Here is a 136,280-nt window from a genome sequence, read left to right as displayed (position 1 = left end):
TTATCAGAAAACAGGCTAAGAAGCAGGATTGCAGCAGGGGTGACATGTGCTCCGGCCACGCTGCCAGGGCCGCATCCTGTGGCAGCTCAGAGGGCTCTGAGCCCTCTGCTCACCTCCCACACCAGCTGATAACCGTGGCTCGGCCCTGCAGCCCTCGTGCTGTGCCTGGGGCCAGGCTGTTCCCACCAGCCATGACAGCATCCCATATTTCTCTCACTTCCTCCAGTGTAATTAGGGCTCTGTAGGAGTGACAGTCTCCTCAGAGCAAGTCAGCCTTGGGGGGGGCTGAGGTTTCAGAGCGAGCTGTGCTGCCCCGCAGTGCTCTCCTGGCTGCTGGGCTCGCCGGCCCCGGGGAGCTGTTGTTCCTGCACAGGGACCAGGGAACTGCAGAAAACTGTTTGTGGATGCGCACACGCAAGTGTGCGTGTGTGCAACGTGGTAGAGATTTAAGGGAGCAATGTTGTACAAAACAAGAGTAAAGAGGTTATTAATTTTCAAGATAACACTGATGAGAGGAGAATACTGAGTTGCTGTTGAATTGTTGATTGTTTCTTTACAAGGAAAGACCCTCGTGTGCCATGTGGCCTCATGTTTCTCCTCTGCCGCCACAGGGGACACATGGGCTGTGCTGGTGCTGTGTGGGGGGCTGACTACAGCCCCATTGACTCCAGCTGGGTGAAGCCCCAGTGGTGGTGGGGAAGGGTCTCCTGGAGTCCCCATGCCACCGGCCTTGGCTCAGGAGCGGCGCAGCGGATGGGCACAGGATGACTGGTGGTAGTCCTGCTGCCGGGGCTGTTCCGCAGGGGCACATAATGCACGGGGGCCTCAGGGATGTCATCAGCACATCCCTGGCATGGCTGGGAGGTTCTGCATCCTTCAAACCTGTCCTGACGCCACAGTTCAAGGTACAGCTCCAGTGCCGTACCCTCCCTCCACCCCACCACCTACCTCTGATTAGAGCCCTCAGAACAAACCTGCTAATGCCTTTCCCAAGCTCTCGCCCCCACACTTTTGCCATATAAATCACTGTAATTAAAGTGTTTGGAAAATGCTTTGGGAGCCTAGACAAGCATCCCCACATGCTACACACCCAGCTCTGCAAGCCTGACTTCCTGCTGCACCCACCCCGCTGCCCCAGGCGCTGCATCCCTTCCCTCCCAGAACACCCAGCAGGACAGGCGAGAGGGAGAGGACCGTTCCCAGTTCCCAGGCTGCGCTCGCCCCGGGCAGCGGGCCTGCCTTCCACCCTGCTCCTGGCCACGGTTGCGTGCCCAGCAGCCTCCACCGGTAGAAAGAAGCTCGAGGGACGGGGCAGGACCCCCGCGGGACCCTGGCACCGCGAGCAAAGCCTGGACAAGGCAGCGCATGAGGGGAGACAAGGGTGCTGGGGCTGCCGGGGGCATCGCCGCTGCTCACGGCTGTTACCAGCTCAGAGAACCAGTGCTCGCTGCTGGCTGCTGGCACCAGGGTGCGGAGGAGCCTGGGGAGATGGCCCTGTCGAGAGGGCACGGAGGGCATGGCGTGCTCCACCCTGCACCGGCCCTTCTGCTAATTACAGGGGAACGAGCCCCAGCACCCATCTGGGGCCCCTTTCTTGCCGATGTGGAGGAGGCAGCAGAGGTGAGCCCCGGGGCTGCGGGCATGGCTGGCGGGGGCCACCGAGTGCTGCAGCCCGAGCAGAGAGGGCAGGGCTGCTCCAGGGACTGGCAGAGCCTGCCAGGACAGCCTGCGCACGGTGGCATGGCCACAGCACCCCCGCCTTCAGCACAGCTGTGTGGGGCAGGAGCAGGTCCCATCCTGCCCTGAACCAAAACATGAGGAGCCCAAGAGGTTTTGTCCCCATCTGTTTAACTCAGAGCAGAATAGTCCTTCAGGAATTGGTGTGAGCCACTACCTGGGGGAGAAAAGCCATTTTTCAAGCCATGGGCAGCAACATCCATGAAACATTAATTTTTAACAGTGAGCCCCTGGAGTGAAGATCAAAGCAATTATGTGAGGAGGCAAAGGGAAGAAACAGAGCAGCAGGCAAGGAGACAAGAGCTGCCTGGGTGGGAGCAGCACGGGCGTGCAGCAGCTCCCCAGGAGCCCCCAGAGTGGGGCTGAACAGGGATGGGCTCCCCCACTGCCCAGGGCAGCCCCTGGCAGGAGCTGAGCCTCTCGGGACACTGGTGTCCCCGCACAGGGAGGTGGTTTTCTGGGCTCGACTGAGTACAGTAACTGCACATGTGTCAGCATCCCTGCTGGTGGAAGAAGCTCTGGCCGTTGGCCATGAGGAATCAGGACTGGAGCTAGCCATCGGTGCCCAGCTAGGAACCAGCGTTTGCCAGGGCAGTGGGGGGCATCTGCCAGCAGGAAAGTCCCTGACCCTGGGGCAGAGCACAGCATCCCAGGAACCGTTTGCTTGCTGAGCCCATTTGCAGCGGTCTGTGGCGCAGGCTCGCTGGCCGTGCTGGGCTGCGGGGGGCTGTGGGCACAGCTGAGCAGTTGAAGTCCCTCTGTCCTCATGCAATGCCCTTTTCTTCTTGCCTTGTGAAACAGGAACAACTGCAGCTCCTGTTCTCACTGCCCCTGAACCCGCCATGGCTTGGCAGCCTGGCTCCCTCCTGGCCTTCCCCTGTGATTCCCCCAGACCACTTTCGACAGGCATTCCCAGGTCCCTTATCCCCGCTCCCGAGCCCCGTGGTCTGTGCCCAGACTCCTCCAGCAGGTCCTTGCCCGCTTGTCCTCCTCTCTCAGGCTATGCTCGGCTGGCACCGGTTGTGTCCCGTGCCAGGAATCTTTGAGTCACCCGGACTTTCCTGTTCTGTTCCCAAGAGCCCCGCTGCTCCCCGGGTGCCAGCACTGCTGGCCCTGCCACTGCAGCCCAGGTGCAACCCACAGCAAAGGCACCTTCCCATCCAGCACTCCGGCCGCTGCGGCTGGTGGCAAGGGTGGGGGAGCCAAACACCCAGCCTTCTCCCCTGGGCTCAGTGGCAGAAATGGGGGGGCGATTTCCTTCCACCCCTGTTTGCTGACTGGCAACAGCTGGCAGACACGCTGCTGGCAGCACCTCCTAGGCTAGCAGATGCTCTCTGTGCGGTCCAGTCCCAGGCAGAGCATGACTGTCCCCATGCCCACCTGTTCCAGGATGGTTGCACACGGGCACTCCTGTATCCCCTTCACCTTGACACTCCCCCTCAGCTTTTCCAGTCACCCGACAAGACTGAGACCCACATGTGAGGGTCTGCAGGCTGCCTTGAACAGTAGGCATCGGGGGCGTATTTCACAGGTTGACTGGGTCCGTGACCACATGAAGGTCTGTCTTTTGTTGCCACTTTTCTTTCCCCAGCAGGAAGGGTTCAGCAGCCCTGCTCTCCATGCAGACTGAGCTCAGCCCTGCTCTCAGCTCCTGCTCAGCGTGTATTTTTCACCTTTTAATGAAAGCAACTGAACTGTCTGAAGTTGCCTCTCAACTCTTCTCTGGGGCTTGGATTGCCAAGAAATGATTGACGCATTTAATAGAGGCAGTGGGTGCAGAGGAATTTGGCAGCAGTCCAGCCTCGTGATACACAAAGGACACTGTCGTTCCTGCTCAGGTTTTCTGGGCTCTTGCTCTCTTGGAACAAGCTGTCCTATGCGGGGATATTTCACGCTTTCTGGATAGCTCTGTGAGCTCCGGAGCAGCCCTGGGAATGGGGCAGAGCCTATGCCGTGGGGCTGGTGGGATATAGCCATGCATGTGCAAGTGTTTGGGGCAGGCAGGAGTTTGCAGGGGCTGCAGTGTGCAGCACTGAGCACAGGCTGCAGCAGCCAAGCCTCTCTCAGTGCCTCTTTTTTTCACCACTGCTTTGAGAGGTAGGCAGTCTTGTACCCATACTGAGTGTGAACGCGTATGGCAATACTTGCGTGTTGTTGCATATACATGCTCCTGTGTGAACCTGCATGTGAGGGGGGTTTTTTCTTACATTTCCTAGAGAGAAACCCCCCTGCCATGCATAGACAAGTTTGGGAGCAGCCCGCACAGATTGCACTCGGCATACGTCCCTCTGCACGTGTGCTCCTAAACACACTTGCATGCACCCTTCTGTGCTCACGCAGGTGTTCGCCCTGCACCACCACACCCCACGGACTGAGCGGCTGGCGTATTCTGCCTGGCACTGGCATGCAATGCAAGTGTCAGTCTGAGCTAACCCATTACTGAACAGTAAATAACAGTCATTACTTGACTTGGACAGCCTCCCCTTAGCAAAGGAACACTTTGTCAGCCAACTCCAAGGTTTAGGCCAGTACAATCTGAAGGCTTTCATTTCTCCAGCCTTCCTGGGAGGTATCAGAGGGTGACCCTTTGCTGTTTCTTAAGCTCGGGAGCAGAGTTAGGAACAAAGCCCCCTGTCAGTGCCTGACCACAGTATCTGACCTCAGCTTAGCTTTATCCCATTGAAAGGCACCATGCAGCCAGCGTGGCTATTACTAATACCTCGCTACAGCAGAGGGAGCTCCCTTGGGTATTTTCAGAGGGGCGCCCATTTTAGATATCCCTGGAGAGCAACTTCCAGGAGCGGACAAGATAATGGGTTTCTCATGCATCCGATGTGTACATTGCTTATCCCCTGGAGCTTCCCATCTCCTACAGATATAAAGCGCAATCTGTGAAGTTTACACAGGCTTATTAAAATATCATTGTGAAAGGGTGACATAAGTACCTGAACAAAAAAGAATAGAAAAAAATTGTCACATTAACCAGAAACTTATAAGTTTTGTTTCCCCTTCCTTGTGTGTTCTTCCCATAGAAGCGTAACAGTCATTTATTATCATGCCTGGAAAAAAAAAAAAAAAGCCTTCACTCTTAGGAGGATGTGCTGGTTTCTTGCAGGAGAGCAAAGCCACTGTATCTGACTTGTGATCTGACGCAGGCAGGCAGGCTGGCGAAGTGAGCTGAGCGTGCCTGGTGCTCAGATGCCTGGCACATTCTTTCAAATAATGCCAAATGAGCGGCATTATCCTGAAAGCAGTGCAGCCTGAACCTCGTTTGTGTGGCCATGGCAAGTGTGGGCTGGAATACAGCTTGGGCTATTATCATGTAATGAACACAACAATTACTCTGTAAGGGGGGAGAAATGGCTAGGGCCAGAGAGAGTCTTAAGAATAAAGGCTTGTTTGGGACAATTATTCACTGGGTCCCTGCTGTAGGTGGACGGCAGCAGATTAGAAGGAAACATTATCTCTCAGGGCAAGTTCAGAAGGACAAATGAAGCCAAACTGGCACGGGCTGAGAGTCTCAATACATTATTCTCTTTGCTCTACAAATCTGTGAGAACAAAGTGCTCAGTGTAAATGCTCACCAGGGCCTTTTTTGCCCCTGTAGGACCACAAAAGTTCAGCATGAGACGAAGGGCCACGTGTTGGCTATTAGTCCACTACAAAGAGCATTTGAGTTTAGAATTTAGAGTCTCATAAAAACATTATTGTCTGCATCCTGGGACATTTGTTTGTTAGGGCAACACGGACTGAAAAAATGTGCCCCTCTGCGCAGCTGTGTGCCTCACCGCTCTTGTCATTGCCAGCCCACCTAAGGGGCTACCTCAGGCCAGCCCCCCCCCGGCTGGCTTCACCCTGCAGACACCCTGCTGCCCCAGCCCTTGGCACAAGCCCCACACCCAGGGAGCCTCGCCACCGGCCATGCACGTCCTGGCCTTCCCATCCCGGGGCTCCTCTTCGCCAGCCTGTCTCTGTCACAGGACTGCTCTAGCTCAGCTCCATGGCGAGCCCCGAGGCGCCACAGTCCCGCTGGCACGGGCAGCTGAGCGGCTGGTGCTCTGTGCTGTGGGGAGCCAGAGGGACCATCAGCGAGGAGCAGCTCCCTGGACTAGGGGGACCCCAGCCACTGGAGCAGCTTCAGCAGAGACTGAGCTCGTCCTTTCTTGGACTCCTGAAACACCTCTGACACCTGCTTCTGGGAGAGATGCAATGGGAGAGCTGACCAGACTCGAAGCGGTCATACCGGGCCAGGGACCCCTGGTTGTCCACCACCATGTTAGAAGGGAACAGGGAGATTTGCGTCGCCCTCAGCAGGCAGGTAACACTTGCAGCTTACACAGGCTTGTAATCACATCTCCTGCTCTGAGGCTGTGTCCTGTTACCTCTGAAGGTGAAGAAGGATTTTTGCCCTAATGAACAGTTGGCCTGATGGGTTTTGTTGGGGCAGGAGGTTGCACCTTACCCAGGGGCCTTTCACACTATGTGGAGTGAGGCACAGGACATGCGCTATGGAACGGTACCCTGAAGCCTCCGTTGACATTTCTCATTATGCTCTGCTCACGTGTATCTGTGGTTTATATGTTCACCAGGTTTGAGGTGATGAAGAAGTTTACATCCAAGTGAAAATGCCAAGGACTGTAGAGGTCTTGCCTTCCTCTGCCTCAGGGGTCCCAATTTTTCTCTCAGGAACACCCAGGCATCTTTCCCCTCAGCACTTCTCTGCCATCACCAAAGCCCTGGGCAGGGGTGAATCTCCTGCTTGAGGCTGCTGTGGCTCAGCCTCCTCAGGACTGAAATGCCAAAACCCAGCTGGAGCTGCTGGGCTCAGTTTGGGCTCTCTGAGTGAAATGCAGTGGATGGCAGCATGCAAGCCATCAGAACACAGGATCTGACAATCCCTCCTGGACTTGCAGTCTGGAATCAACAAAATTATGGATAAACATTTGCAAGTACATCTATGACACTTCTGGGTTGTAAGCTGCTTGCTGCCTTCGTGGTTTAGAACGATTTTGACAAAAGCCTCTGTATGATTTTGATATAGTTAAGCCCATGGCCAGGCTTTATAAGAAGCTTGGCAATCTATGGGACAGATTTTAGAAGCATTTTGTTTTGCATTTGGATTGTCTTCCAACTAACAAGATGATCAGCTTTGGGCTTAGTCAGTACTGGGAGGAAGGTTTTAAGGACTGTCTCTCTTTTGCAGCAGAAGACATGGGACCCAGCAGGGCCACCCCAGGTCTGCGGCTGTCGCGGTATGCTGCCGGCTGGTGCCGTGAGCCACAGGCAGGCCAGTGCAGTTCAGAGCAATCTGCATTCCCCCCCAGATCTGTCTGTCCTCCCAGCCTGCCAAGGCAGCCTGCACGCAGCAGCCACTGCTTCCTCCAACTGCGCTACGAGAAGGAGCATGTGCTTTTAAAAGGCTAAAAAAAAGGTGGAATATATTATCTGTTCACAAAGTCAGTGTAAATATTAAAGAGCCTGTGAGGAGAAATGTCTCTGATGATGTCTTTTCAGGAGTGTGGGAGAAAAATCCATCCAAAGGCGCTATTGATGGGTATGGCCAAAAGGCAAGCAATGCTTTGAACTTGTTCAAAGCCACAGGTCAGCAGTCTTTCTGGGACTGCAATGGGAAGCATCTGCCCACCTCTCCTCGGAGTCAGCTAAAAGGTCACTTCAGCAAATCCACAATTTAAATAAAAGAAAGTGAATCCCAGAGAGAGCCATTTGAAAATGAAAGGCATCAAATGTGAAGATAGACGCAGTACCTCTGGGTGGCAGAGGACCTGGAGATCTCTGGCTTAAGAGCGTGAGTGTCTGTGCAGTGCAGGGAGAGGACAGGAAGACAGGTACCCTGGGTGCTTCCAACTGGTGCCCCAGTGAGCACCTGCCCTGCAGGGATGAAAAAGGAGACTCCATCCCCTATCCGTGGGGCGCAGAGCAGCGTGGGCCCTGGGAGACCCTCCTGCCCTGCCCCACCAGTGCACTCAGGCTGGGGAAGCTCGTCCCTGTCGTCACAGGCCAGAATCACAGCTGGGATGAGAGGCATCTGCATAGAGACTGAGCTGAGAGAAGAGTCGTGGGTTTGGGGGACACATCTCCTGTGCTCCCAAGCTGTACCAGGGAAGAAGGACAGCAGATCATTAAAAACACCAAGGAGATACTTTGATAAAGGCAAGCAAAACAGTCCACGGTGTTATGTAATGCAGCTCTGTTGAAACAGTGCAGGAAAGTTGCCTTGTGCCAATAAATCAGGCGGCGGCCACGGAGGAGCAGATGTGAATCACACCTTGCTTCACATGCCCTGCAGTGTTTTCACTTATTGTTCCAGTTTTAAAGATTAATGGCACTCACAGATGAGTATCATCTACACTTCCATTTCATACTCGTTATCAGAAGGGCTTTTTGCAGCGTAATTAGCATGGATCAAATTTTCCAAGTGGCTCGGCAGACTTTCTGCTGTACCTTGACTGCTCCAGGGCAGCGGGACATCACACTCCTGCTGCCGGACGCACTGGAACCTGACTCCCCCCACCACCCTGACCCCACGCCGAGAGGAAAGCCAGGGCTGGGGCCCCCAACCAGGGTGTGGGGGAGCATCCCCCCCAACCCACGCTGCTTCCTCGCTCACTGCTCCAGGACACACACCCTCATTGGAGGGGCAATAAGGCAGGGCAGGGCAGTTAATGGCATGTGGTCTCTGCCCTCCTGGTGAAGCCGAGCATCTGGGGCCTGCAGTGCCGGCAGCGAAGCGACAGCTCCCAGGGAAGGCTGCAGCAGCCCTGCTGGTGCTGGCCGCGGGGAACCAGGCTGCCCGCACCCTGCATCCCATTCCCAAAGCCAGGCAGCTGTGGTGGGTGCACAGCACGCTCTGCCCTGCCTGCCCGTGCCTCTCTGGAGCTCTATGGCCCCTGCAAGCCCACAGCTCCAGCTGACCCAGCACCGGGCTGCAGCGGCAGCTGATGTGGACACAGCTCCGGCCCTGTGCCAGGACATCCCTGTGGGTCTTGGGGGATGAGGGCTGGTGGCACATCATGCCTTGGGTCTGAACAGGTTTTGTAGCCTTTAAACATAGAAAGAGAAAGGCCTCTGACATCTCTGTCACACAGAGCTGCAGCAGCCCAGAAACAAGGGTTTCCTGACCTGGGCTGCCAGGAACCCCCACGCTCTGACACAGCACCCCCGCGGAGCACAGAACTGCAAGGGGCTGATGGCCTCTCTGTTTTTGAACAAGAAAAGATTGTCACTGTGGTGGACGACCAGGGGCAGGTGCTGGTACTCACCCAGCCTCTGGCCAGCCCAATCGGCCAGGGCAGCAGAAGCCACGAAGCCCCTGTCAGGGCTGCTGGGGGGCAGCTCTCCACTGCAGGCTGCTTTTTGTTACCTGGGCACTGGTGCCTAAGCGCTCAGCAGGCGATTAGGGCATGGAGTACTTGATGCCTGGAAGGGTAATGGAGCCCAGGCTGGCTGTGGGGCAGGAGGGCTGGGAGAGGGCAGAGGTGGAGTGGGAGGGCTGGAGGAGGTGGTGGCTGGCGAAGGGAAGCCTGCTGGCATCTTCCACCTGGCTTATCTGGGACTGCCAGCGCATGGTTAGGGCTCGTGCGTGCTGTCTGCTGTGTCTCACAGGTGGGTGTATGAGGGATGCAGGGGGGTGAGTTGGTGTGTGCAGTGTCTGCCCGCCTGTGGAGGGGTTGGTGCATTGGGTGGGTTGGTGGGGAGCAGCCAGGCTGTGGGGTGCTTGTGTGGGGCTGCCACTGGGCTGGAGAAGCCCAGGGAGCACAGTGCTGAGCTCCCTGCTACATACAATCAAGCCGTGATCGTTTCTATCATGAAGATAAACTGGCCATTGTTGCCAAAAATAAATGTTAGTGTTCCAAATCCACACTTCAATAGCACCAGCTCATTAGAGATGCATATCATTTGGCTCCAGTCCCACACCTTCCAGCTTGTTATAAATATGCAGTTGCTGCTGGCTCTACCCCAATCATCTCTGCAATCAGAGCTTTTAATTAGGTTAATTAAATTGTATCAAACCTCGCAGGGACGCAGTTCACTGATGCTGATGAGGCAGCCAAAACAGACCTTAACTCTAGCTCTAATGAAGGCCCTGCTGCAGCTAATGACAATGCATAATAAATTAGAGCTTCCCTAGAAAGGTGCATCAGGGCTCGTGCTTCAGTAAATGATGATCTATATGCACTAACTTACTATTTCAGTCTTTAGGTCTGCCAAGCCAGGGACATCCTGGGAATATGTTCTCACTAAATAATGGGCTCCAACCTGCTCAAAGCAATGCTGCTCACCTTGCTTCTCTCAAGGCACTAAAAGCTTTGGGTATGTGACCGTAGAGACGGGAAAGCAAGTATTTGCTGCTTTCACCTTGCACAGCACTTGGTCTGCTCTGATGGCTGGCTTCTCCCAACAGAGGCAGCAGCAGGTTATTTATTTATTTGAAACCCTCTGTAACGGAATTTGGGCAGGAATGTTCAGTTTGGAGGGAAATGAGGGGCTGTGTCATGAGTGTGTGGCAATGGGAATGGGGACAACAGCCTGTGCCCGGGCTGTCCGTGGCTGTGGGAAGCCCCTGCGCTGCTCCCAGCCAGGTGGTGGAAGGTCTGGGCAGCCAAGGAGCCTGTGGAAAAGAAAGGTTTAGGGCAGCCATGTTGAGCAGCAATTAGTCATTCCTGATTTACATCCTGCTCTTTCAACTCCTTGCTGTGAAGCTGCTCAGGCTTGAGAGAAGGAACTCAACCGCCCTTTTCTCCTTAATGCCCTTGGGCAAGTCACCTTAGCTGAACCTTGCCATAAGGACTGCAGGGTCTTGGTGACCAGCAGAGCCAGGGCAGCCAGCCCCGCCAGCTGGAGACCACCCTTCTGCAGGCGACCCCAGGACAGCAGCAGCTGGATGGTGAGCAGGAGCTGCTGGGACTGCGGGCTGCCTGACTGCAGGGCTCACAGCGAGCGGACTCGTAACGTGTGGTACAGCACCTATGGGCACCGGTGGTGGGATGGCTGGGATCAAAGCCTCCCTGCTCCGCTCTGCTGAAAGGGAACAGTGAGGAGGCTCTGGGGTTTCCGAGTGTCCCTGCGGCTGCCGCAGCACACAGCAGGCCCAGCAGCAGCTGCTCATGGCGAGCTCCGGAGCTCCCTGGCATGTCAGCTTCTGTTGCTGTGCCCCAGGGACAGGGCGCGAGATCCCACTGTGCTGGTCTCCAGTCTGGTTCAAGCTCAGAAAATGGGGCCTACAGGAAACCACCCATGAAGCCTAAGGGCTGGCAATGGTTCTCCTGCTAGTAATATATTGTTGCAGTTGCCTAGAGATAATCCTGCAAGTATTTTAATGTAGCCTGCTATTAGCTTTTATAGTCAGTCATTATCAATTGAGTTCTCCAGCTTGAACAAGGAATTACATGAAATTATTATACGGCACAATATTATTCTGAGTCACCTGAAACCTGAGCTGTGAATCTGTGGGTTATTTTGATATCTGTATCTCGCAAGCTGCAGGGAATCTCCTTGATAAAGAACCTGTTGGTTCAGCCTCTGATACTATAATTACCACAAGCAGAAAATAGCTGTGGGCTGTTTCTCTCTGTCCTTCCCCACAAGGGCCCGGCTAGAGGATGGCAGATCCCACCAATGTCTTGCTTCAGATCTTGCACTGCGGTTGAGCGAGCTGTGTGTTTTGTTCAGTTATAAGGTGTTGACTCTTCCCAGACCGCTGCAGAAACATTTCAGTGCTTTACGATGAGGAAACTAAGCTGAGGGCTTTGGGAGTCAAACCAAGAGCAAGGTCTGCGGATGAACCGAAGGGAAGGGCTTGGCCCTGCGTGATGTGCCCTGGGGAGCTGTTGTGTCCAGTGACTGACCCACAGGGGTGCTGCCCTGCACCAGAGGTGGCTACTGCCATACGATAGCAACCGTGTCCTATAACCCTGGACACAATCTCTTAGAGATCAAGGCTTTTCCAGAACCTTCTGGAAAACATGATTTCCAACGCAAATTTGTTCCTGCGCAGTTCATACACAGTTGCATCTGTGCCAGCACTTTTCTCTGCTATAAGTACTTCCATGCTGCCTGTTTGTAAACTTTCTAAGGCACTTGTACCGCCTGTATCTTGCTAGGCTGAGGGAGCCAAGACCTACGCCTGTTTGTAAGACACTATCAATTCCCTTCTGCATCTCAGAAGCTCATTCATCTGTCCTGTCATGAGCTAAACTTTCTTGAATCTTGGTGACCTGTGTATGGTGTTCCAGATGAAGTCTCATGACTCTCTTATAAGATACTTCCAGTATTGCCTCCCTGATATATTGGCTTTTTAACTCTGGCAGCCTGAAGTCACTTTGTGATTGCACCCACAAATTTTGTCTTTTCTTTTTTTAAAGTGGAATTAGCATTAACAAGGATTTGTGCACGTGCACACAGATAGCTGCTATATGAATAAGCACTCAACTTTCCTATTAAAAGGTTAATTGTGAAGCTGAGGGGAAGAGTCCAGTGCTCTCCATAAACCCCTCCTTGTCCTTGTTTATTGCCTCAGATCTTTGTTTCGGAGTGCAATGTTGGATGTGGAAAGCTGTTCTCGGATAGCTCCTGTACAGTTTCTTTCAAGACATGAAATGGGACTGGGGATCTTCCCGAGAAATGGTCGAACAGAATCTGAGCACCATTTTTGCTCCTCCCCCTTTTAAAAATGCACAGGCTTGTCTGCCAAAGAAAATTAAAACAGGTTCTCCCTTCCAGCAGGCAGGCCACTTCCCATTCACCAGTGCTGCAGCGAGTCGGGGCTTGGCACCAAAAGATAGCGAGTGATCTGTGATGACATTTTCAGCACTAACTGCCTGCATGTTTCTCTGGACACAGAGCCATAGCAATAACACAAAAATGGATGTTGGTCAGATAAAAGAACTTTGATTTTGCTCTTTGAGGTGGTGCAATCGTTTTGCTGGGAGCTGTTGGGAGCTCTGCAGGGCAGGAGGTATGAGTCAGCCCTGTCTGCTAAGGTGGAAGTTCAATGATCAGCACCCACCAAAACCTTGAACATTGCAGGCAGGGGTAGGTGAAACATGTCTGCGCACGAGAGCTGGCACATCCTTTCAGTCTATTGTGGCCACAAGATGATAAACCACCCCACAGCCCACTGCATCTGTACCTAGGCTTTTGTGGTCAGAGTCAAGCAAGAAGTCTGCTTAACGTGACACCAGGGATGTAACAGCGCTCTCGCTCTGGTTTCTCTTTGTGAAGACCTTTGTGGTTTCCCAGGGAAAAGTAACTTGGAACAGGCCACTTTTTCTCCTCAAATCCTGTCCAGCAAACATGAAACTGCCATGCCTCCCCTAAAAGCTTGCAGCTCCTGCACGCCTGCAGACAGATGAGAACTACCAGCGGGGGAATAAGTGGTCTGGCACTTGACCTGTAATCTTCCACTGACCGCTCAAAGCCTTGCAGCTACCTGCTGCATCCCATAATACCTTGCTCCTTTACTGGGAAGAGATGGCTGTCTTCCAGGGATTAGGTCATTTGCGCCCATTACAACACTTGATCCACCAATGGGATCGACGGCACACCAGGCATTTCGAGCATCAGGCTAATTAGCTGCTCTTGTTCAGGTTGTTACGTTTAAGCTCCTGCCAGACAGTAATTCCTTTAGGGTCTTCCAGCAGAATTGCTAGTTTTCTTTCCCATCCTTTCCAGTAACTCTCTCGATGCAGGTACAATTAATCAGGGAAAAGGATCAAATATTGATCCATTTAAATCTCAATCTAAAGGAGATTTCACTTCAAAGACACCCAGCCAGCGCAGAGGGACCTTGATGTACGTTTTAAAGACGCTTAAAAAGCCCCCAGAAACAGAGGTGAGCTAGGCAATTTTCATAACATCTAGCGTGCGCTCCCTTCCTCTTGCTTTTTGTTTCCCTGAATGTTGCCAACTTAAGCTTTCCAAGTCAATGAATTAAGCATATAAAATCTTCAGTTTCTGTTACAAACCACCGCGAAGGAAACGAAAGCTGCCCTCCCGGCCGGGCTCCACGGCCCGGGGCCAGAGCGCGGGCAGCAGCGGGAACCGGGCCCGCCGCCATACCCCGGGCGGCCGAGCGGCGCCGGCTGCAGCGCAGGGCCCGCTGCCCTCAGCTCCGCTGCCGCTGCCCCCGGCCCTGCCGCCCCCGGCCCCGCTGCCCCCGGCCCCGCTCCCGCTGCCCCCGGCCCCGCTCCCGCTGCCCCCGGCCCCGCTGCCCCCGGCCCTGCCGCCCTCAGCCCCGCTGCCGCTGCCCCCGGCCCCGCTGCCCCCGGCCCTCAGCCCCGCTGCCCTCAGCCCCGCTCCCGCTGCCCTCAGCCCCGCTGCCGCTCCCCTCAGCCCCGCTGCCGCTGCCCCCCGGCCCCGCTGCCCTCGGCCCCGCTGCCCCCGGCCCTGCCGCCCTCAGCCCCGCTCCCGCTGCCCCCGGCCCTGCTGCCCCCGACCCCGCTGCCCCCGGCCCTCAGCCCCGCTGCCGCTGCCCCCGGCCCCGCTGCCCCCGGCCGTCAGCCCCGCTCCCCTCAGCCCCGCTGCCGCTGCCCCCGGCCCCGCTGCCCCCGGCCGTCAGCCCCGCTGCCGCTGCCCCCGGCCCCGCTGCCCCCGGCCCCGCTCCCGCTGCCCTCGGCCCGGGTCTCGCCGAGCCCGGCCTGACGGCACCGGCCCCGCGCGGCGCGCTGCTGCCCCCTGCCGACCACGCCCTCGCGGAGGACCGCGGGAGGGGGAGGGTCTCGCCAGCGCCTCCCGCCGTTTCTGCCGGCGGCGGGGAGGGGGCTGCCACGGGAAAGGGGCTGCCACGGGAAAAGCGTCGGAACCGTGAGCCGCGCGTGCTTGCCGGCGAGGAAGGCGAAGGAGAAGCGCTCCCCGCACCGGGGGTCTCGCCCCGGGCTGGGTGGCTCAGGGCGTGCGGCAGCAGCGAGGCCACCGACCCCCTCCCCCACCAGCACCTCGCTTCTGAGAGCAAAGCACAGCGGCCCCCGTAACCCTCCCCAGAAAAAAACCCAGCCCACAGCTGTTGCCAACACGGGAATGTTTGCAATGGCAGAAACAACGTCTGTGGCTGCAGCTGAGCACGTAGGAAAGTCACATTTCATCTACCAGAGGCCAGGAAAACTCCCGCAGCAGGAAGGGCTTGACAAGAGCATCTTTTTTTTTTTTTTTTTTTTTTTTTTACCATCTTGCATGGGCATGTGCTTAATATTGGCAGGCATCATACAAGTGAGAAAGATAAGAAAAGGCATGTTTGTGCCCAAGCTCTCTTAACTTGCCTGAACTGCTCCAGGACACTCAATGATGCATCTTCATTGTTTCCAGTTGAAAGCCCCTTCCAACCACCAGCGCACCAGCACAGTGCAGAGGACAAGCCTGTCCCACACTTGGCTTCTGTATCGCCTCTCCCCAGACGTGAATTGCAGCATCGCCTCTGCTCAACCCTGGCAGGCAACCCCGGGCATTCGACACCGCATGGGTGCTACTCTGTTGTACGGCAGAAGACAGAGCAAGCACAAACGGCTCCTCAGCTATGGAAATTATACATAAAGGTCGAGTTTTTCTTCCCTTCTGTACAGTGGAAGAAACAATTCCTCACTTCCAGCACCATTCCAGAAGAGTCTTTGCCTACTATGGCACCTGAGTTGAGAGGTGCACCTTTAGCAATGCCTTTCACCTCTTTATATTTTCAAGTTAAAATATTTTGTACCGGTCAAGCAGAATGGGAAAATTAGAGGGACTTGGGAGGAGGAGTGATTAGAAAGACAATTCAATTTAAACCTGCTTGAAAAGACAGCTAAAAAAGCTGGTTTGAAATCTCTTCTGCTTTTGGATGCGCCACAGGCACTGGCCACAGCACTGCTCATTACAGTCCCGGAGAACCTTTCCCGTCTGCGTGCTCCTTGCAACCCATCTCTCAATTCTGACCTTGAGTTTTCAAGGGTGGTTTATGGTGCGTATTACTAGGACATGCAGGCACCTCTTGTGGCTTCCCACTGTAAATACCAAGAGAACAAACTCTCTGATTTATTAATCAATTAATTAGATACAATATATTTATGGCTACGGCAGGCCCACTGTAATTCGTTTTAACAAAGTGCTAGGCTGCAGCAGAAAACAAACACACAGTGCATCAGTCCTCCTCCAAAAGGAGGATCCTCCTTCTTTCTAAGCAAAGCCAGTAACAATCATTTAACAGAATTATTAACGTTTCCGCTGAAATTTGAATTTGTAAATAGCTGGACCACTTGTTGTCTCTTTCTTCACCTTTACTTTATGAGTTTTGTCCTGGAAAAAAGAACAAGAAAAAAATATTTGCTGGCATGCAAAAAGGAAGAAGAAAAACAACAAAAAAAGCCAACCCACCCTCATAAATAAGAAAGTCCCTGTCTGGGACTGACAAGACATTAGTGAAAAATGGTTGCCTTTCATTGTTTAGGTGGGAATTGTATTTCCATCCACTCTTCCCACCTTTAGGTTGTTGGGCACAATCTATTTTGTTCACAAGCACCAGCGAGTGGTGAGTCCCACTGAGACAATTTTTTTGGTCATTGGGATTTTTAAGATCTCATAACCTACAGAAATGGTTCCTTTCCTCTGCTACTTGAAAGTATTGATTTAGTACTTGAGAGATGGCAACAGTATTTTAGAAAATTCTTGTGAGCACCACTTCAAAGGTGAGTCTTTGTCCTTGCTCACATGGTAAAACTTGGACTAGCACATATAGCCATGGTACAACTGAAATGCTTCATCTCCTCGCTTTTTCCCTACTAAAAGGATTAGTTATTTTTAGGAGTTGCCTGGAAGTGTCAGTATAAAATCAGAGTGAAGAAACACATATATACAAAACTAGATCTAATGACCTTAACAAAACAGATTCAAAGAACCAGAACTAAATCTCTCACCAAAAGATCTTTACGTGTCTGGATTTTCTGTGCAATAACAAACATGGCCTTTTCTCTTTCAATGCGCTGCTTCAGCAGGTCATACTGATTCTTCCTTTGCTGGGCTAATTTCTGGAAGAAGAAAAAGAAGCTGCTTTACGACAGAGAGCAACAAGATGCTATGGTCTGTAACCAACCTGTTCTGAGGCACTAGGACCACACAAACATTTTTTACATTTTAAAATCATATTAAATAATATTATTTAAATTCTGTGGCTGGATTCCAGAACAATTTTAACCCCTAGTATGAGAACCAAGATGTTTTCTAGTTAGGACTTAATTCCTAAATCCAAACACAAAAATCCAAACCTCTTCCAATTTGGTTTAGATGCTGTGCAACCTTGTTCAGTAAGTGGCTGGAATTTAATTTTTCTAAATCCTCTGAATTTCAATGCTGAGTGCAAGAGAATATCTAACTCCTTAACAAAAACCCAGTTTATCCAGAGGAGAAAAAAAAAAAAAAAAAAAGACCAGAGACCAATTCCTGAAGTGCTTAGAAATTGCACAGAGGCCTCTCATAATGCAACTTGTTTGGTCACGTTTACCTACTAAGAACGGATGGCTTTCCCAGCACAAAAATGGTATTACTGCAGGTGTGATTTAGGTAATTAAATTAAGAAGAACAGATCCCAACATGTTTAAAGTATGACTCAGATGTTTAGAGGATAAAATTGTCGGTCTACGACTTGTCCAACTACTTTACTGACAAGCCAAACTGAGAAAGCTGGCAAGAAGAAAGGGACCACAGGGTGTTTGTTATCTGACATCTGATTTGGAAAAAAAACAAGTTACAAATTTACCAATCGGCATTTTAGACAACTTTAATTTTACCTTACACATACCAACTCAAACTTACAGGACTGCCCAATATATCTAAACTAATTAAGTGGTATTTACAGTGTTAAAGCCAAGTGTAGCTACTTCTGGGACAAAAGCACTGTGATACTAAATCATCAGAATCAAAGTTGATTGCGTAAGCAACTCATCCTGAAGAATCACAGAATACTTTAAATAGGAAAGCCAGGAATTAAGATTATAGCTGAAATGTCTCTAAGAAGGGGGGAGACAAATCCTGAACTTCAAGCCACATCAGGCTCAGAACCTAAATGAAAAATACTGCAAGATCAGAAACCCAAGAACAGATACATCTATTTTGGAATAAGTTTCTTCACATCCCTATTCAGGGGTGCAAGGGTTTTTGGGGAGCTTTGAAGTGAGACTTAACAGTGGATGCTGCAAAAATCACACTTAAAACACATAAAATCTAATGAAAAGATAGTCACATAGGTGTACGTTGTGTAACAGAGGAGAAATACATGAATTTTGCCAAGGAAACTGCCTAATCAGATCTATACCATTCTGTTCCAGCCTATATGTCACAACTCTCTTATTTATAAACCACAGTGGACTGGGATTCTCTCTCGGTCAGTCCAGGGGAAGATTTCACTGTAGGCTCCAGGCACTTGATAATTAAGTGACATTCACTACAGCCTTATATCACCAATAAAAGTTTTAAGACAACAGAAGAACTTTGTTCTCCACAACCGTCCAACAAATCCTTTCTAGTGCTTATTATATGAAATGTGTAAACCATTAAGAAAACTGTAAGACAAATAGCGGGAGTACCTTTAAGTGGGCAGGATCAGTAGCTCCCTTCAGCGTTTCTTTCTGCAATGTTGCAATGGTCGGTCGGTTGTACACTCTATCTACGAGCTCTGGAACGGTATCCAGATGAGTTGCAATATCAAACTCCTGAACTATAAATAAAAAGAAATTTAGTAATTAACTCACATGGACTTCTTTGACTAATGCTCAGCAAACCTTCCAAACATGTAGCTTAAGTACAACCAGCAACGGAAGCCCCAGCAACATAGCTCCTGCAGAACTGAGGTCTTACCTAGTAACCAAAAGAGATTTCTAGAGCACCTGAATTATTATTCCTGGGGGAAAAAAATACCTTTTTTTAATGACAGTGGCATAAAGAAAGCACGATGCTATTTTAAACAGCATACAAAAAAGCATCACAGAACAAGTTTTCTGATAAAGCCTATTTAAATCTTACCTTCTTTTTTGGTATCAAAAAAGAACACATGCTGGTTGGGGTTCTTCCCCTCGGCATCCAGGAGATGGAGCTCTGACTTCAGCCGCTCGATTTTCTGCCGGGGAAAAAAATTACAGTTTTGCCACACAAGGTAAATAACTCCATGAAGTCAATTCCAGTTTGTTTCTCAAATGTACAAGCATCTGAACTCTTCCTTCTTTTTTAATCTTTGAAAATACATCTAGTGTATATTTATGTCACGTCTTCATAACCTTTTTGAGTAGAGGTTAACAGTAATTTCTGGTATTTCCCAGCCAAATACATAGAGATCAATTTTCAAAACAGTAAGTATCAATATGGCAGACAAAGTAGGAACGATTACCATGAAATCACAAGCAAAAGCATGAAGGAAAATTCAAGGCTGACTTTATAATTTTTCATCTGTGGTGATGGTGTGTGAATCAACATCAGAGCATGAAACATTTTCATAAATGGGTCACATTTCTGTTGACTGACTGCCTGCCATACCCAAACAACCCACTGCAGTAGCAGTACTCCTCAATTCTTTATAAATATGAGAAGCAACACTATGTGTTTATAATGTCTGAAATTTACATAAGAAATTGCCATGTTTTATAATAATGCACAGTAGTTTTTATTATTCAGTATACCTTTAGGTTCTGTATACAGAGCTCCACTGACATTTCCGTCTGTCACTTCCACTATCACACAAATCAGATTTCACTAAACATAAAGCACAACAGACAACAACAACAAAACCCCACACTAAAAAGCACAATTCTGAGCAAACCGGAAAACACTAAAAAAGTGAAGTATTACCTTGGCTTCTGCCACTCTTTTCATTTCCACATATTTAATATCCTGCGTCCTCATCAATTTCACCTGTTCAGGGGTCACTTCATCCTTTGGCTGCTTTATTTTATGAACTCCATCCTAAAACCAGATGGAACATAGCACTTGCAGACAGATACCATTCCAGCTATAGTGTACTACAGGTCCTAATAATAAAAGCAAAAGAACCTTTTTGCCCTTTGTCCCTCATTTTCTTCAAAGCCTTCCACTGGCACCAAACCAAGCCTACTAATTTATTTACTGATTTATAAATTAAAACTAAAACAAGGTAAAAAGAAATTATGTTGCTTACAAGTAACAGAGTGCAACCCTGCTTGAAGGCAATTTACTTTCTCACCTGGAGCTCTGTACGTATCATTTTAAAATAGAACTCATCAGGATTCTTGTCCAGAGCTTTCTTCTGAAGTGCTCTGAGGGCATTCTGCTTCTTGTGATAGTCACTGCGGGTGAAAAAAAGAATAAAACCAAAGTTGTTCAGCAGTTTCTCCACATTCACACTCCCCAACAAGATGCTGAGTCCTTAAAAGTGATGCTCTGAGCCTTGAGACCTCACACAAGACTCCACATATAGAGCTGGCCACCCGAATTACTTTAGCTTTAGTTTATCCTTTAACAAAGCTGGAAACAAATAGTGTCCAACAGTAAGGGTCAGAGGAGTAAAGGAAACACGTTCACCCATTCTGCAAAGCTTAGACAGCTGCTCAGGACTCCCTAGATCTTCTACAAAGTCAGCCGTTAAAGATGGAAGATAATGCTTCTAAGTCCTGCATTGATCATAATAACAACGATTTTGTGAGGCCTTGGTCCTACACGTCGCCCTCCCCCGCCTCAGGCACAGGGATACGGAACGGTCCGCACAGCAGCCTGGCAGGTGGGATCGGACACAGCGGTTCCGGTGCGCTGGAGAGCGCTGGCTCCTCACGCCGCCTCTGCAGTGCGCGGCATCTCGGCGCAGGCACCGCTGCGGCCACAGGCAACGCGCTGGAGCCCAGTAACACTCGTGAGCGCCGCCGGGCCGAGCCCCCGACCCCGACCCCGGCGCTGAGGCCGCACGTCGCGCCCAGCCCGGGCCATCCCCCCCCTTCGCAGCGGCCCGACTCACTCAGCGCGGAGCCTGTAGTCCTTCTTCTTTTCTAGCAGGCCCAGCTTCCTCCGGGCGGCGGGCTAGGAGGGAAGGTATAGACAGCATAGGCGGCCGCCGCGGCCCGCACCAGAACGGCCCGGCCCGGAGCAGCCCGGCTGAGGCGGGGGAGGCGGCGCGGCCCAGCGCACTGACCTGTGCCCGCTCGCGGTGCGGGCGCTGCCCCGACTTGGCGGCTTTCCTGAAGGCGGACGACATGGCGGCGGCGGGAGCAGTAGCCTCCGCTCGCCTCACTCAGGCCTCCCCACCGCCGCAGTGCCCCGGTGCGGCCTAGTCCCGCGCAGCCCGCTGCCGCCGCCACGCCGTCGAACACCGTGCGCTGGGCGGTGGCAGGAAGGGGCGTGGCCTCGTAGGTGAAGGGTCGCGCTATGCTTGCCGGGAAGTGGCGCCATCTCCATGGCGACGGCGGGGCCCGGTGCCTCAGCGCTGCCCCTGCCCGGCCGGGCCCCGCGGCGGGAGGCCGAGCGCGGCCCCGTCAGCTGCTGCGCGGGTGGGAGCCTGGGCCCGCCCCGACCGCCTCCGGGCCGGGGGCGTCTCTGCCGGTGTGCGGCCTTGAGAGCCCGGCCGGAGCGCGGGCACCCGCGCCCTTTCCGGTGCCGCTCGGCGGCAGGGCCCGCTCGGGAGACTCGGCCCCGGTGGGAGGGGAGTCTGGCGACTGCGGGTGGCCTGAGTCCCGGAGCGGAGCCCCGCCGCTGCTGGGTCCCCCGGGCTCCGGCTCGCCCTGCGCGGCCCCTGTCCGCGCCCTGCCGGGGTGCGCAGGCCGGGCTCCGAGCGGCAGCCTCGGTGACCGGCGCGGGGAGGCGGCCGGGCACGCCCAGCCCCACGCGTGTTTGAGCCGCGGGGCGCGCTGCGAGCGCAGGGCGGCGCGGCGAGGGAGCGGCGGCTCCAGGAGGGGGAGCCGCAGGGCCGGCGGTGGGGAGCGCTCCGCGGGGCCGCCTAGTGTCCAGCACCCGCAGCCCGAGCTGGGACTGCCCCGTGGGGCGGGAGCCGGCGTGTCTCTCCGCTGCCCCTGCCGGGCCCGCGGCCGGCGGCTCTCCCGCAGCCCGCCGCAGCCCTCCCGCCACAGCCCCACGCCTGCCCAGCTGAGTAGCGGGGAAGCGCGGGGCGGGCTCTGGGGTGGGCCGCTCTGAAGCGAACGGGGAGGCGAAGGACCGGTGCTGGGCCGGCTGTCTCGGGAGGGCGGCACCGGGGAGCATCCCGCGGGGACCGGGGCCGCGCCGCCCCGCTGCTGCAGCGTCTGCGCGCTCCCACCGCCGGCGCGGCCCCCTCCTGGCTCCGGCGGCGGGCGCTTGTGCGGGGCGGGTACAGGGCGGCCGAGCCCGCCGCCCCCGGAGCGGCCCGGCCCAGCCCGCCGCGCCTGAGCTCCGCCCCGGGCCGGGCTCCTCGCCGTGGGGCTGGGGAGCCGCGCCGAGCCTGGCCAGCGCCGGGCGAGCAGCGAGTGGGGGCGCGCCCCGGGACACCGACCAGGTGGGTCGGGCCGGGCCGGGCCGGGCGGCGGGAGGCGGCGGGGGCCGGGGCCGGTGGTGGGAGCTGCCGCCCGCCTTGGCCCCGGGGTGCGGGGGGCTGGGGGAAGGCGCCTCGGTGGCGGCCGTCCCCGGCACTGGCGGGGGACGGGGCATCCCCGGGGACCCCGGCCGGGTTTGCTGTGTCGTTACCCGGGATGTCGCTCTCCCGGAGAGCCCCGCTCTGGTGTGTGCCGCCGAGCGCGGCTCGCTCGCTTCCTAAACAAAAACGAACAAAAACCTTTCGGCCTCGTCTCTTTCCCAGACCGCGAAGTTGCAATGTTTAACCTGTGTTTTATTAAGAAAGCTCTGAAACTTTATCCAGCCAATAAACCCTGAACTAAACTTAAACCAAATGCCCAAACGTAGTACAGGGAATTTTTCAACACATCCTAAACGGTTGCTATGTTTCCAGAGAATCGCCGGGTAGCTATGGGGGAAGACTGCTCGCAGCCTTGCTTTTTTTGTGTGTGTGTGCTAAACAAAGACTCAAGTCACAGTTTGAATTTTGCTATTAAAAAACAGCTCAGCATCTTTTCAAAGTGTTTTTTTACTAGACACGGGTTTGTTTCCGTTTTTTACATTTTCTTACGGGTAATGTTTTCTTTTTTGGTTTCCAGTTTTGTCAGTATTTTGTACTTGTGGTTACATTAATCGCTTTGACTCTTTCATGAGAATTCATGGAAATGTGGATGTACTTTATAGTTAGCTTGGGTGAAGACGTTAGTAGGAATTACCTTCCACTGACTCAAAGCTGAAATGGATGGTGTACAGCAGTGGTTACTTACTTTCACGGTGCAGGCTTTGTGGTCTCTATGCTTAGATTTTAATTTAATACATTCGCTGTTCCTCAGTTTTGAAAACCATAAAGAAACCTTTCCACAGTGGAGAGCCTGTGGCAGGAGCACAGGGAAGGCTGGCCAGGACCAAGCCAAGGGTCTGATGGATGCAGTGTCCTGCTGGTGAATGCCTGGGAAAGGCTGTGGGCACGTTTCTTTCACTTTTCTGACTTCTCAACCAAGCATTAGAAATCTGTGGCTCTTTTGGCTGCTATGAATGTGTGATTGTCAAATATTCCTTTACTGTTAATTTTGAGAAGCGTTTTCTTGGGTATTTCCTTAGGAGACTCTTGTATTTAAGTATCTGCCATAAGTAATATTTTTCTGGTGTTCAAAGGTGTGGAAGCTGTCTTGTTTCCCTAATTAGCTTTGTCAAAATGTGGTTTAACTTCCTGAGAGACAGGCCGTCGGCAGGACAGCAGGAAAGAAGTCTGTCATTTCTCCTGTCTTATTTTTGTGCTGTGTTCTTTCCTTTTCCTAGGATGGAGACTGTATGGTTCTCTTGCGTCTCTTGCTGGCTGCTTCCTTAGAGGCAATAGTTGCGTTAGTGTAATTCTTACCCAGCGAGGTCTGTAATTTTGTATACTTTAAAGATTGGTTGCATGGCATAGGAGACAAAAATACAGGCAATATAGTTAGTTGCGGGCACTAATTATAGTGGATGCTCTACAGCAAAAAGTATGTTTTGGAATAAGAACTTAAACCTGCACATAGGGAGTGGTGGGAACACACTGAAGGCGGCAGGGTGTTGTTTGGAAATATCCAGAATTCCCTAGCAGAAAGCCCTGTGAACAGTTGCATGGTCCCAACTTCTGGAGCACCACTGTCTCTCCATGTTGGATGTTTTTGAGGCCCCTGTTGGGGGAAAATCTGTCCATCTCCCCTGGCTGCAGAACAGCATCCAGTGAGCGGTGACTGTTGTGCTGAAGCTGAGGCTGGTTCCTTGGTGTGGGGAGGTGGGTAGGACGCTGCCGTTCCCTCTGCAGGACTTGCAGCCATCTGCGGCATGTCTGCTGTCAGCTCGGCTTCCTGTTTACACTGCAGTTCGTTTCAGAGCAGACTTTGGAACAGCTGTGCTTTTCGAGGACACCACCAGCCGCGGGTGGCTCAGCTCCCCGAGATCATCGTGGGGAAGAAAGGCAGGAGCCTCCTTCCTGGCCCGTGTTATTGTGGTCACCCTCATGACACGCACTGGTTATTTTCTGTGGAGCACCAGCCTCGTGTGGCTATAGCTGGTGGTGTTCGCTGGTCAGTAGATTCCTGAGGGGTGTAAGCTCAGCGACGTTCTTCTAGGTTTTGGACCTAGCAGCTTTAAGACAGAGGTGAACCCTTGACTGATGGAGCCAGGAAGAGCTCTGCCGGCAGGTTACTGAAATTCCCAGTCCACCAACTCTGGAAGCACTTGGTTCTGTTCACAGCCACGACTCGCTCGCTCTGTGAGGTTAGTCGCTTTCTTCAGGGTTCTTAATTGTGCTGAGCTGATGCTGTTACATGGCCTGCTGTTTTTTTAAGTGCCAGCAGGAAAATAGAATAAACTGGTAACTCGTAGTGCTCAAGTGACTCCCACCCCCTCTCCCTGGAAGAGGACTTTTATGGTAATCACAGCACTGATGCACAAGATTTTCATGGTAGCCTGCTGAGGTCCTCATTCATGCCTGTGGAGTTTTTGCTGTCCTTCACTTGCATGAGGTCATGCTTGAAGAGCCCTAATTGCAGCAGTAGCCTGGGGATGGAGACATGAGTGTAAACCTTTCTGCTTCTGCCTCACCTTTTGTGTGAGAAAGTTTCCATAGACAAAGAAGGTGTTTATGGAAAACTGAGGGCTGGCTGGTCTGAATAAAAGCCAAGCTTCTTAACTGGTCAGACAACTTTGTAATTTCTTTTAACTGCTCAAGTAAGGAAAAAGTTTCTCCTCTGGTGGTCAGTATTCAGTATCCCTGGTCGACATCTGCTGTTCTTGGGTTGCTTGTGCCCACCGTGGAGCGCCCAGCTTGGTCCGGCAGGAAGGTTGGTGCAAATGACGTTTGCAGTTTTGCTCAGCATTCGTCTCCAGAGCACAAGCTGCTACACCTCGTTCCTCAGGGGGCTTTGACTATTTCTGTGAAATAGGTGCAATTTCAATCGCCAGAGTGGAAAAATTCAGAGAGAACCTGAAAATGTTGTGCCTGGTGATGTCATGAAAACCAGTGTAAATGATGGGGGTTTGCTTTTGTTTTTTTAAAGACAGCTATAACAATAGACACCACCTGCATCTAGGAAAAGGAAAAGACCAGTTGTTAGGGGGCAGAGAAACCAGTGTTATTTGATCTTCAGATTACCACCAAGAGTTTAGGATCACTTTTAAAGGATAGGACATCCAAGTATGAGGGCTCAGTTTGCAAGCAGAGAGGTTCAGCTGCACATGCTTTGTTGGTTTCAATGGGACTGGGGTCCCACAGCTGGCCCTAACGGCTCTGATTGCTCCCTACGAAGCTGCTGCAGCATTTTCCATTCTGCAGTCATTGCGCAGCGAGGAGGTGGCATTTCCCATGAAAGCGGTTGTGTTGTTCCAAGGATTTGTCCATTAAGAAGTGGTGGGTCTTTAGCTGCAGTTGGAAAGACAAATGCTTCGTTCTGCGGAGATGTAGTTGCTGAGAAAAGTCCTTGCTCTTTGTTTCTTCTCTTCCTTCTGTTTTGCACTGGTTTTGCCAGGTGTAAAATACAATTGTCAGCAGTTTACAGGGAGGAGGGGTGTCAGTTTTCCTGTTGAAGAAAATATCAAGGGTCTGATTGTGAAAGGAAAGGGGAAATGGAAGAATGCCACATGGCTTCCACCTTCCTGTATTTCATCCTAGCAGGATTGCCTCTGCTGAGTGACTCACTTTGTGTCTGTTGATATTTGCTAAATGGAGAACAGTTTTAACAAATGGTTCTGTCCTTACTCAACAGGAGCCCACTGAGAGGATAATATTACTCTGGGAGGAATCGGAAAGACAGGTCCGTTAGAGCAAAGTTAATAGTTAATCAAGAGTTATTTAGAAATGTCTCAACACAGAATCCAAATAGCAATGGAATGAAAATGCTGAAATTTATGTTTTTGTTCTCAGTGCAGTCTCACTTTGGCTTTATTTGGCCTGTGGTCATCTGACAACATTAACTTGTATAATTTTTTTATTTGCCTCTGAATATATTACTGTAGAATGTCCTAGGCTTGCAAGCTGCATAGTTCTTTTATGTAAAGTATTTTGAACTTTTCAAATAGGAAATTTTTTTTTTCCTTAAAATCAGCACCATGGATAAATATTAACTCCAGACCCTTTTGATTGTTGTCATCGCTGGGTGAAAGTTTGTTGATGCTTATGCCCAACCTGCCCAGTGCCAGTTCAGGAGTATAAATTATCTTCCAGCACCAACCTGGCAGCTGGTGCCAAGGACGTAATCCTAACTGCTTCCTAATTTAGCTTTGAACATCTGAGCTGTAAGCCAGAGGAATGTGCTGTATCTAACCTGGAGCTGTTAGCAGCCTCAAATGTCATAAATTCAGTGAGCGGAGAAGCCAGTGTGCAGGTGACCGGACAGCTGGAGCTGTTTTCTCTACACACAAGGGGGAAAGGGACCTCTGAATAGCTCAAGGAAATGCTCGGTGTTGTTGGAACGGCCGCAGATCTGCTTCCCTAGTGCTTCCTTCAGCACATGTTACACTTGACCCTGCCAGTACTAAGCGCCAATAGGAGTCAAGACATTGTCCCCAGTGGCAGATTAAACTGCTCGGCCATTGTTGGGAGTCCAAGATTTTCCTCTCTCGCCCTGTTTAAATGACTGCTTGGATGTGCAGCCAAAGTAAACATGAGCTAATAAAAAAAATGTAGAGATAACAGATACAGAGTAGCTGTTGTGGACTAAACAGACATGCTGTAGCACAAAGATGTGTGACTTCTGCTTGCATCTTTGCTTTAGTTTTGAAGCTCTGTTACCTGAAAAAGAGGTGGTAGCAGTCAACTATAACTTCCTTTCTGTTGGGATAGGGGAGCTGTATTTATGTGTATCCTTTGAATAAGAAAGGCATCTGTTAGGCTGCTGAGGACCTCGTGCCTGCCTTGCAAGGTACAGTGCGCAAACCCCAGCCTAGCACTTCCTCACTTGAGAGCTGCAAGTGCCACAGCAGCCCATGCAGCTTCAAAATACTTTCCTGTAGTTCCCCACATTCTGTTTCCTTGTTGGCAATTAATGCATTTTCAATTGACTTTTTCATTGACTCAGTACGCAGCCTGTGGAGGCCACTGCTGTAAGATAACATTGAGATCAGTAGTCTGCATGGGGCTTGTAAGGAGGTGAGAGATCTACATGGCTACCAGGAGTGCCTAAACTTAGGGTGAAGGAAAGAATGAGACTGGGAAGGAATCAAAAATGTTTCCATGTGTGAAGCCACTGTGGAGTGCTGGGGGATGGACTGTCCCTGTGATGCAGTGCTGTTGAGTCCTGTGTTCCCTTACAAAAGGTGCTGAAGTGAATAGCTGGAGAGGTACAGCAACTGCTTGGATAGAACTGTTTTAAGTGCTTGTATGCTGCTAGCATATGTAATTGCTGTGTGTCTGAAGATGGCTGACCTGCTGTAGTCCTTTTGCAGTGGCTTTCTTTGCTTTCCTCTCCCTGCGGCCTGGGGTGGCAAGCCTTGGCTCCGTGGGATAGTGTGGTCTTGCTCTCTGTCCTCCAGCCTCTTCTGTAGCATATGTAGAATGGTAAGCAGCAATCAAAAGGTTATAGAGAAACTAAGGGCTGAGAGCGTGATAGGACATTAAAGGATTAAAGGCTGCTGGGCAATAATTACCATAAACGATGCAGACAAGTCCAGATCTAGGAACAGTTTTTTCTCTTTCATCCCAAGCCAGTCATGGCTCATGCTGACAGCACACCTGGAAATGAGGTAACTGAATACTCTGCCCACATTGTTCAGATTTGCCAGGGCTTGGGCACAGACGTAGCATGTGTTTTCTCTGCTCCTGGGCAACCTTTGTTCTCCTTCAGCCAGAAAGTCTTACTGATGAAATGAGACAAGACAGGGTGCACTTCTTCCTTTCTCGCTCCTGAGACACCTGCGGTGTAACTTTCCTGAGAAATACCCTTTCCAGATGTGGAGATCTTGCTGCTATTGAAGTATGAGGCGGAAATACTTCCAGCACTGCCTGAACATGTTATTTAGGTCAATTGCAAGGAAGATGGCAACATGAATCAGAAAAGGAGTTGGAAGAGGAGGAAAGTCATTAGACAGCATCTTGATATTCCCTGCCAATGCAGGACTTTTCTCTGCCAGCACAGAAGCACATTTATTGCCTTCTGTGCACTCTGTACACTCCTGTAACTACGAGTAGCTGGACTGGAAATGAAAGAGGGCTGCAAACAAAAGCCTTGCCTTTATCATTCTGCATCAGTGTACCTGTTTCCTGGTGTATTAACTACTCTCTGAAACAGAGGGATAGAGCAAGGTCTCCTCCTCACCCCTCTGGAAAACAAGATCCATCAGAATAATTGCTCTGACTGCATCCATTTTGGGTGAATGAGTCTCCAAAAGATGCTTTTGTGGAGGCACAGTCATCGCATTTTTGTGGCAGCTGCTGGCTTGGTGGAGCGCTGCCCGAAATAGCTGGGATGGTTTTCCCACCAGGTAGCGGTGCGCTGTGCTAGGTGCGCGGGGCAGCACCGAGGAGCGGCACCGAGGGGCGGTAGGGCTGCAGGGGGTGAAGCAGAGCCCAGAGCCTGAGTGCGCTGGGCCGGGCGTTGGGCTGAAGGGATGTCAGCGGTGGTGGGAAACCTAAAAAGGTCCCGTTGGGCAGGGCTCTGCCAAGCACTCTGTTTCCCTTCCCAGAGGAAGCAGCCTTAATTTACCCCTTGCTCTGTAGAGACCTGTAGGCTAAAACAAATTATTCTTACGCAGTAGAAAACATTGGGACCAGCTTTAACTTATGAAGCAATTTGCCAGCTTTTAGCCTCAGGGTCCCTAGTCCCTGAGGGCTTTCCAGCGTAATGACTTGGGTTGGTTTCCCAGAAAGATTCTCTTGGATATGAGCTGTTGGCAATACTCTGGCTCGTTACTGGCCATTTTATTTTTCCAAGAGCCAGCTCTTGTTAGCTTCGTTCTCACAGTATTGTTTTCTTTCTAGAAGTTTTTGCTGGCTCTCCTAAACTATCACATGGGAATTGCTTACTAGCTTAGATTTATTTTTTTTTTGTTTTGACCCAAAGCTGCGCTTTGCTCCCCTCTGTAACACTGCCAATATAATTTCCAGTCTCTTTTAAGCGTATGTTTTGCAATAATATCTAAACTGTTGGCTCCAAGTAACTGCCTTACAGAGAGATTAGTATCTTTTAACAAGGAACTGAGAAGCAAATAGTGAGAACAAAAGCAGTATCTTGAGACCCTGTAAGACTATCCTGACCTTTCCCAAAGGCCTTGGCCTAGACTTCAGCATTTAACTAGCAGATGGCAGAGATCAGGGTGGACTTTAGCTTGCATAGTCCTCTGCCCAGTCACTCTGTTTGCTGGAAATGTGCTCTGCACATTGTTGCCATCTGGGCTTGACTGTACTATTCTTATAATCTCCAGGGAGCCCTCTCTAGCAGAGCTCATCTCTGATGGAAGTCCTCTTTGGCTGACCTTGCGGTGAGGCTAGTATTAGCAGCGTGGATTTCTGAGATTTGACAGCAGCATTCTTCACAGGAAGAAAACTGGCTTGGGAAATGTTTTGCCCTGGCTGGGGAAGAAGGTATGCCCCTTGCCAGTTGTGTTCTCCAGGTATCCAGCTGGGTACGTGGTATTAAGAGAGTGGGGAGGTCAATATTGAAGTTTTCAAAACTTCAGGAGAAAGTACTGCAGGAATGCGAGGGCCTTCAGAAAACCAGATGAAAAATTGCCTTTGCTTTAGATGAGAGAACTAGATGTAGAGGTGGGAAATTGTGTGAGACCATTCAGGAAATTGGCAGTAGTGGTGGGAGCACACCCCGCATCTTCCGATGTGAAAAAGCTCCTCCTCTGTTTGCAGCAGTGCATGTGTGGGAGGCTGTGTCTGATCTGCAGAAATAAAGATTGATGGTTAGAGAACTGGCATATTTGGAAGGGAAACGTCTCTCCTAATTAGCACGCTGCTCTGTTTGAGTTGCAGGTGAGTGGCATTCCAGTTGCTCCATGTATTTTTCTGAGTTGTTGCTGCTTAGTGCATATGACTGTATGTGAGTGCACAGATTTCAGCATCTCCCTAGGACTAAATAGCACCAGGGTTAAATGTACCTGCTTTTGATGAGTCTTTAGCTACCAAGTTTTGTGGCAGAATAGAAGTGTGTAAAGCTGGTGCCCTGGTGAATGTTAAATGGGGCTAGCTACACTGACATTTCTCTCCTCATTCATTCTTCCTTTGTAGTGCACTAGTGTCTGGAGGTTGCGAATTTCAATTAAATTTGTGCAAAATGGCTTTGGGGCAGTTTCTGTTTGGCAATCTTTGTCGTTGTAAATGTAAAACCTGATGGACCAGACTAAAATAACACAATTGGAATGGATTTTCTAGAAATGTCTTTTAATCCCTCTGAATTGTGATTCTTAAAATTTATATTCAAATGTCTTTTGCTGCATAGGGAGAATGAGGGCTCCAAATGGTGTGAATAACTGCTCTTGGCAGCACTATTTACCAAAGTAGTAACTAAGGTGGATCCTCTATGTTCTGACCTGCCCAAGTCACAGGTCGTCCATTTGCACAGTTGCTGCGATGTCCCAGCGAATTTCCTGCATTGCTTTTTAAAGATTTATATATGCAGTGACAAAAAATAGTCCAGAAGACCCACATACACCATGAAGATCCTTTCCTGATGTTATGTGCTGTGTAGCTACCTTTTCCTCCAAGCTCTTCCCAGCTGGCCTCATCTCTCCATGTGATTCCAAGGTTTTTACCTTTATTTGCATGAGTGAGCCTGGGGTTGTGGTGTTCCCTTTTGCTTATCCTGTCGTAGGGCAGGCAGCTGAGGTGTGTTGAACCTGAGGCTGAGCCTCAGAATTATGAGGGAGCTGACTAATAACTGGCTGCTTACGGAGGGGAATGCAAGTCAGCTGCGGGGGTCCTGCCAGCAGGTAGAATCTTCATCTGAATCTGAATGAGCAATCTGCTTTTCAGAGGAGCTGAGCTGGCTTTGCCTGGGATCAACAGAATGGATAGGTGCTCGGCATCCCTGGAATTGAGACACCAAAATACAGGCTGCCAAAACCAAAAACAAGGCAAGAACAAAACCAAAAGCCCTCCCAGGCTCTGTTCAGGAGGCTGTGACTGCTCTGGCTTAGACACATGACATTTCAGGTGTGGAGGGGGACATCCCAGCTTGAGTGGCCAGTCCCACGGGCTGTACCGTCCTGGGAGCAGGACATCTGTGTTCCCGTTTGCATCGTGCAGCATGTGCTCGCAGACCTGTCTTCACTTTTAAATCCCACTGCTCTGTACTGGTGACATTTTGCTGATGGACAGCTGAATGCTCAACCTGTGGCATCCATTTGTCTTGTGCTTCCTCCTGCCAATCCCAGTTCGTCCTTAGTGAAAAGTTTCCCTCTTCCCTCGGCCTTTTGCGCTTTCTAGCTGTGCACTGGTTGGAGCTTGCTCGAGGCTACTTTTGATACAAACTCCCAGGAGGATTTGTGCAGTGGTCTCAAAGAGGCTCCTCTCCATGCCTGTCCTGTTGCAGCTTTGTTCCTTTGTTTCCCAGGCATCAGGACAACTGCCTTTCCTCCTGCCTTTCCTGCCTTTCCTCCTGCCTTTCGCAGCCTCTTGGCTCAGCTGGCTGCCCGCCTTCAGCCATGCTCTTGAGAAATCTTAGTGGAGAGTTAGACCTGGCAGATGGAGGCTGTTACCTCATTCCACAAAAATGCTTTGTTATTGAGAAAATGGAAACTGTCTGAGGTTTGGGAGCTGAATAGAGTCATTGGTGTCTGTTTTAACCGCAGTTTGGTGGTGGCTGCAGAAAGTTCCCCTCTCTGAGCGTTCCCTTTTCCTACACCCATAATCTTCAAGTCATCGGAGAGCTGCAGTGATTTAACTCATTAGCTGAGCAAATGCTGAATACTGTTGCATACTCTGCAGAAACTTTGCTAAAACCTCAGCATCTTCCAGCAAAAGAAAAATGGCTAGCCAATAAATAACCCTTTGCAAACTCTTGGCCAGAAAAGTGATCCCTGTGGATACCAAGCCAAATTCAACGCTTTTTTTTTTTTTTTTTTTTCCAAAATCTCAGCTGTGCCTCTTGTTTACTTGGTTTTTAAAAAGCTGTATTAAGATTATGCAGGAAATTCTTGGAGAGAAAAGGCTTGCATGGAGGCTTACCTTCTGTAATTCTTTAACACAGGTATCTGAATCCCAGTTCTGAAGAGAAATTTCTTTGCATTGGTGATTTTTAAAAATAGATTTCAGCGCTAGGGATTTGGGAGCATGGGAGAAAGAATAAAACGAGTGATTGAACTATTTGCAAGCTGGTTTTCATACTGCTGTGAATAATCACTTGAGTTAGTACAGAAAAGCATTAATCTAAATACAAGACTTATTTTAGTTAACAGATATTTGTATGCATTTGTGAAACTGCGGCATCTGATATCTCCTGCTGAGAATGTTGCATAAGCATTATTCATCAGGCACCCTAACAGAGCTGAAAGCAGCAGTGTTAGCTTTTGGGAAATAAAATGAACACTTTATTTGTGTATTTTTAAACTAATGAATCTTAGCAGGCCAAGTGAATGTCTTCCAGATGGTTTTTACATGACTAAATATTTTGGTCCATAGAAAAACCTAGAATACTGGAACCAGAAGAGAGTAAATATTTAATTATTACCCTGGAATATAAATATGACCTTGATATTTTGAATTTGTTTACCCGCATTTCAAGTGTTCACTTAGAAATTAATAAATTCATATGGTTCAGATCTTGTTATCTGGGAAGAAGAGTGCCTAATCAGCATCTTCTCCAAATTTATTTAAATATCACAGTGGGTTTCAGTAACAGGAATTTGCTTAACTGAAGAAATAATCCCAGCTGTTTCAGGCAGAACCCAGGATCAGTGTTTTAGCTGCAATGAACTGTTCCCGTTCTAGATCCCTGCTTTCTGTGGCTTTACAGCATAACTCTAAAAATCCTTTCCAGGCTGAGCTCTGCCTCCTGAGGTCTTTGGGAGAGTTTTTTAATATAAAATGCAAATTGTAAAAACAATTCACAGTTGATTTTCAGACTGGATCTTAACAGTTTAGAGTCCATTCTGGACATGTGTTGTTCCTGTAACTGTACAGCAGCCTTATTTCTTGAATGATCCAAGCGCACAGGATTTCCCTCCTGCGAGTGTGTCAGAGATCAGGTAATTTCTGTTGTAGTTCAGATCCGTGTGGCTGCAGATCATGCAGTTTCCCACTAAAACAGTGTGTATAGCAACTCAGTACTGCTGGTGAAAAAAATGCCTTTTTTTAAGGCTTTTCTAATGAAGCGAAAGAAATTTAATAATATAAAATGTCTATCTGGAAGGCCTAACTTCAGCGTGGTTGAAGATGAAAGTTCCTCTCTCAGGTCCACATCTGATGGTAGTATTCCTGGATATTGCTTAGGATGTATGTGAAGATGGTGAAGAAAGAACAGCAAGGAAAAAAGAGGATCCTGAACGGTCTCTGAGTGCAAGGACTACTTTTGTCAGCATCGTGACCCCACGTACTAACCTAAACTGTTGGCTTTGGCCAGCCGGGCTTTTGACCTCACCCTGGAATTCTGCTACCCTCATTTAAGGGAAACGTGGCTTTTTCTGTTCTCAAGAACTAACATAGTTTGAACTGGTGCGTGACTCCTGGCGCTGCACTACTCCAGTGCCGCCTTTCAGCTGCATGTGCTCACTTCCAAAGCCCAAAGTTTAAATAGTAGGAGCGAGTAGCGAAGGCCCGGCGTTACTTGGTCAAAAGATCTGGAGTCTGGATTAACTGTACTCTGCAACTGCACAGTACTGTGTCCATGTGTCATGGAATGGTTTGGGTGGGAAAGGGACCTTAAAGATCGTCTTGTTCTCTTCCTTCCATTTTCTCTTGCTTCTCACAAAGAGTTCAGTTTGTGGAATCTGTTTGGGCACAGGTCTATAAATGCATTAGTGGGTGTCCGTGATTTCCAGGCTGACGGGGATATGTGCTGCATCTCAGGAGAAGAAAGATAGACGAGGACTTGGATCTTGGTTCCATTTTTAGTTCTACCAGGCTTGCCTTGTGCCAAAAGCCTGTGAGGTGCAAATCCCAGGAGGGAGATAAAATAACTCCCTGCCCTGCAGGTATTATAAGGGTAAATAATGTTTTTGCTTGCAACAGCTGTTAGGGAATTGAGGAAGCAACAGTCCCATGAGAGGTACGGGATGTCAGATCTGTGGAAACTGAGCACTCTTGCATTTATGGTCTTGCACTGGTTCATCATATGTTATTTCCAGTAGGGCGCCTGGGAGCTAAACTACTTTCCAAGTAAAGAAACTTTTCTTTAGTTTGTGGCCTTAAATGTGGATTAGTTATTATCATCTGCCTCTCTTTCTCAGCACATGGAAATTTTGAAATAGAAAAGTCAGTGTTTAAATTTTAAGATGTTTCAGTGGCTACCTTTAATTCAGTGAACACTTCATACCAAGAAAATTGCTGTGATGCCTAGCAGAGCTTTCTGGAATATGTAGAGTCATAGTGGTACTTACTAAAGAGTCATTAATAGCAAGAAGTACGCGGTGTGTTGCATGTAACTCAGCCAAGAGCAGTTTTATTTCTAGTATTTCTCAACCCTGTGCAAACATCATATTAACTCACAGGAAGATTAAATCTGGCCCGTTGCGCTTGTATGGAAGCCTTGGATATGTTGCTTTTGGAAACCCTGAAGAGCTGCGTGTGGAAAGTCGCAAGCGCAGTTCAGGTTGGTGAAGGTGTTGGACCATGGGCACAGACTGTATCACGCTTCGTGCTCTGTGAAACAATGAGTCAGCTAAGGAATGATGAAATAAGTGCTTTCAAATCCCTGATAGCTTTGAGATTTAATTTTAGAAGAAGATGCAAAGCAGAACTTTGGATTGCCCTCTTTCACTCTTATTCAGAGGTTTTTGAATCACTGAGCTGAAAGTAGAGCATGCTGTTTGAATCACATGGAGCCTTTCCAGTGGAAATTGATGAGTTCCGCTAGCACCTGACTTGGTTAGGTTAATAACAATGTTCATTAGCTTTGCACTTCCTGATAGTTTTGCTAGAGAGAACAATCTTCTTTTCTTTTTCTATCATTGTGACACGGAGAAATAGAAAGGGTTTGAAAGTGAAATATATCTACACAGAACTGGAATTCTTAGGTCTCTTGTGAAAATCTAGAGTAACTTGAATTGTAAGTGTCTAATTTCCAGTCACAAGTAATGACATTTAAACCTCTGTAGGAAACGCAATCCCTGTGCTGATGTCACCCTCTGGTTTACGATGTGACTGCTTTTGTTTCTGGGCAAACACTCCAGTGTTTTGCTAGTGAAGCGACGATTTACTAGCGAGAGCCTCTTGCCGGTTGCACCTGCTCTCGCTGCCTGCAGTGTGAGTCCTCCAGGCTGCTGGGCTTTACGCTGCTCCATCCCATTCCACGATGCAAGGTAATGGAGAACTGGTCTGAGGTTTTGTTTCCAGAGCTTTGCTGATTTGGGACAAAGAGCTTGTAAATTGCCCATCCCTGTTGTGGTGGGTTAGGAGAGGGAGGGAGGGTTATTAGGGCGTTGGTGGTGTATTCCTGCGGCGAAGGCCACAACGTGCCTGACTGTGCCTACAGCTTCGGAAGGATCTTTCAGCCTAGTCGGAGAGCAGGCTGCTGTTGCGTCCTTCAGGGAACGAGTCTGGAGTGTCCTCTCTGCAGCAAAGAAATGGGGTGTTGCTCCATATCTGCTGCTTCAGGGGCTGAAACATCAACTCTTCTTGGTCTTTACCTGAAAGTCATCATGAGAGGAGCCTGCATTAGTTAAAATTCTGACCTTTCAGTTCCTTTTTAACCTGTGACAAAGCTGTTGCATGTACGTTTCCTTGTAAATCTCAGATTTGAATGCGAGAATTAGGTCCCGTAAATGAGCTGCAGGCTAGATCAGCGGCTCTCAGATATTGGGGGTTTTTTTTATGTTAATGTGCGTTGTTTCTGTAAAGAAGCAGTTTTCCTCTCTGTACGAGTGTTTAGTTACAGTCGGCACGTGTGCTTCACCATGCCCCCCGTCAGCAGCAGTTGTTCCGTGCTGCCGGTGTGGTGGGCAGCAGCACTAGTTCAGGACCCGACACATCCAGCAGGCAGGGGCATAGATGTTGGAAACTCAATGCGTGCCTGCGTGATAGAAAGGCGTTTATAAATTTTGTGAGCATTTGCACCCCTCACAGCTGTTTCCACTTAGCCTTTTGGATGTGGCACCACTTTTCCCTTTCGTGGGTACTACCACAGACCCTGTCTCAAAGCGTGGCAGCACAGCATGGCAGAAATTGGAAAGCACGTTGCATCCTGCAGATTTCTTTTTAGTGCTCGCAAGGAGTTATTTCTCAGATCTTACGTAAAATATGTGACAATTACAACTGATGGCTTCTCTTATTTAAAATGTGCAGTACTTGAGTAATTTTTAAAGGTGCCAAATGTGACAAATGCTTTAAGGAGGAGACCGATTTGAAGATAACCAGCTCTGTATAGTAAAAGGAAATTACACCTGAGGACCAGATCACCTAGCAGAGAAATCTTCAGGCACAGGAGGATACTCCTTTCACTTCTATGTTGGCAAGGCAGTGGCTGAAAGAAGAGGTTATCTTCCTCTCGCAGTGACCCTGTCCATCCCAGTTCTGTACCTCCCTGTGCCTTGGGGGCCCTGTCCTTCCAGAGCACTCCCTACCTTTTTTCGGGAGGGTTGCAGCTGGCACCTATAGCATCTCCCAGGCAACAAACGCTCTTAGTTTTGTTTCGGACCACAGGCAAGCAGCTCTCGGGCTGGTAACCCGAGACAGTTTGTCTTTGCCAGGATTCGGTCCTTCCCCAGATTTAGAAGCTGCTCACATGCTGCACTACCGAGCTGTAATTGCCTTCGCTTGCAAGGGACACCAGCAGCTGTAAAAAGTGCTTTAGATGGAGAGTGTCCTTACTTCTCGTGCAAACAGCCAGCGCAGGTGGGGAGGCCCACGGGTAGTGGCTGGCAGGGTGGGAGAGCGGCTGCTGGGCAAGAGCTTGCATGGCACGTGAGCCCCATCACCTTCCTGGCCTTCTCTTCGCTCTGCTGGTATTGCATGTGGGTGCAGAGAGCCCCAAAAGGCACAGAACCGCCAGTGTGACAGCGCAGGTTACCCCTCTCGGTATATCTGCTTATATGCAAGAAGCCAACTACAAATGCTCATGTTTGGGAGACAAAGAATCAAATCGGAAACAGGAATATTTTGACCTAATTTGGTGAAAAAATTCACTTTGTCCTTTAAGTAATAGGCATACATTAAATAAAACATGTCTGGTTTATATGTCTTTCCCTGCTACTGTAAGTCAAAGTTGCTTTGTTTGTTAAAAAAAACCCTGAAGCTGAGCAGAGGCTTAATCAGCAAAAGAGCTGCCAGGCTTTCCGGGGAAGGCAGTTAAGGGATGGAGCTCAGACCAGGCAGGTTTGCTTTTCAGCATGTGAGCACTGTGACTGCACCCATCCCCTGCAGCCTGTCCACAAGCTCAGGTGGGGGCTTGAAGCAGCCTCTTGATTGCCTTCATGTGCAAAACAGGCGTATAATCTCCTAAGTACCTTTTAATCGGGGACTGCAAAAAGCTTTGTAAACACTAACTTATACAGTTGGACTTAATGATCTTAAGGGCCTTTTCCAACCTAAATGGCTCTGTGATTCTGTCACCTCAGAAATAAGAATGGCTTCATCCTCAATTTAAGAAACAGCTGACCCTAAGGGAAAGAAAAGTGAACAGGGCAGCATAGGGCTAGGCTTACAAGAGAACTTTAGGGAAATAGAGCGGAATTCCATTATTTTGCAGTGATATCTGTACTCAGACACACAGACCCAAGAACTAGCAGTCAGAGCGGTCAGATTCTTTTTTCTACATATAGGCTGTGATGTCTGTTTGAATTGCAAGATTCTTGTGTGCTGAGCAGATCTAAGATGAAGGTAAATTGGCCTCAGTGTGCAGTTAGTCATTTCCTGTCATGCTTTAATGTTTGAATTCTAGTGTACTGGATATGACCTTTATTTTGTGGGGCAAAGAGATTTTGAAACACTACTGCTGGAGCCCTGGGTTTGTGCGGTTGGATAAGCAGTAAGGCATTTGTATGGCTATGGGCCAGCTTTGCTGGGTTACACGGGCATAAATCAATTCAGTCCAAAATTAAACTTTCTTTACTAGATTATAATCCTCACAACATGCTTATTCTTCGGGAGTCCCTTTTTCTTTCTGTAATAGTCAGGACATTATAAAGTTCTCGCTGGGATTCTGCATTTGCAAGATTTAGACCACCCAAGGCTCTGTGCAAGACTTCTGTCTTTTGAGTTTGGGGCATGGATGTGTTTGATCTTTGTGCTCATATGTTTGTTTCTGGAGAATACTGACTTCATGTGGGGGGCTCTGTACCTCATGTGAGGTTGTAGTTGCAGTGATGTGTGATGTTAAGAGGCTGTAGCAAACAGAACAAGAAAACATGTGCTACAACAGGCAGGTAACGTGAAGCACCTTATCTACTAATTTGTAGTTTCATGTACATTTATATATACTTATACTCTCTTCGTGACTTTCTTGACAAAACTTCATCCAGTTATGGTCCCTTCCCACCACCTCTTCTTGTTTATCACTTCATAATGACACGGGCAAAGAAGGTTCACAGGTAAACTACACCATTTAGAAGCAGCGAGTGTTTTACCCTGCAAATTAACCTCTGCCTAGACCTGGTGTGAAACCTGGGGCCTGGAGGCCAGCCAGCGCCCATTAAGCTGTTTTTTATGGTTGATGACTATCTTCAGGGTTTGCATTGTGTTCTTGCATTACTGTTTGTTGCCAGTATGACGATGGTTAATGTATAGTCTGCTCAATATGTCTGAAAGGTCTATTCAGCCCTGCGCGAGCAACAAGTTCCTTGTTCTTGCCCAATTTTCTAGTTGAAAGAGGAAAACTAAGAGAATTTGTGGATTTGACGTTGGCAGACCCTCGTGATGAGATTTGTCAAGCACCCACTAGCTGATGGCAGATTCGCCAGGGCTGTTGAGGCTGAGACACCACAAGCAGGTGTGAATCGTGTGTGTTGCCCTGGTGGGGATGTCGTGTGAGCTGGTGGTGCAGTCCGGCGCTGGCAGCGCTGCCCGGGCTGGTGTTACACCTACTGCCTGTCACAAGCGAGGAAAGCCCGGAGGTTGTGTGTACTGGCAGCGTGCACGCCAGTGTTTTTGATATCAGTGTTCCCGTAATTGAACGGGAATGTGTCCTTCTCTCTAGTCACCCCACTAACGTGCTTGAGAGGAGCAGGAGTTCAGAAAGCGATTGCATGCCTGTTCCTTGTTCCTTTTTAAGAATTGATACGAGCAGCCGTTTCCCTGGACTGTGACTCCCGCTCCTCCGATCGCGCTGAAGTTCCTGCGATCAGTCATGCTCCCTGAAACTTGGCTCCAGCATCTTTCTTCCTATTATGGTCACCTTGGCCATGCCAGCAGCTGCTGCCCTGCAGCCGGTTCGATGCTTTGGTAGCAGGCTGGCGTGGTGCAAGCCGCTGCCAGCAGGCTCCTGCGTGGTCAGCCCCGCACGTGGCAGGGGAAGGTACCTGCGACCTAGAGCTTGGGCCAGGCTGTCTCTGTCTTCTCCCAGACCTCTTCAGAAACCAGCCAGAATCTCCTCTGGCACATTTGTAAGCCACAGGTTTCTTAACCGTCTGGTGAAAGTGACTTGATTTGGCTGGAGAGAAGTTTCTGGTGTGTTTGTATCTTACTCCTCTGCTCTTGGACTTCCTCCTTCAGTTAAATGGTCTGTTTGAACCGTGACAGGTCCAAACTGCCCAAGTGGTTTTAATTCCTGACTTCCTGTTGAGTGTGCAAAATTTGCTTACTTTGTGTATATCTTATGCAAAAGATTAACAGCTGATCTCTTGAGCAAACATTCAGTTTTAATGTCAGCAGAATGACACAGGCTGCTTGTTCTGTATGCGTTGCAACAGTTCCACTGCTGTTATCTGTGCCCTCCATCCAAGCTGCCCTCTGCAGAGGGAGGGTTTTGTTCAGAACCTGAAACAGTTAATTAACCCTTACAGGTGTGCAGTAATAATTTTTTAACTCTAAAATCGTTCTCTTCTTTCCTCCTGGGCAGAGTTTTTCATGTTATGGCTGCGCAGTAGGGACTCTTAAGCTTCTTTCTCTGTCAATTAACTGTCCCTAAAGAAAGCAAGCCTAGAGCAAGGGCTGAACTGGCTGTTGCCTTTCTCCTTGTCAGCCTGCACTCTGCTGTCCCTCTGCTGGGGCTTTGGAAGGTAGGTAGGCACAGTGGAGACGGGCACCCACGGGAAGCCTGGCATTTCTCACTGGTGGTGTTGGACTAGATCTTCTGTTTGTCTTCCTCCAAACCCCATATCTTCACGCTCACCATGTGGGTGGTTCAGCTCACAGCTGGATTCAGGAGGCCTGTTCAGATAAGAAGGATATGGGGAGGAAAGGGACAGAAGTAGCTGAAAACCAAATGCAAAGGAAGGTCTTTGCCACAAGAAATTACAGTTCAAATCTCAGATGGGTAAACCTGCCTGGTTTTCCACTGTAACATGGAAAATCAGATTCCCCTGCAACTGCAGCCTCATTAAAAAGCGATTCTTTCTTTAAAGGGTAGAGAAGGGACAAAAGTCCCAGTGTGCACAAATACTGGCTTAGAGCTGTGTCCTGTTACCTTGTATGGGGATGCTGCCTTGTGAGAGCTGGACTTAGTAGCAGCACGTTTTCCTTTCACATTGGAAAAGTTTTATCTTTCCTTATGTAGGAGAAAGAATGAAGAATTTAGTACTAGAGGAAGGAAGGCCTATGAACTCACTAGGGTTCTGAAACCAGAGCAGCATTTTGGAGCTCCTTAGGACCCTGAACTTCCCGACAGCCCCACATCCCCAGTCCACAGGCAGGACCACTCATGGCCAGGGGGTGCTGAGGTGTCTTGCAGACCGAGCCATGTCTACTGGTGAGTCTGCAGGACGAAGCTATTTCCGTGTGTGGGGAGCTGACTCTGTGTACTGTCTCTCTAGGGTTTGTTGGCTTGCCTGAGAAACCTGGCCAATGATTCATGGTAATTCAGAAAATTTGAATTAAACTTTAAAAAAATCATTGCTGCTTTCCAGATCTTTTGAATATATCTAGTCTGGCTGAATTCAGCAGGTACTTAAGACCAGGCAGCAGAGGTCATTTTCCTCCCAAAATCAGCATTGCTGGTGTTTACAAGAAAGCATGAAAGTGAGCCTGGCCTCCTGGAGATGCATCCCATCACCACCTCCTCTGTAGAATAGTGCTGATATAGAAAATAAGTATTAGCGTACACATTGTGCCATGTCACTAATGTTTAAAGTGATAAAGATGCTTCCTGTCTCTCATCCTGTGTGTGAGGCAAGGGCACCTCTTACGGCACTTGCAGAGTTGGGCTTTGTCTCTGTTAGGTCCTCCAGTGCTCTCATTGCACTTGTAACCTCACTCTTCAGCCTCTTCTCTCTGTGGGAAGCTGCTTTTGGGTAGGACTGGGTTCCTTGTACCTGCCCTCAGCAGCACCCTCCTGGAACCCTTTTGCTCCATGCAGGCAGTGCTGTGTGCGAAGGCACTGCTCGCCTTTGGCATGCCTGTGACTCTGCCTGCACTGCCAGGACCTCATGTGAGCTCAGCCCAGCAGTGGTGGCCGTGCCCTGCACTGCAGCCATTTGCCATTGCTCACCTTGGACCAGGTGTGATGTCTGTGTCACAGATGTACAAACAGTGCAGGGCACCTCTGGGCAGGTTATGGGCTGGCATCAGCTGAGATTTTCTGAATTTAAGGGTAAGATTGGACATCTGTGGGACACTTGTGCTTTTAGGACCATCTTGATCTATATGCAGAGCTGTCAGGAGGAGTCCATGCAATGTGGTTTCATTCTTTGGACTGAGGGCACCTCAGAGATCCCTTCTGAACATTAGGAAACCCTTAAATTGCCATTCTAAGACTATTAAAGTCGTGCAACGATCCAGGTCTACCTTGTGATTTGTCAGATGCTTTAACAGTTTCTGCTACTTCTTCCTTCAAAAGTTGTGGCCATTTGCAGGAAGCTGCCTATTTTGCTGAGCAAGGGTGATTCTGACAGCACTTACTTCACTTGAAATGCAGGGTGTTTCCTTACAACTGTGCCAACCATTTTGCTAAATGTGTCGCAGAGCCCAGAGCAGCCCATGACTGCTCTGGGCAGGAGGATGATCTGCCCGTGCTTGGGGATATGACTGCAGTGCAGCTTCTCAGGACGTGCACAGGTGTAAGCGCAATGTCCCAGTGCTGCAGGTGGGGGCTGCGTGGCTGTACACCCAGCCGATTCACTTGCCTCCTGCCTCCGAGGCTGACTGTAAGAACCAGATTTCCCCTGCGTGTTCAAGGAATGACCTGCAGCATCCTCCCGTTGTGCTGGTGAGGGGGGAGCTGCCGGGTGAGCTCTGTGGCTGAGCTGATGGGCCCAGTGAGGACCTTCATACTGGAGGCTGCTGAGCTGTCGGTGGGGAGGCTGGGGCAGGACGGCGGCTCGGAGGTGAGCTCCATGGGCAGGAAGTGACTCAGTGGTGCTGGGAGCAGGCGGGTGCTTGATGCAACACAGCTCCTGAGGGTGCTGGGTGCAGGCTGGGTCTGGTTGGGTTACCCTGATGAAACACTCAGCCCCTTTCTGGAAAGCTGCCTCCAGCCTCTGGCCCCAAAGCAGGATCTCCTTTAACAACAGATGGAGGATGTTCCCACTGTGCCAGGTCTGCAGCCGCGCTCGTGGCTTTGGGAGCAGAGCGAGAGGGTGCAGGCAGGGGCAGTGGTGTGAGGAGGTGCAGAGAAACCCGCATTGTCCCCAGGGAGCTGGCTGCCCTGCCCCCGGAGAGCCCAGGCTGGCCATGCCATGCAGGGACCCTGGGCGCATCCGCAGATGCTGGTCAGGAAATATGGACTGAAAATGCTCCCAGAGTAATGGAGGAGCTGGAGCTGCTCCTCAGAGCAAGCAGCTGGTTTCCCTTTTTAGGGTTGGTAGCAGGCAGAAACAATTTCATGCAGATTCCAGGACCCATAATGGTTCTGGAAAGCCAACAGGAACAAAAAGCGTTCTTCTCCTCTTCTGACTGGGAAGCACGTTGAGGATGGTCTTCCAGCCCCTTGTCCCTGGGTGGTTTCATCCTTACATGGGGAAAGCTCACCTCTCCCGGCGAGGCTGTGCTTGCTTTTCTACGTTTCTGTTTAGGTGTGAACTGCAACTGCCACAAGCGTGCTCAGAGCAGCCCAGGGAAGGTGAGAATAGGCAGGAACCTGACAGACCATCAAAGGCAGGTCTATTCCTGTGTCCTGGAAAGATTAAGTGTTTCCCTAGGAATAGCCATATGGGTTGCTCTAGGATCACTTCGTGGAGCAGCTGGTTGTGAGCTGACAACGAAAAACAAACTGGTGTGAAGTTACACGGGGTTATAGGTTCACCATATACATGAGACCTCTCACTGAAGCAGTTCCTTGTAGCAGGAGTCGTCTCAAGAGGCTGGTTAAGCTCTGAAGTGCTTGTGTGCAGCAGAAAGCCGGGCTGTGGACAGTCTGTGCTGTCTCCTTTGCGTAATAGGTCCCCAGTTTATCAACACTAGAATTAATGTAATAATCTCCTGGGCTGTTGCTAAGCCATCTGCTGCAGTTGCTGTGGACAATGACACCGGGGTGGTGTTAGGTGCATGTTACTCTCTAATTAGAAAGTGGACTCTGCTGTGTGTCCTTGACAAATTGCTGACCTTTCTCATACATGAAGCTATTCTGAGCTCAGTTCCAGACTGATCAGATTTGCATCCTGGAGCACTTTAAATGTTGTTTGCAAGAGAAGCTCTTGTTCCCAAAACTGTTTGTTATGGGTACAGGAGAGGAACTGAACTTCCCTTCCTCCCTGAGCACAACTATCGGTCGAAGGGAAAGGGTCGGCAGCTGGCAGGCATAGATCTGTTGTTTGTTTTTGCCCTCAGACAGCCAGAGAGACAGCTGAGAGAACACCCCACATCCAGCTCCACCATCCCCACGGACAAGGGACCTGCCTCAGTGAGCCTTGTCCCACAGGGACCGCAGCCACCTGGTAATGGGCAAGCAAACACTCGCTTTGCAACTGGAATCCCATCATTTTAGGGCAACACCTTGTTTAGGATTTGAAGGCATTACTTACATCAGCCTAGCGCGCACCTAATGTTTACAGGGTGGTGCAGTCTGCAGAGTATGAGCACGTGCTAATTAGCACGCATAGTGACTGCCTATATTGCGCCTTCTAAATCTGAGCCTCAATTAAAGGGTTTTTTTTAACGCATTTTAAAACTTCACCTCCTTTCTTCAAGAACAGAGGCAATTTCCAGGTTCCCCATTACAAAGACAGCAATAATTGTGGGCTTTTGTACGATTTAGTTTACTCTGTTTCTTTTGTCTCATCTTCCTTTTCTCCATGAACTTGGTCTCCAGCAGTGCCATACCCTCAGGGACGAAGATGCAGGATTTACTTTGGCGTTGCACAGGGCTCTGCCACCCCTCCCCAGCACTGCCTGTGAGACCAGAACAAAGCGAGCAAACAGCTTATCTAATGCAAATAATCCTGAGCAAACTTCCTGGGCCCGTTCTTTTTTCTGTGGAAGAGGCAGCGCAGCCTGATCCCGTATGCTGTCATAGCAGCCTGGGCTGCGTGATGCTCCTGGGACTTGCTCCGCTGGCCGCCTGTCTGGCTGCTAGCCCACTCCGGCTGGCAGAGAGCAGGAGCCTGGCTGGCCCAGCAGGCACAGGAGGACTTTGGGGAGAACCTACTGAAAGCGGAGGCAAGCACGGCACGCTGCTTTAGGGTCTTCCTGGTCCGTCATTTTCAGAGGGTTTATATGGTTTTCATTTCCCCTTCGGCGGTTGCTGCGTGACGCGCACCTGCGGTGCAAGCAGCGCTGCACAGCACCCACGGCCCGCAGCTCCAGCCGGGGCGAGCCCGGTGGGCTCAGGAGTGGGAGAGGAGGGCTGGCACTGCCAGGGGCCTGGGTGGCAAACACCAGCTGGGATTGAAATGTTCCTGTTGCTTAATTATTTTTTTTTTTTAATCCCTCGTTCGCTCATGGTGATAGCTCAGCTGCCCCAGGGGAGCAGGGCTTGCTCTGGCCCCGAGCGCTCGCTGTGGCGCTGGTGCTCGCACCCCGTAGCTCTGTGGTTTGCTGGCACTGGGTCCTGAGGGGGCACGTGGGGCCGGGGCACAGCGCACACTCCGGGCAGCAGCACCTGCCCTGTTGGGGTGCCTTGTGGTTGAGGGGGGTGAGAGCCCCCAGCAGTCTGTGGTGGGTTGATCCTGCCCACCTCCTGCCCCTACGACACGGCAAAATGCTGCCCCTTGTTTTGAGTTTGGGGACCGGGGCTCACAGAGGGGCAGGGGCAGCAGCGCTCGAGAGGCTGAGTCCATGTCACCAGTAAAACCCAAAGCTTCTCCATTCCAGTTGTTTTTCCTTCCCTCGCGTTTTCTGATGTCCTCTGACCCTGGTTACAGGACCCCAGAGATAAAGTGCATTGAGCAAACATGGCAGCTCCCTGCTCTGGCGCGGTATCGTGCTCCCGGGGCAGGAGTGCTAATTAGAGGCCCTTTTATTACAGACACACCTTGGAAAGTTCCCTTCAACAGGGCTGGGAGGAGGAGGGTTATTAATTTGATTTTTCATTCTTTGCCAGAGAGAAAGGTCCCGGGTGGCTTCAGAGAGCGAAGGCGTGTGGGGTGGCAGAGGAGGAGGTGGTGGGTGAGCAGCGGCCAGGAGCCGTGCGGGGTGCTGGGGGCATCGAGCTGCTGTCCAGTTGGGTGAGCACCTCGTGGGGTGCCCCAGAGGAAGGGGGTGCTGGGGGGCCAGCCCAGGCTGGGGGCAGAGCTGTGGTGGCGGGCTCAGTTTGGCGCCCTGGCACCCATCCAGCCCGCCTGTGCCAGCCACCCCGAGCGCCTGCCTCGTCTCCAGTAACAGACTGGAAATTGCCTGGCCCAGCCCGCAGCCGGTCTGGGGCTGCTGGCTGGGGCTCCAGAGGCCAGGCTGAGCAGAGCGGTGGCCCCAAGGCCGTGCTGCTCGCAGGGACACGCCACAGAGCCGCAGCCGCACGCACCAGCCTGCCGTGCTGGAGGGCACAGAGCGGTCAGCAGAGCAGGCAACGGCCGGGGCGGCAGCTGGGTAACGAGAGTGTCTGAAAAGGGACTTTGTTCCCCCTCTGTGGGTCACGTAGCCATGTGGGAACACTGGATTTATTCACCGGCAACCCTATCGGCACATACCAGGCTTGACAACAGCTGGGAGCTGTGTGGCTTGACCAAGAATAGCCCTGGGAAGCTCACTGCCCTGAGTCAGAGCTGTCTGGATCCGCTCCTGCCCTGGAGGCTGCCTTCGGCATACGGGAGGCGCGGGGGGGGGGGGGGGGGGCACAGGGGCTGGGGGGAGCCCCTGCCCCACGAAGTGCTAAACTGTTGGTTGAGCCATAAGAGCGCTTTCTGGAGTGGGTGGGTTCATTAAGAAAACTGCAGCGTGCCACACTCCACAGCTGACTGCTGAGATGTAATTCCATGGGCTTGTCCACACTTGATAGCGACCCGTATTAAAAAAGGGTGTGATTCCGCAAGTGGAAAACTCCATATTTAGGAATAACCAGGTTAAACCAAACAGGAGGAGGATACTCTTGTTCTGGAGTTAGTGCTCCAAAGAAAGGGAAATAGTTCCACAAACCTCTCATCTGAGAGGGAGACGAGGGGCAACAAGAGATGTCTGATCTGCGTGCAAATCCCTGACCCCTCTGTTCCTTGTAAAACCCCCACCCTCACCAGCGCTTTCTCCCTGCAGAGTGTTTGCAGTTAGAGCAACATGTGCAGAAGGGTTTGCTGGGCTGTGGCTGCGCAGCGAGGCACAGCACGGGGTGCCTGATTCCTGCTTCCCTGTGGAGCAGCTGCTTTAAAGCTCTGGAGAGGTTCCAGAATCTGGAACGCCGAGAGCCCTATCAGGCAGAGCATCAGCTCGGAGGCCATCAGGAGGGATCTTGCCGTGGGTCCAGGGCCATGCTGGTGGCTGAGCGTGGGTCTCTGAAGGGCTGCTTGGTAGACGGGTCTCCCTCAAGGTGGCTGGCGCTCTGATGTGACAGGGGATGTGCACCCACAGTGTGTGCATGGTCCTGCTTTCGGTGCCAAATCAAAACTTTTCATGCAAAAAAATTCTTTTGGTCATCATAAATGCTTTGCTTCCTGGCAGGGAGGCAGGCAGGGAGAAGCTCAACTGCGTGCTTACGTGCCTAGTTTCTCAGAGTGGTGCCTGAGTGCTCCAACTGTTGAACCTGAGTGTAAACCTGAAGGAAGACTCGTCCCAGGCCCTGAACGTGCGCAGCTGTTCTGGCAGCGCGTACAGGCACAGAGCAGGCGCCGCAGCTCAGGTCTGTGTCCTTCCCTGAGAGCGGCTGTTTGTTGGCTCAGCGCAGGGATTCGCGGTCCCTGCCGTCTGGAGGCGGCCGGGCTGTGCGGGGACATCGCAGGCAGCGTAAGCTGATACTGACCCAGCATCTCCGCTGATCTCGTAGCAGGTGAAGGAGGCCCTCAGACTGGCACCATGACAGAGTGCTTTGACTGCGACAACTGCAAGGAGTCCTTGTATGGGCGCAAGTACATCCAGATGGACAATGGCCCGTACTGCATCCCCTGCTACGATGCCCACTTTGCCAACACCTGTGATGAGTGCAAAGAGCTGATCAGCCACGACTGCAGAGTGAGTACGGGACCCCGCGGCCGGGCAGGGTGGTTCCCTGGGGTGATCAGTCCACTCCTCATCTTGGCTGTTCTCCCCAGGAGCTGTACTACGAGGATCGCCATTACCACGAGCACTGCTTTCGTTGCTTCCGCTGTGACCGTTCTCTGGCCGACGAGCCGTTCACCTGCCAAGGCGAGGAGCTGCTGTGCAATGACTGCTACTGCAGCGAGTTCTCCTCCAAATGCATTGCCTGTGAGAAGACAGTCATGCCAGGTAGGAACAGGCAGACTTGAGCACTGCAGTTCGTTCCGGGTCCCAGCACCGTCAGCCAGGGCTGCAGGGTCCAGCACTAGGGCAGCAAGGAAGAGAACTGAATTTCTGCCCTCCTGCCCCTCTGTCACTGTACAGAGTGGACTGGACACTGTGCTTGGCTGGCGAGGCAGCAGGATCCCCAGCTGCAATCACCACAGCAGCCCTGTCTTTCTGTTCCCCTTTTTCACGGGGAAGTGAGCTGGGGAGGAGATAACAAAGGGTTTCCTGGGCATTTTCTGGTGTGTGCTGACAAGGAGAGAAGGAATGACTGAAGGTGTGTGAGCGTCTCTGGAGATGGCCTGAGGCAAAGGCGTGTCTTTGCTTGGCCATTCTGGCACCATCTTCAGATGTAGGTTACAACAGGCATCTCTGCCATGGCCTGTGTGCCAGTGCTGGGAACATGTTCCTGCAGCCCTCCTCTGGCAGCTGTGGGGTGGGCCTGGGGCCCCTCTCCAGCTGCTCACAGCCCTGCACTGCCACGGGGAGGGCAGGGACAGTGCCAAGTGTGCAGGGCTGCAGTTTATCCTGCACAGCCTCCTGTGTCCCCTGCGTGTGCATGTGCTGCTCCCTCCCATCACTGTGAAGGGCTCTCTCTGCAGGATCCCGTAAGCTGGAGTACAACGGACAAACCTGGCATGAGCATTGCTTCATATGCAGCAGCTGCCAGCAGCCCATCGGGTCACGATCCTTCATCCCAGACAAGAAGGATTATTACTGTGTCCCCTGTTATGAGAGCAAGTTCGCTCCTCGCTGCACTCGTTGCAAAAAGGTACGTCTGGCCTGACAGCCCGAAGCCCCTGAGTTCTGTGACCTCAGTCCCGTCTGAGCCCCACCAGAGAAGGGGTCAGGCAGCAGCACCCCAGCCAGCTGCTGGTCATGCGCTGCAGCCCCTTTCCCCATGCCTGTGTGTCACCAGTGTGGGGTCTCTTCCTGCAGACCCTGACCAAGGGAGGAGTGACTTACCGGGATGAGCCATGGCACAAGGAGTGTTTCGTCTGCACAGGCTGCAAGACGCCCCTGGCTGGCCAGCAGTTCACCTCCCAGGATGACAACCCATACTGTATCAAGTGCTTTGGGAACCTCTATGCCAAGAAGTGCAGCGCCTGCACAAAGCCCATCACAGGTGAGCGGAACGGCCCTGGTTATGGGGCGCTTCTGCAGGGCAAGGCATGACCTACGCCCTCTGCTTCCAGACATGCAGTGACTTCTCCGGGGGAGGCTGCCCTTGTGTGACCCAGGCCCATATGATGCTCGATGCTCGTACATATCCCCACCATACAGGCTTGCTCAAGTGTCTCCAGGCACTTCAGGCCTCCCGGGGACAAATGCTGGGGAGTGCAAGGTGCCCTCAGGCATGTCCCCTGCAGAAACAACTGCGGCTGCTTTCCAAGGAACCCCCTGAGGGAGGATCTCTTTGTTGCGGTGGTCCTAGGGCCACTTCTGTCCCTTCGCCTGCATCTTTCAAAGCGGTGAACTGCACCCCTTGGGAGGAGTTCCCTCTGCCGAGGGGTAAAGGCTCCCAAAACAACCCCTCACAGCATGATCTCATGTCTCTAGCTTGCCGTGAGGCTGGTTGCCGGGTCCCGCGGAAAGATTGCTCACAGACTGGGAAAGCCAGAGACTTCCAGCCACAGCGGAAGCAGCTGCTGCTGCAGGGGAGTCTGGGCCTGTCGTACCTGCCTAAGACAGGGGAAGCAGGGGGTCCTTTTCTGCAGAAACCCTTGAGAGGGTCTTCCCTCCTTGTCCTCCCCCACTTGACCTTTCCATTTGCAACTTGTGTCTTGCTGCTGGGAAGGCAGGCAAAGCCGTGAATCAGCTGGTGACTCAGAGGATGACTCTGGCTGAGGACAGGGCAGCTCATGGGCACCCTGCTTCCCGTCTGCTCCTTATCAGTTTGGCGCAGTCCCGGGGAGAAGCGGGTCACAGCCCACAAGTCCAGCCACTGCCGGCAGAGGAAGGAAGCTGCCCGTGGAGCCTCTGCAGGAGCCTGGGCTGGTGGCAGGACGGCTCTTCCCAGGATTTCACTAGCACTGTCCTTTGGAAGAGCTGCTCCTGGCAGCCCCCTCATTCGCTGTGACGGTGCAGCTCCACTCCCTGCTTCCCTCTGGGGGGAAAATGGTGATTCTGGTCCGAGAATCTCAACCCTGCAAAATCTGAAATTTTTTTGAAATCATTTTGGTCCTCTTCTCCCCACAAGAGTGGAGATTGGTATTTCACATGTATTTGATGCTGGGGGGGGGTCTGGGTGCCACGGTGCAGCGCTGCGTCTGAAGACCTGACTTGGAGATGAGCAGGCAAAGACTCGGTCTGTGCGGGAGGCTCGTCCCAGTTTCCCCAGGGGTTCTAATGCTGCACTCTGTCCCTCCTGTAGGCTTTGGCGGTGGTAAATACGTCTCCTTTGAGGACCGTCACTGGCACCATAATTGCTTTAACTGTGCCCGCTGCAACACCTCGCTGGTCGGGAAAGGCTTCATCCCTGACAACGATGAGATCCTGTGCCGCGACTGCAGCAGCGACCTATGAGCCTCTAAGGACACCGTGGGGCAGGGGCTTTCTCTATTCTTCAGGGTCTTTGTGCCAGACACCCCAACAACATCTCAGGGCAGGGCACGAGGCACAGGAGATGGGGGCTGACCCCAAACCACGGTGTGTGCAGGGGATTCCTGTGCCCCTCCCTGAAGGCTAGAGTACGCTATGCTATGGCTCTGTGCAGAGTCAAAGCTAAATAAAGTTGAAAAAGGAGCTTCAAGACCCCCCATAATTTACTCTTTCCTTTTGCTTCCTGCCTGACCAGGCATGAGCTAAGCCCAGGGCCCCAGCCAAGCAAAGGGCAGTCGCAGCAGCTTCAGCATTGGGCTGCTGGACCTGCACGCTGGCAGCATGTATTTGCTCCCCCTGGCACAGTGCTGACTTTTCTCTTTTGCCCATGTGCTTCCCTTGCTCTGTGTGATACAAGGCAGCAGCAGCTCCTGGTGCGTGCAGCTTGGCCGTGCTGGCCTGTGTAGCGGCTGGCTTTGCAGCACAGCCTTTCCGTACGTGCGGCTGGTCTGTGGTGACCTGGGCATGAAGGGCTCTCTGCCCCTTTTGGGGACACCAGGCTGGAGTGTGGCCAAGAAGAGCGTATGTCCTGCCTGATGGGATCCACCTCTGGATTTCTGTAGCCACGTCACCGTTTGTGGGCCAGACCCTTTGCTCTGCACATCTCCGTAGAGGTGCTCTCACTCAGATGTGGATGAGGAGCTCAAATTACTCGCAGGTACGGGGCGTTCTGTCCCCATGCTCCCCAACTCCCTGGCCCGTTCTTGTCCATCTGTGCTCCCATCTCCCACAGCTGCCCCTGCGTGTCTGAGCTGGAGCCCGGTGGCTGTCGGCCCACTGGTGGTCCCCCCTGTGATGTGCCTGGCTGAGGCCCAGAGAAGGGTGAGAGCACCGAGGGCTTTGGACAGGAGCTGCCTTCCCGAGGCGGTCGGAAGACCCTCCATTAGTTCGGGGAGGGGAGTGCTGCCCACAGGAAGGGAGGGTCTGCGGGAGCACAGGAGGTCAGCCGAGGGGGACGTTCAGGGTGTCCACAACTTGCTCCTGCCAAGGCCGTCCCCTGCCACTGCGGTGGGCAGGGGGTGGCGGCTCCCCCCAGCCACGCTCCTGCCTCGCTGTGTCCCAGCAAAGCAGAGGTGGCACCTGGGCTGCCCTGAGGAGGGGCTTTGCATCTCCCAAGTCCCTGTGCGGGCAAAATAGAACGTCTTGAGCCATCCCAGACTCAGGCGAGGGCTGGAGCCGTCCTTGCCTGGGGGCTGAGCCAGCCCTGGGCCCTGCCCGGGCCCCCCCTGCCCTGGCTCTACATCCCTTTCGCTCACCTTGCTGGGGCACTTCTGCTGACCCTGCTTTCCTGCTTAGATGGCCACGTGCTTTTCTGAAAGCATCTTCTTGTGTGTTTTTGGTTTTTTTTTTCTCCTTTTGTACTCTTTTGTCATGATATCTGTCATTTTGTAACCAACTGCAGGATGAAGGGGCTAGCCCCCCCCGCCCCCCCCCCCAGCTTTACTTAGGAACAGAAAATGTTATGCATGTTGAAGTGTTTTTAACTCTGTATTCAGATCCTTGTTGAACCGTTGTTTGAAAGCTTTGATGCAGGAAAATCAGAGTTTGTGTGTTTGCTATTCTGAGGAGCTTGGAGCAGTCTCTAGAAGGAAGTGTCCTAAACCTCAGCCTCCTGTGTATTTCCTACGGCTTTATATAATAAACCGTTTTAGTGATGCTCGCTCTCATGTGTTTCTCGAACAGCAGGCACAGGGCAGAGTGCTGGCTGAATCGGTGTTGCTGCTCCACTCGTCAGACTTGTCCTGGCTCCTAAACCTGCACTGGGGGCGGCCGATCCCCACCGCGCTCGTGCCTCCCCCTCCCCAAGCCACATGCCCAGCATCAGCTGTACCAGCCCCGTGCAGGATGGCAGGGAGCAGCCGCTGCCTCTTGCTGTGGGGCTGCAGCGGGTGCCTGGTGCCAGGGCTGCCTGTCCGTCCGTGCCCGCTGTCTGCCTGGGCTGTCCTGCAGCACGGGGCTGAGCAGGGGCCACACGGGAGCCATGCCGCCGGGCTCAGCAGTAGCCAGGATGCTGCGCTGCTGCGGGAGCTGGTCTGGATCGCTGCGATACTGAATCGTATCCCACTGTGCGGACGAGCTTCCTTCCCCTGCGATACGCACTGCCCGGTCCGCGCATGTAGGCTCTGGGGAGGAGGGTTAGTGGGGCAGTTGCTGTAGTCTGGAGTCGGGGTAGCAGCACTCTCCTGGCAGCCTTCCCCAAAGCCGTGCGTGCTCGTTACTCACTTTTATCAGCTGGGGAGCCATTTATTCCCCTAACATCTGAAACTATTTTCCACAGATTCCTTTACATTTACTAACAGTGCCACGACTTCCCCTGGGCTCGCCTGCCCCGGCCCCCAGCGCCCCTTCGTGCCCCACATGGCGGCTCGGCTCCCGCGGGTGCTGCAGCGGTGGCACCACCGGCACAGCCCATGTGGCACCATGGCACCGGCTCTGTGTGTGCACGTTCCTGGCTCCATCGCAGGCTCCTGCTCTGGCAGCTGACGGGGTTTTTCAAGTGAGATTTTTGTTGCTGTTGCTGCCCTGTGACCTGGGCTCTGGTTTTGCTGCCGCTCTGGCCCTGGAGGTTTCCAGCCAAGCCCGTCCTGCAGCAGAAGCACCACAAACCCTTGTTCCTGCTGCGCTGTTTCCAGGGATTAACCACAGAAGGATTCTGTACAAAGGGCCCCCGGGCTCCTCTTGCAGCCAGCCTCCAGAGCCTCACGTTTTTAGCCAAAAAAGGAAACGACCCAGCTGCACGTAGTGCTGGAACATCTGGATTTTATCCCTGTCATGAATGGGTCATGGCTGTGCATGGCCCAGTGCCTGATTTACAGGAGGGGGAGGGTGATGTCATGCACAACCATCCCCCCGAGACTCCCAGAGTGGATCTAAAGCAGTCATGAAAATATTGTTAAGTACAGGCAAACTGGGGGTGGGGGGGTGGGGGGCAGGGCTGGGCTGCTGCTTGGGGTGAGGTGGGAGCAGGAGAACCGGCTAGGGGGCCAGGGCAGCGCTGGGGGTGTAGAAACAGGCCCCAGCAATAACCACACATGCCCGAGCCGTGCTCGCCTGCTCCACCAGGGTGGGATCGGGAGCTGGATCTGCGGCCCCCACGGGCAGAGCCTGCACTGGCCCCGGCGAGGTGTCCCCAAGGGGCTGCTTGCCCTGCACCAGGGGAAGTGCTGGGCTGGGAGCGGAGCCCTGCCGTGGGCTTGCTGGTGCAGGGATGGGGACAGGGACCCGATGCTCCCTGGTGCCTGGAAGCAGCCTTGTGTCCCAGCCCAGGCCACCAGAAGCATTAGCTCAGCGGTGACGATGGCTGCTCGCTGCCAGCCGTGCAGCGGTGCCCGCGCCGGGTGCTTCCCCGCTGGGGACCGACGTGGCTGCCCCTGGCTCAGGCTCACCGCAGGCAGCAGCTTGGCTCCCAGGGGTTTGTTCTCTTTCCAGCCAGAGGTTCCCCTGGAGGAAAGCTGAGCCACTGGTGCGTCGGGTACAGCCGTGTGCCGGTGGCCCAGAGTTGACGGGAGCTGCCTGGCTCTGCCTGCTGCTGCCTGCGGCCAGGCGGGAGGGAAGAGCTAACTTAGCTCCCAGCTGGCTGCTGGCACTGGCCCCTTTTCCAGCTGTGGCTGCACACGGGTTCAGGCAGCGCTCAGGTTGCTGTGCCGGTGATGTCCAGCTCCCCAAACCAGGCAGGGACCTGCCCAGGCTGCTCCTGCGTCCCCCTGGGTGACCAGTGGGGAGGCTCAGGCAGGTCCCAGGGCTAGTGGGAGAGCCGGTGCCGAAGGGTGAACAGCTCTCCCTTGTCCCAGGATCAGGAGGTAGGGATGCAGTTATAGGCAGGCTGAACCCTGCAGGCATCCCATGAATGCTCCCCCGGGCCTTTTTTCATTGTCCCTCTGTCCCCACCCAGCCAGGGCAGCACCTAGTGAAGGTCACAGGGAGGAGGGGAAGGTGCGGTAGCTCAGCACAAGTATTTTTCCTCCCATAATCCCACTTTTCCTTCCAGAAAAATCACGAGAAATCCCACAGCCACCAGCACAAAGGCTGCTGCTGCAGCAGGAGGCACCGAGGGGCTGCAGGGGCTGCCCCGGCATGGAACATCGCCTCCCGGAGCAAGCTTCTCCCACCGGAGCAAGCTTCTCCCGGGTGTGCTGCCATTCCTGGGGTGAGGAGGAGGGAGGCCACGCTCTGGCTGGTCTTGATCCACCTCAACCCTGCTAATGCCAGCGGCCCAAAATAAAGAGGCCATGTGGCTGGATGTGACACTGCTAGGTTTCAACTCTTTCCCTTTCCAGGGATGAAGTTTCATGCAAGGGGAAATGGAAGAACACTAAGTTCAGAATCTTATCTCCGTTTTTATTTTTAGACAGGCATTCATGAGGAAGAAATGACGTACTTTGGGGCAGCCTGTAGTGCAAGAGAGTAATTAAAGACAATATTCTTACCTTCAGTATCATTCTTTCCTCCGTGAATTGGCTTTTCCCAGGGCAGGATCATGTTTGTCTGCCATAATTAGGCCAAATTTTTTTGTTGTTGCTTTTGGCTTAAATAATTTATCATGCTTGGTAGAAAAATATGAATAATTTATTTGCAAGTTAAAATTTAATTATAGCTTTGCACTTGGCAAAGTGGGGGCAAGGCACTGGCATGATCCCTCCTTGGCATTTAGGGTGGATCTGAAGAAGGCAATTAAAATCCAAGTGAAAGTGGAAGGTTGCAGCCACAGTTTCTGTGGGAGGACTTCCACCAGGATCGTGTCACTCAAGCACAGTCATGTTGTTGAAAGCCTGTCAGGCCACAAACGTCTGCACTTCCCAGGTACCAAGGGCAACAGCTCTGAGCCGGGAGAGGCAGCGAGGGTGCGCGCCCAATCCTACAGGCTTGTTTCCTTCAGGCATGTTCCAGTTTGGACTCTGATTCATGATGGGATGAAGCTGCTGGAGCCTGTCACTCCGCCAGCCGCTGGCATGCCACCTGCATGGGCTGGGGAAGGCTTTGTCCCCTGGCTGCAGGGGCACAGGGGCTTCTACCGGGGTGGGTGCAGGGTGCTGGCCATGGGGCTGCGATTGGCGCAGGTGACAGGGACACCCCGCGGTGCCAAGCCTGGGCGGTCCCTCCCTGCCCTGCATCCAGCCCTCCCCTCAGGCCCAGCTGTAGGTGATGTTACAAGCCACATGCTGTGGATAACAACTGTGTCAGGGCTAAGCGAGCCTGCCTGCGAGCTCTGTCCGGCTCCCTGGGGCTCCGGAGGTTCCTCAGGAAGCCACGGTGGCGGCAGGCCTGCAGGTAGCTCAGAGTCACGGCACCCTCTGCCTCGGCGCCCAGCGCCCGGTGCTGCATGGGCTGGATGCGCGTGCTGCCCGCCCTGTCCCCAGGCAAGCCCTGCAGAGCGGCGCTCCCCGAAAGGCCGGCCTGCTGGGGCCCTGATGAGGACTGCCTTCTGCTTCCAGACGGGTCCTAGAACGCGCAGCGTGAATGTTTACGTAAGCAAGCTCATAACCATTTTGATAAGGCTAATTAAAGCCATGACACAGACTTCTAAGTGCACCTTCCTGCTTTCCCTGCCCTTGCTGCGTACGCTGGGCAGCGATGCGGTGGCAGAGGGGAAGGGCGCAGGTCTGCGGGGGCAGCATGTGGGTGCATGGCTGAGGGGTGCTGTGCGGGCTGGAGGTGTTGGTGGGGGTGTTGTCTACATGCCCCACGCTTGCACGCAGCGTAGGGGTGAGTTTCGGAGCAGCGGTCCATGGGTAGGTGGGCTTCAGGCACTCGTGCTGCCAGGCCGAACGCTGTGCTGAGTTTCCCGGAGATGCCAAGGCTGCTTCAGAGTGCACACACGATACTACGGAAAGCAGCCGCTCTAGCAGTGTTCAAAACAGGACTTTTGGATATCTATTTGACTTTTTCCTCTTCCATTCCCCCCTCTCCCACCTTCTGACACCAGCCCAGCCCCTTTCCTACTCCTCGATTGCCCCGAGGCTGCTGTCTGCAGAGATGGGAATGGCTTCAAAAGTGCCTCTTGCCTTCAACTTTGCCTTCACTTTGCTGTTGCTTCTGGGCAGTCGTTGTGCCTCCAAGGCTGGGGCCAGACCTGATCCCAAACCCAGCACCAGCATCTTGGGGCAGCCTGTGCCACCAGGTACGGTCAGTGCTGGGGAGAGCTGCGGGCAGGCCCGGAGGGGCTTGGAAGGCAGCCGCCAGCAGGGCTCCTGCCTGCAGACCCCCCCCCACCAGTGGGGCCAGGCTGGGCTGCTGTGGTGCCAGAGTCCAGCCGCTGCCACAGGGGGACAGGCAGGACTGCTGGCAGGCAGGCTGGGCTGTGCGGTGTCACAGCTCTCCCGGGCAAGAGGCTTCCCCTCCTTTCCCGGCAGCAACTGCTGCTCACCCACCCCAGCTCTCTGCCGGCCTGGGCAGCGCGGAGCCCAGCTGCTTTCATTAAACAGCATTTTCTTGGTGACTGCTAACTACGCGAGTATAATTTAAGCTAATGGCCTCATACAACACGACTCTCTCCTTCACTCGGATTTAGACTAGGAAGCGTAAGCAGTTGCCACAGTGGCAACCCTTTTCTCTGCTGAAAGATGTCTGCAGAGGGCCTTGTGCCTGCAGCCAGCCCCGTGCGCGGGGATCCAGCCCTGCTCCTGCCCACAGGGGTCTGCCTGCCCCTTGCTGGGGTCCTCTCTCCAGCCCCTTTTCTCTCTTGACTATCAGACTCGTGTCCCCTCCTGCAGAGTGGACAAACGACTCCAGGGCCTGGCCCTGTGTTGGAGAGCAAGGGGCACCTGTGAGGCAAGGGGGGTCCTGAGCACTGCTGCTACCAGTCCCCTATGCCCGGGCTGACACACACAGGCTCCCAGTGAGACACCCTCTCCCCTGGCCACTGCCCCCGGGAGCCACGCTCTGTGGCGGAGTCGTCCAGCAGCAGAGCGGAGGACGGTCCATGCACACCCACCTGGATGGGGCTCCAGGGTCCCGGCCAGCATGGCCCTGTGGCCTCAGCAGCAAGGGGCACAGGGTGTGCTGCCAGAGCTAGGCCACAGCAGGACACTGAGCCTGTTAATAACAGGACTTGTGGAAATGGTGGGAAAAGGGGTGCTGGGGAGCTTTGCAAGACCCTCTGCGGCTCCAGTGCCCAGATTCTGTCCAGGTCATGCTGTCAGCACCTTTGGTTTTGTTGTTGCTTTTCCAGCACTTACACAATGATCTGTCTCTCCCTGGCAACAGAAAGACTAGCCACTTGCAGCTGAGGCCACAGAAATGCCAGGGACGTGCTTCAGGGGCCTCCAGCTCCTCAGGCCTCCTCTGATGTGGGCTTTGGCCAGAGCCCTGCCTTCCTACCCTCCTCTGGCCCTGCCGCCATGGCTGCAGCGTGCTGGGTGGCTACCACTGTGGTCTTCAGGCCTGTCATGTCCTCCAGCAGCTGCTCTTGCACTGAGATCCCTCTCCTGCTGGCCTCAGTCCCACTGCTGTTTTCTTCAGCGGGCAGATGGGACAGTAAAAATCGAGCTGCTCCTTTGGGTGCACCGTCAGGCTGCAGCCTGAGCCGTGATGCTGTGCCCAAAGCTGCAGTGCAGGTTATTTGTGTGAGGGGGGAGATGCTGGCGGCAGAACCCCCTTCTCCCCAGCTCCCCATCTGCAGAGAGGCTGCTTTCAGATCTCCGCGGGCCCCTCTGCAGCCATGTGGCATCTGTGCAGAGGTGGCACATGCCACCACCATGGCTGAGTGCAGCAGGGCCATGCCAGGGCCACCAGCTGTCACTTCATGCTGCGGCTCTGCCTGGGCAGCTCCCGGTGGCACCGGGCCGGTTTGTCAGAGCCAGGTGGATGCCCCCAGTCTCCGGAGGGTTCCGCTCGGAGCCGCGGGGCTGGCGGGGCCTGGGGGCCGAGCCGGCAGCACGGCGCCGCCGCGCAGCGAGCCAGGCCCGTGCCGGGCCCTGACGCCCGGGGCTCGTCCTGAGGGTGCCCGGCGGGACCGAGAGGAGCCTGAGGCGGCTCCGGGCCGCACGAGCACGGCCAGGCCACAGCCGCCTCCTGCCGGCGGCCCCTTGGCGGCTCCGGCCGAGCCGCTGCCAGCCCCGGTCGTGACACCTCCACCCCGGCACCTGGCACGGCACCGGGCACCGGGCACCGGGCCTGGCCCCTCCGTCCCGGCATCGGGCACTGGGCACCGGGCCTGGTCACTCCGCTCCGCAGCCGAGCGCCGCCGCCGGGCCGGAACCTCCGCGCCGGGCCGCGGGCCGGGCCGGAACCTTCTGGCGGGACACGAGCCGGGCAGGGGCCTTCCGGCGGGGCGCAGGCAGGACCGGAAGCGGGCGGCGGGCAACGGCAGCGGCGGCGGGCGGGAGGATGGAGACGATCCTGGAGCAGCAGCGGCGTTATCACGAGGAGCGGGAGCGGCTCATGGACGTGATGGTGAAGGAGATGCTCACCAAGAAGTCTACGGTGCGTCCGGGGCCGCGGGGAGGGCGGGCGTGCGTGCGTGCGTCTGGGCGCCGGGCCTGCGCCAACCCCGGGCCTGCGCCAGCCCCGCTCCGCGCCGCCCCCGCTCCGCGCTAATCCCGCTCCACGCTAATCCCGTTCCCCTTCTCCCTCCCTCCCCCCCGTCCCCCGCTCCTCTCCCCACAGCTCCGCGACCAGATCAACTCGGACCACCGGACACGGGCCATGCAGGACGTGAGTGCAGGGGGCCGGGGGAGCGGGGTGGGCCTGGCCTCTGCCCGGTGCTGCCGGAGCCAGCGGGTCTCACCGCGGTAACGTCCCTGGGCGTCTGGGGCTCTTTTCTGTTCTTCAGAGGTACATGGAGGTGAGCGGCAACCTGAGAGACCTGTACGACGACAAGGACGGGTAAGTGCTGACACAAACACCCCGTCCAGTGTGTGCAGCGGAGCATCTGCTGGGCACCTTCTGCGGACAAAGGACTTGGCGGGCTTTTTTAAGTCAGCTGTAAATATATGGGCAGTAACACTGGCGTGCAACACCAGAAATCAAATTTTGGAGACTAAACATGCTAGAGCAGGAGCCATGTTGCATGTTGGACACGTACATGCTATGTATACACCTTTTGTTCTTTTTTTTTTTTGTAAGTCCTGGGGGGAGGACCTGAGTTGCCTTGAAGGTTTCTAAGTGGAGGCTACGGTGTGTTCAGTGGGAGATATGACCCTCAGCCTCCAACCGTAAACCAGGCAGACTGTGAGATCTGATGTGACCTTGTGAGGTTTGCAGCCAGTCTTACTGGAGCTTTGTGTGACCAAAACGCAGCCAACGTGTTTTCCTTTCCACTTCTAATCTGTCTGTTTTCTTGAACGCACAGCTTACGGAAGGAAGAACTCAGTGCCATTTCAGGGCCAAATGAATTTGCAGAATTCTACAACAGATTGAAACAAATTAAGGAATTTCACCGGAAGCACCCAAATGAGGTGAGTAGTTATCTGCTTGGTAAGAATAAGTGGTTTGTGGTCTGTTTGGCCTCATCCCTATAATAGACTGGGGTTTTTCCCCCCCAGTTTAATTGCCGTAATATACCAGTATTAAGTACACTAAAATGTCACTTGAGAACAGAAGGTGTTGGAGGTTAGGTGGTGCTTCAGAGACGGGCTCCTGTGAGAGTCGTGTGAATAGGGGAAGATGCAAGATGCTGACCATGCTCTCTGCTTGTTGTGTGTTAGCTCAGTGTTCTGCTGCTGCGCTGGCCTTTGGTCTTGCCTATTTCATGCTGGCTAAAATCAGACTTTTTTTGTTGGTGCATGGTGAAGAAGTGCTTGGATACCTTTCAGTTAGCAGTTTTCTTGATGCAACCTATCGTGATTTGATATTAATTATTCTAGGACATTAGCTGAAGTAACCATTTTTTCTATAACTTTTGTCTGTACTTGAAGATCTGTGTTCCGATGTCAGTGGAGTTTGAGGAACTGTTGAAGGCCAGAGATAACCCGAGTGAAGAAGCTCAAAGTAAGTTTGTAGGTTTTTTTCTGAGGCTAGTCAGTTTAAGTGAAAACATGGTGCTTGCTTGAGGTATTATTTAATGAGTTATTTGATCTGTTTTGCACATTTCAGAGTTCCACCTCCCTTTTACTAAATGACTTCTGAAAATTGTTCCTTTTGTCATTTAAATTCTTCTGAACTGCAGCCCCTGGAATATTGCACAGTAGTGGTGCTCCTTTTGAGGAACATTCTGCTGTGCCTACGGAGAGAAGCTCTCAGTTGCCTGGTCACTGAATATCTCACTTGCATTGTCAGCATCTTCCTGAAGCATAGATTAGTCCACAGTTAATCCTTTTCAAGTTCTAAAGCATATGTATAACAAATAGAGGAGATTAAGCTCATAGTAAAGCTCTTTGTGATCTTTCCTATAGATCTGGTGGAGTTCACAGACGAAGAAGGATATGGACGATACTTAGATCTGCATGACTGTTACCTCAAGTACATTAATCTAAAATCGTCAGAGGTAAATGGCTGTATGTGTCTGGGCAGCTTCAGTGCTTAAGGCCAGGGTTTTTCTTTGGTTGGTTCATGGTTATTTGGGGGTGGGGGTCCTTACATAGGTAAATTTATTTCCAAGTAGCAGTGTTGAAGTCACTTTGTTGCACATACTGCTTGACAGCATCTGAATTCTGAATGCTGTGTCTCAACTCTCCTCTTTTGCTCTCTTGAGTTGATCGCTCTGTCATTAATGTGATGAGGGCCTTGTAAAAAGCCACTGTTTGCTGCTGCCGAGGACTAATAGGTGTCTGAGGCAACGTGTTAGTGTACGGAGGACCCCAGGCCTCTGCAGTCCAGAATAATGGCAAGAGCTAGTGCTTTTCTTCTGGTCTGATAGTGGGAAACTAGATGTTAATTTGGCTGCATGTGTATAAAGCTTGACTCAAAACTTTTTTTGTCCCTAGAAATTGGATTATATCACTTACTTATCCACATTTGACCAACTCTTTGATATTCCCAAGGAGAGAAAAAATGCTGAATATAAGAGGTGAGCCTTTTTGCCTGCCTGCTGCTTTTATGACAGTTGATGGGAAGGAATTTGCTTCTTACATGTGCAGCTGCTAAGAATATAATTAACAGTCAAACTCAACTCATGCAAGCCTGGTCACTGAGCTATAGTAACTCAGTCATGTGTCTGAGCCCTGAGAAAACACACAGCACACCAAAAATGTGGGAAGTTGCATTCTACTCTGGAAAGACCTTTTAAGTTATCCTTGTAACTGCTGCATCTAGAAATTGTGCGTTGAAAACTCGTAATCTTGATGACTTCCCTTTGGAGTACTAGAGGGAAAATACTTTCCAAAGATGTGCTTAGAGAAATATGTTAGAGGCTGATACTGAACTACCTGTGCTTGTGATTACTGTGCCAGGTACCTTGAAATGCTTCTTGAGTACCTGCAGGATTACACCGATCGTGTGAAACCGTTACTGGACCAGAATGAACTTTTTGGGAAAATTCAAACTGAGTTTGAGAAGAAGTGGGAAAACGGAACGTTCCCTGGCTGGCCGGTGAGCAGTTGTTAATGCCGTGTGAATGCTGCTGTAATTGTGATAGGTTTTCTGTGAATCATTTGTGTAAAGTCATCACTGACGTTACATCTTATAGCGAGGTGTGTAGCTGTGTATCACAAAGATGCAATTTAATGCTAACTTGAATTTGAAAACCAACATAACCCCTTTGAAACAAACCTTTTTTTAAGGGTTGCTGATTTTGTATCTTTTCTGTTGTTCCATTGGTCATTTTAGTGAGAGAATTTTTCTGTCAAATGAACTGCTTTTCTCGAGGGCAGAATATTGCATTGCATGAAGTGTTGTAGGATGTCACCAAGATCTTGCATCTGTTTTTTCTTGGCAGAAAGAGACCAGCAGTGCTCTCACTCACGCTGGAGCCCACCTGGACCTCTCAGCATTTTCCTCTTGGGAGGTATGTTTTCAGTCCTCTGTGCTTAGTGCTAAATTTTGAGCAGGTGGAAGCTTAGTCATTTTGTTTCTTTTCATAATTTTACTTGCTGTGCTTTTGTCTCTGGCTCTGTGCTTTCTAGATAAAACTTTTGATTATGCTGATGACTTAATTTCTCCCATTAGGGGGATGTAACCTGAAAGATCTGGTTACGCTTGTCACATTCCTCATTTTTCAGTAAGAAATGACGCACCCTTGACAGACCTTTCTTGAATGCTATTCCTTGGGGTTTTTTTCTTTTTTAATGAGTTAAAATGGACATACAATAAAAATGTATTTGTTTAATAGCTCCTTTTATTGCCATTTACTTTAATTGATCAGGAATTGGCCTCCCTGGGACTGGACAGGTTAAAATCAGCTTTACTGGCCCTGGGACTAAAATGTGGCGGGTAAGATGCTGTCTTTTTATGGTTCCTTTTCAGTTTTTGAGGTCTTCCTGTCTTGCATTACTTTATGGGATACTTGTTTTGTTGTCTCTATTGTACAAGAATTACCTTAATGGTGTTTGAAAGACAGAACACTGAGAACCAGTCAGGGGATACTGTGAATCTACCGTTTTGGGAAGTGTCCTGTACTGAAGTCTTTTGTATAGAAGAGTTTGGCGTAAGGAATGAAGACAAAGATAATAGGAAAACTCATGATCTCTTAAAAGCTAAATTTAGAATTTTGTTGCCTAAATTCAAATAGTTCTTGGGAAACGTAAAACTATGGTTTGGACTCATCTTCTCCCCGTTTCTCCACAGTACTCTGGAAGAGCGTGCTCAGAGACTTTTTAGCACTAAAGGCAAATCCCTAGAAGCACTTGATCCTTCCTTGTTTGCTAAGAATCCAAAGACAAAAGGAAGCAAAAGGTGAATTCTTAAAGGTCATTCTGTGGTTGGTGGTTTTCTCTTCACTTGGATGAGAAGTATTCTGTAGATGTCGTGACAGAGAGATTCTTGGAGTATTAGAAGCTTTTTATGTTGGACCAAATGGTCCCGAACCAAATGGAAGATATCAGAGCTGAATTTGTGCGTTTGTGCGCAGAGCTCTTTGGTACTTGTTTCTGTTTTCTTGCTGTGTACAAGTCAAATTTCTCTTTAGAAGTTCAGTGTATACATGATGTTTGCAGTTCTGGAATGGACTTCATAAAGTTTCTTTATCTATTTCCAGAGACACTGAAAGAAATAAAGATCTTGCGTTCCTGGAAGCTCAGATTTATGAGTATGTAGAAGTTCTTGGGGTAAGGATTTTATTTTGTCTTTCAGCTTTTTATTTCAGGACCATCAAATAGTGACTGGAAGGTTACCCATATCTGTACCCAACGCTTTTGTGGACAGCATGCCCAGAAAAGTTATTTTCACATCCAGAGTTGCAATGTTTTAAAGTGCATGTTAGCAGATAGCTTTTTCTGTCATTAAGTAGGATATGGTGGATTACATTTGTATTTCCATTAGGTAATTACTTGGCAGGCTTTTGTGAACAGGTGTATCTTGTGTCAGTCGCAGACCGAGGTAGAGAGGTGACATGTTCCCTTGGGGAGGCCTGTCTTTTTCCTTTTTTTTTTTTTTTTTTCCCCTTCTTCTAGGTGGCACATCAATGTAGATAATTTCTATTTTATGGCTAACTCTCAGGGTATTGCAAACCTTCACTTGTTCTGTCTTGATGCTTGCCTTAATTCCTTGCTTCATTTTGGGGTGAGAGCTTTCAGCAGGGTGGCTGTTGCCGTTAGCTTGTCATCTTGGAAGTGCTAGTGGTAGTACAAGATTTTCATGCATTTTAAGTAGGAAATGTTATACTAAAAACTTAAGCTGTTGGGCTGAGTAAAATGAGAGTTCTCTGTTTCGTACCAGTCTTCCATTCTCCTCCCTCTGTACATTGAAAAAGTGTTTCACACTGCAAGATTTTGCCCGCCCTTTGTTGCTGTCATGTTGTGTGAACAGTTCCTTCTGTTTTTTTTCATGCTATAGGAACAGAGACACCTTACTCACGAGAACGTGCAGCGTAAGCAAGCACGGACAGGGGAAGAGCGGGAGGAGGAGGAAGAAGAGCAGATCAGTGAGAGTGAGAGTGAAGATGAAGAAAATGAAATAATTTATAATCCTAAAAACCTGCCTCTTGGTTGGGATGGCAAGGTAACTGAGATTGTCAGGTCTGGAAAAGCGGGAGATCTCACTGACTCCACACTGCTCTTCCATTTGAACCTGCCTTGCCACATGTCCTCATCTTGGTTTTTCTTTGCTTGACAGCCAATCCCATACTGGTTGTATAAATTACATGGTTTAAACATCAACTACAATTGTGAGATTTGTGGTAACTACACCTACCGAGGGCCCAAAGCTTTCCAGCGTCACTTTGCAGTAAGTAACATTTTGCTACAAAAACATCAGTACTGTGTTCAGATAATCTTTATAGTAAGTAGCTGAGTCACTGGAGTACCCGTGTGGCACTTCTTCAGCTTCTAATGTATGGTCTGGGATGATGCTGCAGGGCTATGCAACTGGAACTATACATTTTGTAGGGCATATTAAGATCTCTTCTGCCAGTTTTTGTGCAGTCCTTTCTTGTTTGAACACTAATTGCAGTATCCAGGTCTGATTGGTGCAGAGTGCCTCTTGACTGCCAGTGTATTGACACTGTGTAAAATACAGAAAAAATATTTGTATGGAAGTTCTTAGGACTGGTAGATTTGTATTTTGATTCCTACATTGTTTCAATATGTCCAGATTTTAATATGCCGTGTAGTTTTTGGCATTGTGGATGAAGTGGCATTCCCTCTCATGCACTGACCTCTTACCTCTTCTCCCCAGGAGTGGCGACACGCTCACGGAATGAGATGCCTGGGCATTCCCAACACTGCGCATTTTGCCAACGTCACACAGATTGAGGATGCAGTGTCCTGTAAGTAGTGACGGCAGAATGAGGAATGTGGCATAAGAACGCCCATATTGGCTCTGACCAAAAATTTGTCTTGTTCTGTGACCAGAGACTAGTTTCAGGATAGAGGGTAAGAAACCCTGTGCATGTGGGATAATCCTTCCTTGGATCATCCCTCCCAGCTCTGAAAAGGAGAGTGTCTTCTTGGTTGGATACCTGCAGGAGTAGATGCTTGCTGGGGTTGCCAGCGAAGTGTTCATTTGTTGGCAGTTATTTGTCTGTGATGCTTTGCGTATGAAATCTCAGCCAAGTGCAGTGGGCCACCATTTCTTCAGGCAGAGTGTGGGTACATCATCCCATGTAACTTACTCATTTGATGTTTGTTAACAAGTTCATGGGGAAGCCAGAAAAAAAACTTCAGAAATGGTAGAGCGGATTTTGAAAGCCTTAACAGGACTTGGGACTTAACAGTGATTATAAGTTAAAGCGGCTAAACTGTGCCAATGTTTTGAGAGGCTACCTCTTGCAGAGGCTGTTTCTTGAATCTGCCCCACTCAGGTTAGCAGATAAAGGTTGTGGTTTCCTGGCAGTAAATTAATTCTTGCCTAGAAGAAACCAAACAAGTAAAGCCTTGATTTCCCAAAAACTGTTGTTCCTTTGGAGCTGCATCTCTGAAGTAATGTTTCTGGACCTTTGTCTCTTGTGTCCCATCCTGGATAATCACTTTAAAGCCTTGTTTGCTTTAGTTCTGTGCCTTTCAGTAAACCATACAGAGGGATGAGAAATTTGTAATGGATATTAGATATATTCCTGGGTTGCTGAAGTGACGGTATTTTAAAAGGGGGAAAAAAACCCCATCATGTGTATATTTTACTAGATTAAAAAATAGTATCTCATTGGAAATGGCCTCAGATCCTGTATGACTTTTTATCTACAGTGTGGGCAAAACTGAAACAACAGAAGGCTTCGGAGAGATGGCAGCCTGATACAGAGGTGAGATGTTGGAGGTATTTGGATGTCTCTAGCCCTGTGTACATGGGAAACCCCCCAATTACCTTGCGTGACCTGTCTGGCTCTGTCATGAGAGTGTCTAAGAGGGTCCTCTGCATGCTGGAGAGATAAGCGGGAGCCTACACTGCTGGTTGCACGGCTCCTGTTAGTGGTGATGTATGAAAAGCGCTTCTTGTGCCGTGCTGGAGGGTAATTCTGATGGGATGGACTCAGCCCTCTGTGTAAGAATCTTTTAATACCCTGGCTTGCAGTACCAATGTCATCTTTGTTGTGTGAGAAGAAAAAGAAACTGTTGTGAGAAGTGTGGTCACTCGTACTAATGCTTTTTCTTAAACTTCTGTCTCAAAACAATTTTTCAACAGTACGCAGGTACCTGTGGGACATAACAGCCTGTAGTGTAGCTTGTAATTATTCTGACTCTGGCTGAGCTCTTCTCATGGAGCCCGCTGGTAGATGCGGTGCGTGCCTCCATGTAGAGAGGTTCTTGGCAGGGTGGTTGTGTTCAGCGGGTGGTGCTGGAGATAAGATTGAAATGCTGTAGTACAGCCTGAGGCAGGCTGTGTCCGCGTGTCTCTAAACTGTTAGTTCCATTCCAGGAGGAATACGAGGATTCCAGTGGGAACGTCGTGAATAAGAAGACCTATGAAGACCTGAAACGTCAAGGGTTGCTGTAGCTTTTCCCAAGTGAACAATTTCACCCTCTGGAAAGCAAGTGGAGATGTGGCAGCAGCCCTGATTCTTCTTCAGTTTCTGGATTTTTGTATGTGCATGAATATAGATTTCAAGGATACTTTATAGAATCTCTTTCTAGTAAGCCCCTTGTGAAAAGCAGACTTGTGATGTTATTTTATATTAAAAAAACCCCTGGAAAATAAACCAGTTTTAATTTAGGAAGTGCTGAGAAACTTGTCTCCTTTTGTATGCTGGAAGGAAGAGATTGATTACAGTCGTTAAAATGCTTTTTACAGAGTTTCAGTTGTCAGAAATGATTGATTCTTATTCCCATTTTGATGGAAATTTTTATGATGAGGATTGACTTTCTGTAAAGCACACATGAACATTGCGGGCTGACAGCAAGTAACAGTCCTATACTGTATTTTGCTGTAAGCATGTGGCTTTCTTTGGCCTTCTGTGCAAAACAAACTTGCTTGGCTTAACACTGCTGCTTTTTTTCCTCCCTGTGGAGCTGGGGCCACTGGGACTTTTTTCAGGGAATTAATAATGGAGCTTGGTTTAGGTTGGGCTGCGTGGGCAGTTTGTGGTAATTTCTCCAGCACTGTTGTTGACTTGAAAGACCTGGTAGGCTGTAGTGCAGGTCCTTTCTTTGGTGACTCTCTTGAGCTGTGGTGCAGGAGGATTGAGACAGGAATGCGTGATGTGTTTAGATGTGACTGTTGTGACTTCAGGAGCGTTCTGGGTGCTCCTTGATGCCATGCTCAGAGATGTCTGTACATACATACCCCATGATATTCATGCTGCCACGTGAATTGCAGGTCCAGTGAGGAGAAAAGAGGCATTGTGCGGAGGCCACATGCATGATATGTGGCAGTCCTGCCCCCTCCAGCCCCTCAGGTGGGGTCAGAGTCGCTTGTGTGATGCCTACAGCCTCAAACAGACAGTTTCTCTGTTGTCGCTGCACAGGGCCGTTTGTGTCTGCAGATGCTGCGGAGCAGAAGGTAACCAGCGCTTCCCCTGGGCCATGGTTTGCGCAGGGGTGGTTGGCAGGGGTGGGGCTGGTTGCTGACACCGGCTGCGCACCTGCGGGGCCAGTACCCGGTACCGCAGCTGCTGCCGGTGCTCCAGGCACGCCACCACCAGCAGTGGCTACGGGCTTTTGCTGGTGCGCTGGGGTTCAGGGAGCCGACGGACAGGGTGAGTCAGTGCTGTGGGCTCTCTCCTTTCCCTGCCCCCGGGGAAGGGTTGTTCTCCTTGGGATGAGGTGGTGTTGGGTAGGCGTTGGTTCCTAGCCTGCCCTGGAGCTGGGCTGGGCTGCGCTGGCGTGGCACCCTGCTCGGTGAGGTTGTCCAAACCCAGTCCGGCTGGTGGCTGCCCTGGTTTGGAAGGCGAGCGAGACGCCAGCCTGCATTGTTTTCTCTTTTGCTCTGAGTGAACAGCCTCGGTGATCGCTTTGCAAGCTCTCAGGGAATGGTAACTGGGCCTAACTCGTAAACAGTTCTTGGATAACTTGGCCTGGGGAGCCTGTTTGGAGTCACATCTCCACTGTTTCCTCAGTGATACAGACTTTGAAGGAGAGCAGAGAGATTCCTGCAAGGGAGAGCTGGGTGTCACGGGGAGCACCAAAGCAGGTAGAACTTCCTAGAGCATGGGGGTGAGTGCAGGGCGCGGGGCTGGGCAGTGCCTCAGGGGCTTCAGGACTCCGCAGCAGTTTGGAGGCACAGGCAAGGATGTAACCAGGAGCTGTGCAGCCAAAAACCTCTGTCCAGTGAACTTGGCTCTGTCATGAAGCATAGTCACTGTTGGGAGAGGTCCGCTCGCCCTGCTGTGAAGTGGTGGCAGGTCCTGTGCCCCCCCTCAGGAGGCAGCTGCCCCGATGGCAGACCTGCCTCCCGCCCCACCTGGCCGGCCTGGATTGCTTTCCCAGAGGTGCTGCCTGCTTTTCTCGCTGGCTCTGGGTAGCGAGCTGCTCACAGCCCGAGGGCAGGTGGGAAATCCTGTGGGAAAGGCGTGTATGCCGCCGTCCTGGGCTGGGGGGCTGCAGGGTGGGTTGGCAGGGAGGGGAGGCACACGCAGAGATGGACAGGTGAGAAGGATGTGCCTGTTTGTTGTGAGCTAACCAGAAATATTTGAGCGTTGGCAGTAAAATGGCTCTTTACGATCCAGAGCATTTCCTCCCCTCGCTGGAGGTGTTGCTGCTGTGTGCCAGAGCTAACAGGCCCGTGTTTTGCTCTTTGCCAGGTCCTGGAGGCCTGTTGCATGCGTATGTCTGGAAATCGGCATTTTTCACACCAAACTTTCTTTGTCCACCCACAGCAGGAACTGCCATGGAGGGTCTCTTGCTGCCCTGAGCTCTAGGGGCTGGTGAGCGGGGTGGGGGTGCTCCTGTGATGGGTGCTGCTGCTGCCAGGGGGTCACATCTTCTTCTGTAACAGCATCAGCGAGCTGCTGCGCGGTGCCAAACGTCACCCGTACCTACCCTGCTCTGCTCCTGGCAGCCGCCTGCCGCTCTGTGCGTTGCCGTTGCCGGTGAGCACTGGCGGAGGGTTACCACACCAACGGGAGCACGTGGCTCCCCGGGGGGCTCTGGCTGCGCCCCTGGGCCCTGTCAGTGGCAGGCGGCTGTGGCAGCCTCGGTGGTTTTGGAGAGTCTCTTGGGAGGGAGCGACTGTGGACGTCTTGGGGCCGAGCCTGCGCGGCTGAGCGCTGTGCTGCGGCCCGGGGGCTTGTGCTGGAGGTAGGACGCAGACCTGCACTGGGGGTCTGCTGGGGGTCTGCCCTGCACCTCTGGGGGGCAGCTCCCTGCACCCTCCAGTAGCCGACCGTCGTGCTCGGCAGCAATGCAGGCAGGAGCTGGGCGAGCCCCCAGCAGCTGCCTTCTCCCCCCAGAGGTGCTTGCAGCCAGTGTCCATGGGTGCCCTGGGCCACACACACAGCCCAGGCACAAAGACCCGGGGAAAGCCGTGCTGCCGCTCGGCGGGGCGGCTGTGCCCGGTGCTGGCTGCGCTGCTGCTGGCACAGGAGCTGGGGCTGGAGCCCGTGCTGGGCTGAGCCGCGGGGCAGAGGCTGTTGCCCCGCGGGACCAGGCACCCGGCGCTGCTGGGATGTGCTGGGGTGCGTGGCCGTGCTGGCCGGCACCGCACAGGCGGCTCGGGGGATTCACTCCGGGGAAGGCAGCTCCCCCGTCCCCTCTGCACTTGTTCTATTCCCTTCTGCTGCGGCTGCAAGGGCCTGGCTGTCGCTCCCTGGAGTCCAGGCAAGCACCGGCGTGGTGTGCTGTGATGAGTGTGCTGAATTATTTGGCTATTTATACGTTCGATGATTTCTGGGCTGAAAGCCTGTTGTGACAGCCTGGATGTTGGTGGGTGGTGTTATTGCTGGACTCATTCCTGCCTGAAAAGCATGTCCTGCCACTGCAGGGACCAGAAAAGGAGGGCTGAACAACCTGCATCCTTCTGGTGTCCCATGGTGTCCGGAATAAAGGCTGTAGAATTTCTAGGAGGATGGTTTCTTCAAAAAAAAAAAACCTCAACAGGGAAAGTCTCTTCTATGTAACTTGTCCTGATCCTGTTTCTGCCACCTTGTCCCAAGCCACGCGCTGGGCAGTCACTGGGAGCACGTGCTGCTGTGACTGTGTCAGCACCTGCTGGACCGTCCCCTCCTGCTGCCCAGCTCTGACTGTGCCCCTTCCTGCCAGGTCCCGGCTGAAGCTGCTGGTGGATGAAGATGGCAGGTCACCGGTGGCTCGCCCCCCCTGTTCAAGGTAATGGGGACTTTGCCGCAGCTCGGGGAGCAGTGTCCGGCCCGGTGTGCCCAGGGCACCTGTCCCGGTGGTGGCTGTCGGCGGCTGTGCCAGTGGCCTCCCTGGGAAAGGGTGGCTGCGGTCGCCTGGGGCTCTGGGTGGTGGTGGGGGTATTTCTGCAGCAGGGCTGGCTCCCTGGGGCCAGCGTGGGGGGGTGCCTGGCCTCAGGTGTGTCTGTGGGGCTCCCCACCACCTGCCCGAGGGGAGCCGGAGGGGGCTGGAATTGGTGTTTCGAGGGGGAGCTGCCTGTGCTGCTGGGGAGGGTCCTTGAGCTGTGGGTAAAGCAGGTGGCAGATATGGTGGTCTCAATCATCCCCACTCCGTTCCAGGCCTACTGCTCTGCATCTTGGCTCTGCACCTCTGCGCCCAGGACCCTTTTGCCACAGCAGGTGAGCTCTGCACCCCAAGGTAAACCTGGCGGTCCTGTGGGGAACAGGGCAAAGGCAATGTGGTGCAACAAGAACTTTGCCCCTGTGCCCTCCAGGATGTGTTCTGTAGGATGGAGCTGTACTGAGGAACCTTTTCTCAAGGTTTTGACCCCAGAAAAGCCTGTTCTTCACAGGCGGCGTGGCTGGAAGGGAGAGGGGGAAGCTGTTGTAGCATCTGTCCGTAGTGCTGTTGCAGTGGCCTGTTGTATCCACCTGCTTGTTGGGCTGTCGGGCTGCTGGCTGCAAATGGACCTTGTTTGAGGTATCCTGTCACTGACTGCCATCCACATCCCAGCTGCAATGTGACTGATGCTTCCCACAGATCCCTTGGACCATGCCATGGCTCAGGAAGGGATGGAGGGCTCGCTGAGCGCAAGGTGGTGGTTTCCTTCACCAAGAGGGCATTTTTTGTCTTGCAGAGAACACCACAATCGCCAACGCCTCGGTGGCCGCCAACGCCTCGGTGGCCGCCAACGCCTCGGTGGCCGCCAACGCCTCGGTGGCCGCCAACGCCTCGGTGGCCGCCAACGCCTCGGTGGCCGCCAACGCCTCGGTGGCCGCCAACGCCTCGGTGGCCGCCAACGCCTCGGTGGCCGCCAACGCCTCGGTGGCCGCCAACGCCTCGGTGGCCGCCAACGCCTCGGTGGCCGCCAACGCCTCGGTGGCCGCCAACGCCTCGGTGGCCGCCAACGCCTCGGTGGCCGCCAACGCCTCGGTGGCCGCCAACGCCTCGGTGGCCGCCAACGCCTCGGTGGCCGCCAACGCCTCGGTGGCCGCCAACGCCTCGGTGGCCGCCAACGCCTCGGTGGCCGCCAACGCCTCGGTGGCCGCCAACGCCTCGGTGGCCGCCAACGCCTCGGTGGCCGCCAACGCCTCGGTGGCCGCCAACGCCTCTGTGAACAGTACAGATGAAACACTGGTAAGGAAAGGGATGGAAAGAGGGCCATTGGCTAGGCCGTTACAGCCCTATGGACGGGGTCTTTAGCGCAGATTATCTCTGTGAGGGCCGCGAGTCCCATGAGAGCATCTCCTGGGGCGGAAGGGGAGCACCTGGGGCATGGTGGGCAGGCGGGTGTGCATAGGCAGCCCCTCCACACAGTGAGGCCATGGCTGGGGACAGCACCGCGGTGCCATGTGAGGAGACTTTGCTGCCTGTGACACCCTGGTGTGTTCTCCCTCCAGCTCACTTGCCAGAGCTTTCAGTGCTCTGGGGAGAGGTGTTACCAGGATGGAGCCCATGCCAACAAAACTGTGACCTGCCATAATGAGACTTACTGTGAGGTATGGAGCTCGCTGAGTTGGAGGCACAGGGGGGCTGTGATGGGGAAAGTCTCTTTTCCCTTCCTTTATATTGGGAATCCACAGTACTCTCTCAAGCCTGTGTCACCATCCTGTTTCCCTTCCCTTTGTGGTGGTCTGTCAGTTATTGTTGCTCCTTTTTAATGGCATCTCTTCATACTCCTAGCATTTTGTTCCTTTGGCTTTGCTATTGCAGCTTTATCGTTCCTCCAGCACAAACTACACAGCCAGGTGCAGCAGCTCGTGCAGCACAGAGATGTGCCGGACCAACAACAGCGTGAGCACACAGCAGTGCGCCCTGGATTGCTGTGCCTCCTCCCTCTGCCTGCAGCTCAACGCCAGCTCCTATGGTAACGGCCCATAGGGTCCCTGGCAGCAGTCTGAGGTTAATGCTGCTGCACAGGAGGGGGACGGGTGGGCAGAGCCCATTGCAAAGAACTGGCTGTGGCTGCATCGCTGCGTCTCCTCCACCCTGGGGCTCGCTCTCCCCTTAGGAGCTTGGTGAGGGGACAGGGTGGCCCAGCAGCTGTGGCCGCAGCATGAGCCATGCTGGTGCCTCTGCCCATGTGTGGCTGTGGAGGGCTCCATGCATGTTGGGTGCTGGGTGCCACATCACAGGGCTCCTTGTCTGTCTGCAGGTGACCTGCCAGCTGCCACTGTGCTGCCCGCCACCACTACAGCCACCACACCCCGAGCTCCCCCCAGAAACGTAGGTACCAGCCGGGCAGATGCTGCTGCAGCCAGGGGCTCTCCTGGGGGCTGCGGCTGCCGATGCGGCTGAGCTCCCACCTGAGTGGGGTGAGAGGGAAGGTTCCCCTGCACCCGCTTTACGGGGACGAAAGCTGCCTCTGGAAGGCAAGAAAACACTTAGCGAGGTTTGAAAGAAAAGTGCATGATGAGCCCCGTCAGATGGGCCCGAGCTGCAGCCCAGCACATGCCTGGGTGCGAGCAGTTTGGCTGGGCTGCAGGGAGAGCGGTGCTAGCAGCGTGGGGAGGGCGCGGGCACCCACGGGCACTGGCACCCACGGGCACCGCAGCCTTTTCCCTCAGCTGCGTGGAGGGGAAAGTGCTTATCTCTGCAGAGCCTTGTTAAGAGGAAGGAAAAGGAGGCTTGAAACTTGTTTGCTATGCTGGTGTTTCACTGAAGTCTCCTGCAGTTTCAGATGGGGCACGTTGGTCTTTTATCTCTGTCTAAAATGCCTGAGGTAGCGGTGGCCAAACACCGCAGGACAGCGGCGGGTGGGCAGGTTGGAAAGGACCCCTCTGGAAAGAAGGGCTGTCTGAAGCTCAGTTCTTGTCCTCCTGCCCTCTGGACTGATGAATATACAGTCTCCTCTGGCCCTCTCTTGTAGGGGAAAGTGTGTGCAGCGTTCTCCTGTCACGGGGACGGATGTTTCAAAGGCAAGAAGACTGTTGCTAGATGTGTTGTCGGGCACAACTTCTGCGAGGTATGGCCTTGGGGTGAAGAGCGGGACAGCCCAGGAGCCTGCATAGTTCCTGTCAGGCCAGTCCTAAAGGCTTGGCAGGACCCTTGGGCTAACGTCTCTCTCCTCCTTCCAGATGAAGAAGATGGGCTTGAATTACATGGCGGGATGTAGCAAAGCTTGCAAGGCTGCCAAACCAGTCTGTGCTGGTGGGGTGAAGGCTGCCTGTTACCAGGAGTGCTGCCCAGCTACCCTGAAAGCTAGCTGCCTGCGACTGGATGGCAAAGTGCACGTCAGTAGCGCTGGGCAGGTGACGCTGGCCCCGCTGCTGAAGCTCATGGCCTGTGGTGTGGTCCTTCTCCTGAATTACAGGGTCTCTGCTTCCCTCCGGGGGTAAGCAGCAGTCCACATGCTCTGCAGCCTGCCCTCTGCAGCGCTCCTTAGGATCCCTGCTGCTCTCTGACTTCAGCCAAGGCCACTATCGAACACCCTCTGCTACGTCCCTGTCCCAGGAACAAGGTGGCCCCGTTGCCCACGGCTGCTTCTCCCCCCGAGCAGGTGCCTCCCACCCCCAGGGTGACCCCAGGCCTCTGCGTGAACCGCGACGGCGGTGGGTGCAGGTTGCTGGTGGGCTCCCGTTTCTGTTCACCTTGTCCTGCAGCACAGCAGCCCTGCGTGCTCTGCTTCCAGAAGAGGCTGCAGGTGCCTGCTCAGGTGCTCTGCTGGGGGGAAATCCTCCTCCCATTTTTGAGCTGCTCTGTGGGCACAGGTGGACATGGGGCTTCCTCTTGGTGTGGCGAGCCGATGCTCTGCTTCATACCTCTGGCTGGTCACGGAGATGATGCTGGTCCCCTGCCCAAGCTCCTGTGGAGCAGGGAGATCCGAGCCGCTGCCCTGTGGGATGCCCTCCTCCATGGGATGCTGTCCCCTTCCCACTGTTAGAGCACCCTTTCCACCTGCTTCCCAGTCCCAGTTCAAGTCTCTTCTGGGTTACAGTTGGAGAGGATGAATTCCTGGGGCCTCGTTACTGCCTCGCTCAGGTTTGGTGAGCAGCCCTTTGTACGTAAGCCAATGTCGTGTGCGAGGGACGCTGAAGCATGGGGTGAAAGCCAGGTCCCCTCTTGTGCCCCTGTCCTGGGTGGCTGTGCAGGCAGGAAAGCCCTTTCATTAGCACGCTTAAGCAGCAGTAGTTTTTCCCCTTGTCTTTCCACCAGCAGCTGATGCAGCCACCCTCAGGGCTGGAGCCCTCCTGGCCCAACCAGCAGGGTACAGGTTACTGACGGGCTGGTTGAGCTGCTTGGAGCTTGTCCGGAAACCCATGCCAGAAAAACAGCTTTCCCCTGGGGGCTGCTCATGTAGCATGGCAGACGTGGCTGCTTCTCTAGCACAACTAGCAGAGGTCACCACTGCTGCTCCTCCAGCCGGCCTGCTGCGTCTGCTCGGGGGCACTCCGCTACGCTTGGCTCTGTAGCCGCCCCGTACAGGACCCTGCTGCTGATCCCAAATCCCACCTCCCATCCCTAAGCTCCACTTTAAATCCCTCACCTTCCCGAGGCTGGTGAGTCCTGGCTCCTGTTTGGTGTCTTACATTTCACTGAATTTTTAAACACTGGTAATCAAGAGTCCCCCGGTGTATCCAGAGGAAAAGCACTTAATCTACACGCTAAGGAAGCTACAAAGGGGAATTCTTCCCTGCACCGCCAAAAATCTGTAGGCCTGGGAGACTTGCAAGCTAATTACGGTTTTGTCTCTGTGCTGCTGGGACTGCAGATGCTGGAATGAGTGACCTCAGGAGTAGGAACAAGAGGGTGTTAAGCCTGCTTACAAACCAGAAAATTCTGCCTTGACTGAAGGCACAGGGTCTGCTCTAGTTAATAATCTGCTTGCAGTGCAGCCTTTCTGGACACCCTCTCGCTCATTAGTTTAAAACTGCTCTGGTGTTGAAATACCTTTTGTATGACTAGGTAAGATTAGTAACTTCACGTTTCATCTCCAAGACTTAGGCAGGAAAATGAGATTAATTTAAAAGTGTCTTACCTTTCAGATGATTCTATTACACATCTATGATTGATTCTCTACTGCTAAAAGCCAAGCAGAGGCGTGAACCATAACCAGAAGCACCCCCCGCGCTCCCCCCCAGCCTCTTGCTGCATTACGTGGAGCTGGCGCGTCGCTTGTTGGGCAGAATTCACCAGTGTCGATGTGCTGTTACTGGTACAAACACACGCGCTGCTGTCCTCTGCTGCTGTCGGCTCTTTAAAGAAAAGATTGCAAAAGTATAAAACCCCATGTGTCGGTCCCTTGGGGTGTTCGGAGCGTGGCTGGGCATGGTGTGACTGGTGGGGAGGGAGGGAGGCCCAGGAGGGCCGTGGGGGTCCCGGGGGAGCCTCGTGCTGTCCCCTGCAGAAAGGCTTTGCCCGCCAGCCCTTGGGGGTGCCCCGGTGGGGAAGCTGTGGGGCTGGGTGAGCTGGACCCCACAAACACTAGCCAGCCCCTTCCCCGCTGCAGCGCGGCCGCAGCCAGCCCGCTGGAGCCGCAGGACAGGCCTTGGGCCGCGTTTGTAATTCCTTCCAGGCCACAGTGTCAGCATATCTGCAGCAAGTGAAAACAGGATGAAACCCGGGGGTTTTCTGTCTCAAAAATACCCGATAGTGCCATGTTTCTTGCAAGAGTAGAGGTTTAGCATTTACAGCAGCTCTTTCAGCCCCTTCTCCTCGTGCTCCCCCCCGCAGCCCCCAGCCACCCGTGGGTGCCGGGGGGGTGGCAGGGCAGAGGCACAGGGCGTTTGTCGTGATCTCCAGCTCTTGGCTGTTGCTGCTGCTCGGCGGGAAGCGCTGACCTGGGCCGGGCTCTCTGCAGTGCAACAGGCTCTGGTGAAGTTTTCCAGCACCTGCTTAGGCACTTTGCGTTAATTAATTTGCATAATAGCCTGGCAGCTCGGAAGGTGGCTTGTGCCAGCTGGCTCGTCTGGAAATGCAACAACAAAGTAATTCCCGGCGCTGCAAAGAAAAGAGCGGCCGCGGGGGGGACCGGGAGAGCGGCCTTGCAAACACCCCCCCGCCCCCGCCTCGGCGAGGCGGAGCGCGGCCGGGATGCTCCGGGCCTCGCCCCGGCGGGAGGCGGCCGATTGCGGACCCGCTGCCCGGGGCCATTGTTTGCGGGGGCCCCGGTGCCCGCGGGCGGTTCCGCAGCGAGGGGCTGGCGGAGCGGCCGGGGGGGCTGCGGGGGTCCGGGAGCCGCCGCCGCGGGGGGGGCCCGGCCGGGAGCGGGGCGGTGCCGGCGGCGGGAGCGGCCCCGCCCGGGGAGCGCGGCGGGGTGGGGGGGGCCGGGGGGGCGGCGGGGCCGGGCACGACACGTCGCGACAGCCGTAGCGGAGCCGGTGCGGGGGATGGACCAGTCGGTCGCCATCCAGGAAGGCCTGGCGGAGGGGGCGACCTGCCGGATCGTATCCTTGCCGCGGCCTTGGGCCGCGCGGGGGGGGCGGGCCCCCCGTCCCTGTCCCCGTCCCCGTCCCCGTCCCTGTCCCTGTCCCTGTCCCCGTCCCCGTCCCCGTCCCGGTCCCGCCGTGTCTGCGCTTCCTTGACGCTGAGCCGCAGGCGGTGCAGGCCGTGCTGGCGGCCGGGGGCGGCGCGGGCAGCCGCCTGCTGGGCCTGGTGGAGCGCCGCGGGCAGCACGCGTACGTGGGGGCCGGGGGGCGGCGGGCCCTGGGCACCCCTGACCCCCGCACGGCCTGGGGGGGCAGAGCGGCGGGAGGGGGGCGGGGGACCCTGGGCACCCCGACCCTTGCATGGCCTGGGGGAGCCCAGAGTGGGCTGGCAGGGGGTGCCCGGGCACTGGGGGTATCCACCCGGTGCCTTTTGCCGGTGCGGTACCCACAGTGGGGCAAGTGAGTGGGTGGGCACACGGTCAAGAAGTTTCTTGGGTGGTGGTGGGAGGCCGCTGTGCTGGCGGGTGCTGCTGGGTGGGCTGGGGTCCGGCTGCCTGCAGCGGCGGCGGTGCCGGAGTCAAGTCGCTGCCTCTGTGTGTGCTCCCTGCCTGCAGCATCCACGTGTACACTCACCGGCGGATGGCCATCGCAGCCGAGGACGTCTGGCTGGAGAAGGTTATCCCCATCAGAGAAGGGTTTGCAGTGGAAGAAGGTACTAACACACTTCGGTGACACTTCGGGCACCTCCAGAGAAGGGGACGAAGGGGCCTGGAGTCCATATTTTGTTGTTCTACATGCTGAAATCTAGGATCTGTTCAGCCTTCCCATTTTTTCTTCAGTTTGTAAGCTGTGGTGATGCTCCTGTGTCATAGCTGGAAGGGCCTAGATTAATTGCTAGGTTAATTGCTCCGCAATCCAGAGCACCCTGTCCCGCCTGCCGCTGTTTGTCCAAAGACTATTCGGGCTGGGAGGAACTTGCAGAGCTCGCTAACTCCAAAGTACCGGCGTGTTCTGCAAACCTATTGCCTAGCATGTTGTAACTGAACTCTGTATTGCTTTTACAGTTGTACTTGATGATGAGCTTCCCGTCATCGGTGAGTTCTGTTGTTGCTTCGGTGCCTGCGTTACAAGCGTTCCTGGGCCCTGCACCAGCTGTGTGCAGTGAAGCAGGCGCGGGGGCTCGTGTGGGCCAGGCTGGTGATGGGGGGGATGTTGTCCTGCTGCTGCTGGGGGGCTCGCCGTGCTCTTTGCCGCAGTTTTGTTCATGCTAACAAGTATTGTTAGCCCAGTTCAGCCGAAGCGATCTTTTTTTTCCAAAAATCTTTTGAATTCATGCTGGAATATTAATTAATGTCACTGAATAAGCCGAATACAAATTATTATAAATGTTGATTTTTATATTTTTAAACAGCATTCTCATGTAAAATATGGGAAGGAAACATGACAAGAAAGCACGGGGAGACTTGTTGCTGAAGTCTGCATGTGTGCACATGCTAGCCGCTGTAGAGCAGAGATGTTTGGTTTCTGGAGGCTTGTCAGCACTAAGCATGAGCTCTTTTTTCTCCCAACGTCTTTAGGCTCGGATGTGACCATCCAGATAAGTTCAGAAGATGAGCAGCTCACGGTGCGCTTGCCTTTTGGCTCGCACACACGCACGTTTCTTCAGGAGGTCAGCAGGTGCAGCCGCCCAGGTACGAGCTCGGTGGGGCGCTGGCTGTGACCCGTGGCTTTGGTGGCGGAGGGGCTGGCAGGCCCGGCTGGCGTCGCCTTCGCATGTTTCTTCTCGGTGAGGATACGCAGCGTGGGCCTCCGCTGCTGGAGCTCGCACCGATCCGTGCCGGTTTGCCAGCGCGGTGGCTGTGCACCCGCCGCGGGCGGTCAGTGCTTTGGGTGGGCAGATCAGGCGCTGCGGCGAGCGAGGGGCAGCCTGACGGGGCTTGGGGGGGCGGTGGGGGCCCAGGCAGCCCCCCCCCCGGCGGCCCCGCGCCTCGGCTCCGCTCCCCGTGCCCGCACCGCTCCGGGCCCCGCTGCGGCCCCGCCGCCCGGCCCGGCCCTCCCCGCCGGGCGGAGCCGCGTGCGCACGGACCGGCCCCGCGGGGACGCGCTCGGAGCCGCCGCGGCGGCTGGCGGGGGCGCGCGTACGGCGGGGGGCGGGCCGGGGCGGGCCGGGGGGCGGGGCTAGGGGCTGGGGGCGGGGCGGTGGTGCGGAGCGCGGCGATGTCCGCGGGCGGGCGGCCCTGCCGAGGTGAGCGCGGGGACCCGCTGCGGGACGGGGTGGGACGAGGCGGGCGGGAGTCCGCGCTGCGCGGCTGGTTGCGGGCCGCTGCCCGGCTCGGCCGAGGCCCGGCCGCTCCCGCGGGTCGGGGGGGCGAGGCGGCCCGGCCGGGGCTCCCGGCGCCTTGCGGCGGCGGCGGGCAGAGCGCCCCGTGGCCGGCGCGGTCCCGGGTCCCGGCCGCCGGCATCGCCCCGGCCGCCTCCCGGGGGTCGGCGGGGCCGGTGCCGCTGCCCCGGGGCTCTGCCCGCCGGCTCCCGCCGCTGCGGGCCGGCCTGCGGGGTGTACCCACGGGTGTCCCGCGGTCCCGCTGCGCTCCCCGCGGCCGGGCCGCCGGCGGCAGCGCCCCGGGAGCCGGAGCAGTTCCCGGCCGTCGGTGTGGGGTGCGGAGCCCGAACAGCCCCGCAGCGCCCACCCGGCTGGGCGCCTCGCAAGGCACGGGGGCACGGCAGGGCAGCGCTCCATGCCGCCTCTTTATCAGTAGGGTATTCAAAAAGAAAAAAAGAGATGAACTTTGGCTGAGTGGCCTTCCTGTTCCAAGGGTAGCAGTTGTCCCGTAAAGTGAAAGTCCAGGTCTGTTCCTGGCAGTGGAGGCAGTTATGGGGTGTTTATCGGGAGAGCTGGCAGAGGCCCTGGCGGTTCTGGTTCAGCACTGAACGCCTGCGGGTCTGTCCCAGCCGCTGGGACGGTGCTTGGCAACGCGTGCAGCACCTCTGAACCGTGGCCATCCCCCTTGGATGCTGCGTGACTTCGGCTGTGCGAGGTCTGAGTCACCTGCTCTGCAACCACCCTCTGCAAATCCTCTTACACAGTCTTTATCCTTAGAGGGCTCTTGGGCAGGAGAGGTTTTCCAAGCTGGGAGTATGGCCACTTGTTAGCTCGTTTACATTCTGAGTGCTTTGGTAAAGTACTTCAAGTTCTGCTTCTGGTTTGCCCTCTTGTCCTGGGAGATAACATTTTAATTTTTGCAAGTTGTGCTCGCTGAAGGAGGAGCTCAGCCGGATGATTAGAACCTTACAATCTTAAGAACAATTTCTGTATCATCATTAGATTTGTGTGCTAAGTAGCATAATCTGAGATTGCTGTTTGCAGGTCTTAAAAGTGGAGAGCCCCAGGCAGAATCCTCTTCTTCAGCTGTTACTTGGCTGCTTGTTGGAGCAGGATGTTGCAGCTGAAAGCAAATGCTGAAAGACTGGTCACTTTTTGCAAAAAACGTAGTGGGATGCGTTTAGTGTCACCCCCCTGTTTGGTTATATTTGCATGGTAGCAGCCCTGTTACTTTTTTAGGAATGTGCAGTGTGCATCGAGGCACTTGTTTCTGCTGAGGTACAGTGGAGCCATGTGGTGACTCTGTACTGCACCGGCTTGAGGCAGCGGGGGGGATGGGACGGGGGACGCTTGTGCATTGTTGTGTATTTGCAGATAAGTAGAAACCCTTTAAAGGGTAGTGGGGTTTTTTTTATGAGTTTGTTTTTCCCTTTTTCTTCCTTTCTTTGTACTTCCTGTCTTGCTTCAGAAAGGAAAAATCTGTTATTAACATACATTTTTTTGATTCCCAGGATAAAGCCCTGGATTTTGTGCTGCTAAGTCCTTTACAGCTTAGCTGTAAAGGAAAGCCAACAGCAACCTGCTCCAGCAGCAGGCAGGCAGCGTGCAGCGGTTCTGTGGCTCTCCACAGCCGCATGGCATGCCAGTGTCAATTCTTCCTCCGGAGGGGAAGCTGCGCCACCACAGAACAGTTCTGTCAAAACAAATTTAATATATCAGATAACTGAAAGAGAAACTGCGGGGCGCTTTGTTACTCCACACAAACCTAAATTATATTCTGCTTGCAGATTTTTGCCAGTGTTTGCATCTATTGGTAAATTAAAGAACGCTTTGTGTTTAATGTAAAACTTACTGGTTTTTTTCCAGAAGTGCTTGGCTCTGAAGGTGTCAAACAGAATGGAAAAAAGGTTGCAGTTAGTCAGAACCGGAGCCATGACAGCACTGATAAAAGTGCTCCCAGGTATGGTATCTCTCTTGCTTTTTGTGTAGGTTTAGTGAAGCAGTTGAAGGCAGAGTTGCACACGTCATCTCTTTGTGGAAGGTCTAGTGAGGAGTAAAAGTGGTGGCAATGTTTCTTTGCCGGTTTAGCTATGCCTCCCCTCTGCAGAGGATCTCTGTATAGTGACAGTAAATACATGTAGCACCAAAGTTCTGGGTACTTCTGGGGATTGTGTATGGATGGAATGAACTGCGGTGGGCAAATTGTTGATGCTTTGATGTCTAGAGGAAGAAAAAGAAAGTGCAGGGAGCTTTCTTGTCTGGGCTTCCTGGTTTTCAACTGGAAACCGCATGGGGAAGTTGGCATCTGATGCTGGTGTGTGAGGTCTGTGCACACACCAGTGCTCGAGCAGTCTTGCGGCAGCATTATCTGGTTCCATCTGCCGGCGACCGTGTCGGTTACAGTCCCCAGAGGTGCTGGGGTCTAGATCAGAAGCTGGCAAATTTTTGAGAAGAGGATCTGCAGATTCTAGTCAGGAGAGAAAAAATTCAGCATCAGCACGCTGTCAAAATTTTAGTGGGAATTTCAGCGCAGTCTCTCAGTAACAGTCCTGCTAGTCCCCTATTTGGGCATATTTTTGCCGTTCAGTGGGACGGGACCCGTGAGCGTTGTTTATTTTGAGTTGAGAGAGCTTTGGCTGAGGGCCACTGTGCCTCATAGATACGCTCTGAAAACGCTACAGTTCCATTTTCCAGTTCCCAGGACTTTGTGGACCCTGCTGCATATCCTTCAAAGTCTGTCTGTGCGCTGTCCTTGGCACTGATGTGCAGGTTGTTGACCCTAAATTCATACCATCCGCTTGCTTGTGGGAGCTCCCAAGCTGTGGCATTATTACTGTTGCAAAAGGAGTATGCAAAGCCACGAGATACTAAATAAAACCACCTCTACCTCCATCTGCTCTGTGCTGCTTCCTTTCTAGGCAGAGTTGGGAGTTTTTCACCAGAAGGCTTTTAGAACAAATGCGGTTTTTCATTCTTCTGCTCAGCCCTTCTGACCTCAGCAGAGGCAGCGGGAGAGGAGATTTGCATCTCCTTGCTCCAGTAAGCAGGAAAGGAGTACAGTTTTTTTATTAACATCCAGGTGTGAGTAATGCCTGCTCTGAATCAACAGGCTGCACTAGGTTAGTGAGTTAATTAAACTGGTTTTATCTAGAGAACTGAGCCATTTTAAGAAATGCTCCTCTTTAGTCTTAGCTTACCCTAAACATGACTGTCTATCTTTAGTGAAAAAGACAGATAAATGCAAATCAAGTCCTCAGCAGCAGAAATAAGCTGTTGAGTGTGTGTGTATATCATGGGTTTCAGCATGCAGTTTTGCTTTCATTTGCAGGCAAAACAAACTGAAACCTGAAGTGACAACTGAGATGGTACGGTCCTCCAGTGTAATGGCTTCAAACAAGGCTTCGATATTATCAGAACCAAAGTTTGGACTAAGAGATACTATTGTTAAATCTCAGCTTGTACAAATGGAGGATTCCTACACGTATGTCCAGAGCTTCAGGTAATGATCATTCCTGAGAGGAACTTATTTTTGTGGGGAGTGAGTTAGTATAAGCTGTCGAGATAACTCATGTTCATTATTTCATCTAGTATCCCTACAAATAGGAAATTTTGTAGAAAAGTATGATCCGTGCTTTCCAGAACAGCTTTCTTTCCTCGTTTAGGCATTAGCAGGGTGGAATTTAATTTGTGTCTCTGCTATGGCTTGCCTCATGGTTCTTGTTGTGAAAATGGCCTTTTTGAAATGACTTTTCCCTGTGCTTATTTCAGACAGTCTCTGGAAATACATCAATCCTGTGCACCTCTGGCCTTTTCCCTCACTGCTCCTGTTCATTACTTACCCACATAGTCGTTCCAATAAGATCATAAGAGCTTGGGTGAAATATATAATTAGGATGAAAACTTTACCGTGCTTGAAATCCTTTTATGTGTGTCATTCTGTGAATTTATAATTTCAAATTGCTACTGCACAGCTCTAGTCATCTTTTTTTTAATAGTATTTGTAAAAATGTGTATCCTTATGTAAAACATGTCTGTAAAGATACTACTGTAATTGAATCATTTTAGGGATTTAAAGTTTGTCACATTTTCCTAATGCCCCCCTGGAAATATGTTACTTCTAAATAGTTATGTGTAGTAATAAGTGCATGGGTTAATAATAGTGTTACTTCCATCAGCTGTACAATTTGCAGTTCTGGGATTTAGTTAATTTCTTTGCAGATTTTTTGTTGGGACATACAATGTGAATGGTCAGTCACCCAGAGAAAGCCTCCAGCCTTGGCTGAGGTGTGATGCTGAGCCTCCAGACATCTACTGCGTGGGGTGAGTGTCTCTTTCTGGCCCATCCTCCCAAACCGTGACTGTGGGTTGCTTGCTTGTGAATCTGTGGCTTGGTGTCCAGCCAAGACACCGCAGCTCAGGAATGTTTGCACTGCCTGACTGCATTGCAGAGCTTTCACATGTGTGTTTGCGTGGCCTGACGGGGCTGCTGTTCTGGTGGGGTTTGGACTCTCTGGCAAGTTACTGTTGGACACTCTGCAATGTTACAAAGTCTTTAATGCCATTCAATTTCATATTAATGGTCACATAGCTTATACATTTAACATACCTCTAAAATCAGCATAACTGAATGTGGGTTTTCAGTTATCAATTTAGTGAGTATAAATTGATTTAGTTCTTTCCCAGAGGAAAGGGCTCGAGGGTTACAAACAAGTGCATGCATCCATGGGTTCCTTCCTCTAACGCAGTTTCCAGGAGCTTGATCTGAGTAAAGAAGCCTTCTTTTTCAATGACACTCCGAAGGAAGAAGAATGGTTTAAAGCTGTAACTGATAGTCTTCACCCAGATGCCAAATACGCAAAGGTAAATGTGGCTTTTGGGGAGCTTTGTGTGTGGAATAATTTTCCACTTGGGCCTCTTTTCCCTTGGCTTTTTCTTGTTCTCACGTGCTGTGTCTGCCAGAGGCACGCTGTCTGCAGGCTCTGCTCGGTCAGGAGCACTGTGAAGGGGATGTAGGTAGTGTGGCTGTGCAGGGTACCAAGGCAGCGGGCAGGACAGGAGACCAGAGCTGGGCATCCACGCGTGCAGGAAGCTCCTGCTGTCTTGGTGGAAGAGAATAGGAAGTATCCTAGCTTCTTCCATGTCTGTCTCCACGACGCACAGTAGAATGAGGTGTGAAGGAAGACTTGGTAGGAATACTGCTTATGTTTTGACTCCTGCTCCTTTGGTCTGCTTTGTCTCTTGTCATTGTTGTTGAAGGGGGGCTCCTTCCATGGGCTACGCCTGTGCTGTAGGTTTTGCTTTGGGCTTCAACTTCATTTACTGGGGTGTTGGTCCTTGGCTCCCTCCTGCGCTGTGCTGCTGGAGTGCCAGTGTGCTGTGAGCTCAGCTGGTCCCTTGGATGAGCTTGGAACTCTGTTCTAATTCATCTGTGTTTTGGTGACGCATGTTCTGGACTAGGGGGTGATGTGCTTTCTCTCATCAAACCTCTCCCATTCTAGTATTTAATGGATCTGTTTTTCAGGTGAAACTGGTGCGGCTGGTGGGAATCATGCTTCTGTTGTATGTGAAAGCAGACCTTGCTTTGAACATCTCCGAGGTGGAAGTCGAGACTGTGGGAACTGGAATTATGGGGAGGATGGTAAGAGTCGCAACTGCGTGAGAAGGGGTGAGATTCAGAAGAGCCCTGGAGAGCCCCTCTCCTTAGGTGTAGTGGTTATTTCCCCAGCTGAGGGGTGCAGCTGTCTTGAGAGGCACATAGTCCTGTCCCTGTGCCAGCTCAGGGTGTTGCTAGAAGGAATTGGCGTGTGCTCGCAAAGGCTCAAAGATCGTAAGGGAGAATCTTCTCTGAAGACTTTTTTTTTTTTCCCTGATTGCATGTGCTGGGCTGTGTGGGGCCGTGCTCTCATGTGATTTTGCCCAAAGGAAATAACACAAAGGGACTTGAGTAGAAGAAACGTGTCTATCCAGATTAGTTTTCCTGAGTACTTCCTGGCCTTTTGCCATTCCACACCGTTGGAAAGTGGAAAGTCTGTGCCCTTTGAATGTAGATTCTGTGAGCGTTGCAGCTAGAATTTATCAAAGGTATCTTTGACCAGCTAAGCCACATGCTTCCTCCTCCATTTACAAATTTGTTACGATTTGCACTGGAAGATCCAATTCGTTGCTAAGTAGATTTTGGGACTTGCTGAGGTAACTGACCAGCTGCCTCTCTGATTTTAATTTCCTTTTGTATTAGCAAATTCCTGAATTGCAGTCTGGAGTTCTGTGTGCTTGCTTGTTATGTTCTGTTGCTGTGTGCAACCCTCAGTGAGTTACTGACTTGAATTCATGAGGTAGTTATCACTAATTGGCGTTTTCAGCCTTTTCCTTCCTCTGGAATTAAATGCTTTTCCTCAACGTCTTCTGGCTAGTGAACTGCTGGTAGCTCATTAGTGGATTCATCTGTTGTGTAAATGCTTCTGACCAATGTCTGTCTTTATCTTTCAGGGTAACAAAGGTGGTGTTGCCATAAGGTTTAAATTCCATAATACTAGCGTGTGCATTGTGAATTCTCACCTTGCTGCACACATGGAGGACTATGAGCGGAGGAACCAGGACTTCAAAGACATCTGCTCTCGGATGCAATTCTGCCAGTCAGATCCAAATTTGCCCCCTCTCACTATTGGCAAACATGAGTAAGCTTCTTGTCTGACTGTGTGAATCGCTTGTGTGTGGCCAGGAGGTGCCTTGCAAATGTTTTGGGGTGTGGGTGTGAGGTGCTGCCAGCAGGGCGGTGAGAAGGGGGTGCCCCAGTGATCTACCTGTCAGCCTGGAAGGGCCAGAAGTGCTTTACCGTAACCCTGGTTTGGAGAGTGGTTGCCTGTACAGTTCTGACAAGTCACTTGCCTTATGCTCTTCCAGGTCTCGTTTTATTTTCAAGCACAAAGTGGGAATGGGGCAATAATATGCATTGATTTCCCCAGTGGGCTGTGGGATTTAATCGGTGTGGAATATTAAAGGTAGAGTTATTAAGAGGTAGTAACAAACATGCAGAACGGGAATTAAAACCAGCAAAGGTAGAAAATGTAGCTTCTTTTTGAAGTTTGCAGTCTTACTTGTTGTCTCTGATGGAGAAGCAGACACAGCGCCCAGCTGATCTGTTGGGATGAGAAGAGCTTGTGCTTGCACGAGGTGGTGGGGGGCACTGCTGCGGTGGTGGTGGGCACTGCTGCAGGGCTGTGCTTCCCCGTCTCGGACATCTTCAGGCCTCTGTGCAGACGTCTGGTGTACGTTCTCTTTCAGTGTGATCTTATGGTTGGGTGACCTCAACTACCGGCTAGAAGAACTGGATGTGGCAAAAGTGAAGCAGCTTGTAGATGAGAAAGCATTTCTAGAGCTTTGCCAGTATGACCAGGTACTGATGCCTCGCCTGCCTGCAGGTGGTGCTGAGGGTGCTGGTTAGAAACTGCACACGTTCTCCTTGGCCAAACGCCTCCCTCTCAGTTCATATGGGAATTGCGCTTGAGCTTATTTAAAATCAAATTTTTCTTTTTCTTTCGTAGCTAAAGAGGCAGATGAATGCAAATGCAGTCTTTGAAGGCTTTACAGAGGGAGAGATTTCTTTCCAGCCAACATATAAATATGATGCTGGCTGTGACGACTGGGACACAAGGTACGGTGATTGCCTCATATGTGATGCTACCAGTGGCTAATGTTATCATTGAAGGAAGTAAAAACAAAGCTAAAAAGAATTGTAGATCTAATGGCTATAAATAGGAACAGTTCTGACATTATTGCTGTTCCTCTCCCTTGGTTCCAAAATCCATCTCCAGTTTATGTCTACTTATGTTGCTTTTCTTCCACTACTTTCTGTCAGATTTTCCTTATCTTTTTCCCAGGAGTAATCCATTGGGTTTCTTCTTAATCAGAGGTGTGCAAAATTAAGGAATCATTTTAGTTAGTTTCATTCTTTTTGTTTGGTTTGGCTTCTTTTTCCCAAAGCAAAATTTTTGGGGTCTTTTATTTGGTGATACCTGCTCAGGACAGACTGGCTGGGGTTCAAAATGGTGCCTGTGTGCTGTCTGTTGCTGAGTGCATTCCCCAAAAGACTGGGAGAGCCATCGTTCCTGTAACGTGCTATGGAGCGTGGCTGACCTGGTGGTGGCAAACTGGGAACATTGGCTTCAAGTGTGGGAATGAAATCTGTGCAGCAGTCAGTGGGGAAAAAAAATAAAATTAAGTTGTAAACTGTAAATGTGAAGCCTGAGTTCTTACTTTTCATGGTTCTTCCAGTCAAAAGTATCTCTTGAGTATTGGTTTGCGTGTGAATTGTATCAAAAGAACAAAATAAACAGTTGCATCTTTGAAGTAGAAAGTAAAGCATGATCTAGAGATACCTAATGGCAGACAATCAAAGTTTTATAACTACTCCAAGAAACTGGAAAATAGAGCTTTGATAGAGAGCTCTAGGCCGTGGCAGGAGAGTCTCTGGGAGAGCAGTATTCTGCCTTGTTACTACCTGAATTGTGCCTGGAAACCGTAATTTTTACCTGTTTCAGTGAGAAGTGTCGTATTCCAGCATGGTGTGATCGGATACTCTGGAAAGGGCAGAACATTGCTCAGCTGAGCTATCGCAGCCACATGGCTTTGAAGATCAGTGATCATAAGCCAGTCAGCTCTGTGTTTGATATCGGGGTAAGTATGTCAGTGCTGAAGGAAATAACTCCCCTGACTTCCTCCTCCACGTGGGGAGAGGGGGAAGGAGGAGGGAGGTTCTCCTGCTGATTTCCCTCTCCTCCTGCTTTTTAGGCACCCACAGAGAACAATGGCTAAAAGGTGGGGTAGATAAGATACTGAGATAGGATTGTTGTTCGTAGTAAGCTAGGGCTGTGTTAAGTGATACTTCAGCAGAATAATGCATGAACATCTGTTTTTTTTCAGAAGTGTTCTTTTGCCTTTTTTCTTATTTTCCTATTAATTTTCACAGAAACTTGCAGTGCAGCAATGCTACATCATTGACGACACTAGTAAAACTTTTTCTGGTGGGAAAAAAAAAAGCAGCTGGTTGAGTACTGAGTGGGTGACTGTCTTGCTAATTATGGCAAGGCCCTTTACTGTTGGCTCCTGAGGAGATCTTGGAGCATTCGTGCTCCACCTGGCTCTGTTCATTACATGTGTTGTATACGCTACTGTGCTGCTAAAATCAAATCGCTTTGTGTGTTTCCAGCTGTGTTACAGCTCTCCTGCAGTGGCACAGTAAATGCCAGTTGGTGCAGTGTGTGTCCTTTTCAGGTGAAGGTTGTGAATGAGGAGCTCTATCGAAAAGCCTTTGAAGAAATAGTCCGCTCCCTGGACAAGCTGGAGAATGCCAACATTCCCTCGGTGACCCTCTCCCAGAGAGAGGTAGGGTGTGTTCATGTGCTGGGACTCACTGGAGGAGCCGAGCAACCCTAAACCCCAGGAGTGTGTGCTGGCAGTAGGAGATGGACTCTAGACCTTGGGGTCTAGTTCCAAAGTAGTAGAATATTTTGACTTGCAACTGTTCTCTGTTTACAAGCCCTAGAAATACTGGTTGCTGTTTAGATGCTGCTAAATTCCATTCACAGTACCAGGCTGAAATGTAGAGTGTGTTACTCCCTGAGGTGGGAGGAGAGAGAGAGAGAGAGTAAATGGGTAGTTTGTGGCCCTTGCTCCTTTCTCTTTGAAACATAAAATGCAAAATATGAAGGATTTGGAGAAGGTCACAAAGGCATTTACTTTGTGTATTGGGGACTAAAAAAGATAAGCAAATGAGACATTTGAGGCTACAGCTATCTTGTTCTCAAGTTTCATTGAGGTTATTTGAGGGGAGCATTTGTTTTAAAGGGCCCACTGATGCAAACGACTTTAGCAAACAGTAAGCAAATGTAATCCTGTGCAATCCTGGAAGAGGTGGGATGCAGGAGCAAGAGGGTTAATCTGGGTATCTTGCTGTCTAATGATTAAACCACAGGACAGGAATTGTTGCTGGTGCTTGGCAAGGTGGAACTGGCTGATGGTATTGACTGACATTTGTTTCTAGTTCCATTTTGTGGATGTTAAATACATGCAGCTGCAGGTAGAGAAGTTTACAGTCCGCAACGGACAAGTGCCCTGCCAGTTTGAGTTTATCAGCAAACCAGATGAGAAAACCTACTGCAAGGAGTGGCTGATTGCTAACCCCAGTAAGGGCTTTCTGCTGTCAGGTGAGCTCCTCGTTGTTAATCTCATGTTAATGAACTAATATTGTCACCTTCTGGCTTAGTTCTCTGCTGTTTTGAGAATGCTATGCCTATTTGCAGGTTTCTTGGTTAATACCTTTTTTTTTTTTAACTGAGTACACCTTTGTTTTATCATCTTCTGGCAGATGCTGAGATCACAATTGAGTTGGAGGTGTTTGTTAATAAATCAACAGCTACACACTTAAACTCTGGAGAGGAAAAACTTGAAGATATCTTGGTCTTGCATCTTAACAGGGGGAAGGATTACTTTCTGTCTGTAACAGGCAACTACTTGCCAAGTTGCTTCGGGTCTCCCATTCATACGCTGTGTTACATGAAGGAACCGATTCAGGACATGTCAGAAGAATCCATTCGGAAACTTGTGAGTTAAAGACAAGATTCCCTTCTGAACCAACGAGAACCATTAAAGCTAGATTGAAGTCCTGTTCGTTGCTAAAGAGCCTTCTTCCACTTCCCTGGTCCATAGTCTGAGAATGCTGATACAGCTTGTACTTCCCAGTGCGCCACCTTCACAGCCTGCATTAGTTCTTCACGTGGATGAACCAACCCATTTCATGTAGAGAGCACTGAAAATTAGATCCCACTTGCACATTTAAAATGCGTGTGACTTCTAAAGGTAGACCTTTACCTGGGAGCCTTTGGCTTTCTCCATATTGAATGGAGAGGTGTGTGTTTATGTGAGGCATGACGTAACGTTTCCATAGAGCTGAGCATATGTGAAGTATGTTTGTGAGAGCAGATTGTTTCTTGTCTGGATTTATGATACAAATGTGCCTGTTGTTGCAGTCTTTATGAAGACTGGTGAGTGAAGCTGCACAGTTTCTTGACAAGTCTTAATTCTCAGGTGTAAGCTTTGTGAAGCATTTTTGTTGAGTTGAATAAGAACTCGGCTAGCTACCTTTTCCTTTCTTTTTTTTTTTTTTTCCTTCTCCCTCCCCACGCCTCCCCTCTTTCAGACCCTGATGCCGCTGGAAATGAGTGGTGATGCTCTTCACACTGAAAAGCCTATGGATATTCCAAAAGAGCTGTGGATGATGGTGGATCACTTGTACCGCAATGCTTCCCAGCAGGTAGGCAGTGTTTGTACTAGAAACACAGAACAATTTGTTTGCGTTAGGTTTAGTTTTGAACGAGATGCTGGCAATAGCTAACTTTGGATGTTTGGCCGATGGTAAAGAGAGAGAAAGAACATCTGTGATGCGACCCTGGTGCCCCAGGTTTTGCTGTTTGGTGATGGTGACCTTGTCTACATGTGGCATGCATCAGCAGCTGTCCTTCTGCATTGCTCTCTACTGCAGTGCTGCAGCCTTCCCAGAGCTGCTCGTGGTGAGACTTGTGCCGATAACAACCAAATTGGAGAGATTTTTCCAGCCAGATTACAACAACATTGCTCTGTTTACCCAAATAACTTTTTTATTTTCTTTGAGACTGACTAATGGTCATCTTTGCAGGAGGACCTGTTTCAGCAGCCAGGCCTCAGATCTGAATTTGAGCAAATCCGAGATTGTTTGGACAAAGGAATGCATGATACCCTTTGTATCCTTTTAGATTGATGTCTGGTAAGGCTCACTCTGCCTTAGTGATCAAAGCTGAAAAAGATTTTATCAATCTCCTATGCCCCACCATGGTTTTTAAATTACTGTCTCCCATCTCGGGGTAAATGAGATCTGCAGTTCCTTGCTACTCCTTGTAACCAGTACAGAAGCCTCTGCTAAGTCCTTGTGATGTTGATGAATTATGTAAGTGTCTGACTGCCAGCAGAAGCAGCTTGCTGTTTGGCATCAAGTGATTGAACTCAAAGCTGTGAACAATAGGAAGAGATCTTGGAGACCTAAGCAAAGATTAATGTTTCATCAGAAGCATGACCAAAATAGATCACACTGTGCTTGCCTCTTCCTTAACCATCTTTGCATCAGTTGGCAGCAACCACTCGGTAGCAGAAGCCCTGCTGCTCTTCCTGGAAAGCCTGCCAGAGCCTGTCATCTGCTACAGGTTATACAGCAGCTGTTTGGAGAATGCCAGCAACTACCTGCTGAGCAGTCAGGTATTGCTGGCTTTGCTGGGAGGCTGTTTCTGTAATTCTGGAGTGAGGGGAGGGAAACTGTTTTATGCCAGACCAGTAACAGGTTTTTGCTCTCAGAAACTTAAGTCATCTGATAATAGAAAGGATCTAGAACTGGTGCTCCTTGGTGATTAAGAGCTGTTAGTATTTCTAGACAGGGTGATGTTGCTAAGCCATTGCCTTGTCTTTGATATGAATGTTGTTGTTTTGTTGGGTTTTTTTCCTCCTCAGATTATCTCTAGCCTGCCAGTGTGCCATAAAAACGTATTTGAGTATCTAATGGCATTTCTACGAGAACTACTGAAAAATTCAGGGAAAAACCACTTGGATGTGAATATTCTTGGTAAGGCGAGCAAAATAACTGTTCTGTTTGGAGGGGTTTTGTGGTTTGTGTAACAAAACACGTTTCTCCAAAGTGAGTGCAGTCATGGCCTCTATTGTTTTGAAGCATTTAATAACGAGCAAATAGTCCACAGAAAACCAGTCATTGCAGTAGACTGAAAAAAAGTTGTGATGTGTGGGTCATCAGCTTTTTCCTACCCTGTTCTGAAGGCAGGCACTCTCTGACTGTGACTGGTTGGGATTGGTGGAATTACCCTTGGTAAGCTGCTGCTGACAGGCTCTTCCTGTGTCTGTGTGCCCCCCCCCCCTTTTTTTTTTTTTTTTTTAATGCAGCTAGTATATTTGGTGGCTTATTACTTCGACCTCCTCCTGGACATCCTGCACCTGATATTACTGAAAAGAGGAAAGCTCAGCAATTTATCTATCAGTTCCTCTTGAGAGAAGACAATTTACCATGAATTTCAGATGCAGCTAATCTGATTTTTAGATATCAAATTACTGTAAAAATATTTTTTTTTGTACAGCATACTGGCTTTTTTGTTTATATCACAGTATTTTATACAATCTGTTGCTTTTGAAGACACAGATCTGGCAGTTGGAATGAGTTGTCACTGTTTAAGCTGTAAAGTATATAAAATTTATAAGCAAGCTATATGTAGACAGGCAAAAATACAAAATCCAATACTTACGCTGTATTTTATTTAACTTGTATTAAAACTCAGAATTTTTAAGTCCTTGTTATTTAAATAAAAAGATCTCGGTGTGTTTTTCCAGCCTGTCTGCCTCTTTTTGATGGTGACTGGTTGAGGGTCTTGGTTGGTTGGCAGTAGGTGGCCTGGAGCAGTTTAATACCACGCCTCATGTAGCAATTAAAAAGCATGATATGAGTTGTTCCCTGGTCTTCCACTCTCCACCTAACTCTTTGAGACCACGTAGCAATGTGAATGAGCCAGTGGAGTTAAGGGACCCCATCTGCAAGAAGGTGGGTTATTTTAAAGAGGTGCTGGTGCCTGTGGGGGGTGTGGCTGGAGCCGCAGGCGCTGGCAGGGTGCAGGGGAGACACGGGTGCAGCTGTAAGGAAGGGAGGCCTCGTCCCTGAGGGGCTCTGCGACGTACAGCATCCTGAGTGGCCGGGGCACAGGTGTTTGCTGGGCAGCAAGCAGCCTGTGCTGCGGGGCCCGGGGTTGGTGTTGGTGCTGCGGGCCCCGGGGCCTGTGCAGGCCCGCGCCGAGGGGAAGCGGGAGTGCCGAGAACTGTCTCAGCCCGCGCGCTCTGCCTGCACACTGCCGCCTGGGGAAGAAACAGCCGGGTTTCTCGTGTAACTGTATTTCGATGCTCTACGCCTATGTGAAGGCCGGCTGCGGTGCGTGCACGGTGTACCCGCCGCTGCGGGGCCTCCCGCCGCCTGCTGCAGCCCGGGGCGCGGGAGAGGGTGTGGGGGTGTGAGTGTGGGCGTGTGCGCGCGCGCCACCAAGCGCGTAGGCGCAGCCCGCCCCGCCCCCGCCCCTTCCCGTGGGGCCCCGCGGTAGGCGTGGAGCTCCCGTCGGGCCGTGCGCGGCCGGAAGCGGAAGTGAGTGTGCTGGTAATCATGGTGCCGCTGGGGTGGGGAAGGAGGTGCCGCCGCTGCCGGGAGCCCGGTGAGCGCGGCGGGGCTGGCTGGAGGGCGGCGGGGCTGCGCCCGGGCGTCTGGGCTGTGGGGCGGCGCGGTCCCGTGCCGGCCCTGGCAGTGGCTCCCTGCGGGGCGGCGTGGCAGCGGGGGCCGGGCCGGGTGGGGTAGTGTCGCGCTCGGGGAGGGGACGCCTTCCCCGGCCCACGGGGCGGGGGCCGCGGCGCACGGCTCGGTGCCTCCGCCGCCGTCTCCGCCCGCCCCGCGACCGGGTGCGTGGCCTGGGTCGTGGGGCGCCCGCGCGACGCTGTGCCGCGGAGCGGAGTGGGGGGCCGGGCTGGGGGGCAGATCCGCCTGACACCCCCACCCCCCTCCCGCCGCCCGTCCTTCTGTTGCAGATGAGTCGTTACGGTCGAACTTCACGATATCGCACTGAGAGGCGGTGAGCCATGGGGGAGAACAGTCCTGAAGGCAACGTTATCTACTATGAAGTGGAGGAAGACGATTTAACCCAGGATGACAATATGATGAGGTTTGCTGACAAAAACGGGCTGGTTTCTTCATCGTCTGGGACAGTCTATGACAGGACAACTGTTCTCATAGAGCAGGACCACAATGTCTTGGAAGATGATGAGGATGAAGGACAGTGTGGTGATCACTTGCCTTTTTTACCAGAGGGTCATGAAGAAGGATTTCATTTAATAGCAGACCATGAAGGAATGTCCCAGGGTTATGTGCAACACATTATTTCTCCAGATCAGATTCATCTAACGATAAATCCTGGTTCAACTCCTATGCCAAGAAATATTGAAGGAGCAACGCTCACTTTGCAGTCTGAATGCCCAGAAACCAAGCTTAAAGAAGTAAGTAGCTAAATATCATTCTGAATTTTGTGCTTATTGTGAGTGCTTTTCACCCGGTGACCTTAAATGCCTTGAAAATGTGTTTTTCAGAGCTGTTTGCTGGGAGGTAGACAGAAGTTTCCCTTGTTCTTAAAGGTTACCACACAGCGAATTACACTCCGTTAAATCTGCTGTTACTTCTAGTGATAGTAATGCTTTGTGCTGGTAGGGTATGACTGTTTCTACAGCTGCTTAGTGGGTCAGTGGCAAAGCTGTGAGTGTCATCAGTTTTCACTCAAATATTTGGCTGCTTCCTTGTGAAGCAGCTAGGAAGCACTTTTTTTCAAGCAGTAGCACACTAGATAACAGGGGAGTGCGCTACTGAAAGTGTGTTTATATTAGTAGTGTATGTAACTGTAGTAGTTTTTTATTTTTCTTCTGTTTGGGCAATTATTTCCTGAATTCAGAGATAACTAAGAAGAGCATGAGCTCTGTTACTTTGTGGTTAACCACACTGAGAAAAACACATCCAAGTTACAGGTTAAATTCCAGACTGTTGGCGCTAGTTTTAGGTACAGTAAAACTTAAGATGCCAGACTTAAAATTACTTGTAGTTTTATTGTGTCATTCACAGGGGAACTGTGAGAAGAAAATAAGGAAAGCTTTAAACCACCATCTGTTGTGTTTTGAAAGCTTGAGTCAGTTTACATATTCAAAATGGCAATCAGTTTTAATTCTGTTTCCTTCATGAATTCTGCCTGGGTGCAGAGTGGTGAGGGCTTGTCCAGACTGACTTGGGATTCTTGTTTTTTAGGTGCAAAAGCAATGTGAAGTTAACTGATACACCGACATGGTGACAACTTTGTGGTCCTTTTTGGCCCTTCTGAGTTAAACAAAGCAGGATATATACACGTGTCTGTGCTAGTATCAGTGGTAGTAGTATCAACTACTTGTGTAACTAATACTCAGTGTAAGAGAGAATTGCAGAAATGAGCCCTTGCTGGGAGAGGAAGCTGGGTCTGAGTGGTCTGAATAATTCAGATTAGCAGGGAACCTTCATTATTGTGTTCTCGGCAGCAAGGAAATGGGGCTGTAGGAGGTCAGCTCTGCAATTACGAAACTTCTGGACTCAGGTTTGTTCAATAAGCCCATTTATGTCTAAGGAACTCCTTTTGCTCAGTTATTACTCATTTTAGCTACTGCTCTACCCTACATCCTTAGCTGCTAAAACATCTGATTTTTGTATGTCAGTCATATCAGTAGTTTCTTTTTGTAGGGTAATAAGCTTGCAATCCGTGGTGTCTGCAAACAGGGTGTACAAGCTAAAACATGTGTTGGTGATTGCACATACAATTAAACTGATTTTATTTAGTCACCTCTCCTTTTTTAAAAAAGGCTTGTAAGACCTGGAATTTCCTGATGAAATCCTCTATCTGAATTTATTTTTCACCTCAAACTAATTTTCTGTGGTGGGGGGAGGGGAGTTACACTATAATTCATGTGCAGTGGAAACAAACCCTAAGCATATGTGATGCTTCCATCTTGTAAAAGCCCTTTTTGTCCTGCTGTTTCAAATGCTTGGTAAGTTGTCTGCAGATGGGGAGGGGAAAGCTCTAAAACCCCTGAACATTTGGCTCCTCTCTAAAAGGCAGCAGTCCAGTTCTTTGGTGCTTTCAAAGCATCTGCAGCAGTTCTAACAGTGAAGATAACTGTTATTAAGTCTTACGTTTTCAGGTCAGTCTTAGACATTTATGAAGCAAAATAGGGTTTTACACCTCATTGATTACCTTTAATTTCCTTTTGTTACATTATACTTCTCTCACTATACTTCTGTCTGTAAGAGTAAATGTGATTGTCTTGTATTTCATATTAATTAATTTTTGTCTTTATTGGTGATGTAGGAAAATTAGCAATTTAAGGGGAAATATCTTAAACACAAGATGAGTTAAAGGCAAACTGAGTGGTTTAAGCAGACTTTGGCAGTGTGTCAGGCTCCATTTTCACCAGTCTTGTTGATTATTGGTCGATTAGTTCCTGCTTCTAAGGTAAATGCTTAATTAAGGCTCTTCTAGCTTCCCTCTGGTGCATCTCCTTGGAGAGATAGCACACTGTCCTTTGCAAAAAGCGTATGTGATGCAGCTACAGCCTTTGTCTTCAAAGCAACTTGTTTGTGTATGCTTTGCATCCTTGCCATCTGTGTCTTTTCCTGTGCTGCCATGTTTCTTTTTTGTTGTTGCTTGCATATGGTGATAGTCTTGAGTACTTGCCGCTGTAACCGCAGGTCTTTCGCGGTCAGTGTCTACATAGTTTTATGTGTATGATCAGCGCTTATTTGATGGGCTAATGTGAGAAGATAATTACATGCTTGCTGCTTTACAGAAAGTTTTATTTTGCTTAGAATGTGGTGGTAGTATTGCTTCTGTCTGCAGTATGCTTAAAATAATTTGTGAAAGATTTGGCCTTTGATAGAAGGGGGAGCACTGCAAGGCCATTGTCATAGTGGAGGCCATTAAACTGGAAGTGTTTCCTGCTGTCTTCCTTTAAGTACATGCACTGGCAGCTAGGAACCAAATCCTTAATTTATAATTAATATTCTCCCTTTTTTTTCTTTTGGTTGTCTTGTTTCACTTTTCTAGAACTAAATGTGAACACATAGAAAGCTTAACAGACTTCTCACTTGATTTTAGGTAGTTTATGCTTGTGTCAAATCACTTGTGGATTATGGGAAGTACTGTGGAGAGTGTACTGCAGTGTATGTAAAATGTTAATTTCCAGCTGTCTTAAAACGCTTAATAGGGAACATTCAATTTGATAATCCTTGGTGAGGATAATGTACCCCTTCATCTAATAAAATGTACTTTCTGACCTTGTGTCTGTGCGTTATCAGTCTATGCTCTTGTGTTTTGGCTGACTCAACGCAACCAAACTTCTTAATTATGTACAGTCTGTATCATAATGCTTGGATATTTGTTGATAACTTTTACTTGGTTTGAACTATAAATTTAAGCCAAGTTGCTTTACAGTGAAATTACTGTTTCCTTCTTTGTACAATGCTTCTAATAATGCCAGGTGACTAGATAAAAATGTGGAGACCTCCAGAATCTCTTCCAGTTACTGTTGGTCATACCATCTAGATCATTTGTTCAATTTAAACACTTGATGCTTTTCATCTTTCCTCTTTTTACTGTCTTGTAATAAATCAAGGGGGAATCAGATGCAAACATCGACAGCTGCTTTTGGTGTAGTGTACTGCTTCCATTGCTTTAGCACACATATATTTCTTGACTAGAAAATCTGTAGTAAGTTAAATGCTTCATAGTAAACCTTGGATCACAGGAGGAGAAAGATTCAGCAAGAATTTGCTCTGTATTGTGAATTTCACAGCAGACTGTCAGGTCACGAGTCCGAACATGGCATGTTCTTACATGTTATCACAGGAATTCATCATATTCCCTGTACTTAGGACAGCCTAGGTAACTAGTGGCTATCGAAATAGAGAAAACAGTGTATCTTAAATAGAATGTAGTATTAAAAGAAATTGAATTAATCTCCTAATTAGCTGCTTTTTTAAAAAAATAAAAAATTAAAGCTGCTACAGTGGATTGTAGAGTAGGTCCTCTTCCCTGTCCATTTTGTTAAAAGAAAACATAGAACCACAAACAAATTGCCAGTCTCCCTTGTTAGATGGGAATGTGGTGAGGACTGGAAGAAGTGGCCCTTCAACAGGGCAAGATATTTTGAGAGAGGAGGTTTTTTGTGTTTTGGCAGTAAGGCTCCTGAACTGTAGTTTTCAATAAGCCCCTTAGTATGGGTAATATCCTAGTAAGACTGACAGAAAAAAATACTTTTTTATACTTGTTTTTCCTCCATCCTCTTAATTTCTTTCTGCTATCCTTTCCTCCCCTTCTGTATTTTGCAATAGCTCAATATTTTTCCTGGTAGTTACAGTTCTGTGAGATAGTGTTGCTTCTCATCTGTTATGTGAAATAGGAGAAGCATGGAGAACTGGTTCCTGGATGTGTAATTCACTGTTCAATTCTCTATTTGAGGGTAAAGTTTCTCCCTGGATTGAGTGATAAGTGTTGATAATAAATAGCTTGAAATCTCATCTCCATTTAGCAATATGCTGTTAACATCAACTATTATGTAAGGGGCAGGAATTGAGTTCAGTACTAGCTAAAATGAAAACTACTGCTACTTACTTTATAGTTGTCTTATGGCTTTCTGGCTTTATAGTTACGATATTTCTATGCTCTGTGTAAAGATCTCTTTTATATCTAACCTGCTCTAATATTCTCCAAACACTAAGGTTTTATCAAAGGGAGGTGAAGGTAGATGCTCGCCTGTTGTGGTATCAACAAGAGACTGCAGATTGTGACTACACAGGAGATTGCTCGGCTCCTGAATACGCAGACTTTATAAAGCTTTCTTAAAGGGGTCCTACTGGCAACCCTGTCCCCCACAAAACAGGTTGGAAGAAACTGAGAGACTATTTTTTTTTTGTTTGTTTCTCCTTATGGAGAGCCATCTAGAACCCAAATTATACCTGGTATAAGTTTGTGCCAGGGCGCTGTGTGACTGCAGTGCTTCCTGGGCAGCTGTCAGGACAACGTGTTTAGTTAAGCGAAATCCCTGCTCTTGCTGAAGAGCTGCCCTTGTTCTAGAGGTGATCAGGACAGGTAGAGCCTGGGACTGAGTAACCTGGTGGTTACGCCCTGAGACGTGTGCTGTGGTGCTTAGACCCCGGTTCTGTAGTTACAGTTACGAAGGCCTTAAACATATATAGAGAGAGGAGTGAAAGCATGCAATGGATTATCCTTTGAGTGCTTCGGTTCTCAGGGACTTGGTGTAGGATCTAGGAGGCATGCTTTTAAGAGGAAATGCCAAGTGCACGTGGCTCAAATTGACAGCATTAAGGGCTGTTACGCCGACTATTTGAGAAACAGAACCTGAAGGCATGTACCTTCCTTTGTACCTTATAGCACTGGTATGGTCCAACAGTGCCAACAGCTGTTAGCGTGATAATACTAGTAATAACGTGCTCCCGATGCCCTCAGCCGTCCTTATTCTTGTGCCTTTGTAGTATGTGAATGGGAGATGTTTTTGGGACAAACACAAATGCGTTTGAGATCCATTTACAGATCTCGTAGTGGTTTTACTGAGGGCCCATTGTCTCTTTCATAAATGAGATGTTACACAAAGCATTATTCAAATTTAGTTATTTTATGGAAGGATTAAAAAAATACTTGGTTCTTAATTAGCCACACCAAGAACAATGTGGTTTTGGTATTGCTCCTACTTAACATATCTATCTAAATTTCCATTATTCTGAGAGGAGCATGACTTCAGATAAAGTGATTTTATACTTACCCGATCAAGGCATTCCATGTTACTCTTTTCCCAGCTTCCAAGCCATGGTGGTAGAGAGCTGTGCTTATCAAATGCTCTTTTCTGATGGGTGTATATAAAGAAAAAACCTGTAAGTGTTGCACGTCCATTATGTATAGGTTCATCCAGTTCTGCTGGTACCAACCCCCAATTCAGTATTGGTTTTTTTGAAGACAGGCTCCAGCCTTTTCTGAGCAGTAATGCTAGGTACTGTGACTGAGGTGCTTTGAGCCTTGGAAAAGAGGAAGATCGCTGCCTTATGTCCTGTTGTATAACCTTCCCGACCAGTTGTTAAAGAGTACTAAATCTGCAAGTTCCTGCTCCTTTGTTGTGAGTTTGCATTGCCTTTCTAAACTTTCCAAATCAACATCTTTGGGAATCCTCTTCTGCATCTTGCCTGTCAACCCTCAAGTCCTCTCTTGGGCTCTGTGATCACTTTTAGATGTTAAGGTTTCTCAACTACAACAATCAAATGGAAGCTGTCAGTCTGATAATTAATGTTGAAGATAAATTTATTCAAGCATCTCTGATGACTTATTCCTTCTACTTCATGAGAGAGAATGAGATTTAATTAAGTGTTATGACTTGCACACTGGAAGCTTCTACATGGTCTCTTTCTGCCTGTTGCAGAAGCTGGGAAGGCTACCAAATCTAGTTCAATATGGAATTGCTTCCTGGTGATGTAGATAGTTGGCTGAGAAATCTGTAATACTTGCCTTTTGATGTAAAACACCTTGTTTCATTCGTTACAGCCAATGCCTGAAGTGTAAACACAGAAGAGAACAACAAAGTACAAGGAAGGGTGCTTTTGTGGTAAAATGAAGTAATAAATGGATCGATGGTTAGACCATAGGAGATGGTGAAAACTATAGTTCTCATTCAAGGTGTTAATGGGAATTCAGCACACAGGGCAGTGCTTTTGAGGGCCTGGTTGTGAAAGTATGTTTTCTCTTGTCTTCCTCTTCCACAAATAAGTAGCTCTGCTAGAAGTACCTGAGTGAAATACAGGTGCTGCATGCATGAAAAGCAGGTAGGTTTGGTAGCCTCTTGGTGTCCTTCCCAGCTGTTTTATCATATTTTTAGAAATGTTTCAGACTGTTTTTCCTTTTTTCTCCTGTTAGATGATTATTCTATAAGGTCAGCCTGCTTTCCAGTGTGTGCCACTCCTTCCTCACATAGCACAGCAGAAATATTGTTACCTGATAATTAAATGCAATAATTTTTGTTTGTTTGCCTGTGGGGTCAAAATCTATTCCATTGTCTTTGATGTTTAACTGCAGTTCTACCCTGTTTGGATTTCAGAAATGCTTAAGAATTACTAAGTACGCAGCATTTTGTCTCTTAGGTTAAGAGGTACCAGTGCACCTTTGAGGGCTGTCCGCGCACCTATAGCACTGCAGGAAACCTGCGCACTCACCAAAAGACACATCGTGGGGAATACACTTTTGTCTGCAATCAAGAAGGCTGTGGCAAGGCCTTTCTCACCTCCTACAGCCTCAAAATCCACGTTCGAGTGCACACTAAGGAAAAGCCGTTTGAATGTGATGTGCAGGGCTGTGAAAAGGCATTCAATACACTGTACAGGTAGGAGGTCTCTGCCTGTTTCTCTTGTAGACATGGCTGTTGCAGTTTTGCTGGTTGCATCTACTTTTTGTTTGTGTCTGGATACAACTGTTACACTTCTTCCAGGTACAGATGCGAAAATAACCCCCCTCCCCTGAAAATGTGGAAATGCTATACCAAGAGTAGTTTGAGAGAACCTGTGGTGACATACTTAGCTTATTTATATTGCAAGAGTGTTGAAGATGGTGCACAATCACAAGGAATTCTCAGATTTGCTTGGGGACTTCGGAAGTGATACCAGTTACTTTCATAAGCTGGTTACCTTCCATTCAGCATGTGTTAAGCCTTTGATCCTGTCCTGCACATTTGAATGAATGACTTGTTTGTCTCGGGTAGGGGCTCTCTCGCCCTACGAGTCATGAGAGGGATTTTTTTGGCATGCTTTTTAGGTTGAAAGCACATCAGAGGCTTCACACAGGGAAAACATTTAACTGTGAATCAGAAGGCTGCAGTAAATACTTTACAACGCACAGTGATCTGAGGAAGCACATTCGAACACACACAGGAGAAAAGCCATTTCGGTAAGTAGCTGGATGGCACTTTTTATTTCTGTGGGACTTATGTAATGGGCCACCTGTGCCAAAGGGCAGCTTTTACTGTTCTGAATGAAAAGCTGCTCTTGTGATGAAAAAAGTGAAGGTGGCCAGCATTTGAACATGTTTGTTCTAGAGCTCCCTCAGCTGCCTGTAAAAGTGGGTGAAATGGCTGTCTTCAAAGATAATAGTCAAGCTATGTTTTTTTTACCAAATGTGTGTGCCACAATGAGCATGTTTTTAAAACGTATTGCTGCATCTCTGCTGTGGTGCAATGTTTATTCCATGAAGGAGCCCCCAATGCTTGAATTTTAAAGTCCCATTCAGAGCCCTGCTGTAGTCTCTGTAGAATGCAGAGCAGCTGTTGGGAGACAGCTGATTACTAGCACAGATTAGCATTAGGCCTGCTTTTCAGAGTCCTGGGACTGTTGCAAAGCATGATCTAAGGTTGTAATTAGTGCATCAAAGAAGCCTGATGCTAACTGTTCTGTGATGCCTTATTCAGGTGTGAGCATGACGGCTGTGGAAAGGCTTTTGCTGCAAGCCACCACCTTAAAACACATGTTAGGACACATACTGGTAAGTCCCAAGGGTTTTCTTTTTCTTAATTGAGCGTATTCAGTTTATACTAACTCTCTGAATCTTAATATGTATTTATACTTACGTATAATAAGTGGGTGACACCAAGCTGGGTGGTGCAGTTGATAGGCTTGAGGGAAGGAATGCGATCCAGAGGGGCTGGAGAAGTGTGCTGATGTCAACCTCAAGTTTAACAAGGCCAGTCACAAACTCTAGCACCTGGTGAGGGCAACCCCCAATATTCAATTTGTGCACTTCCATTTATGCTTGACAGGTCTTGAATTTCATGAATGTTTCACAAATCTATTGGTAATGAGGCATAAAAATTAAATGTTGTGTTCTTGCATCGGTGCACGTGGTAAAATGGCAGTTTTTATCTGCAGGACTCCCAAGAATGCTGAATGTGTGAAGTAGCATTAAACAGTCTTGTTTGTATAAAATATTATTACTCTCCTAGGTGCTTTAGTATGTGTCTGATACAATGTTTGTAAGTTTATATGTGTTCTGTGCTGCCTATAGGGGAGAAACCCTTCTTCTGTCCCAGTAACGGCTGTGAGAAGACTTTTAGTACACAGTATAGTCTCAAGAGTCACATGAAAGGTCATGAGAAAGGACATTCCTATAATGCACTTCCCAATAACAATGTGTCTGAGGTTAGTGGCACTTCTTCCTAAGGCTGCCATGTTTGATGGTGATAAAACCGTATTTTTGGGAATAAGTTACTTGTCTGTGTCTTTAAAGATGTATCCTATAAGACTGGGATTTTCAAAGGGAATTTTAACTACTTGGTGCCTCGTCTCCCGAGAAGAAACCCATGGGTGCCTCTCTTTTGAACTGAGAATTCAGTTTAAATTCTGGAATTTCTGGCATTCAAGGTGGCGGTGTAGGGTTTGTTCTCATATGCTGTGTTTACAGTGTGCTGATAATAAACAGTGGGACCAGTATTTCTGAAACTTCTAGTGTGGTATTTGATTACCAAATGTTATTTAGAAAAGCTCATCTAAATTTGTCTATTCATTTTAATCACATTTAAAATTAACGTTTGGGCTACTGCTGCTTTGATGAGTATGCCATGTACCCAGGTTTATAGGCAATTATATCTATATGATCATGCTTTCCTTATAGATTCTTATGTTTTAATCAATACTGTGTAATAAGCGTGTGACGTAAAATAAATGCTGACTGTTAAGGTTTAATTTTATTTTCTATAGGCTAATTCATTCCTGTGCTAATTTAAAATTCTAGGTCATTTGATTTTTTTTGGAAGTAAGGTGAAAGAGATGTTAAGAATCCTTGATAGGTGCTAAGTATCTTTTGCTATAATAATGTTCCTTTTGATTTTAGAACTGAGACATGGCTCACATATAGGTAAAAAAGTTTCTGTGAAGGCAGAATTGTATGGACTCTTAAAAAGTAAAACATTTCTGACGCTATTTTTTTAATATGTAACATAATTTGTTTTTCTCCTTTACAGGATACAAGCCACTCACTTTGTCTGAGTGACTTAAGCCTCATATCAACAGATTCAGAATTGCGGGAGAACTCTAATCCGGTGAGTTACTGCCCTGGAATTCCCTCACCTGTAACTTGAGTTTTGCTTTTTTCTGGCAACGTGCTTGTCCTGTCAACGAGAACGTGGCAGATCAGATATGTATGACTGTGGGTTCTGCTTCGCTTGTTCAGGCCTCCAGCACGCTCTGCTTGAGGCTTTCATTTCACTAGTGGGAGAGATGTACTTCTTCACAGAAAGAGTGACTTTGGATAGAATTGTTTTAGATGTACTGAATACTGCTTTTTTTTTGTCTTGTGGCAGTTTGCAGGAGGCTCTTTCTTGACAAAAAAGATGCACGTTTCTTACATACCCTATTGAGCCTGTAAATCTGATGTATTATTGCTGTCCTTTTTGGAGTGTTGGAACAAAAAATAAATATTTCTGCCTAAAAGCAGAATAACTTGAGTGAAAGCGGGGCATTTTCCAAAATTTGCAGTGCTTAATTCAACCTGTTTTTAAAGGCTCTGCATGTGGTTTTACCATAATAATGTTCTTGCCTATTGATAACTGTTGACTGAGCTTAAATTTTACATAGATGAAAATTGTGTACTGATGAGGATGTCACTCTTTTGTGCTTCAATGTGGAAGCAGTATGCAGCTTTTTAATGCATTCAGTTCCTAGAGCAGTGTGGGTGACTAACAGTGCACAGTCCATGATACAATCTAAGTAGAACTATTTTGTTTCTGCTCCTGAAAAGGTTTCACAAACAGCCAAGGACAAATTAACGTCTGTTTCTGTTTCTAACAGAGTATTAAAAAGGGTTAAACAAAGTGTGGATGCAGAAGAATGTATTTTGCTTTTGAAGGACTTATTTCTGTAAGGTTTCGCTCATTATGTTAGCAAATTTGATTATGAGTAATAAAACCTAAGTGTCATTTTACACTAGGTAAGTGAAATATGTTGCCTTTCCCGAAGGTGGCTGGTTAATTGGAGAGGTATTTCTGACATTCATACGCTCCTTGACTGGGATTTGTGCAAAGTATAAAGGAGACCTGAGATAGAACATCATCTGATGTCTTTTCCTCTTTACTTTCTATTCACCAGACACATGGACAAGATCTTAGCACAATCTCACCAGCAAGCATCTTTGAGTCTATGTTTCAGAGCCCAGATCATACTGCAAATCAAGACGACTCTCAGCAGACAGGTACGGATTGTATCTGCATTATTTTGAGAGGGCGCTTTTTGACAGTTCTCCCCCTCTGTTGGCACGTACTTAAGTCAGCATTTCAGACTGAAGATTACTGCCCCACATAACTCTTAAGCAGCGAACAGAACCTCAGTGCTGAAGTTCTTCTGTGTTGGAAATGCGCTGTGTTTGCCGATGGCATGACACTCGGACAGCAACAAGGGAACTGACCAAGTATTGTTGTACATGCTGACATTGATGCTCTCCGACTCTCCACACAAGGATTTTCAAGCTTCCTCTATTGATGTAGCTGCATGAACCAGCTCATAAAAAGGCTTCTTAGAGGGAGCTAACGAGGCTGATCAGCTTGTGTGTAGCATTCAGTGATACCAGCTTCTTGAACTTGGATGTACCTTTAGATTTCACTGTCTAGCGTTAAATAGATTTCACTATCTAGTGTTAAATGTTTTTGAGAACTAGGCTGAAGACGTAAAAGTGGTGGTGCTCAGCAAAAATCCATCAGCTAGCTAAGTTTGAAAAAGTTGTTTATTCAGATCTTATGAGATCTGAGGTATTTATATTTTTCTTTGTTTCTTTTGGCAGCTGCCTTGATTGAAGGTTTTAATGGCGATGCAGACTCGGTCGCTGCTGCTCCACCTTCTGCAGGAGACTCGGCATCGTTGTCTCTTCCACTTGTACTGCAGCTTGGCATCTCTGAGCCTTCGCATTCAGCGCTGCAAGCCTCAGCAGCACCTGCTGCTCCCTCCTCCATAGGAGCCAGCTCACAGCAAGCTGCATTTGGAAATCCTGCAACTGTTTTACAATCCCCAGAAGTGCCTGTTCCTCACAGCACACAGTTTGCAGCCAGTCACCAAGACTTCCTGCAGCACACTCAGACGCCACCGCAGCCCATTGTGCAGGGACTTCCAGTGGTTGCTGGGGCATCTGCCCCAACAGCATCAAGTGCCACTGAGCCCCTGTCAGCTGTAGTTCAGACTGTGCCTGTTGGTGCGAACTCTGTTCTGACCAGTAACCCAACTATAACAATTACTCCTTCTCAGAGCACTGCTATTCTGCAGTCCAGCATTGTCATGGGAGAGCAAAACTTACAATGGATCTTAAATGGTGCCACTGGTTCTCCACAAAGCCAAGAACAAATGGTTAGTGTATCCAGCGTGGCTTTGGCATGGCTTGGACCATCTTTCTTCCTCCAGGACTCCTTGTTTTTAAAAGGAAGGTGGTCAAACCTGTAATTGTTAGATACAAACCAGGATGCAGTATTGTATAATGCTTATCACATTGATATGTATAAATGTGTCACTGTTGCAGTCTCTAAAATAGCTAGAGAGATAAACAGAAAACAGAGAAATGCAGGGTGCAGAGAGAACTTGCTTTCTTCTATTCCCCAGCGACAGGCTTCTCTCAGTAGGTGGTGTCAGCTTGGTTTATCCAGGACAGTGCACCACATGGCCCGAGAATAAATGTGGGTTTTAATCTATTATTTTGACAAGTAGAGGCACAAAAGACTGTGGAAAGTTTGTGTTTAGGCATTTTGTAATCTCTCTCTTTTTAATTTAGCCTGATAAAGATAATGAAAAGTTTTCTGGCAAAACAGTATTTCTGGTTCTCCAGTAAATCTGGATAGCTGAGACTTTGTGTTTTATCTTTAAGAATACTGCCACCTTTAGGCTTTCTCAGTTGGAAATGGTGGAGTGAATGGCTGCAGGTACACACAGCGTGAGCAAGCAGAGCAGTTTTTTCTGAGTTCAGTCATTCAGTTGTCAAAACCCCACAAGCTGTGTTAATAAGCACATATATTAGTGCGGAGGGTGATTACTCCCCATCTTTACAAATATTGACATAGTACTGAGTTTTGGAATAGCCAGAACATAGCCCAGAACCAAACTTAAATGTCATAATCTAATTGTTTTCCTGTGTGGCCCCTTTGGAATATATGTACAATTGTGTCTTTTGCAGCTGTTTAGTATTTGAACAATAGAAATATGATTGTAATCAACTCACACTTTTTTCTTTTTTTTTTTCTTTAAAGCCACAAGTTCCAAAAGTAGTAGAAAAGGTTTTTTTTACCACTGCGTTACCAGTAGCTGGCAACACAGGTAAGCTTGACACTGAACTTGCTTTTCTCTCTTTCTCTGTTCGTAGTACTGTTCGCTTCACCAGCTTTTGTGGTGAATTCTTTTATTGCTTGCAGAAATGTTGAAGAAATTTCTTTTTCTTTTTTTTTTTTTTAACCTTCCTGAGGTTTTAAGTGCAGTCTGCTGTAGACTCATAGGTGTTTGTGTTGAGGTCTGTCCTGTAGTAGTTTCTCTAACAACTTGTAAGGTAATCAGGTTGACAAATTAGGTCCAGTATTCATAATAATGGTATTTTAATGATGTAGAAAAATAAAAGACAGAAATGAAAGGATATTATTTGGTTTTTGTTCTTTTAAATGAAGACATGGAACAGGTAGTGAACTAGTAAACTTAATCAGTTCTTTAACAATTGATTTTGGTAAGCATTATTTGTGAGATTCATCAAAATGACACAGAACTGTAGAAGTTGTGTCCCATAACATGCTTCCTACAGTGCTGTTATATTGCAAAGATGAATTGGAGTCAAGAGAGATGAGGTGAGTTTAAAACTTAAATTTTAAAAAAGAAAAGAAGCCAGGCAAGTGGAGCAGCATGGGGAGAGTGAGGAGAAGTGTGAGAAGCAAGATGGGAGAGGGAAGTGGACTAGAGAAAATGAACAGGGAAAATACCTGTGTTGGTGCCGAGGGGTAGAATAGCTGGTGTAATGTTGTATCATTGTCTTCAAAAATTAGTGTGTAGGGACTGGGGCATTTGAATGCCCTTCTATTGGATTTTATGCTGTAAAAGTCACAGTGTTTGTTAGAGAAGGGGGAGGAGAGTGAAAATTTAGATCAGATTTCTAATGCCTGGGTTCAGCCTGAACAAGTTGCTCATCAGCAGAGAGTACCTGACACTTTTTTTCTTTATTGATCATCTGCTGCAGGGTATTCATTGTGCTTGAACAAAGACAGACATAATCTCTGCTGCAAGGTGCTTACAATCTAATTTAACAAAGATGATCTGTCTTTCCCTGCTGTGAAATTATGTAGTTCTGTTGTGTTTTGTCTTTGTTTCACCTTCAGGAAACCCTGTTCAGCAGATTGGTCTCAGTGTTCCTGTCATTATTATAAAGCAGGAGGAGGCCTGCCAGTGTCAGTGTGCCTGCCGAGACTCTGCCAAGGACAAAGCCACCATTAAGAAGGAATGTTCCTCACCTGATTCAAAAGCTTTGGAGCAGCCAGCTCCCCAGCTGCAGCCTCAGACCTTTCCTTCCTCTTCCTCTTCTTTATGCGGGCAGAGCAGTCAGATAGTTAACCCTTCAGACTCTCAGACTGAAACGTTAAGTGCCATGGATGTATCGGACTTCCTGTCCCTCCAGAGCCCTGAAAGCCCATCTAATATAATTCCAATCGAAGCACTACTGCAGGGGGAAGAAGAAATTGGTTTGAATAGCAGCTTCTCTAAGTGAAGATGTTCCAGATTTTCCTTTGCACCTGGAGGGTAAACCCCTTCTCCTTAGAAGCAGAAACTGAAGGATTGATTCTTTCTCCTTCCTCTTTGGAAGTTTTGTGGCTTATTTCTGCTTCACAGATGTCATCTTAGTCACGTCCCAGGTACATCCATCTTTGAGAATCTATCTAAAAAAAGAAAAGGTAAAAAAAAAAAGAAAAAAAGAGTAAGTTATATATGAACTGTTTTGGCTGCACTGTCTGTCACTTTTGCTTGTCATATGTGAACACAGAAGTTAAGGTTACTCGTTTGCAGAAAGATTTTAAAAAGAAAAAAGGGGGGTAGTTTGTCTCCAATTGCACATCACTTATGTTTGGGATTAAGGTACTGGCAGCAAGTGGGTCTTTGTTACAACTCCTTGGGTCTATAATTTTCTTCTGTCTCTTATGTCTGATGCTAACCATGCACTATAAGGGGAGCCCAGGAAAGGGCTTTGCTGTAGTAGAAAATGGCATTGTTGTAGAAGATGATTTATCTGCAATTTTATTGGAATGCAATTGTCACATCACTGAGTTGGGAGCTGATGCCTGGGTTTGCTTTGTACTAATGCTGTTACTAAAGCCTACAGAAACTTTTGGGGAGTTTATTTCAGTAGAGCACAAGTACCTTGTGCTCCCAATAGATCTGTTCATTTAATTTCATTAGGACTTAGAAGTGTGGTGGCAGACACTGTTTCACAACATGGAAACACAATCGGAGCCCCTGCTTACTCAGGCTCAAAGAGTCTTGTTTTCTTTGCCTCTCTTTGAAGGATGCAGTGAGTCCCAGATGTAGTCAGATTGGTGCCTGCTGCTCTTTTGATTTATTTGGCTCTGTTTGGAAACAAGTCATCCTCTTAACCCCCGCGACTGTTTAATCAGGAGCATGGTGCCTTTGCTGGTTACTCTCATCTTTTGTCAAGAGCAACTCTAGGAAAATTTTCGGAATGATTCAACATAAATTCAGTTTGGATTCAGCAAGTCTGTCCTTCAGCTGTCCATAAATGCTTATTTTTTTTTCTGTTAAGCTATATAATGTCTGCCTGAATCTGCCTCCAACCTACTGCAATGCCAGCTTTTTGTGCACGGGGCTATTTCTTGACTAAAAGATGTTACACAACATAGTAGTTTTTCATATCAAACTGAAAGTCTATATTCTAACCTACTCAGGGTAAATAAAACACAAACCCCCCTTCCACCAAAAAGCCTGTAATGTTGCAATAAATGCAGTCTCATTCTAAATGGTTTATTTATGCTGCATTATTTTAAAAGATGTAATTTTATAGTGTTTTATCCATCTTTCTGGCTTTGGCTGTTAGTCTTTTTGTGTTAAAGGAGAGAATATTAAATAGTCTTTATTCAGTTTACAGTGTTGTCATTAGTGAGATACAAAGATAATGACTATAAGCCAATTAATGTGGAGTGTGTCTGCGCACTAAATTTAGGAATGCAAACGTGTAGTGGATAGAGATTGTTCACGTTCTGTATTTGATCAAAGCTGCTCTCTGTACCTGCTGGGGGGAGAATGATGAGTGCAGCCAGACCTTCCCAGGATGCTGGATGACTAGCAGGTTTTTTAACCCTCTTGTGACATGCTCTGTGTAGCCTTACCAACGCTGTGTCACAGTCTTAGCTGAGACAGTGGCTGAAGCCATCTCACGTGCTATTCTCTCGTGAACGCGCTGCCACGGCACAGATGGAAACGGGTTGCAGGGAGCTGGCTTTTCACCTCTCTGGTAACTTGCTTCCAGTTAAGCACAGAAGGGTAGAACTGGGTCCCGTTAGGGTGAACGAGAGGGAAGAGAGGCTGTGTGAAGAATGCTTTGTGCCTGGGGAGTGGCGTGTTGCTCTGCTAGGGCAGAATGCTCTTGTTTGGTAATTGCGGTGATGAGCTTGGGGGCACCAGCTGAACTGGAAACATGCTAATTGTTTCCTCTGTGTGTGTGTTGGCGCATGTTGTGCTGTGCAGTGCTGTTGCAGTGGGGAATGTGGGTCCTGCAGCAATAAGGTTTGCATCCACAAAATGCCAATTAACAAAGCGTTTTGTGTTTTGTTCTTGTAGTGGTGATCTCCAGAGGGCCGTGAGATGGTGGCCCCCTTTGCTTTTCTCCTACAGCTTCATTTTGTGATGCAGTTTGGTTGCACAGCAGCAAGAACTGCTTTGAACACAAAACAAAGTCTCAGGCCTTCGTGGCCGAGATTGCGCTCACAGGGATGAGTCTCCTGCCAGCTCTTGCGTAGAGCTCCGCTTCGGAGGAGCGTGAGCAGAGGAGCTGCGCGGGGGTCCCGTGGGGGCACAGGCTACTGCAAGGGGCCTCGTGCCTTTCCTTTGGCGTGGTGCAACAGTGGTGTTTGAAGGCGAGTGGATGTATGTGTGTGTGCATGTGAGAGACTCTGCCAGTGCAGGAGCGTGTGTGTTCCCCTGGAACTGTGGGGTTTTCTCTGATGGGGAGAAGGGTACCAGACGTGGCCTGAAATGTGACAGCTGGGGGATTTTGCAACCTCTTCTGAGCCTTTCCGTTCTTTCAGGGAGGCGCTTTTCTATGCTACTTTTGCTACTCATGACTTAGTCCACCTAAACCACGCTTCTGTTTGGACCAGATAGCATCTTCAGAAACTCTGACAGAAATGAGTAAAGAATCTACCAAAGGCTTTGAAATCTGCAGCTAATTTGGAAATGTGGTGATTGGCAGCAGTGAGGTGCTGCACGCATCCTTTCTGAGTGGGTGTCAGAGGGTGACCTCTCCGTTTTCTCTTCACAGCTACTGTTCTCTGTTGATGTGTTCTAGGAAAAGCAATGCGTTTTGAGTTTATGCTGACTTCTAGGTACATTGGGTTTGCCATTACTCTCTTGTATGTACATCAGGGTGGCTGCAATTCAGGTGAAGCTAATAAGAGCTTGTAATGAGGCAAGAGCAGTGTGATTCTGTGAACGCACAGGCTGCTGCGCTATGGACTGTGCATCCCACCTGGTTGCATTGTACAGATGTGTGCTTTTGTTGTGTCATCGGTCTGCTTTCCAGAGTGTTCCATGTCGCATGTATCTGATACATTTCACAGCAGACATTTGTACCATCCCCAGTGCTGTGTGATCAAATGGGATGGTCATTAACACGCTTGGATGGGAGGAGATCCGCCAGCAGCTGGCAAGAGAGGGCAGCTGCAGCAAAGCCCTTAGATTCCATGATGCCAGAGAGTTTTCTGTCCTTCTCCTCTTGTTGCCCCAGCATTTAGCATATTCACAATAACATTTTTAATAAAGGGGAGCATTTTTACTGTTGTAGATCTGATAAGACATTGGATTCCCAGAAAGGGGCATGTTCTGTTAATATGTTGGAGCCTCTGAGAACAGTGTGCCCTCCCTCTGCAAAATCTGCGTCTCACAAGTCCCTTTAATTATCAGTCAGAGAGCAAAACTGTGCTGCTCCGGGTCATTCTGTGTTTAAGGTTTTGATGTTTGTGGCTTGTGGGGATTCGCTTGGTTACATACAGTTTCTAGACAGGTGCAGAAGCTTAAATGTGTGGAGTGGGTCAAATTACCAACATTAGTAGCTCTAGTCGCCAGGCAGTGACCCAAGCAAGCAGATGCTTGGCATGCAGTTGAAGGCTGTGGAAGTTGCTTTTCATGCTTGTAGATGGTAGAGGGATGGAAAATCAGCACTGTTTAAATGCTGGTACTGAATTATATAGAACAAAGTACGAATTGGGCACTTCTGTAATGCTGACTGTGTCCAGAAAGACTAGTTCACAGAACCTCATACCGGTATCTAAAATGCACTTTAGGTTATTTTATCTTTAACCCAATTGCTGCAATTTCTTTTGTATATACTTTCACAAAGTTTATTTTTGCTCTGAGTAAAAGTTAACAGGGGTGTGCAAAGAAGAGCACTTAACTTGGTGCAATACTTGTAGCTAAAGATCATTGTCCCATGTGGTCGGTCTGTCTGTGTCTGTCTAACTGAATATATATAGTAACTAGCTCAGTGACATACTGCCCTTCCCTGTCTGTATCCAAGAGAAATTATGCATCATTAGCAAATGTCCAATCTATGCAAATATTCCACTGAGAGCACTGTGCTTTAGCAGGCCTTTTCTCTCATGCTTTCTGGTGGGCTGCTTGTCACTTCTGTTGGACACGGCTGTGTTCCTCGCTGTATGTTCTTTCTCCCTTGGCCTCCGCTCTGTTCTGCCACCCAAGTAGGAACAGAAGTGACAAGCTGTTCTGAAACAGGCATGTTGCACCTTTAAAATTTGTCTTCGAGATAGTTTTTGATGTCATGTTATCTGCCTTACTTTCATGGAGGATGGCGCTTCTGCAGTCATCCAAGATATTGTTTTTGCAACTGCAGCAACGTTGTTAAACTGTTTACACTATTCTTCCTGCACCAATTACAAACAAGGCTCGGAGATCGAATTAACAACTGGCCTGTCGGTTGTGGAACTGCTGGGGGAGATTAGTTAAGGTGTAATTGACCTTGGAGTTGATTGGAGGAAAAAAGCTGTTCCTGACTGGGGGGAGCACAGCTAGCGACCGAAGGGAGAGGCAGCCAGTTCTGCCATGCAGAGCAGAAGGGATCTTGGTGTTACCTTCTTTGTTCTGCTGCTGGCTGGCTGTGAGACCTTGGGCAAGTCACTTAACCTTTCCCTGCCTTGGTTTCCTCCCTGTGAAATGAGGACAATGGAACTTGTCTTTGTAAAATGCTTTGAGATCTGTGGGTGAAGAGTCCTTGGCATTAGTTGTCGGAGCTAGCTGGGCAGAACTATTAGAGTCAATTTGGACTGTAAGGCAAAAAAAAAAAAGGCATGTCTTTTAATATACCCTACAAATTTCTGATTGCATAGTTTTTAATTGTACACTATTTTTTCCGTAACATATTTTGGAAACAATGTCAAGTTTTTATAAATGTTACCGGTAGTCGATACTCATGGACAGGGCTGAACTTTTAACTTTTTTGCGTCTCGTCTTGATATATATCATATGTTCTAGAAGTTGGATTCTGTGTCTGCACTGAGAAATGCAAATTAAACTGGATATTTATGTAGTCGTGTACATAGTCTAAGTGTGTGTGTTCTTGGAACTAGTTTAAAAATCCCACACCATGCTTTTGGTGGTGTGCAAGCTGGCCAAAATTTGGTTCATTATGCAGTGTACACTTTCTCAAATAAATGCAGTTTCTACTTTTTCTTAAAAGAAATTTTTTTCATATGATCTTTTTCAGCAAAATCAAGGGTATGTTTTTGCAGTACCGTAGTTACAGTAGCTGGTATTTCTTGCTGTGTAGCTTTGTGTCCTTCCACTTGCTTATTGAACCGGAGCTATCTGTCTGACCCTTGTTTTGGAGAGAGAGTTGTAGTTGCAGTTCTATTTCACAGACCAGCATCAGCGTGGTGGGCAGGGATGCGCAAACCTCGAGCCTGGTTAGTTACCGAAGTAGTCTTCAGCATTGACGTCTGCAGAATTGTCAAACCGGGAAGTCCAGGAGAACCGCAGGTTGTCCGCTTACTGCTTGTGTTCCGTTTGATGCATATGGGGAGCTGGGCAGTGGTCTTGGAGATGACAAAATAAAAGAACCCCAGTTTTTTCAAGAATGTGTGTATGGTATTAAAGGAATTTATTTAACTATGAAACATGGGAACAAATGTGCTTACATTGAGCAATGTGAAGATGTTAGTTACAGGTACAGTACTTCCAAAGGAAGAGCATCTCCAAAACCCAAAAAAAAGAGTAAATATGAATTTGTATTTTTTGAAGAATGTAAAATGTGAAATAATGGTGTTTGCTTAATTGCTCATTTTGTATGAAGTTAATATTGTACTTTGAAATATCTGCAAAGAAGTGGAAATTAACTTTTTTGGAATTGAAAGCAATATTAATACTAATGAAATCCTAATTAAATGCTTATTTAAACGTTGTGTTAAAATAGTCTTTCCTAAGAGTATTTATAAATACATCCGAGAGATGAGTGTGAGCATCCTTCCCCTGATCTTAGGCGCATGAAGGTAACCCCATTCCCTGCCCTACCAGCAATGACCTTTGTAAACTTCCTATCCTCGAACTCTCTGCGGTGTGGCTAAGAGGTAGAGTGGAAATGATGAATTTACGAATTTTTCTTTGTATGTGAAATGCTCTGCAGTCCCTTTAATGCAAACACCAGCTGTGCTCGATGCAGCAGAGGTGAGAAAGACAAAATTTCCTGTTGGTAAAGATGGTAGTTGTAGCATCCCTGCTTTGGAAGTTGCAGGTATGGGGTACCTCCCAGGGAAGAGAATGGGAACTTTGGGGAAAGCTAGTGGCAATAAGGAAAATGGACTGAACCTCCCTGCTCAATAAATCGAGATTTCTGTGATGCAAAGCATTTCCACGTGGCAAAAAAAACCCCATGCCAGCAGCTGGAGGGCATCTCCCACCCCCCAGCTGTAGCTTGTTGCTGCCCCACGGATTATGTGTCTGTGAGTTTGGAATCATAGTTCTCATCAGGGACTGAGCTGCTACTCGCAAAGTAAGGCACAGCTTTTGTGCTTCTCCAGCCCTTCTAACATCAAGTCGGTCACCGACTAATCCTGTTGCTTTAAACAGGGAAGGGAAGAGGCAGTGTGTGAGATGGAAGGCAAGCGGCGGGCAGACGGGGTGAGAGACACTCAGACCAACCTGCTTTATTTTAAAGTGTAAATTTAGTAAGATCATGCATCAGTGCAACAAGAGAAGGCACAGCCCGGGGCCGCGGCCGAGGGCTTGGGCCCTGGTGGTTCGTCCCCGGCACACACGCGTGAGGCCGCCTCGGAGCCCGCGGCCCAGCACCACCTCGGTCCCCCGGCTCAGCGCTGGGCCCCGCCGCCGGGCTCTGGGCTGCCCTGGGCCGCGCCCGGCCCCCGCCCAGCCGGGGAACAGCGCGGAGCGGGGGCCGGGGCCGTCTCCCCGGGGCTGGGGCAGGGCCGCAGGGCGGCCTGCAGGGCGGCCATCTCCGCCATCAGCTCCTCGCAGGCGGCGATGCGGGCCCGCAGGTGCCGCTGCCGGGCCTCCAGCAGGCTCCGCAGGCGCCGCCGGCCGTCCTGCACCTGCGGCGGAGACAGCGGTCACGGGCGGCGCCGCGGGCGGCCCCGCGCCCCCCTCCGCCCCCCCCCGGCACCCACCGCGGGCCCGCGGGGCTCCCCCGCCGCCTCCGGCCCGGCCCGCGTCGCCATGGGAACGGCGCGAGCCGCCCCGGATGTGCGTCACCGCGGCGGCCCGGAAGTGGCTCTCGCATGCTGAGCGCGCGGCGCGCGGTGCTGGCGGCGCTGGCTCGGGCCGGGGAGGGAGCGCCGGGCCTGGGGCCGGGGCTGGGCCGCGCCCGCCTGCTGCTGCCGCTGCCCCTGCCCGGCAGCGCGGCCCAGCCGGACGCGCGAGGTACGGGCGGGGTAACCGGGGCGGGGAGGGGGAAGGCTGGAGCTGGCGGGGAGGGGCGCCGGGGCCGGGCCTGGCGGCGGTGTGGGCCCGGGCCGTGGCCCTGGCCCGGCGTGAGGCCCGGGGCTGGGGTGGGGGCGGAGGCCTTGGGCCGGTAGCGGGGGTGCTGGGCCGCCCCGCTGACCCGCCGGTATCGCGCAGGCTGGAGGGAGGCGGTGGCGGCCGCCGTCGGTGCCCTACAGGCGGGCGGGTTGGTGGCGGTACCGACGGACACGGTGTACGGCGTGGCGTGTCTGGCCCAGGACTCTGGTGCCGTGCGGAGCATCTACAGTCTGAAGGGGCGGAACGGGAGGAAGCCGCTGGCCATCTGCCTCGGGGACGTGGACGGCCTGTACAGGTGGGTGCGAGTGGTGCTGAGCCACGGCCCGTGGGTCTCTGCTGGGCTCCGGAGCCCTTGTACAATACCCGCAGCCCTGCGCGGGGCAGGAGTGGTTGTGGGGTGTGAGGCTGCAGTGGAGCTGCTTCACCGCGCCCAGCACAGCAGTCCTGGTCAGTCACAGAATCACAGCATGGTCAGGGTGGGAAAGGATCTCTTGAGATCATCCAGTCCAACCCCCAGCAGGTTCACCTTGAGCAGGTTGCACAGAGTCGTGTCCAGGCTGGTTTTGAATGTTTCCATAGAAGGAGACTCCACTGCCTCTCTGGGCAACCTGCTCTGGTGCCTGGTCACCCCCATAGTACAGGAGCTCTTCCTCATATTCAAACAGAACGTACCTGTGCATCTGCCTTTAACGTGCTTCCTCTTGCTGCCGTGTAGGTACTGCCACGTGAATGTGCCGGATGAGTTGTTGCGGGACCTGCTTCCAGGACCCGTGACCCTGGTCTTAAAACGCTCAGAAGAATTAAATAAAGACTTGAATCCTTTCACATCGGTAGGTCTTTGCTACAGGGTGAACCCCTGTTTTTGAGGGACAGTTGTGCTACTTTTGTACTTCTGTTGTAGTAGCTTTTATTCTTATGCCTGTGTTCAGCATGCTTAGCAGAACTGGCGCTTCCTGAAGCTGGTCCCTGTGCTGTTGTGTGCCCTGCAAGTTGTTTGAGCACTGCATAACCCAGCGTTGGGGGCTAGCTTACTTGTATTATTGCTGGTTCAGCAGGTGTTGATGTGGTGATTCTCTAGGGTATTAGCTTTAGGTCAAGAGCGTTTTAGGCAATGCAAGATTGAAAATGGTTACTGAGTGTAAACCCATGCTCTCTTCTTCCTTGTAGCTGGTTGGTGTTCGTATTCCAAACCACCCTTTTATTAGGGACTTGGCACGAGCTTGCGCTGGACCACTGGCTCTAACAAGTGCTAACATCAGCTCTCAGGCGAGCACGCTGACGGTTTCGGTAAGGCCTCTTTTTGCCCCTGAGTGACATTATTGTAGTTTGTCAGAGCCCCAGGCTTTTCACAATTGCCAGCTTTAGCAATGAAACAAGAATTTCTCTGTCACTATTACTATTTTTTTTAATGATAATCTTTAGATAAAATAGCCTGTGGATATGTAGTGTGGGGTAGCTGGTCTTGCTGTGATCTTCACCTTAAAAAGGAAGGAGAGCAGAGCTAGAAAGTAATATTTAAAGGCTTATAAGCAGCTTTTGATGTAGGTGCTAAATATGAAAGACAAAAATTGCTGTAGGAGGGATGGCTGTGGAATGGGACTGCTGCTGCTGTACAGCTCCTTGCGGCCTGGTAACGACCTGTAACTCAAGGACATGTCTTTTTGCAAAGCTTGTTACCCTGGTGATGACATACCTGGGCTCAGTACCAGACAAACGCCCTATTCTTGGCCCCAAATGTCTTGATAGACTTCTGGCTTTTTTTGTGCGCTCCTTAATAAACAGTGGCGCAGCTAAAAAGCCTTCAACCAGAGAATTCTTGTGACTTTCCTGCATGCCTGAGATAAATCTGTTATCAGAAATCAAGCCAGGATGTCAGAAAAAAGTGCAGACCTGACAGAGGAAGGGGAGAAACCAACTCCCTTGACACCAGAATGTCCAGTAATGTGTGTTAGAACGAAGTATCTTCAGGACTGTTAGCCACATCTCTCTATTATTTTTTTTTTCTTTCCCCAGGAATTCCAAGACTTGTGGCCTCAGTTGTCCTTAATCATCGATGGAGGCCCAATAGGAGATATACAGAGCCCAGAGTGTCGTTTGGGGTCAACTGTGGTTGACTTATCTGTGTCGGGGAAGTTCACCATCATTCGTCCTGGCTGGTGAGCATTCTGCTGGATGTAACTAGCTTTTTCTTTAAATGAAATGAAGCTTCCAAGTTGGGGTGGGTTTTGCTGCTTTTCCCACAGCAATTGAACCTTCACATTAACGTTATTTATTAATAACATTATTAATGTAATGCTTAATTATCAGCATGCTCAGAAATCCTGAGAGCGTGCGCTCAAATTCTGAGCCCAGGAGACCCCTTTCTGGAAAGCTTCTATATGGAGTTTGTGTTCTCCTTGATTCAGAGTGCACTGTTCTGTCTAGCTGATTGCTCTCCCAGAAAATGCAGTTTAATCCTTAAAAACCTTTTTTCCTGATGGTTCTGTTTCACCCCACAGTGCAATGATGCCTACGGTTGAAATCCTGAGGCAGAAGTATGGCTTGATACCAGAATCATCGTAACACTTTGGACTCTGAGGAGGCTCTGCAGAGCTGGTGAAGTTGGGCACCATGTGTCTGCACATTCAGGAAATGGGCTTTTGTGGCCTTGTTTAATAAGGTCGATGGGTTAGGTCAAGGTTAATAAACAAAAGATTAAAAAGAAAACCAACCCAAACAAACACAGAACAGTAGTTGATGTGTATCTGTTAATTAGTACCACATCTGCTATAGTCTGAGAAACCAGCCTGATGTGTATGCTGACCTCTTTGTGCTGCTGTACCATTCCAAAATACTTGTCTGTTTTATTAGTGTGATTAGGCCTTTGAAATACAGTAATTTTAATGTTAGGATGGGATGATGAATATAGTGTCTGATCCACCCTCCCCATAACGCTTATGCCGTGTCTTTGTTTATTGTATCTGCACTGAAAGAAAAGCAAAGATGGAAAAGAGGTTTTTTTGAAGCTTTCACAGTGTTGTAGCTATGGTGTTCTCTGGCTGCTGTTCTAACTGTAATCAAAACCTACTACTGAAACTATCAGTGCTTTTGAAATTTAATAGTATTTAAATGGTCCCTATCTAGACGGGAGCTGCTCAGAAAGACCTGGCTTCCTCATAATATAAAGAATGAAAAGGAGCTCTTGGCTTGCTGATCTTCATTTTTTGAATGTGGACTTCCCTCTTGATTTTGTTCTGAAAACAGTGCTAAGCTGAAGTAAATAGGGAATGGATGAAAGTTTCCCCTAGTGTTTATTCTTCACTGGAAAGTAAAGTTTATGGAGCTGCTATTAATTTAAAAACTGGTAAGCAACCTGCATGATTTTGTTCTAAATGCTTATTTTTAGACATGTTGTCCCTCACTTTTGATGCACTTGGGCGCTTAGTGAGATCGTGTATGGAGTTGTCATAAATAGAACCTTGTTTCACATTCAGAGCTGCCACTTCTCATTTTATTGATATAGCCAAGTATAAATTTTACTTGTCTAATTTGGAAGGGTCTGAGCATGGCTAAAATAAAAAAGGGGAAAGCTACTGTGAGCTGAACTCTTTCAAAGCACAAATTAATGGTGTTTTCAGTTGCATTTTTATTGCAAATGTGGGTTTTTTTTCTCCTTGGTTCTAAAGGGGATAAAGCAACTTCAGATCTAAATTTTCAAAACATGGAATGCTAAACAATTGGTTAAGAGCTTTTAGTATAGATCGTTGCATTTCCTTGGTTTCCAGCACATCCAGCAGCAGTAGTAAACAGTCTGTAGCATTCCAGCTCTAATTTTCTTTAGTTATTTGGAAACAGTCGACCACAGTGACAACACCTGGCGTACAACTCCTTGGTATAGAAGCGGTTGGGTAAAGTAAGAGGGTGTGTAACGGCGTGGCTTAATTTTCACCTGCAGTGGGCAACTTGAAAGAATATTTACTCCTCTTTACAATAAGCTGATGGAGAAATGCTTTGACGTAGTTGCTAGTGGAGTGAGGGATGTGTGATTGCTGCAGGCAGCTGGCCAAGGGCGCACGGTGAAATACATGCTGGAACCCAGCTAACCACATCGAATGTCACAGAGCCATGGTAAGAAAAAACAGGTCTTTGGCCCCTAAGCCAGCAGCGCTTGTGAATTCCAGAGGAGCTCTCAAAGGCTCATCTGTGCTAAATCTGCAGAAAATTAGATCTGACTGCTGCTTGCAGATTTCCTGCTCCCTTTAACTTCCTTCTGTGAGCCCGTCACTGGGGTTACGCAGACTTTGGGATGTTCACAGGCGGCTGCTCGTGTTCAGCAGCCTGGTTAGGCTGAAGGGTCTGTGGCTGCATCTCTTCAAGCACTGCTTTGTGTTGCAGCTTTGTCAGTGGGATGCCTTTTCGAGTAAGGCAAGTACTGAAGTCACATCAGCCACTGCTCTTTTCTTTGCTGAAACCTTCTGCCCACCTGTGAGTCAGCTCCAGGTACATGCTGGGCTGATGAGGAAGGCAGTCCAGATAAAGGCACATCGGTGTCTTGTGCACAGCTTTTTCGATCGGTGTGCCTTCGTGCCATTTTTTGGAGGATGTGATGCGAGACAGTCTCTGGCCTGACTGTGTGCAGCCTGCAGAGCCGTGTCATAGTACTTCCTGTTGACTCTGAGTGTTGTGGCTGCTCCAGGGGCGAATGCTGGAGTTGATGTAGCCTGGGCCAGCGGTGGGGATGAACATCAGGTTGTTGGAGTCGCAGAAGGTTTTGACTGCTTTCCAGTTCTGGTGTGTTGAGCCGAAAGAGAAACCTTTGGATGCAAAGTACGTGTATGTGTTGTACCCTGCAGAGAGGATGTTGTGCTTGTGTCCCTCTTCCACCAGCAGTACTATGAACATGGTGTCGTAGACTGTGTTGCAGAGAGAGTGGCAGCCTGATGGTGTGAGAAGGTTGGCCCATGATTCAGCTGGTGTCAAGTAGGAATCATAGATGCAAAACAGCATGACACTCTTGCCGGTGCTGGTCTGGTACTTAGAAAAAGCTGCGTGAGATCCGTATCTAGAGGACAGCACAAAGTTTTTTCAGAGGTGGGGGTGACAAGCCCTCAGCAGGCATCTCCACTGTCAGGCCAGCGTGATGTGAGACTGGGTTTGCTGCAGGGGCCTCCTTTCCCAGAAACTTTGTCTCCATCTTTGTGGGAGTACCTGTGCCTGCTCCTTTCCTTTTTTTGAAAGAAAGGGCAGAGGTGCCAGCCTCCGGGTGATAAGCTTAGAAAGCTGAGCAGAAGAAAGCAGTTTGGTGTTCTGAAGGTGAGGTATGGAAGAGCTGGAAAAAGCAGGATTTGATTAGAACCCCTGCCTGGTGCTGCCCATTGGCTCACTCTAGGCAGCTCCCGCCCCTGCACGCTGTTTTTTGGATGCTGTTCTGATGCATTTAACTCAAAGCTCTGCACGCTGTGTGCTTGAAGCAATGTTACACAGCTGGACTTGGTCTACATGGAAAACTTACTTGTCCAGAATGTATTTGATGTTCTCATGCACACTGTGGTCATCGCGCCCTTTGTATGGCCGGCCATCAAAGGCAACCTTCAAAACAGACCACAGAGATGGTATTTCCATCACACTGGTGCTGCCTTCTCTGACCCTGACCTCCTAGAAGACTTTGGACCTGCTGTAGGGGACCTTCTGGTGGCCACTGGGGGCAGACTGGGAGGACCCATTCGTGACAGGTGAATATAGCAGGCTGCTCGGTGGAGTCGGGGCTTGCACTGTTTTTCCCTAATGCTAGTAAAAAGTAAATTGAAAACCCTGCTAAGAAGAGGGGAAGCCTTGCATTTAGCTGTTGAAAAATTGTTTCTGTTATCTTAAATACGAGTACTTACTTGCTTTTACACAGTGGCTGAAGCACAGGAGCAGAACCTCTGCCCAGGTGCAGCATCGGCTCTGTACCAGAGTTGAGCAGCCTCCAGCAGCAGAGACGAGCCTTCCCTTTACGGTGTGTCGGTGCATGGTGTCCCGTATGGAGGGCGTGAGGCTCCCTGCTGTTGTCCACCAGGCCAGGACCAGCCCCCCTGCAGTGGCACATAATGGAGCGGGTCCCAGTCAAATGTGGTTTGTTCCTAAACTTTGCCTGTGCGTCAGCAGTGTGGGAAATGTTCGTGGTCACACAAATGCTTTAGGAGCGGTGGTGTTTAAGCCATGGTTGTGACCGACGCTACGAGGTGGCAGGGGGGTCCCCGGGTGCTTGGGGGGATATGGGTGTAACCAGTGCTCCGAGGTGGCAGGTGGGCCCCTGGGTGCTTGGGGAGATGCTGGTGTAACCAGCGCTCCGAGGTGGCTGGGGGTGCCCTAGGTGCTTGGGGGGATGTGTGGGATGCTGAGGGGTGCAGCCGCTGTGGCTCCGGTGCTGCGGTGCGGGGTACAGCTGCCCCTGAGCTGGATGAATGGAGCCCGGGTCCGTGGGGGCAGTGGGGGGCGGCTCAGGCAGCTGTGGGGGCAGCTGGAAGTTTGCCTTCCAGAGCTGTGTGGCTTTTGGCTGGGCTGGAGGTGTGCAAGAGCTGACTGTGGGCTGGGTGCCAGGCTGGCAGCTGTGGTGCTGGTAGGACACCAGTGGAAAGGGGCGCTGGGAGGTGTCCCGGTGCTGGAGTTCCTCATGCCAGCCAGTGAGGAGGGTGCCCGGCCAGCCCTGGTGGGAGCCTGTCTGCCGCTGTATTGCCTTGGGTGTATTTTGGCCTCTAAAATGCCTGTACCTATGCCACCTGAGTTTGCCAAAGGGATCTGGCAGACTTCTCCCTGTTGCTTGTACACCAGCGCTGCTCTGGGGATGATGCCCGTGTCCTGTCCGAAGCAGCCGCTTCGAGCCCTGCTCCTGGCTGTATTTCAGGCTTCGCCGCGTGTGGCTGCTACAGGCAGCGCAGAGCCAGGCTTGGAAGAGCAGCAAGGAATGTCCCCCTGCTCAGACGAGCTGTTTTTTGTAGAACAGGGAACCTCATCTTTGCCCTCTGTCTCATTTGGGCGTGGGGCACTAGTGCTGCTGGAGCCTCAGCTCTGCACACGTGGGATTTGCTCTAGGAGTACTTCATCTCTGTAAGAACCGTACAAATGTTGTACCCAAAGGAGCGCAGAGAGGCATCCAGCTCTTACCTCTCCAGTTTCTGAACCTGGTCAGAACACCACACAGGTTTGCCTTCCTAGGGAAGCTGCTGGTCCTCCCGACTGCAGGGAGAGAGCAGACACCACAATACGGATGTACATCAGTGGCTTGGACAGTATAAGGCAAGCAAAAGCCTCTCCCGCTTCCCTCATTTATTTTTAAAATCTCTTTAAGACCAGTGTGATAATTTTGGAGGCCTGGTTCATGCTTGGGGTGATGCTCCTGCGTTTATTCACCAGCTCACATCTGCCTGGGCTTCTTCAAGGGCTCGGTGAGCTTTGTTTCCCCTTTGCCTTTCACTTGCTGTCATATGCTGGAGGTGAGGGCACTTTTAAATCTAATTTCGTGGCTGCCAGTTGTGGGTGCAGTGAGCGTCGTGCTGAGCCAGCTGGCTCGGGAAGCCAGCAGTGTTGTGTTCGTAGTCTTTTTCAGAGTCATTTGTTTGCTTATGCAAAGGACGCTGCTGTTTGTGACCTCTGGGCTGGCAGACCCTTGCACCTGAGCACACTGGAGCCACCAGGAACCCACTGCAGGGAAGGGGCAATGGGGCTAAATACCCCTGCTTTGTGATGGACAGTTCTAAATTGCTCTATTCAGCCTGTCATCCCACAAGTAGTTGCTAGCGTTTTCTTTCAAATAGCTACCGTCAGGCTGCAGAGGGTGGCTGCTCCAGGGAGGTAGAAGGAGCTTTCTCTTCCTGTATCTGGTGCTAAGGACAAGGACGCTGGGCAGAAATCTGCAGACCAATGAATTTGCTGTCACTATTCTCCCTCTGCGAGTTCAACGCCTCTAGAAACTATAATTAATTTGTGAACTGGCAGATGAAGGAGCTGAAGGCAGGGCAGAACCATCTAAATAAAAATTATTTGGAAGCAATGAGCAAGGGGCATGTAGCGCACGCATCGGGATCATCGGGTCCAAGAGCCGCGTCTAAGTGGGTGCGACGGTGGCGTGGCTCCGTCTGGGTCTCCACGCTGCTCCTGTGATATGTATTCCAGCAGTATCACAAGGCTCAGTTTTTACTGGGGTCCCATCCCTGAGCCCACCCACCTCCGTGTCTCCCACCACTAGATAGTGCTAGGCCACCACAGGGAGCCTGGGGCGGGAGCCCTGCGCGTGGTGGGCGAGGATGGCTCCTTGCAGGCGAGGATGGCTCCTTGCAGGCGAGGATGGCTCCTTGCAGGCGTCGCATGGGCTGGCTGCGGTGCAGGTGGTGGCTTCTCTGCGGAGCTGCCCACCGGAGAGCAGGATGGGTGCTGTGCTCCTGCCGGTGCTGGGCCTGGCGATGCCCAAGCCGGGAGGATTTTTCCGAGTGTCGAAGTACCGTGGAGTGGTTATGTATCTTTATTGCTCGTGAGCAGCTGTCTCAGTCGCTGCTAATGGACTGTAATACACAGAGCTGACCCCAAAATGATGTCTTCACACAAATGGCCTGTCTGTGCATCTCCTGCCGTAAAAGCCCAGGGGCACCAGCTGGGTGAGTTACTGTCACTGGCAAAGCGCGTGTGCGTGAGGGGTCTCTGGGTGCTTCCCCTTCTCTGAGCCTTTGCTCTTACCTCAGCTTTCCAAGTTGGGTATCCTGCAGGGGAGCAGGAGGGATCACTTCCCTGTTGTCTGCCTGTGCAGGACCCTCTCCCGCCCGTGACTGTCCCTGCGGTGCTGGCGGGGGCTGCTCTGAGCATGGGGCATGACTCTGGAGGGGACAGAGCGGGGCATGGGGGGTCGCTCCGTGGGCGCTGGCAGGCAGTGAGCACAGGGGTCTGCTCCCCACAGCCCCTGGTTTGCAGCACAGAGCAGAGCCAGAACCAGCTGCCCCGATGCCCGGCTTCCCCCGTGCCGGCGCTGCGGAGGTGGAGGCAGTTTGGGGGCTCGTTGTGACGTCTCGCCATACTGAGCAGCTTCCCTACTGATTCTGCTCCCTCTGTATTTGCATGGTGAGCTCCCCCCCACCTTGTTCCTCAGCTCATCAGCTATTCATTGATCTTTGCCAGGCTTCTCCAGCACTCATTCATCACTCTCACACCCGCCATCCACTTTCCAAATGTTTCCTATTTTTCCGGTGATGTATTTCCCTGTTCAGACAAGCTAATCTTGTGCCATCAATAATCGGGGTGCAGCTGCGCTCCGGACCTCTGCGCCGGCACAGGCAGGTGGCTCTGCCCCATGGAGCCAGCCAAACCGCAGGGACACCAGGCAAGGGGCGCAGCCGCTGGGGCCACCTGGGAGCCGCTTCCCCACTGTGGGGTCTCTGCGCCTCGCTGGGGGACCTGGAAGCATGCAGGTGGAGACGATGCCCTCATGACCGGGAAGGGCTGGTTTCCTATAGTTGGGTGGGGGGCGGTGGTCCTTGAGGAGGTGAGGCAAAGCCCTGAGGCAGAGCAGGCTCCTTGAAAGGCGCTGACTTTGCGGTCTGCCCTGGGCTGCCCGAACCTTGCCCCTCTGCCGCAGCCTGGCGTGGCCTTGGTGGGCAGAAAACTGGGGAAACATATTGGCATCACAGCTGGTGCCTCTGCATCTGGCTCACTGCGTGCTGCTGGCGTTTGGTGTCCTTGCAAGTGACAGCGTTATTTGTGCCACCAGCACCAAGAGGATGAGCCACACCTCACCACGCATCAGGCGTGGGCAAGGTGGTTGGTGTCCTGGTTGCCTTGCAGTAAGTACTGGCACTATAAATTACTTCTTTCCTCTGGCTTCTGGGTGTCTGCAGGCCACTGTAGCTGTCAGGGTGACGTACCCAGCACCAGCTGAAGTGACCGGCCTTTGTATCAGCATTTGGGCACTGTTGGCACCTCTGGAACACACCAGCATGGAGCAAACCCTGGCTTTGTTGCTTATTCAGGTGCTCTTGGTGCTTTCCAAAACAGCGACTGTGCTGCTAAGCTCAGTGACTTCATGCAAAGGCTGGGTGCCAGGACCCGTGTGTGCAGTGGGTGGGGGGACGCGGTGTTGGGACCGACAGCCACAGTGAGTGTCTGGGACGCTGCAAGCTGTCTGCTGAAGTGCATTGGGAAAATACACTCATCACCGGCTGGGACATGCTGATCAGACAAAGAGCTTCTGCTGGAGTGCAGAGATGCCTTTTTAGATCTTGTAGGTGGAACTATAAACACTTTCATAAGCCAATTCACAGGAGCAGTACAGATCAGGGTGACTCTTGTGTTTGCAACCCTTGTTGAAATCACATTGGCATGAGCACTCAGAGCAGGAAGGACATGGTTTGCATTTTAATTAGCACTTGCTCTCCAAATGAAAATGCATCTTTAGAACCTCATTAGGAGAGTCAGTTCAAACTCAATACAGTGATGATTCAAATGAGTAAGAACAGACCAGGCAGGCTTAGTCTGCGTTGGTAGCAGAGGTGAAGCTGTTGGGTGTCTGACCCTTTCCATTCCTGCTGAAGCCGTTGGGGAAAAATGCTGCCAGGGGGTTGTGTTTGGACGCCCTGGACAAGCAATTCGGTCTGTCTGATGTTGGGCAGTTGCTGGGTAACTCTTGCTTCTCACTGTGATCTTATCTGCTAAGGTTTTTTGAGTGCTTCCCCGTGTCCACAATGTCATTCTTGCTGCTGCAGTTGGTGGCTAAAGGCCTGTGGCTTTTCATACCCTGTTTTATTTTGTACAGCTGTTGTGTGGCAGAGGTGGTCGGGCTGAGAACTTTTGACAGCTGGTAGAGCTGGAGCACCCTTCATTGTGGCCTTTTGGATATTGTTTGCAGTACTGTAGGAGGCAGGACATGAATCAGAGCAGCCCAGGAATAACTCTTGTTATAGGAAGGTGCCTTAGAGAATGTATTTAATTGCTTTAATATGTTTTACATGTTTTTGGCTAACACTATGGTTGGCATTAGATTTATTCCTGGTCCTTCCTCGAGCTCTGCAAGACTGAGTGAACATGTATGGCTTTGCAGTGCATGGCTGCCGGGTGTAGGTATGCCTCGAGTCACGTCTTTGGTGGGGCAGGGAGGGAGTCCTCAGCAAAACTGTTGCACGCCTATGCAGGGCAAGGTGCTCTCCCTGGGGAGACTCTCACGAACACCACCCCTGTGTCCTGGGGGCTCTCTGCCACTGAGGTCGTTGAAAGCTAAAGCTAAATCCTGCTGCGGGGGGTGCAGCAGCAACGTGCCCGCAGGGCTGGAGCACCTTCCTCCTCACAGTGGCGCAGGAAGCCCCTGGTGCACCATTTGTTCTGCAAAACGCTGCCTCCCCCAGAGATCCTGCTGGCCGAGGCGTCTGCCGGCCCCAGCTGGGGAGAAGTTTTCCTCCGTCACCGCCAACTGAGATCTGCAGTGCTGCTTCTAAGTGCCCTCGCTCTACTTTGCAATACAGAGCAAAGAAACCAGGCTTGGGCTAATTAAGCTGGAAACATAACATTGCAATTTGTTGCTGATTAAATCTTTCAAACAATATTTATGTTAATCTCCTCCTGATTTATTTTCTTATAATGCCTTGACTAGGAGATAGTCCAGTGCATGGGGAAATGCTTCCAGATGGAGCGCGGTCCGCCTCACCAGATGCTTGAAGCTCAGAGTGAGAATTTTTCGCTTCCTGTGGGTACAGCCAGGAGAGATGGTCTTGTCCATCTAGGCTGGTTTTGTACATAAAGGGGGATGCTGAGCTGCAGTTCTTGTTTTTGTAACAGGAGAGGGCTGTGAAACAGCGTGTGGGAAGGGGCATCCACGAGACAGGCAGTTCCTGTGCACACCTTGCATCTCCAAGCCAGGGCTTTGCTGTCGCAGGAGGCGGCTGCTGTAAAACGTTCCTTCGAGTTTCTGTTCCGAGATTAGAGGGGCCTATTGCAGAAATCCAGTTTCCTTTCACGCGCTGCGCATGCACATCCATTTATACTGTCCTCCAGCCCTTCTTCCAGCTCCAGAGTTGGCAGGATGCCTGGCAGATTTCCACAGGATGCTGATTTAAGGAATTAGTCTGTAGAAGCGTAGACGATAGGGACAGAAGGGACCTTGGGGCCATCTGGAGAGTTCGCTTCCCCAGACAGCGTTCCCCTCTCCCAAGTCACTCCAGACACATTTGTCACATTTGCGCTCAGCTCCTTTTCCTGGAGGAAATTCCACCTGGCTGCTGCTCATCTTCTCCCTATTTTCCAGTTCCTTAATGAAATGTTTATCGGGACTGGCATTTTTCAGGAGCTTAAAGGTAACGAGGTCTGTGTATGCCCATTTCTTCTCTTTTTTTTCTCCCTTTGTCAAAAAGGCTGTGATTTACCCTTTCTGGTCTTTGACACCTTGGGGGTGGCTGCAGGGTGAGTCCCCGGGGAGGGGGCTCTGGGCAGCGCAGGCTGTTGGGGGGATGTGCCGGGGGACAGGGTGCTGTGGGGTGCCACTGCTGCCAGTGCCCAAGCGCTGGAGCGATAAACAGCCTGTGCTTGCAGGGAGGATAGCTCCAGAGGTCAAGGGGTTTTCACTGTGGAATTGTTAAATTAACTATTCATTTAATTATATTTTTATTAAATTACATCCTTTTTTTTTTTTTTTTCTTTTTAATTTCACCAGCAAATGATTCTCTGCATAATTAATGCTGGCTGATTCTGCTAATTCCCTTACTGCCGTTGAGGGGACAGAGGTTTCGGTTGCGGTCTGAGCCACGTGCCGGTTTCCAGGAGCTGCTGCAGGGAAGCTGTGCCATGACCTGGGGGCTCACAGGGGAGCCCTCTTGTCCTGGGGGCCTGGGGGTCTCCACGACATGGAAAGCACTGGATCAGACCCCTCCTTGCACTGAAGCTATTAATTTTTATTCATGAGCCTGCTCTCCCCTGGGTCTGTGATGATGCTCTCCATTAACTCTGCTCACAAGTAGCTGGGAAGTGGGCTAGCTGCAACTCTGTCAAGTGCAATTACTTCATTACTCTGTGACGCAAACTGTCATTAGCCACAGCTTGTTTTGATGAGATTCCTGGGGAAGCTGGAACTCCAGAGCCTGCGGGAGCTGGCTGCCCGAGGTGAGCCATTGCGGTGCGGCCGTGCACCCACCGTGTGCCACCAGGGCTCAGGCGGACTGCGTGGTCAGATGCAACCGTGCTGCCCTGCATGGGACCAGCCTCTCCCCACCTTGGCCAGGACCTGGGCAGCTCTTGGAGCCCTTCAGGGGAGGCAAACTGGCAAGGAGTGTTTGGGATGCTATGGTGGCCAGCAGCCCTGCGTGGGGCAATGGGGTGCTGCCAGGACTGCTGGCTGCAGCCCTGGGGCTGGGGGTGCCATGGGGGCTCTGTGAGAGAAGCACGAGTATGGCACAACTTGACCCTGCTGCTTCCTGGGGACAAACCCCAAAGCACCTCCTGCTTCCCAGGGGCGTGCGGGAGCTTGCGGAGCTGTTGTTACTGTGGGCTGAGCTGATGAGCTGTCTCCTGGTAAGAAACAAATTCAGTTAACCTCAAATTAGTCAGGAGAATGGGAGACTCTTCTTTGAAACGATGTCATTCAAACTGTTGCACCTGAAATTATCCCCACTGGAAATGCAGCTGGAGATAGTAATTAATTCACTGCGCTCCTGTATTAATTCTGCAGCCGCTGTGCTCCAGCGTGACTTTGACAAGCCATGTCCAGCGGCCGCGCTGGGCAGGGAGCCCTGGGATGCGCAGCTGGGGCCCCGTTGCTTTCTGCGTAGCTGACCATCAAAAGATAATTCTCAGTTTTTTCTCCTTGGTGTATAGTCGTATCCTTTAAATACCCTTCAGACCCTGACAAGCTTCCCGAGGCATGGAGAGAGCACTTCCCTGCCTCCAGGTGTCTGAAGGCAAAAGGATGGTGAGTCTACAGGGATTTGGGGTTTTAATCATGAAAGATCATCTGCTAAAAACTGCAGTGTGAGCAGGACAATTGGTTTAATTATTCTGAGCGTGTCTGGCAGAAATCCTGTGCCTGTAACAAGATGTCCCTTCCCCTCTCTGCTGCTGGGGTCAGGGGCACAGCGCGTTGCTGCAGGTGCTGGGGAGGCAAGTGATGGAGCGGGGACTGCTGGTGGAGCGGGGACCACTGGCACCTGGCTGGCCCCAGGGGCTGGCAGGAGGAGCAGTTGGTGGGGGTCTGCCGTGCCTGGCTGAGGAAAGCTGGTTTTGGTTGGAAAGCTGTGATCATCAGTAAAACTAAACTCAGCACCCAGCATGTTCCCAAGAGGTGATGCCACCAGCAAGGTGCTGCTGCTGTCAGGAGCTGGTCCCACCACAGCCACCCTGCTCCTGCCTGTGCCATGAGGGCAACGCCGGCAGCTCGGCCGAGATGAGCATTCGTTGCAGAGACTATGTGTGGCTCCACTTGTGCCTTCCGTGGTTAACGCTTCTGCGAATAACCTCTTAGAAATGATTCCAATTAGGCGAGCACATCTCTTTGTAATCTGGATCCCTGTTGTGCTGTCAGACTCAATTCAAATTTAATTTGCAGAAGGTGTATATCAGGCAGCTTTTTTACTTAGCACAAAACTGAGAGGAAGATAACATTGATGGAAAAAATAATACAAGTTCATATTCTTACCTTAAGGAAGGAAAAGAGGTGCCAGAAAACTTAGCCAAATTTACATTTTAATGGGAAATGTTATGACTGCCTGCTCCGGGAGACACAAATTGCTTTCCGGATGGGACCCTGACTTTATACCAAAGTGCAGGGAATTAAATCTAGCAGCCTCTGATGAGATGAAAGGGATATCTAGAAACGCAGCCACTGCCACCAGCCAGCCGTGGGGATGGGTGGCGAGCTGCCCGTCCCCATGTCCCCATTGCCCTCGGGGCACAGGCAGGCTGGGACGGATGGATGGATGGACACAGCTCCTGGCTGCAGGGTAGGAGGGCTGTTTGCAGGGAAAACCTGTGTATGCCAAACCCTGGGCTGCCCCTGCGGATGTCCCCTGCCCCACTCAGTGGGTGACGGCGGAGGAAGGGCTGGCTAAGAGTGTCTGTCCTCACTCCCCTTGCAGCAAGGTGGGGTCTCCTTGCAGCATCACTGGCACAAGTGCCACTTCAGCCTTGGCCGCTGGCAGCTGCAGCCGCAGCCCTACAGAGCGCCTGTGTTGGAGGCAGCTGCTCTCTTCGGGGTTCCTCTGCTCCCTTGTCCAATTGTTCCTAATCAGAGCAGCTCCAGCCTGCAGCCGGGCTCTGGCAGCGCGTCTCTGCCATGCCAGCCTGGTGTCTCAGACCTTCATGCAGGGACAAAAGCTGCACCCAGGAAAGCTGCTGTTAGTTTTTTAGCGTTTTAAAGCTCTTTGAAGATGAAAACCTGGTGCAGTGCTACGTGCTCTTATCTCTCTGGCAGTGCCTGTCACCTGCAGACATTTCTGGCACATTCATGAGCACAGCAAAGACTTGTCCCTGCTGGGACCAAGTCTGGGAGCTGCAGGGCTGAAACCAGCAATGTGTCTGTGACTTGCAGCTCTGCTGGGCTCAGGCACAGAGCAGCCGCTGGCTTGGGCAGATAGCTGCTGCTGTCATCTAGCCCTTGCGCTTGCAACAAAAAAACATGTGAGCTTTTATCTCCAGGTCCTCTGAGTCTGTCGCTGCTGTTGGGATGTCCCAGCCGTCCCCAGCCTGGCCCCTGCTCCCCTCTTTGTGTGCATGGTTGCTCTGTCCTGGTGGTAGTGATGCAACCTGCCTCAGGGATGTACTGGGGGGATTCGCCAGCTTCTGGGCTTATTTTTCAGATAATTTCTCTGCACTGGAGGGCAGCTGGTTTCATATAGACACTGGATTTTTTTTATATTGGCCGCATGATAGGCAAAGAGTTTTCTTGGCATCAGATATTCTTGTTAGTAATGACCAAGGGGTCTGAACAGTTGAACTGGCCATTAATAATTCAAGTGGCTCAGCTCATCAACTATTTATTTACTTCCAAAAGTTGCTGGTGATTATATTTCCCACTTCTAAAGTGGGGCTGCAACTACCAATGTGGACTGGCAGGGTCTTGTTGCCAGTAACACTTGTCCATGCCCTTGACTGTTCCCTGGCTGTGCTGGACTCTCCCAGCCCCAGGAGACACAGAATTGGAGCCCAGAGGAGAGCCCCAGGGCAAAGGAACACAGGCACAGGAGTGCCTGCAGGCTGGGGTCTCACACCCACTGCAGCTGCCTGAACAGTAGGAGCATCCGTGGCTGGTTGGTTGTGTGGGGTTGCACCCGTCAGAGCGGCTGTGACCCATGGCTGGGGGCTGCCCTGGCTGCCTCTCCAGTGGTGCTGTGCTCGCTGCTCATCTTGGGGCAGTCGGGGGGCTGTCTTCTGCTGGGCAGGCAACCAGCCAGCAAGAAAGAGGCTCTCCTGGCAGGAGTCCTGGAGCCCTAAAGTGTTCCCAAAACCTCAGGGCACCCAGCCTCGAGCTGTGATGGGGATGCTCGGGCAGGAAGTGGAGCCCTGGGGAGGGGGCTGGCCCAAGCACATGGAGAGGCAGAGGAGGAAGGGCCTGTGTCCGTACGCCTTGCCAGGCCAGCTTTGCAGGTCTCTGTGCTGCTAGGATCACACCAAAAGCTGCTGCTTTCCCCTGGAGTGAAGCTGGTTGCTCACTCTGCTGGGCAGGGCATGGGGGTGCCCAGGGGGGCTGGCGAAGCAGAGCTCACCCTGCACGGGAGCTGCCTGCAGCTCCTGGAGTTTGTCCTCTCCCCAGATGGTGCTTTTCCAGTTGTCAGAGCAGTTGTTCGCAGTGGATGGGATGTAAATTCACAGTGTTGTATGGCAAAGGCATCACTCAAACAAGGAGACAGCATGCTTATTGGGGATGCTTCCAATCCAATAAAAGAAGCAAAAACATCACTGTTAGAGGCTCAACCAGAGCAGATGCTCTGGCACCCACGAGGCTGCTTCCCTGGGTGAAGCAGTGTCACTGTCTGGAATCCAAAGCAGTGATAAATCATAGGTGACCTTCAGTAATTTATTACTGCCTCGTGCAAAAGTGCTGCTTCTCTGGGCCAGTACCTGGGCATCTGCCTGGGATCACAGTAATTCCAATCTTTAGCATCGTAATGGGTTTGTCATGGGTTAAATAATGATAAAAGGCTGTGAATGCAGGGGAACAGGGGATGCTGAGCTGCTGGAAGCAGAGCAGTGCGTGCACCAGCGGCAGCCACCACCCGCACTTTCTGGTGTGGGAAGTGCCCTCCCGGGCTGCTGGGTCTGCAGAGCCAGGCAGGATCACTCAGAGGCAAGCAGTGGCTTCTCTGTGCTGGGACAGAGAGGTTGTTTCTAGCGTTTTCAGATTGCCAGGTGTTAGTAGGCTCTGGCCTTCTGCTGCACACTCTGTTCGTAGCAGTAAGACTAATGCTGTTAGTGGTAAGTGATGGGAGAAGCGCCGAGCGCTCCATTGTTTGCGGCGTGGCAGATGTTCTGTTAATGATACAGAACAGCTTGGGGCAAGTGCTACGGGTTTGGATTTCACAGCAACATGCCGAGCTTGTGCCCAAACATGGAGACAAGTTTGGAGGTGGTGGGGCAGAAGTTGCAGAGCTCGTTGGTCGCAGACATGAGGTTGGGGTAAAGCTGTGGGCTGGAGCCATGTGCTGGGGCCATGCTGGAGCGGTGGGTGCTTGCTCTCTCAAAAACCTCAGTAGGCACCTATTTGGGTCTAAATTACAGGTTTTGGTGCTTCAGCTTGGGACAGTTGGTCTTGCACCATTCCTCTGGCGGCAGAGATGCTCTGTGCTGAGGTGCAGCAAGGGCGTGGGGTCCTTCCTGCCAATGCTGGCACAACGCTGGGTGGTGGCGCCAGTGTGGACCTGGTGGCTCACGGGGTTTGCCCTGGTGCTGCACCTGCCCTGCAGGCCCTTGTCCTGAATGGCACCCTGCCTGCGCTCGGATGCTCTGCCCCTCTGCCCCTCTTCCAGTGCCTGGGAGGACTCAGGATGCCCGTGATGCTCAAACCCTGGCCAAGCCCCAGGTGCAGGTGCCCGGGTTTAACCAGCTTGCTTTGTGTCCCCGAAAATAACGTGGGCTTGCCTGCAGTGAATGTTTCCCCCTCAAAAGTCACAGGGAGAGAAAAGACTTTCTAAAAGCAAAACCTGCCCTCGATACTTCAATTGTGAGGCAAAATTACCATTTTTATTTTGGAAATCAATAACAATTCACAAATAATTCTGTGCTGCTACAGGTCATCCATCAGCTTTGGGTCTCTGCTCGATAGAAGCCATTATTGGTGTTTGTTTGTTTGTTTGTTCAATATTAGTGGTTTGTTCAGCTGTTCTCCAGGTCTGTATTATAATGACAAATTACAGACTTGTGGGCTTTTTTTCCAACCAGTCTTAGGAAATGCAGATGGATGACATCATTATGGTGCCACTGAGCCAGGACACGCCAGCAGCAGCTGTGAACATCTGGGATGAAGCGATGCTGAGGAGGGCACGTCCCCGTGCAGGTGAGCACTGGGCAAGCCTGGCTTGGGCTGAGCAGGCTGGACCTCCGAGAGGGGCAGCTTGGGCATGCCGCTGCCTCTGTGCCCATTCCTCCTCCCCCGTGTTGTTTATCCTGTGCCTGATGACAGGCTGCAGGGAGTGGGGCTTCGCGGGTACCATGTCTGCTTCTCCAGTCTGCCCCATTCCTCGCCCGCATCTGCATCCCGGCCGCGCTGGGGGGCCCGTGCTGGAGGACCATGTGCGCTGGATGGCAGGGGGGCTGCACCATGCTGAGTGCCCTTGTGTGGCAGTTTTGGTGGATGGAGCAGCCGTGCAGAGCCTGGAGTCTGTGGGGACACAGGGGGGTCCCAAGCTGGGGTGGGGGGTGTCACCTTGGGGAGCGGCTGTGAGCCCAGAGCTGAAGCCATCCCAGACCTGCTGGGCTCTGCACATAGAGGGCTGTTTGCCAGAGCTAGGCATGTGCCATTATGGGCAAATTGCCTGTGGAACGCCTTTTTAATACTGAAAGAAATAACTTGATTAGTAATTATTGGTGCAGAACACTTGGGGAGCCTCTGCAAAAGGCGAGGACGGGCTGTTTCACTGGAGCTGCCTGTCATTTTTGTCATCTAATTATAAGACTGTTCAGTGCCAAGACTTTGGACAGATAGAGGAAAAAAACCCCTCAGTGTAATTGTATTGGTCATATTTTGTAGCCGCTAATTACTTGCTTTACAATTAATGTTTCTCTGGCTGACTGGGGAGCTGTCATGGCCTTGGCTTGGGACAAATGGCTTCACGCTGCTCGTTGCTTCCAGCCCTTGCGAGGTGTAGGG

The 136,280-nt window shown here is 50.6% G+C and overlaps 8 protein-coding genes across 18 annotated transcripts; 6 read left to right on the top strand and 2 right to left on the bottom strand.

The window, feature by feature from the left end:
* Positions 1–15,722: 15,722 nt before the first annotated feature.
* Positions 15,723–21,053, bottom strand: UTP11 (UTP11 small subunit processome component). 2 transcript variants are annotated; one of them, XM_037379450.1, is made up of 8 exons: positions 20,867–21,053; positions 20,693–20,754; positions 19,928–20,030; positions 19,558–19,671; positions 18,739–18,832; positions 18,303–18,433; positions 16,638–16,748; positions 15,723–16,020 (listed from the first exon to the last, which is right to left on the bottom strand). In XM_037379450.1, the coding sequence occupies exons 1-8, from the start codon at positions 20,927–20,929 to the stop codon at positions 15,937–15,939; spliced, it is 762 nt and encodes a 253-aa protein (XP_037235347.1). In that variant the 5' UTR covers positions 20,930–21,053; the 3' UTR covers positions 15,723–15,936. The 2 variants fall into 2 exon arrangements, with proteins under 2 accessions (XP_037235347.1, XP_037235348.1); XM_037379451.1 differs by lacking the exon at positions 15,723–16,020 and adding an exon at positions 16,336–16,422.
* A 1,034-nt stretch (positions 21,054–22,087) lies between these two features.
* FHL3 (four and a half LIM domains 3) lies at positions 22,088–51,044 on the top strand. 5 transcript variants are annotated; one of them, XM_037379447.1, is made up of 6 exons: positions 22,088–22,198; positions 47,823–48,007; positions 48,088–48,262; positions 48,901–49,070; positions 49,238–49,424; positions 50,673–51,044. In XM_037379447.1, the coding sequence occupies exons 2-6, from the start codon at positions 47,852–47,854 to the stop codon at positions 50,822–50,824; spliced, it is 840 nt and encodes a 279-aa protein (XP_037235344.1). In that variant the 5' UTR covers positions 22,088–22,198; positions 47,823–47,851; the 3' UTR covers positions 50,825–51,044. The 5 variants fall into 5 exon arrangements, with proteins under 5 accessions (XP_037235344.1, XP_037235345.1, XP_037235346.1 ...); XM_037379448.1 differs by having other exon boundaries at positions 22,110–22,198; positions 47,826–48,007; XM_037379449.1 differs by lacking the exon at positions 22,088–22,198 and adding an exon at positions 24,225–24,513.
* An 8,123-nt stretch (positions 51,045–59,167) lies between these two features.
* SF3A3 (splicing factor 3a subunit 3) lies at positions 59,168–67,577 on the top strand. Its single transcript, XM_037379746.1, has 17 exons — positions 59,168–59,320; positions 59,504–59,551; positions 59,670–59,722; positions 60,189–60,294; positions 60,754–60,826; positions 61,231–61,322; positions 61,762–61,844; positions 62,227–62,365; positions 62,712–62,780; positions 63,138–63,205; positions 63,560–63,667; positions 63,969–64,038; positions 64,766–64,930; positions 65,045–65,155; positions 65,606–65,696; positions 66,610–66,665; positions 67,280–67,577. Exons 1-17 carry the CDS (start codon positions 59,225–59,227, stop codon positions 67,355–67,357), a joined length of 1,506 nt encoding a protein of 501 aa, XP_037235643.1. The 5' UTR covers positions 59,168–59,224; the 3' UTR covers positions 67,358–67,577.
* A 3,159-nt stretch (positions 67,578–70,736) lies between these two features.
* Positions 70,737–77,618, top strand: LOC119144401 (nuclear pore complex protein NUP62-like). The gene is made up of 8 exons (XM_037379747.1): positions 70,737–71,121; positions 71,490–71,549; positions 72,008–72,507; positions 72,771–72,869; positions 73,084–73,237; positions 73,526–73,596; positions 74,240–74,335; positions 74,448–77,618. The coding sequence occupies exons 1-8, from the start codon at positions 71,079–71,081 to the stop codon at positions 74,706–74,708; spliced, it is 1,284 nt and encodes a 427-aa protein (XP_037235644.1). The 5' UTR covers positions 70,737–71,078; the 3' UTR covers positions 74,709–77,618.
* Positions 77,619–77,624: 6 nt separating this feature from the next.
* INPP5B (inositol polyphosphate-5-phosphatase B) lies at positions 77,625–93,476 on the top strand. 5 transcript variants are annotated; one of them, XM_037379742.1, is made up of 22 exons: positions 77,625–77,756; positions 77,908–77,987; positions 78,353–78,450; positions 78,803–78,832; positions 79,316–79,429; positions 81,925–82,018; positions 83,387–83,557; positions 84,277–84,378; positions 84,804–84,918; positions 85,580–85,696; positions 86,545–86,732; positions 87,340–87,451; positions 87,600–87,709; positions 88,596–88,731; positions 89,329–89,439; positions 90,098–90,260; positions 90,422–90,657; positions 91,253–91,366; positions 91,748–91,832; positions 92,213–92,340; positions 92,590–92,701; positions 93,034–93,476. In XM_037379742.1, exons 1-22 carry the CDS (start codon positions 77,700–77,702, stop codon positions 93,156–93,158), a joined length of 2,598 nt encoding a protein of 865 aa, XP_037235639.1. In that variant the 5' UTR covers positions 77,625–77,699; the 3' UTR covers positions 93,159–93,476. The 5 variants fall into 5 exon arrangements, with proteins under 5 accessions (XP_037235639.1, XP_037235640.1, XP_037235638.1 ...); XM_037379741.1 differs by lacking the exons at positions 77,625–77,756; positions 77,908–77,987 and having other exon boundaries at positions 78,236–78,450; positions 90,128–90,260; XM_037379743.1 differs by lacking the exons at positions 77,625–77,756; positions 77,908–77,987; positions 92,213–92,340; positions 92,590–92,701; positions 93,034–93,476 and adding an exon at positions 91,994–92,196 and having other exon boundaries at positions 78,234–78,450.
* Positions 93,477–94,252: 776 nt separating this feature from the next.
* On the top strand, positions 94,253–114,565 carry MTF1 (metal regulatory transcription factor 1). Of its 2 annotated transcripts, none has more exons than XM_037379360.1 (11): positions 94,253–94,337; positions 94,705–95,169; positions 101,882–102,120; positions 102,549–102,680; positions 103,198–103,271; positions 103,791–103,924; positions 104,746–104,823; positions 105,869–105,971; positions 106,557–107,113; positions 108,004–108,070; positions 109,111–114,565. In XM_037379360.1, exons 2-11 carry the CDS (start codon positions 94,756–94,758, stop codon positions 109,494–109,496), a joined length of 2,184 nt encoding a protein of 727 aa, XP_037235257.1. In that variant the 5' UTR covers positions 94,253–94,337; positions 94,705–94,755; the 3' UTR covers positions 109,497–114,565. The 2 variants fall into 2 exon arrangements, with proteins under 2 accessions (XP_037235257.1, XP_037235256.1); XM_037379359.1 differs by having other exon boundaries at positions 109,078–114,565.
* A 2,177-nt stretch (positions 114,566–116,742) lies between these two features.
* YRDC (yrdC N6-threonylcarbamoyltransferase domain containing) lies at positions 116,743–120,353 on the top strand. Its single transcript, XM_037379361.1, has 6 exons — positions 116,743–116,899; positions 117,098–117,293; positions 117,714–117,828; positions 118,166–118,285; positions 119,012–119,154; positions 119,497–120,353. Exons 1-6 carry the CDS (start codon positions 116,758–116,760, stop codon positions 119,558–119,560), a joined length of 780 nt encoding a protein of 259 aa, XP_037235258.1. The 5' UTR covers positions 116,743–116,757; the 3' UTR covers positions 119,561–120,353.
* Positions 120,354–120,569: 216 nt separating this feature from the next.
* Positions 120,570–123,151, bottom strand: MANEAL (mannosidase endo-alpha like). Its single transcript, XM_037379363.1, is given in 5 exon segments — positions 120,570–121,585; positions 121,587–121,611; positions 121,613–121,654; positions 121,656–122,039; positions 122,490–123,151. Coding segments are annotated over 5 exon segments (726 nt in total). The 5' UTR covers positions 122,600–123,151; the 3' UTR covers positions 120,570–121,420.
* Positions 123,152–136,280: the final 13,129 nt, after the last annotated feature.

The sequence above is a fragment of the Falco rusticolus genome, chromosome 3, assembly GCF_015220075.1.
Source record: "Falco rusticolus isolate bFalRus1 chromosome 3, bFalRus1.pri, whole genome shotgun sequence".
In the NCBI taxonomy this organism is placed as follows: domain Eukaryota; kingdom Metazoa; phylum Chordata; class Aves; order Falconiformes; family Falconidae; genus Falco; species Falco rusticolus.
This window is presented reverse-complemented; position numbering and strand designations above follow the sequence as displayed.

Coding starts and splice junctions, on each gene's coding strand:
- UTP11 (XM_037379450.1), bottom strand. CDS start 20,929: ATGTCGTCCGCCTTCAGGAAAGCCGCCAAGTCGGGGCAGCGCCCGCAC. Junction 19,672..19,927: donor TGATACGTACAGAGCTCCAG/GTGAGAAAGTAA, acceptor ATCTGGTTTTAG/GATGGAGTTCATAAAATAAA. Junction 16,021..16,637: donor AGACACGTAAAGATCTTTTG/GTGAGAGATTTA, acceptor TCTTTTTTCCAG/GACAAAACTCATAAAGTAAA.
- FHL3 (XM_037379445.1), top strand. CDS start 44,710: ATGAACTTGGTCTCCAGCAGTGCCATACCCTCAGGGACGAAGATGCAG. Junction 48,263..48,900: donor TGAGAAGACAGTCATGCCAG/GTAGGAACAGGC, acceptor CTCTCTCTGCAG/GATCCCGTAAGCTGGAGTAC. Junction 49,425..50,672: donor CTGCACAAAGCCCATCACAG/GTGAGCGGAACG, acceptor TCCCTCCTGTAG/GCTTTGGCGGTGGTAAATAC.
- SF3A3 (XM_037379746.1), top strand. CDS start 59,225: ATGGAGACGATCCTGGAGCAGCAGCGGCGTTATCACGAGGAGCGGGAG. Junction 59,552..59,669: donor GGACACGGGCCATGCAGGAC/GTGAGTGCAGGG, acceptor TCTGTTCTTCAG/AGGTACATGGAGGTGAGCGG. Junction 64,039..64,765: donor AGTATGTAGAAGTTCTTGGG/GTAAGGATTTTA, acceptor TTCATGCTATAG/GAACAGAGACACCTTACTCA.
- LOC119144401 (XM_037379747.1), top strand. CDS start 71,079: ATGAAGATGGCAGGTCACCGGTGGCTCGCCCCCCCTGTTCAAG. Junction 71,550..72,007: donor GGACCCTTTTGCCACAGCAG/GTGAGCTCTGCA, acceptor TTTGTCTTGCAG/AGAACACCACAATCGCCAAC. Junction 73,597..74,239: donor CCCGAGCTCCCCCCAGAAAC/GTAGGTACCAGC, acceptor CCTCTCTTGTAG/GGGAAAGTGTGTGCAGCGTT.
- INPP5B (XM_037379742.1), top strand. CDS start 77,700: ATGGACCAGTCGGTCGCCATCCAGGAAGGCCTGGCGGAGGGGGCGACC. Junction 91,367..91,747: donor ACCGCAATGCTTCCCAGCAG/GTAGGCAGTGTT, acceptor TCATCTTTGCAG/GAGGACCTGTTTCAGCAGCC. Junction 91,833..92,212: donor AGGAATGCATGATACCCTTT/GTATCCTTTTAG, acceptor TCTTTGCATCAG/TTGGCAGCAACCACTCGGTA.
- MTF1 (XM_037379359.1), top strand. CDS start 94,756: ATGGGGGAGAACAGTCCTGAAGGCAACGTTATCTACTATGAAGTGGAG. Junction 102,121..102,548: donor GCATTCAATACACTGTACAG/GTAGGAGGTCTC, acceptor CATGCTTTTTAG/GTTGAAAGCACATCAGAGGC. Junction 103,272..103,790: donor ACATGTTAGGACACATACTG/GTAAGTCCCAAG, acceptor TGCTGCCTATAG/GGGAGAAACCCTTCTTCTGT.
- YRDC (XM_037379361.1), top strand. CDS start 116,758: ATGCTGAGCGCGCGGCGCGCGGTGCTGGCGGCGCTGGCTCGGGCCGGG. Junction 117,294..117,713: donor GACGTGGACGGCCTGTACAG/GTGGGTGCGAGT, acceptor GCTGCCGTGTAG/GTACTGCCACGTGAATGTGC. Junction 119,155..119,496: donor ACCATCATTCGTCCTGGCTG/GTGAGCATTCTG, acceptor TTCACCCCACAG/TGCAATGATGCCTACGGTTG.